This window comes from Alligator mississippiensis, chromosome 3 (genome assembly GCF_030867095.1).
Source record: "Alligator mississippiensis isolate rAllMis1 chromosome 3, rAllMis1, whole genome shotgun sequence".
Taxonomy (NCBI): domain Eukaryota; kingdom Metazoa; phylum Chordata; order Crocodylia; family Alligatoridae; genus Alligator; species Alligator mississippiensis.
This window is the reverse complement of record NC_081826.1, coordinates 128,065,725-128,209,903: the sequence shown is the minus strand read 5'-3', so window position 1 is coordinate 128,209,903 and position 144,179 is coordinate 128,065,725. Positions and strand designations below refer to the sequence as shown.

Genomic DNA, 144,179 nt, shown 5'->3' with positions numbered 1-144,179 from the left:
TGGTCAGGAGTCACTTCTCCATTTCAGACTAACACACAAAGCATGATAGATTTCACAGTGAGGAGTGAGCCATATCTATATTCAGTTAAATTTAGGGAGTAAAACACAGCACCTCCACAGACATATAAGATTATCCCTCTCATAATAATACCTCTTAGGTAGTACTAAATACTCCAAGACTACATAGATTCCAAAATAACGTAATATTTGGGCACCTCAGTACAGTCTGGCAATGATTTGTGACTTCAGTGACGCCTGCAATGGGGCTACTCTGTATACAAATAAAAGCTCTTGTTTAAGCTCTTGTTCAGATCTTTACAAAATGCAGGCTTATTCGTGATCAGATTTTCAAGGATGCTGCAGCTCTATCTGGCTTTGTAGCTTCTCCACAACCCAGGGTCAAAAACAATCAACCTAATTAGTGGAATTTGGTTTTGAGAGGTTTGACCTAAATCTTCCACACAAATTTGCACTTCACAGTATACAAAGATCCTGTGACGGATATCCCTGAATAAAGGCTGAAGACAAATAAAGTAAAATGAAATAAAAACATCTTTTAGATAAACACCAAAATACCAAGATATTCTGTCCTTTCAAGAGGAAGAAAAGTCAAAGGGGAGGGTCTTAGAGAGGGGCATACCTGTCAGACCCACACCATCTTGATACTTAGATGATGTGCATGTCAGGATCGAGGCCTAAGTCTTCCAGCTCTCACAAGCTGCTTTGTGAGCAACGTGGCTCACAGGTTATGGGGTTGGCTACTTCTGATTTAATTATTCCAGACGTTTATATATTTGCAGATATACTGAAACCAAAGATAGAAAAAAACCTATAAAATCATCTAGCCTACATCTCTGCCAGAGCAGGAGTGTTTCCTACATTGCTTTTTTTTTCAGTACTTTGTCAAGTCTAGTTTTAAATTACCTGTGAAATCACCATTGATGCAATTCTGCCTTGCAGTAATGCATAAAGATTCCCTAGCAGACATTGTCTGTTGGGGTGTTTTTTTTAAATAGTCTTAAAAGTAGAGAACATTCAAGTAGAGATAATAAAATACTAACTTCCTAGGTTGGATAAATTCTGTAACTGCACATGTACCAGTACCATCCAGAAAACTGCACTCATAAGACATCAGAGGCCTTGTCTGCAATAGAAAAACATTTATGTGCTACTGCAGGGGTTCTCAATCCCCAGGCCACATCCCAGTGGCAGGCCGCGGCAGGTCAGCTGCTGGACCAGAAGTGGCCGCGGACTGGTAAACCGTGGCCCCCCAGAGCCAGGCAGAGAGACCATGGCTCCTCCCGCAGGGCCTGCAGCAGCACAGGGTTTGGCCCACCCTCCTGCTCGGGGCATGGGGTATCCTTACTGCCTTCCAGCTGGAAATTCTGGCCACAGTTGGCTGTGACTGCTAGGCTGCGGTTTGCCAGGCTGCAGCATAAAAACTTTGGGATCTCCTGTGCTACAAATGTGTTATTTACCTGACATTACATATTAATTAGTACCTAGTATAGACAGGAACTGATTATGCTTTAAAATATGTTGGTTGTAATTAATCTTGGGATCCCACCATCCACAGGGTTGATCGTGACCAGTGAACACTTTTTTAAAAATTGACTAATGTTAATTAATTAATTTGCTGCTATCATGTGCTTCATGCAGGGGTACTGACCAGAGAAATTGTACATCTTCTTCAAAAGCAGAGGCCTTTACACCAGAGTGTAAAAAGGAAAATCAAATTCAGTGGGCTTGGGCTCCCATATCTGAGGTTTTACTACCTTTGCAGCCAAAGAAAGCAAAACCCAGTCTCTGCAATTTGTGGGGTGGGATTTTTAAAAATATTTTATTTTAATATTATTATTTACATATATTTATATTATTAATAATATTATTTATTTAAAACATTTATTTTAAATACGCTCCAGTGCTGGTGAGCCAGTGCTAGTGCTGATGGTCTTTCAGTGTTTCTTAACCCTTAGTTTGTACACCAAGCCCCGCATACCCTTCTCTTTTTCATAATAGGAGAGTAGACTTATGTGTAAAAATAGGCTTCAGGAAAAAAGGTAGCTGTAATGACTTGTGGAAGTGTGAGTCTTGGGAATATGCTTCACTATTCTGGGGTTGACCCATAGAATTTAGAGACAGGCTAGGAAACCCCAAGTAGGTCATGTCTGTCTCCCCTTTCAAGTATGTCTTTTAAAGTTAGCAGCATTGGATGCTGTTGTGGGGTTTATATATGCACTGCAAGCTAGCAGTAGACCTATAAGCCTATTTAAATAAATCAATATTTGAGGCTTGTCCTAGGTTACATGTTTGTTAATGTTTTATTGATTCCACTATTGGTTGTAAATTATGTAACTTAATAAAACTGTGGACTCCTTCCAATAAAAGACAAGGGAGTTATTCAATTAACTGGCAACTTAATGCAAACAAACTTAATAATATGGCACATTATAACAGCACAGTCCAGTGTCTAATAAGTCCAATTCATCATGGAAGTGACCATCATGATGTCACAAATGCTAGGTTTTATCATCATGGAATGAATTAGGTAGATGGGAAAAAGGAAGTCTTTATTTACACACAAATAATGTGGTAATAAAAGGGAGCAAGAGAAGTGAACCAGTCCAAAAGGACACTTGGAGCAATTCAGTAGTTAGCAAGATGCATTGCATATACCATGTGTACCTGATATGTATATGTTTACAATGCCTGCATATATTATTTTCCATGTTGCTGGGTTTGCGCCCAGAAGCTTGTAGAGAACTTTTTTTCCAACTACTCAGTTGGTCTAATAAAAGATATCACATCTACCCAAAGAAACTTGCTTGCATATATTATCTGCTTTCTATGTATATATTGTTTGCCAAGCCTTGTGGGATTCTGTGGGATGAAAAGCACTTATGTATACATTTCTGTTGGTAAAGAATCAAGAACATATGGAAAATATAATGACCATTTTTATGCTCTTTTCTTTTTCATTTAGGCAATAGTAGCAGTCAGTATCAGAGCTGGAGTCAGAACATATGAATTCCTGGCTCCCTGCCCCTGTCTGTACAGACAGCGAACACCTCTTTTGCTTATTACTTTTTCCGTCCAAACTATTTCAAACTCTCCTTGCTGAAGAAGTTGCAGATTAATTTTCTTATTTTAAAAAATCCTACCCCAAACACTACAAATATTTTAAAAGAGATGAAATGGCTAATTTCCAAACAAATAAGGGTTAATGCCCGGTAAAGCAATTCTTACAGTGATTTTGTTTTTCTTAGCCCATTTCCACTACTAAAGAATGATATCCCCATCCCTTTGGCCCATGCCACAATGAGTGAAGTCTGCAGGATTGGCCCCAATATTTAATGAGTTTGACCTCACCTGATAGGCAAGTCCTTTTTGTGATGAAAGTACAACTGACTGAAAGTCGGTGTCACAAGGAACCTTAAAGAAAATGCTGCTTAACTTCTATTTAATGCAAAACAGAAAGAAGGAAAAGTCCAAAAACTTTTTACGGAGCAATTCAGCAATCTACCCAGTTTTAAAGCCAGCGCACATTCCTGTCAGCACCCTTCCTGTTCCAGACTAACTAATTAAACACAGGTGCTGGCTAGACTATTAGTATCCTCTTTTGGCTGTTCCCAGGATCTTCTAGCCAATAGGAACACCACCGGCACCTGGTGTTCTAATTAACCCACGTGTAATGTGTTCAGAAATTCAAAAGTGTATATCAGTTCTGAAAAATGAGCCTGTATATCTAACTATCTTCTAACTCAGCACTTCACCCTGTGTATTCAGAGTGCAAGGGGTTCACTTTACTGGCCAAAGTGTTTACTGCTTTTCCTTCTTACTAGCTCTGCAGAACCAACACACGGGAGATGGAATATGTTTCGGCTCCGAGCTTATCAACAGAATTGCTAAGTAGCATTATGGTGACAAATTGTTTCCCTGTCATTTCTAGCAGAAAGCAGACCCCCCCGCAGGGGTTTTGACAGTCTGACAAGGTAAAGCAGCTCTGTTGCCTACTTCCCCTTCACCCTTTTTTTTCAGTTTTCGATGAGAAGCTTTCCACTCAGCTTGGGATCTGTCGCTATGTGGAAGATGGAGGAGAGGAAGGAAAGAGAGCCATATCAGGGTAAGGAGCAGCACTGGAACACCACTGGAAAGCTAATCGCAGACGGCAATTTTGCACATGCTCCGGGGAGCGGCTCTAATTAAAGTGCTGCAGTGTCTTGTGTATCAGCATCCCCACGCTTCAAAATGGCAGCAGTGGTACTTGAATGAAAGCTGGTTTGATGAGCTTTAATTCAAGCGCCCCCCCCAACATTTTGAAGCGGAGGAACACTGATACACAAGACGCAGGAGGCTGCTGAAGTGCGGGGATTACCACATTCAGTTAACTGAGTCTGCTCCAACGTGCTGTAATAACAGTGCATCAGAGCTCCCTCCCAGCACCTCAGCAGGAACCCAGAGATGCTCTGGATGTGGGGTCCTCCCCCAGCCCCCGTGCCATTTTCACCAACACATCTTTCACTGTACAGCTGCTCTTTAACTCCTATTTATTTTTAATAGTGTTTAGCAGTTTTGGATGCCTGTAGCTCTTAGTACCCTGAGTAACACCTTTTAAACTTTACTTGATCCTGGGTTCTTTCAAATAAGGAAAAGGCTTTTCACTGTATGGCTACAGTGGGTAGCTCATCAAGAGTGCTGGGTCCTGAGAGAGACATCTAAGCATACTGAAACTCAGACAGAGAATCAGACAAGGATCCAGGTGTTCAGAAAAGGCTGAATTTCACCCCCACGCACCTCCCTTCTGAAAATCAGGTGCTCTAAGAAAACTTAGAAAACAAATTGAGGCACCCAAAATGACTAAACATTTTGGGAAACAAAATTTAAAGAAACAAATTTTGAGAAAATTTAAGAAATTCAAATTTAAGAAAAAAATTTAAAGACTTTTTTAAAGAATTTTTTAAAAGAAATTTCAAATTTAAGAAAACCACAAATTTTGGAAAACCAAAACTAAGAAAACAAAGTGAGGCACCCAAAATGACTACAAATTTTGGAAAGGTCTAGGTCTAAATCATTAAGTTCATCAATCAATCAGTATATTCTGCAAATCAGGCCTACCTGTAAGACTCACTCTTGATTACATCCAGGTTCAGTCTGAATTGCTTATGTGATGAACAGAATCTTGCCTGGTGAGTTTAAAGCTGTGAATTAAAGCTGTAAAGAGAAGAAGTTAGTAAAGTTGTTAAGTCAGTACAAGTTTGGCCTCATTTATTTGGGTTTACTCACAGTATGGGTAGAACATAAATTTAGTAAAAATTAATTGCGTGTGCAAAGGTTCAAAATCAAAATCCTTCTGCCCCAAACTAACTTCCCAACTGTCCTTCTCACCCCACAACCTACCAGTACCTCCTTTCTACCCGCTCCCCAGACATATCCAGGAATACATAAACTGTGTAATTTAAAGCTCGCTTAATGAATTCAGGTTCTGACAGACTGACACCAAAAGCAAGTTCAAAGTAAAAAGAAATCTCCCCAAAATCATCCAGTCTCTAAATGGATGCATGGTATAGAAACATATTTGTTTCCTAATAATATGGGACTGATCCCATGATGTGTAGGGACCTACCTAACTCATGGCAAGAGAAAGCAATTTTTACAGCTTGGTCACGGCCCGAAGAGCTGACTTCATGGTCATTTCAGGGCAGCCCTGCCTCTCGGCACAGATTGGTAGAGAGACACCATGGGGAGGATGGTTGAGGGAGCGGTTGCAATCTTGGCTGCTGGCTGCCCTTAGTGTGGCCCTGCCTCTCCGTGTTGATTGGTAGAGAGGCACAAGGGCGGCAGCTGCCATCTTGGCAGCTGCCTTTCATGCCACCCCACCAGTCAATGCCTTCCTCTCTCAATCAGGCTGCGAAACCAGGTCACAGCAGCAAGGACTGCTGGCTCCCACTGTGGAGCTAGCATTTATTTTTATTAAGGGCTTTCTTTTTTTTGGTTGATTTCCTAGGAAATCACAGTCAATGTCATTTTTCACAATAATCACGGTTTTTCTTAGTTTCTGCAAAAATCGCAAAACCGTGATTTAAGTTAGTCCCTAATTATGCTTTGAATGAAGTATCTCTTTTTACTATTTGCTTGAATGTGGCAATGGCTGCTTAGTACTCCTTTTTTCTTTAAAAATATTGCACTTCCTGAAGTGTTAGACTGGCAATCCACGGGAGAGCACAAAACGAGATCCAGTTCATATGACCTACATACGATCTAATTATTTTGACCTGCCCATTAGCCATGGGATGTGAGCAAAGGAGATGATAAAAAGCATTGCAAGCTGAGGGCCTGAGCTTGTTATGCTTCAAATGAGTGGCAGGCAGCTTAGTCACTACCACGAGAGCAGGATTGTACCCTCCGTCTGTTCTCGTTTGGAGCCGAATTTGATATAGAACATTGATGATCTTATAGAAATGGAAAGGTCAGATTTAAAATGTGAATTACTTCTGTTAAAGGGGGCACTGCTGCTCAGGGCTGTTCTACCTCCATTGCCATTACTATTGATTGTTCCATGTGTAATGCTAATTGAGCTGTGACCCTGGCCTTCCCACTTCTATTTTTTGTCCCCTCTTCTTCTTTAAAATCAGAAGCCAAGCATGAGAGATGGAAGGAAATGAGATGTGAATCACAATAAGTACATATTAGCTCACCTAGGCAAGCTTCATGGAGTTATTTATTTATCCTGATCCTCCTTTCTCTTCCCCCATTTTGCATCTTATAACTTGCCACGCTTATTGTCTGTGGCTGCAAACACCTGACATCCTATGAACACTTGTGTATGTGAATAACCTTTCTGAAACAAAGTAGTTGACAGATCTGATCCTGCAAATGTTATATACTGTTGTTTTTTCGAGGCAGGGAGTATGTTTTATATTAGCTACATAAAGAGCCCAGAACATTCTAGGTATTGCATAAATAATAAATAAAATGTCATTTCAATAAACAGTGCTTAAGCATTCGTCAGTGATGAAGAGGGTATTGTGTCTGGTTCAATTGCTGTTTTTTCTTGATACTCTTTTTGTATTATTATTACAAGTATGTAAAATCAGATGCTGTACCTTAATCATGTACGAGTTTTACTAGAGACATCTGCATCAGGCTATTTTACAAAATGTTTCCCATTATTGCATATAATTGAAAACAAAAGACTCTGAAGAAACAAGAACTGAAATGAGGGGGGTTTTTTTTAGCAGTTTAGCATCTTTAAATTTCCATTAAAGAGAGAATGCTGTGACAGGTAGGCAGCGTTAATTCCATATGCAGTCTTTTAAAATCAAACCATTTAAAATCCTTTCAACAACTGAAGGTCCAATTTTCTTCTCCCAATACATTTCTTTTTTAATTAGTGCTTACAATCCCAGTATTGAGTCGCTTCCTTTCAGGGGGATTTGCATACCTATCATTACTGTTTGCTTGTTTTTAATTTTTGTTATGGTAGCACCCAAGAACGTCTACCAAACACTGGATGCTTTGTAGACACAAGGCAGCAGCCCATACCCCTTGCTTCCTAAGCAATCAAAAACAACAGTTGGACAAAATCAGTTAATGTGGTACAGGTGAAATGAGAAGAAAAGTTAACAGTAAAGGAATTTTTGTTTTGCATATAACAGAACTTGGAGCACATCATTTATTTAATCAATTGGATGGATCATTTGTCAATGAAAAATAGTACTACTAACACAGGATTGGCTGTTTGGGACGAAACTGACATTAAATGGTCCGATTAGGAAAACATTTCTGACCCCCTGCCGAAAAGAAGCCTGTTTGTTACTAACTGCATGAAGCACCAAGAGGTAAGTGCTGCTACATGGTTCTAAATGGAGCGCTTGGGAGCATATACTCGGTGACTGGTTCTCAAGGGGTTACGTGCTGCATGTTTGCTTTTACTAGATCCATGGGGAGGTTCCCAAGTCTATACATAACCCTGCTATAGCCCTGGGTCTTGGTTTCTTTTCTGCATTCTGTTCTTTTCGACTTATTTTGCTTTGAGAAGGCTGACACTGTATTTTCTGTTCCAGGAGTACAGCATTTTCTGGGGATAGGATTACAAGGGGATTGATTTCAGAGGTGGAGATACTACTGCAATGTGTGCTGTCTAAATGCTTATACCCTTGCTCCTCCCAGTGACCACTATGTTCCTGTGCTTGGGGTAGGATTTCTCCAAAAAGGGGGCATAAAAAGTGCTTTTTCTGTCCTGTCGCCATCATGTCTAGATCTCTACTGTATAGAGAAGCTTCTCTCTACAAACACCATAGCACCTGGGAATTGTTTGCAAGTGAAGCTGTTAGTGCAAGGGTTTGTTTCTGGCTAACTCTTAATGTCCAGTTTCATCGACATACTATTTCATCAACATGTAGCTATATTTTAATGCAAAAGCTAGGAAGCATTTCTCTCTAGCTAAGTCCATTACACTCTGTGTTAAAGAACTTTGATCTCTTAGACCAGTCTCTTTAAGTTAAGTAATAAGGCATCAGTTGGTTTGCATTTCATCCATTCTTTATCACATTTACATTCAGGTAATTGCTTCCATATGCTCTTTAGAAAAAGAAAAATCCAAGCACAGAGCAAGCATGTTTACATTCATGGATGGAGTGATTTATGTCAAGTGTTGATGCACTTTTGTTTTCAAAGTGACTGATACTGAAAGACTGCTTTACTAGGGTTTGTTATACATATAATGTATTTTACAAATTTTACAAAAATTGCTCCCAACTGAGATGGTTTTAAGGGCTCTAAGTTAATGCACATGAAGCTTTAACACTTGCTGTGCCATTAGACATTCAGAAAAGCATGCTGGGTAGACAAGGTTCTTTGGGTAGATGTGACTGACTAAATAGTTGGAAAAACTGTTCTTTGCAAGCTTTCAGGCACAAACACCCTCCTTCAAGCAAAGGGAAAGTAGGGTAGATACTTTGTATACTTAGATGTATGTCAGCATTTAATACTGATGAAGCTGTAATGCTTTCCAGATCAGCAGATCTAGGAATGAGAGTAATATTTCTGCAAAAAGAACAAGCTATATTCTGTGTTTCCTAAGATTCTAGGGGAAAATACTGCACCAAAGCAAACTGTATTTGTTCACTAAGCTGCTTACAAAAAAAGAAATGGTTTTGCTGAATGCCACACAAATTGTGAAGCAAGAGAGGATGATATAGAACATGCTAATATTGGAACACAGTTATTTTGCATTAAGCTGATTGCTGAGAACAGAGGAGATATGCAAATACGATAATACAATATGCACTGAAGCTATAGTACTGCCTTGTCTTCTTTACATTTTTTAAAAAATGGGGTCCTTTTATCCTGACAGGTATTGTTAGAGCAGTTGACATAATTTTTGCTAATGTTAATGGAAGTGTACAATTTACTGAAGCCATTTACAGGTATTAAGATGAAGTGAAATTGAAATAAACTTGTGAGAAGACAAACCTAGGAGGTTTGACACCTGTTTAGGTGACAGAAAATGTTTTTAAGCATTGACCTTCTTATTCTAGAGCTATTGTAGATTTTACCAATTGCTTTTGCTTAGAAGCTGTAACAAATGCTGTAAGAAGATTTTAGTGAAGCAGATTTTTAACTGTTCCTTTCTTCTAGTGAACAGCCGAAATTATAGAAAAATAAGACAGAAAGCAATCTCAAAAAGTCATTTAGTTTAAACCCCCTATGCAAGGCAGGATCATTCTTGACTAAACCATGTCAGACAAATGTTTGTCTTGCTTCCACTTAAAAACTTCCATGACAAAGATTCCACAGCCTCCGTTGGCAATCTCTTCCACTGCTTAATCATTCTCATAGTCAAAAACTTCTTCCTAATCAAAAGCTTCCTGGTTGCAAAATAAGCCCATTACTTCTTATCCTGTCCCCTGTGGAAAAAGAGAACAATTCATCACCGTCTTCTTTATAACAAGTCTTTTTTCTATTTAAAGATAGTTGTCACATCTTCCCTGAGTCTTCTGTTCTCTAGACTGAATTATTTCAGTTCTCCCAAAATTTCCTTGTAGTTGATATTTTTAAATCCTTAATCATGCCCATGTCTGAACTCACCAGTTTGTCCATGTTGTTCTTAAAGTGCAGTTTTAAAAACTGGACACAGCACTCCCAATTAATTTTGAACAATGCTGAACAGAGCAGAAGAATTACTTCTGACTACTGTTATATGAGTTCCAGTATGTGATTAGCATTTTTCATAACCATTTTACACTGTTTACTCATTCAGTTTGTGATCCACTATACTCACGACCCCCAAATCCTTTTCAGCGCTGCAGCCCAGCTGGTCACTTTACTTATGCATTTGACTATCCCTCCATAAATACAATACTTTGCATTTGTTCTTATTGAATTTCAGGCAGTTTATTTCAGACCATTTTTTCCAATTTATCAAAGTCAGTTGGAATCCTAATACACTTCTCTAAAGCATCTGCTACCAAACCCTGCCTGTTTTCATCTGCATATTTAATAAACGTGCCGCCAGTTCACCCTCCAAGTACATAATGAAAGTATTAAACAATACCCGGTCAGGATGGATCTCTGAGGAACCCCACTGGATACCTCCTCCTAGTTTGACGTGGAGATGTGCATAACTGCTCTCTGTTCACAACAATCCATACAGTTGTGTACCCACCTTCTGATATTATTTCCTTACCTTGTGACAGTGTTGTGGGACACAGTGTTAAGTGCTTACACAAAGTGAGGCCTAATTGTCTCCACTACTCCATTCCCTTAACCACAAGGCCTATCATGGTGTCATAGATGGAAATCATGTTGGTAAGGCATTAGTTGCTCTTGAAAAGCCCACGTTGGCTGTTACTTTTAACCTTGTTATCCTGTAGGTACAAAAGTGACTGTTTGATGATATGCTCCAGTATCTTTCTGGGTTTCAAAGTTAGATTTAGAATTCCTTAGGTCTGTAATTCCTTAAGTGCTCCTCTCTTTCTTTGAAGATGGGTACCTTACATGACCTTTTCCAGTCTTCTGGGAACTTGCATGACCTCTATAAATAAATAAAAAATAGCACAAGTGGCTCTACAGTTACTTCAGCAAGTTCCTTGAGGACTGTAGGATTTGAAAAGTTTTATTCTTTCTCTACTCTTCCCCCTGTCCTTGCTGCTAATTGTGTGTGTCATTTGACAGTTGACCTTTTTTTGTGAAGATGGAAGTAGAAAAGGCATTAAGTAATTCAACCTTTTCCAAATCATCCACTGTTAGATTCTCTTCTCCATTCATTAAGGAGCCTACACTTCCTTTACACTTTCTTTGGCCTTCCTAGTGCTTTCTGCTTATTTGTAGGGTGCTTTCTTATTACCTTCTGTATCCAAGCCCATTTCATGACTTGGCCTTTCTGATTGTTATCCCTGCATATTTGTTCTATTCTCTTATCTTCATCCTTAGTAATATGGTTCAAGTTTTCATGTTTTGCATGATACCTTCTTAAATTCCAAGTCAGTGAAGAACTTATGGTTTAGCCATGAGGTGGCAGTCTTGCTGTGCTTCCTTTTTCTCCTTCACATCAGGATAGCATGTTCATATGCCCTTTATATTGCCTCTTTAAGGAAGAGACAACTATCCTACATCATTTTTTTCCTTAGACTTCCCACACATTGGTCCTGCCCACCAATACTACAAATTAAATTTAGCTTTTTTTTAGGTCTGATGTGTTCATTCTGCACTTGTACTTTTTTTCCCCCTTTCCACAGGATCATGGTCTCTAGTGTTTTGTGATCACGGTCATCCAAGTTGCCTTCCAGCTTTAGACTTCCAACCAATTCTTCCCAAGTTGTATGATATAAATCAAGAAGAGCCTCACCCTTAGATGGTCTCTGTAGTAGCTGTGCCAACATCTGTTGCAATCCAGTAGTAAACTTCCCTGGACTTCATTGCATTCTATGTGTTTGCATAGCACATAGCACAGTGTAATCCAATGTAGGGCTGCTCCAAGTTTATTAATAATGTAGCATTCAAAAACTTCCAGTTCTAGCTTGGCACCATGCTGCTGCCTTGAGAGAGAGCCACAGAGATATGCAAGGTAGCGAATGGCTTCCATTCCCATTGCATCTGAGCACCTCATCTTTAACTTGCTTATCCTCACAGTGGACGCATCTACACAAGACGCTACGTCGCTGTTGTGATGAGCTATGGCAACATAGCTCATTGCTACAGTGATGTAGCATCAGCAGGCACAAATCATGACGCCAATGCTACATCGCCGTAGTGATGGGCTACGTTGTTGTAGTTCATTGCTATGGCGATGTAGCATCTAAAAAAAAATATGTGCCACCAGGACTATGCAAGGGCATGTGTAGATATGGCCAGTGTCACTGAGGTATCAAAGTACTTATCTTCCCAGTGCCATGCTCGTGGGGGATGGGGCTGCACCAGCTGAGTGCCACACCTGGCCCTGTCTGCTGCGAGTGGTGCTGCCAAGCGCTGAACCCAGCAACACTCACAGGGGATGAGGCTGTGCCAGCTGAGCACTCAGCGCTTAGCTGGTGCAGCCCCATCCCCTGTGAGCAGCGCTGCCTGGTTCGCACCAACACTGCTCACAGGTTGGGACCGCACCAGCTGAGCACCAACCTGGCGCTGCTTGCAGGGGACAGGGCTGGGCTTAGTGCTCAGCTGGTGCAGCCTCATTCAGTGTGACGAAGCCATCAGAAAAGCCAATGGCACTTTATTGTGCATCAGCAGATGCATGACGAATAGATCCAAGGAGGTGATACTTCCCCTCTATCGGGCGCTGGTCAGACCGCAGTTAGAGTACTGCGTGCAATTCTGGGCACCGCACTTCAAGAGGGATGCGGATAACTTGGAGAGAGTCCAGAGAAGGGCCACTCGTATGGTTAATGGCTTGCAAACCAAGCCCTACGAGGAGAGACTAGAGAACCTGGACCTTTTCAGCCTCCACAAGAGAAGGTTGAGAGGTGACCTTGTGGCTGCCTATAAGTTCATCACAGGGGCACAGAAGGGAATTGGTGAGGTTTTATTCACCAAGGCGCCCCCGGGGGTTACAAAAAATAATGGCCACAAGCTAGCAGAGAGCAGATTTAGATTGGACATTAGGAAGAACTTCTTCACAGTTAGAGTGGCCAAGGTCTGGAACGGGCTCCCAAGGGAGGTGGTGCTCTCCCCTACCCTGGGGGTCTTCAAGAGGAGGTTAGATAAGCATCTAGCTGGGGTCATCTAAACCCAGCACTCTTTTCTACCTATGCAGGGGGTCGGACTTGATGATCTATTGAGGTCCCTTCCGACCCTAACATCTATGAATCTATGAATTCCCTGTGAGCAACACCAGGCTCAACACTTGGCTGGTGTGGCCCCATCCCCTGTGAGTGGCACTGCCTGGACCACACCAGTCGAGCCCAATGCCACTCACAGGGGACAGTGGTATGTTGTATGTTGAGTTTCATTTTTAAGACTGAAAAATTGGGCTTCCAAACCCCACTTATACACCATGAAATACAGTACTGTATTTACTCAATTCTAAGAAAAGCCTTCTGTCTTAGAAATGAGTACAAGGGCAGTGGGGTAGCAGGGTGCAGGCAGCTGCTGTGTCTCAGGGTTCATCCTGAACCTGGGGTCAGGGCCATAGCTGCTGCCTGCCCCTGCACCACCTCAGCACCCCACCATTTCCCCCTGCAACCCCCCCCCCAAAACGCCCCTATAGCTCCTGCTAGCCCACCTGCCCCTCTCCCTCCTCCCCCTGTATTCTAGCTCCATGCTGGCAAGCTCTGTCCATGCTGCAGCCTGGGGCACTAAGCATGGCCCCAGCAGTGCTCAGTGCTCCAGGCCAGAACGCAGAAGGAGCCTTGCAGCATGGAGCGAGGGGAAGGGTGAGGGGGAAGGGGGAAGCGGGAGAGCAGAGGCTGGGGCGGGGGAGGACCTGAAGTGGCAGGGGAGCAGGCACAAGCAGGGGGCAAACTGCTTGACCTTTCCCACTGCCTGTCCCCCTGCAGCAGTTGGGTGTTGAATTAAAGACATTCCTCCAATAATTAGATTCTATACATGGAAAATAATAACAAATTTATACATTTTTTCACATGTAGGATCTAATTATCATAGGGCCATCTTAGATTCGAGTAAATACAGGTTGGTTTGTTTTTACCCAGAATACAACATGGCTATACATAACAACAGCAGTGTGCTGTCCTTGTGTGACCTTAGCAAGTTACTTCACCCCTAAATACATCAGTCTGAAATCCCACCATGTCTATGGCTAGAAGGTGCTACAATACATATGAAACACCAGCACTATTCAAATCAGGTGATAAAAGCATTTTAAAAACTTAGAGACTGGAATCCTGAAAGCTGTAGGCTCCTATAATTTTAAAGTCAGACTTGGCAAATAGTAAAAACATTTAATATGAAGAAAAGCTGGAATTCAGAGAGGTAGTGACAGTACCACTGTAGTGTGATTATACTGGAGCTTTAGGGAATAGTCAGGGTTGCAGTAAACTTGATGGCATTTAGTGAGCTGGTTAATAATCTTATCTTGGCAATGGCTGAGGATTAAGAGTACTTGCTAATTTTTATTAGTTCTGTCAGCTGCCTTTCATACTGCTGACTGCACTGTTTTGTTGAGACACCCTAAGTCATTATCAGCAGAGCCCAGATGGCTCTGAAGTGGCTCTATTCATTCCTTTGTGGGAGGTCTCAAAATGTGGTGTTAAGCAATATTTGGCCATATAGGATACTAAGGTATTCAATTTCACCATCCTTATATTTGATAGGTGTTGGAATTGGTGAGGAGAGTTAGAGAGTGGCAGTATAGGCAGCATGCTGGTCATACATGGAGCTTACGTACACAGTGCAGCAGATTCACCTAGTGCATGGGAGTGAATGTAAGCAACCCAATGTCATTATGAAGTTGGACGACGGATGAGAGTGAACTGCAACTGTCATCATCTGGATAAGACCAAAGTAGCAAAGATAAATAGGTAGAAGCAACCGCAAAAAGAAGGGAGGGTGAATTGGGCAAATGTCTGGTAACCAGAGTGCAGCCTTTGCCTCTAGCCAGTGTGGACTTTGCTGCTGTCCTCCATCCTTCTATCCCCTCAGAACTGGGCTGCTGTTTGTAGGGCTGAACAGTGAGAATGCCCTGAGCACTTGGAAACTCAAGATAGTGCACATTTGTCGAGTGGCCTGCTGTACAGGAAGCATATAGCATTCATACCCCAAGAGCTGTACCGCCTCCCAGTTGGTCTCTTGGAAGAGCTCCAAGTGCTGATTTAACCTACAAAGCTCTAAAAATGGCTTATGTGAAAGGCTGCTTTTCTCCCAGTGCCAGAAAGGAACTGCCACAATCAACAGAGGTACCTGGATTGCAGTTACAAACAGGGCATTCTCTATGAGGGGTCTTTGTCGAGTGCTTCCTTTCTTGGTCTTCTGTATTCTTTGTCTCCTAAGCCGTCTGGTCATTCTATACAGCTCATCTTTTCTTGCCAATATAGGCCCCTTCTACACATTACAGGAGTCATGCATTTAACTGGTTATTTGTACAATTACCAGCTACATATACCTATCACATGATAAAAAGCTCCAACCAGCTATAAAGTTAGACCTCAAAAATATGTACTATCTTTGTAGCAGGTTACCTTTGAGCTTAAATTTACACATGTAGTAGGGTCTCCCCTGTGTCTGAGAGCCCTGTCACTTGATACGGCTCCCAGGCACGAGGGTGCCCAGCCTGAGACCCCCAACCCCTGGGAATAACAGCTGCCAGGATCCCCAAGGTTTGGAGGTTAGTGAAACCCCCAGTCCTATTATGTACAGCATGCCCCAGCCTCCTTTACCCCACCCAGGGAACTATGTGCTGCTGCTATTTGTCCCTGGTGAAACGCACATGTGCACTCATCTGGACGCACCTGTCTGGAGCAAATTTGCTCCTGATGGGTGCACTTTTAGATGCCCTGCCCAGGAAAGCTTACTGCACAATATTTTCCTGTGCAGTAAGCTTACAACACATTAATAGCATAGGTAGACATGCCGTTACACATGTAAAGTCCTAAAAGTATTTGCCATTATTCGCGTGCAGCCACTACTTGCATCCATCCAAGCTGTCTCCCTCACCTAGTCCTGCTGGGGATTTTGCAGTATTTACATATAACCCTAGAGAATGAGCTGTCTTTCCAACCCTGCTTCACTGGCAAGTGGTTTCAACTATAGTCAACAAGACACAGAGAACTGTGAACATTGATCTTGCCTTGGTAGCTAAATTAAATTGGAACTAATTATCAAATACTTTGTTTTATTTTTTCTATTTATTTGTAATTATTTAAATCTGTATATATAGTCAGCGAATGACTAGGGGAATCATACAACTTGTGGGATTTACCTAAAAGGAAAAAAAATGTACTTCAATTTACCTTTAAATAGGTAGCTGCTAGTAGCATCTGTACCATAATGTAGAGTTCTTGCTTTCACATACAGAAATGAGGAAAATCAATTTCAATCCTCAAAGGACAGACTTATTGGTTGAGAAGGTCACTAAACACTAGTAGTTGCTCAGTGGACTTGGAACAAGATACTGTCTGCACTGCATCACTGCTCTGCTATAAGAGGGGAAATAAGAACTGGTACACAAGAATGATGGGAAGATGTTCAAAACACTGTACACAATACTGTTAGATAGTGAAAAGAGAAAAGAGGGAGGAGAATGGCCTATGTATATAGTGAAAGCCACATTTTTTTCCCCAGGGTCATGCACAGAATTATACCAGGAATGAATTTGGTCTATGAGGTTGAACAAAAGCTTGTGGCTATTACTCAGGAGAAATTGGTCAAGAACCATTCAGCCTTTACAGAAAATATTACTGTTGCAACTCTGCCAAGGTCACTGTCAGCCTGGGTTATCTGCTGTGTAAGTGCTAGTCACACAAATCAGGTTTAGCTAAGAACTATAATTCTTTACTATAATTCTTTACTTCTGGTTTCTTTACTATTCCATCCAGGAAGAGCACAGACCAACTGCAGTTGCTTGATGAAGGGTGTTTGTACACAAAAGCTTGCAAAGAAGAATTTTTTCATCCATTTGAGTTGGTCTAATAAAAGATATCAGATTTACCCAAAAAACCTTGTGTGCCTATGTCCTTAGACCAACATGGCTACAACCTATACCCCGGACTATAATTCATACACTCAGCATTTCAGGAATGTCTCTTTGCTTTCTCTAGTTGCTATTTTGGATATTCCTTTAGTTTTTAGTATATAGCTGTTGCAACTTCCTTGTGGAGTAATTTTTCTGTTGGTGTAGTGTTCCCTATGTAGTAGCTAATCAAAGATGAATGCACTTTATCTACACATTGAATTTGTATGTGAAGTGGAAAAATAAGTAAGCAGTTTTCTCTGAATGCACTCAGTTCCACCCCCACCTTCAGAAAACCTAGTGGAAAAATAAAGTCTATGGTCTACAAGAAAAAATATTAATAAAAATAATCAAAAGATGCATGTCAGAGAACAAGGAATTTGGGTTTCTTCCTGGACCTGACACAGACCTCTTAAATGGCCATGAAAAACTTCCTTAAAAAACTGAGATACAGGGAAACTAGCTGTGAAACCTAGATTATAACATTTTGCTATAGCACAGGGGTATCTAAAGATAAATGCATTCATGTTTTTGAATCACCTTGGAATTTTTTAGTGGAATGTACCATATTACAATGGTGCAGCAGTGTTTACTACAGACATTTCTATGGTGTAATTTCTCAAAACAAAAAAAAGCATCATTTACAGGAAGCCTGGTGAAAGAGGAAACAAAAGTATGCCCAATAGTGTCATTATTCCATTCAAACTTTTACATCCTCCATATTAAGCAATACATAAATATACCTCTCTCAACATTGCCAGTGTCATATGCCTCCTACATTCTTACACAAATTCACCTGCTAGAAATTTGGTTTAGTTATATGGTCAGCAGGTATGAAATGATTTGCCTGTGTAGATATCCAGTAGAGGTCTGTATTATAACAGAATGCTCTTGGTCCATTAGCTTTTTGAGATTTCATAGACATTCGGGCTGGAAGGGACCCCGAAGGATCATCAAGTCCAGCCCCCAAATTATTAATTATTAATTATTTGAATGCTATGCAGCTTACTGTGTGAAGGATTTTTAGATGCAACCTTAAAACTTCCTTTTCAGAGTGTTTCTGACAACCATTGGTCTTGCCATGTGATTGTTGATGTATCTAAACTTTGATCTTCAGCTAGTTGTAAGCTCTTACCCCTCGTTTTTTCGGCTTTGTTGATAGGGTGAGAATACTCTCTTCACAAGTATGCAAACCTCTCTGAGGTGCAGGGACATTCCTTCACTTTGAAATTTTCACTGATATGTTATCAGATCCATCTTACAATAAGAAAATTGAACGTCTTAGCATAAGCCATAAGACTTTCCCAATATCTACTTCTTCCAAGCTCTGCAGCCTACTAATGTGTATTGAAAAGTAAGTCAGAATTGGGTCTAAATCAAAATGCTAGAATTGTCCATTTCAGTATGGCAGCAGGGTAACCAAGGGGAGGCAAATGGGTATCTCCTTTGTGGGGAAGTACACAAGCAGCTGTTGATGGTAGGGTGGCTGACCACACCACTACAATCAGCTTGAAAGCAGCCAGCACTGCCCTATGCATTGTATCTGCCCCCAGCACAGAGCTGCCTTGCAACACCTCTGCAATGTGCCTCTGAAGGGAAATAGTTTTGTCTTAGGCCCAAACTTCTCTATTTAAAACAAGCTATCCCAGAAACCAGAAATAATGGACATAGTTGCTTCCACAGAGTCAGGCTGGCACAGGCCTCAGTCTGATCTCTGCATTATAAATCTGAGAACATAATTATAACAGCACTTCTGAGGCTTCCTTTTAAAAAAAATCTCCCTCGACATGCTAATTATCAATCTTCTTCCACGCTCCTTGTTAAGGAGGAGAAAGTCGTTGTGATAGTGACTATGAGCCATATCAGCTAATACCTTGAATACTTTTGACTATTCAAAAGGAGGAACAGTCGGCCAGGTCTGCCCGTTCATGCAGGTTCTTAACCTGGATACAGGACCTGCATCTAACACAGGAGGTATGCAGTGCCACTAGGGGAGATGCCTTACTTGACTTGGTACTGGCCTCAGAGGAGGACTTGGTAGGGGAGCTACAGGTATAAGGTAACCTAGGGGATAGTGACCACCAGTTGATAGGATTCAGTATCCGGCGTAAGGTGGGAAAGACGAATAGTAGAGCATTAGTGCTAGACTTCCAGAAGGCCGTCTTCAACAAGCTCAGGAGATTGGTTAGGGTGGGACTGACGGGTAATCGCATCTGTGAGATGGGGGTCCAAGAAGGGTGGGAGTTCCTCAAGGGACTGATCCTACAGGCACAGAGGGACACCATCCCAGTACACACAAAGGGAGGCAAAAGAGTCAAGCAACCTTCTTGGCTGAGCCTTCAGAGGATAAAAGAGGGCTACAGGCTGTGGAAGCAGGGGGCAGCCACCAAGGAGTATACCTACTTAGCTCGTGCTTGCAGGGAAGCAGTGAGAAAGGCCAAAGCAGATACAGAACTCAAATTGGCAACAAAGATCAAGGATCAAGAAGTCTTTTAAGTACATAGGGAGCAGGAAGAAGGTGCAGGGTAACATAGGGCTGCTACAGAATGGACTAGGGCAACTCGTAACTGATAGGATGGAAAAAGCAGTGCTCTTAAATAATTTCTTTGCTTGTGTTTTCCTTGACATGGATACAAATGTATCTCCCAATGAGTCTAGTCTGGAGTGAGAGTAGTACCAATCCATCAATAATTAGCACTGACCTAGTGAAGGGGCACTTGGAACGGTTGCACATATTTAAGTCGGTGGGCCCCAACAATCTTCACCCAAGGGTACTAAAGGAATTGGTCGATGATATAGCAGAACCACTGGCACAGCTCTTTGAGAACTTGTGGCACTTCGGACAGGTCCCAGAGGACTAGAAAAGGGCCAACATGGTCCCTACCTTCAAGAAGGGGAGGAAGGAGGACCTGGGTAATTATAGGCGTTAGCCTCACCTGTATTCTTGGCAAGACCTTAGAAAAAATCACAGAGGATCACATTTGCAGAGTGCCAGTGGGTAGCAAAATGTTAAGGGGCAACCAGCATGGGTTTATAGTAGGCAGATCCTGCCAGACTAACCTGGTCTCTTTTTATGACCAGGTCACAAAGTGCTTAGATGCAGGGGAGGAAGTAGATATTATTTACCTGGATTTTAAAAAGGCTTTTGACCCAGTGTTGCACCCAATTCTTACAAGCAAACTGAGTAGCTGCCATGTGGATTTTTTCACAGTAAGGTGGGTAAAAACTGGCTTATGGGACGCACCCAGAGAGTGGTGGTGGATGGGACGGTTTCTCCTTTGAGGGATGTGGGCAGTGGTGTCCCCCAAGGCTCTGTCCTTGGACCAGTACTGTTTAATGTCTTCATCAGCAATTTGGACAAAGGTGTTGAAAGCACCTTGTCCAAATTCGCAGATGACACTAAACTGTGGGACATACCACACTAGAGGGCAGAGAGCGCATTCAGGGAGATCTGGACAGACTGGGGAAGTGGGCAGATCAGAATAGGATGCAATTCAACAAGGATAAATGCAAGGTGTTGCATCTGGGGAGAAAGAATCTCCAATACACCTATAGACTGGGGGGTACCTGTCTGAGTACCACAACAGTGGAAAGAGATCTCGGAGTCCTGGTTGATGTAAAAATGAACATGAGTCACCAGTGTGATGAGGTAATAAGCAAGGCTAACCGCACTCTTTCTTGCAGCAGCAGGAGCATCACAAGCAGGTCTAGGGAAGTGATAATTCCCCTCTATGTGGCATTGGTGAAGCCACAGATGGAGTACTGCATCCAGTTTTGGGCGCCGCACTTCAAGAGGGAAGTGGATAACCTTGAGAGTGTTCAGTGGAGGGCTGCTTGTATGGTTGAGGGCCTGCAGGTAAGACCCTATGAAGACAGACTGAGGGATCTGAATCTCTTCAGCCTCCACAAGAGAAGGCTGAGAGGTGATCTTGTGGCTGCCTACAGACTCATCAGAGGGTGGCCAGCAGGGAATAGGGGACACTATTTACCAGGGCACCCCTCGGGTTTACCTGAAATAATGGCCACAAAGTGAAGGAGAACAAATTTAGATTGGACATGAGGGAGAAATTCTTTACAGTAAGGGTTGCCAAAATATAGAATGGGCTTCCAAGGTGGGGTGGTGTTTCCCCTACCCTGGAGATGTTCAAGTGGAGATTAGACAAGCATCTGGCTGGGGTTACCTAACCCCAGCGCTCTCTCCTGCCTGGAGCAAGGGGTCGGACCCAATGATCTACCAGGTCTCTTCCGACTCTAGAAATCTATGAATTTATTCTTGACTACATCCAGACTTGTTCTGAGCCCAGGGAGGGTATTGGGGCAGTATACATTCATGTCCAGTTCTTGCTACTACCTGACAAATGTTCATGTTACTATTATTGGTGTCCTCAGTTTTGGTGGTCTAAATGAGGCAGTACACAGTTATCTGTCAGCAACTGGAAATGTGTATTTTAACTGAAGTAGTACTTTGAGACACAATTAAATTATTATTGTTGTTAATAACAATAACAACTTGGAAATGCAAAATATAAATTATGACAATCTGTTTTATACATACCTGCTTTAACTCACACAGAACAGACTGGATGAAGCATCTAAATCAATTAAGTAATGCTGTTCATTCTAAAATAATATGTATTTAATATGGTATTTTTCTAGTTTTATTTTCCATAGATAGCACACAGGAATACACATGGTAATTAACTCTGATTTTTTTATTTGACATACGGTACAAGCTTTTGTGGGTAAAAAACAATTATAAAAAACCAAATGTACCAAATAAATACTATATTCAACCTGACCGTCCTTCCAACCACCAACTGAAAAGGAATCTCTTCCAATTAACTCAGCTCAAATCTTTAATCAGCTGAAAGGGGGCACTGATGAGTGCCTACTATGTTTTCCTCCCAGTAACCCTTCATATACAGATAAAACATCTCTGTCTTTAAACAGTCTAGAATTACAAGATAAAACAAAACCAACCCCCTGGGAAAAAATCCCAAACAAAAAAAAGCATGCTGCATCAATTTATCTCTTCAATGAGTCCATTTGGCTTCTTACAAAATGTTTTTAATTATTTCAGTTGTGATTGCACATCTTCCGTGATGTGTCACTCATTCCACAGACCTTTTCCTTATGCACAAACAGCTCCAGTACTTCTAAAACCTTCCTCCTTTAACTTGTATGTAGGCATCTAATGAGGAAGGGTCTGCCATCTCAGATTGTTTCAGCTGAGGCTTGCAATGTCTCTTGTTGTCTGTAGTTAAACATGACAAGTGTTCCTTCTCTTGGAACAGGTACCTACAGTTAGCTTTTCTAGTATCCTTATTTCTCATACACAGCATGTATCATGAATATCATGAAGCCCAATTGTTCCAGCTCATATAAGATCTCATTGCCAACTCAGTATATTCCAAGGAACCAGACGGCTGCTTTTGCATGCCATAGGCTCTATGCACAATTGGCATCATTCCATTGATTTAAACCAAGGATCAATTTTGATTTCATTCATTTTATGAAACCATCCATTTTTAAGTTTCTTTGACTTTCACATGATGCTTCACTGACTGGGTTTTTTGGGGGGAGAAAAAAGAACAACTACTATATATCAGTGTTTTATATGAACAGTTTCTGAATTAAAGGTACTTTTTAGTTCCATTTTTAGCATAGTCTCATTTTTAGCATAGGAGAGTCTGCACACTAAGCAAATATTTTCAGGTTGTTTTCTGACATTTTTTCAGGGGTCCCTTGGAGATTTAAGAAACACCTGGTCTGATCTGGTGAAAGGGTAGGACGATGTTATGCAGAGTTATTTCCATCAAGAATCGTAACTGGGTGTCCAGAGTAGAAAAAGTCCCACCTGTTTCATTCTCTGAAAATAGAGCAGCAACTGTTGTGTGTTATTTTGAAAGAGCAGAGGTATTAGTTCAGTAAATAACTCTATCCCTCAAATATAAGCTGCCACATTCTTGCTATAGTATAGTCTTCATGTGGTAAGAATAGCCACCTCACTCCAACCAAGACAGCTTTTGATGGATTGAAGAAAGAGTATGTGCTAACATACTTGCCTTTCAAGATAGTTGTATAGCTGCAGTGGTATTTGTTAGTCATGTTAAATTCAAGAATTATTGTAGTGTATGAAAATGCTCTTCGAAGACTTGTCCAGCGCAAGCAGATAGCTGACAGATCACCCAGACAAGGCTTTCCTGAAGAGGCAATGTGTTAGCTTTTGTTCTCTCTCCACATTGCCCAACCATCCATCTTCATGTCATGTTTATTGATGAACCCACGGTGTCTTAACAACATCAACTTAGACAGAACTCCAATTAAGTCCATTTTTGCCAGTGTTGCTGCTGTCTAAATGCTGGAAAGTCATCATTTCTTGTGCACTGACAAGGGTAAGTGTATGTTTCTTTACTCTTCTTCCTTTCTGATAATCTGAAAACATGCTTTCTTTTCTTAGGCATTTCTAAAACCAAAAAAAGAAAAGCATAATTAGAATTTTTTTTCCTTTCTGAATTCATTTGAAAGCAGGAATTATACATTACGGTAGGTGTTAAGAAACTTGAAATTCACAGCACTAACCAGTTAATGAGAATGTGTTTTTCATTCATTTCCCATGAAACAGTGGCTCAAATCAAAGGAAAGTGGTTTTTTTTTTTATTATTATTATTCACCTTCTCTTGCTTGCCCACTAATCCAAAGATTTCATATGGTAAGAACACCTGGATACCAGGGGGGAAACTTATTTTTAATTAAAGGTTGATTAAATGGGTATCACCTTGGTGATCTTTCTGAAGAGTGACAGTGTGAACCCGACCAGCTCTCTAAGTGCTTCATATCAGATCAGGTTCCAACAAACTTGCTTCCATCTGGTTTGTATACCAGGTCCTGTCTGAGATATTTTCATCAAATTATCAACCTTAAATCTTAATAAAGCCCCTATCCTGCTTTCAGTCCACACTCATAATTGCCAGTGTGTTTAGTGGGACTTGCACACACAAAGGAACGATGAGACTTTTATAAAAACTTGTCAGATATATTAAACAGTAAAGTTATTTTCATAGATTAAGGCAATATTAAACATTGATGTTCTCATTGTCTCTGAGATTGGGCTCCCATACTTGTGGAGTGTCTCATGCAGTTTTTCATAAGGATGGTCACCTCCAAGATAAGGCTTGGATTTTTTTAGCCACACAACTTCCAATGTAGCAAATGGGATGCACAGCTTTTATATATGGAAAAGAAGGGTCCTTATTAGTAGAATGGACCACTTCCAGGACACTGAGCAGAACGACGACAACTTTTTCATGAGTGATATACTTGCTTTCATAATTTCATTTTAACAAATTCCTACAAGATTTATCTTGTCAAACTTTATTCTGAACAGCACAAATTACTGGAAGAGACTGTCAATCTAAAGAAGAGACAGACAGAAGTTTAATTGCTCCCTGAAGATATATCAAAATCTACATTTAGCTACAGCTAATTGGATACTCTCCAATCAGATAGCATTTACGATTTATCTGTCAATGAGGAAGACAATAAAGCCAAAGAAATGTAGTCAGGAAAACTTAAACACAATCTGTGGAGGTTTGAGGGGTTCTTTGTAAAAAAACCCAAATCTCTTATAGGAGGGAATAGAACCATTGTTTAAAAATATAACTCACGCTGTCCTGTACTAAAACCTGAGGCACTTTCTGTCTCAAGGTTATAGACTACAGACCTCTTATTTTTATGCCAGAGGAGGTGACAGCACTAACAAGGCAAACAGAATTCCTGTCTATTTAGCTTCTTAAAAATGTCTCTTCTTTCCACCTTTCACGCAATTACCTTTCAAAATGAAGTGCCTGGACACACAATACACTCAGACTGGTGTATTTGGCATCACTTCTGTATGCTAATGTAAATTATTCCAAGATCTAGGGGAGAGAGATGAACAGTGCTCCCTGAGGTACAGTTAGTGCTATTACAATCCCTTGCCACTAGCTGGCTGGGAACACGTAGTTGGCTGCTTTCTGTAAATAGCCACCTTAAGATAAGCTGTGTCTACTGATGTGTACACTGGTCACGTACGCTGATGTAACTTACCCTGGTATAGTTTTACTCCTGATTTTTCCTAAAATAATTCTCCAGCTTCGAATAAATTACACCACTACAGGATTACATGTAGTATCTTTGCTCCTTTTTTACAGCAGTGTAAACATATTGTGGGTTTAGGGTTTAAATATGCAGATAAAGCTATAGTTCTCTTACTCTTCCTGCCTGACTTTTGAGCTGGAATTTACATTACATAGTATTTTTGTGTTCTGCATGGGTTTTTTCCCTTTGTTCTATAAGAAGACTCATACATGGAAAAACTGTGCAAATCTCAGTAGGCCAAATAAGTGGATTTTATATTGTTCTTTGAAGGGGCTGCAACACATGTTCCAGTCCAAAACTACTATTTTCAGTACCTTTGTTTATAACACTCCTTTCCACTTCACTGTTTACCATGCCAATATTTCAAAATGCTTTATAGATGTGTAATGACAAATATTAAACTGTTTGGCCTCCCTCTGAAGGGAGATCACCCATCTTTTACCGATATGGAACAAAGGAAATATCTTGTGGATTTTAGTGAGAAAGTATCAAGTCCTGGGTGTGTACATTGAGTAACATACAATGCATCAGGCAGAAGGTACGTAGTAAATGGAAAAAGGGGTCTCAGAGGTGTCTTGCTCAGCCTTGGACAAATTCTGTTTCTAAAGACGTGACTGTTTCCTGACATAACCCACTGATGTTAATGGCCTTCCCCTGAATTTATATTTGATGTAACTCGGAGCAGAAATGAGTGTCTGGGTGCAGAACATGGCCAGCATGCTGTGAGCCAGATGGCCGAATGAAGTGAATAAGTGCTTTATCTCTTATCACGCTTGCATTCTTTTGTGCCCCATGACCTCCCACTAGCCAGAAATTGGGTATGGGAACCCATTTCTAACTGAGTTATTTTGTTAGGATGATGCCAATAAATAAAGCAAATGTTCACAAAAATGACTTACGCAGGTAAAAAATATGAGCAGTAAGTAAAAAATCCCAAGGCAGGTCAGCAATAAAAGTTCTGTTTTGTATTTCTTAAATTTTTCATCTTCTGGGCAATCTGAAAAGCAAAATAAAATGAAGTGTGTGAAAGATGAATCAGTATTTCTGTTCACCTATAACCACTGAGAGGTCATAGGAAATAGTCAGTAGCCAAATGACCCAACCATACCTGTTATTTTTAATGAGACTGTGCCACTTTCATTGTGCTTTCCAGTCGATTCCCACAAAGTACACTTATATATTCCACTATTGTGACTGGTAGTGTTTTTGATCCTCAAGGAATAATTGGAGATCTCCAAGGATTCATTAAGATGCACGAGATCATAATATTTCACTTCATGCATGCAATCGTCCTGCACCATTTCTGTCAGCTCCTCACAATTTTCAGCAACCTGGAAAACACCAGCATAAGTCTACTGTGAGCAGTCTGGTTCTCTTCACCTTTAGGTCAAAAACATTTGATACAAATGCAGACTTTGTTTTAAAAAATGCACAATATGGTGGAAGAAAAAGATTGCACCAAAGCATTCTAATATTTTTATGCCCCCAAATAATGAAGTTAACCTCATGCAATGTATTAGCATTTCCAATGATTAAGAATATGTTTGTGCATGCAACTACTCTACATGGTTTCTTAACCTACCTAATCTGGATGTGCAGCCATTGGAGCTACAGTGCAGTAAAAGGTTGTGGGCTGAATTCTTCCTCAAGGAAGCCAATAGAAGAGATGCAAGTGAACCTTTCTTGTATTGTGCAGCTGTAGCGGAGCAGAACTCTATAATAAGGTTGTGGTATTGACCAGGAGAGAGGTGTTGCCATTGCACTGACACATCACCTCCTTCAGCTGCCTCCTGATGGCAGAACATCAGTGAAGCTCTGATGGGAATTAAATCTGCTCCCTCCTACAGAACCTGTGAAGAACCTGAGTGGGGGCAGCAATGGAGATTAACCTCCTTTGCAGTAAAATCACCTCCCATCCCAGACACCCCACATGGTACAGGAATACTTCCCTATGCCAATATTAATGAAAATGACCTTTTAAAGGTCACAACTTGTCTCTGGGGGAAAGGGTATTTATTTTTGTCCTTGACTCATTATTGTAACAGATGTACAGATGTTTCTTCTTTGGACTTTATTTTCCAGATTGCCAAGGGAGAATGTGGAATCTCCATCACTGGAAGTTTTTAAGAGCAGGTGAAACTAAAATTTGGATGTGATGGTTTAGACTGGAATGATCCTGCCTTGAGTTGAGGGGGAGTTCAACTAGATGACTTCCTGAGGTACCTACCAGCCATATTTTTCCATTATACTATTATTCTATGTTGCATAAAGGTTGCGAGCAAGTTTTGCTGCACTTTGGGAGCATATTCACTTCTGCATTTCTTTATGTCTACTTACATTTAATTTACATGTTTACTACTTATTTCCTATGTATTTAGTAACTGTAACCAGAACACTCAGGGTGCAGACAGAAGTGACCATTTTTGCCTGATCTGGCCACATAAAACAGTTTATAGCTGTGACTAAACACAAGTGTAGGGCTGCAAACTTCTTCAAAAATGACCAGTTGGGTGAAAATCTGACTCCTCATTGCATAAGGAGATATCAGATAAAGGCATTTCAAAATGTAGCATCTTCTGGAACTTGTGTCTGCAGAGCTCTCAACCTGTAGCTGTTTTCAGAAAGGGAGGGGAGGAAGGGAGTGGAGGGAGTTCAGTCTGGGGTTTTTTTAAGCCTCCACAGAGGGTGGGATGGGTGTATTAGAGTCCCCCCTCCACCCCCCACCAAGGTGAGGAGGAGGTCCAATTCAACCACCCCACCCTTCAGCACTGGCTGGAGGGGGCCCAAGAAGAAGCTCACTTCGCTGTCTTTCCCCGCTCCCATTCTGAAAACCAGGAGCGCTGGCAGAGAGCCTGTTCATTGCTATGGGAACCTGGCTGCAGGCTCCCAGCCCCAGCTAGATTCCCCTTCCCCCTGGAACCAACAGTGAACTTCTGTCTGGTGTGGGGTAACATAACTCAGAACAATTTACAGACATCATTTTGAGTTACAGCTGAGAGACGCATTGTTCTTGGCTCTACTAAGAGACTGCCAGAGGTCTGAGTGAATATATTTCCAGAAACAGTTTCAAACATGGCTCTACAGGATACCCTGGAAATGACAATTAGTTTGGAGTTGCTAAAAAGATAGATAGATAGATAGATAGATAGATAGATAGATAGATAGATAGATAGATAGATAGATAGATAGATAGATAGATAGATAGATAGATAGATAGATAGATCCCTTGAAGTTCACTCCTGGGGACTGGAGGCAGGTCACTCTTGGTGCATGGTCTCTGACTGACGAATTCAGTTCCTCTGGGAACCATCAGTGCCAAAGTCTGTTACCTTTCAGCACCAGACTTGGCTTTTCAGTCAAGCTTATAACTAATCTAATCTATATCTTTGCTTGCTGACACTTTTTTGGGCTATACCTTGAGGTTTATTTTGATATTTACGATTCCTGCATCAGAGAACAGGTAATTATAATTAAATGAATACACTGATATTTAGGCTGACGGGGTCTGGGCTCCTTTAGAAGGATGTGCACATGGAACATGCACAGATGTTCAGAAAAGAATATGGGCCTGATACTCCCTGTTGCTCTGGCCCCTTCATACCAGTTATAACAATGGGTGGGACACTAACATGGGCAGTTTCACTAGACAGGAAATGAATATGAAGCTCCAGGGTATTTTTCTTTGGATACCCTGGGTTTCTTTAATTTATTTGCAAAACAAAAAGCAGAGCAGGGGGAAACAGCCCCTAGAGCTTTTTCTGCTTTCATCAGCAAGAGGAGAGGAGAAGACACATCCTTCCCCTGATTAACTCAGCTTCCCTTTACTGTTCTTTTCTACCATATAGCTGGCAGGATCTGCTCCCCTTCTCAGGGTTTAAGGCCTTTACCTTCTCACACAGTGGTATATAGGGTAATCAGGGGCTGTCCGCTTTCAGGAAAGGGACCCAAATCAGGTCCACTCTGATCAAAGGAATGAAGAGTTGATTTCTACCACATAAATGCTTTGGGCATGCCTCTCTATTGAAATGCAAAATTGTCCATAATACAATTAATTGGACCATCCTGGACATCATACCCGTAGGTTACAAATTCTAAGGCAGTGGTTCTCAACTTTGTTAGACTTGAGGCACCCCTCAGGAAGTACCACCTCTTAGCTTTCACTTGTTTATTGAATACAGAAAAATAATAGAGCAATTCTTGTGTTGCAGTGAACTCAGACTACAATAGGTCAGATACTGTTGACACTCTGGATCCCTATTGGAAATCTCTGGGTTTATGCTGTGAATCATGTGTAGGCATTTACACACCTAACAGTGCTAATGGCACGCTTGTTGAGAATCACTGCTCTAGGGTCTGAGTTTTTGGGTCATAACAATGCTTTTAAAAACTATGCTTAATGCCCAGATAATTTGAGTTCTTGTCTATCATGTTGTGCAATTTTGGGATTCACTGACAGCAGATAATGATTAAGACACAGTACTGTAATTGAGATCCAAGATGCCTTAACACTCTCTCACACTGTAGTATGTTAGGAGCACTTCCACTGAGGTGGGTGAAATTATGTTAACAACACTGATACAACTGAGAAATAAACAATATCCATAGACCCCATTCTGGATCTGACCCCGGCTTCCTATGTAGACTTGGGTAAATGATTTAATCCTCCTGTGTCTCTTTTAAGGACAGAGGCATTAACTAGCAGTTTTGGTGTCCTGGGCAGACAGGCCAGAGAGTTGAGGGAGGAGGGGTACACCATATGGGATCCCTTGGGGATGACATTCTGGAGCACCCTCTAAATCAGTGCCCAGGGCCCCATGCCCCATGCATACACCCCCAGCTATCTGACTGCTGAAAGAGGGCCAACAACCTCTTGGGAAGTTTGTGTGGTGGGAATAATTATTGGGCTCAAAGTTCTTTGAGATACTCGGTTGTCAGACGACTCTGGAATTCCAAAGTAGTAACATTAGCAGCCATTTGAGATAAACTGAACTCCTGTTACATGTCTATTTTTACCAAAGAAATACATCAGGTTCATATATAACACACATTTAAAAAAATCACTCCCTAAATTTTCTTCCTCAACCAAGGTCCTGTTGTATACAAGCCTTTACAGTTGGGGAGAAAAACATTGCATATGAATGGTTCTTGTGTGGGCCCATCACACCTGTTTCATACTGTCTGATTTTCTCTGAGATCTCTTTACCAGTAGAGCAATCCCATTGAATTTTTTAGGTTAGAGAGACCTCTGGTGGTAGTCTTATAAATTTTACATAAAATATATACACCAATTCAGCTACAATATAAAATATATCACATTTGGACACAGATTTCACAAGCAGTTCTTTTATCAGGTGCTGAAATTCATTTTCACTGCACTCTTTAAATATGTATATGCATGTGTATAAATTATTATAACCATATTTATGATCATTATAATGTGTATTATTATAGTAATAACATTAGTTGTGATTATTATATAATATTGGTACAATATAATTATACACATACCACGTCATTGAATCTTCCTTCCTAAATTGTATCCTTACCAGGAAACATCTGAAGGCATTTAAAGGTTTGCATAGTGGTCTCACTACATAGTCCACAGTCATTAAAGATAGAGAAATATTTGGAATCACGGCAGTAGTCATGCTGGCTCTTCAACACATGTCTATGTTACCAACTTCTTATTCTCCCAAATCTAATTAAAATCACCAAAATGCCACTTAGTTTGCTGTCTCCCGTGAATACTTGGCAGGCTCTTGCTAGACAGATCATTTAGCAGCTCAAGTTCCCTTGACAATCCAGTGCTAATTCATGCCAAGGCTTCTCCAGGTGATGCCACACTGCAGAGCACAAAGTGGATGCAATGAGTTTAACCTAATTAATTCTACCCAAGCTCAGTGGGTGTCCATTCAGAACACTATTTGTGTCTACAGTCCACACATTTCTGGACCATCCTGTTCTTCTTTAATCAGCCTCCAAATGTTTTCTGCCTTGATTTGTTTAATTTCTATCCCAGGTTAGAGAGGGCATGTTGACAAAGATGCCGTGCATCCTCCTGATAATAAATTGGATGCATGAAAGGGACATGTGCTTTATAACCATTTTTCTTTTAAACCCTCTACCAAATTCAAAAGACAGATCATGAATCATGTTGGAACCTGTAGAAATACATCATATGATGCCTATTTACATAAAAATGGGCTTATTATCATTCTGGCTGCTGAAAATTACTGAAGCAAATTTTTTTTCTGGGAAACAGGCACCTGCAGGCAGCATTCCCCTGTCTGCATAAAATAATCCATTAAAAAAATTAAACAACAAAAGAAATTTGAGTTTATTTTTATTGTCACATTTACATTGGCCTGTGGCGACATTTTTGACAGGCTTCCAACTTTTCAGAAACCAGCCAGAGGGCTTACTCTGTTGTTTTCCATCACCTTGACGGCAATGAGGGGAGAAAATGCTACTAAAACAGAGAAGCAAGAGGCAATCAGCATATGGGCCTTCACCAATGAAGCAAACGAGCCTTTTTTTTCCAAATTCAGACCTTAAGAAAATATAATTGAATGGCCAGCTTCTATTTTTTTCCAGTTTGGGGAAAATAGATAGAAGGTAAAAACTGTTGAATAAGCCCACGTCATTATTAATGGATTAAAAAAATTAGTAGGCTGTTCCTCTCCAAAACACACATACAAAACTTGATTAACTATAATTTCTCTTTTGAAAACAATTGTAGACCAGGGCCTTTTAGTCTCTGTCTACATTGGTCAATAGCTATTTTCCTAAAATCACCTTATCATGTTCTAGACCAGTGGTTTTCATCCTGTGGTCCACGGATCCCACAGACTGTCAGGGGTATATGAAAGATGACTATGAACAATCAAAAGTATGTGAATACGCACGTTGACAATTCAAAGGGGTCCACATCTCCATTTAAAATTTCCAAAGGGGTCCAACACCTCCATTCAAAATGTTTTAGAGGTCTGCAAATGAAAAAAAGGTTGAAAACCACTATTCTAGACTAAATGGGGGAGGGGAGGTTTTTTTGTTTGTTTCTTTATTAACAGAATTGGCTGTATCCTACCATGTGAAGCACTGTTTAGCCAGAGCTGTATTTTAAACTCTTTTGAAACAAGGCTATGAAGTCCTAAGTTCTGAAAAGCATATTACCTTTTTAAAATAATACACAAAAGCAAATTTTTATTTCCTTCCCCTGATGCACGTCCCAAGTGGCTCCATTATTTTGCTGAAATTATCAGTTCATACTAGTTTAACAGAAAGCAAAAGCCAGGGCCTTTTACCACTTCTGGAGATAAGGGAGAAAGGAAACTATACTAGAAAATCTCTGCTCCAACATAATGAGTTTCTTAGGGTAATTTGTGGCTAATAGGTTGGGTTAGTAATTTGTAATACTATTTACTAGATAAATGTTGCCTCTCTCTTTTTTTGCTTTTAAATTTGATATTCCCAAATCATCCACAATTCAAAGTTATATGCAGAATAATATCTACAAATAGCTCTAGTTTTGTTTGCATGATGTTTTGTAAACAGTTTACAGTGAAAAGATATGTGGTTTTCACTGACTTTCTGGGTCACATGTGTTGGTGCTCTTTGACCGGACAAATATCCCTTTCAAGTAAGGGAAAAGTAACTGTGGTTCCACATTTTTAAATTCATTTTCTACAAGTATGCCTCTTTTAGCCAACCAAAATAAGAATTGCTTTCTAGATCACAGGTGGAAAATCGAGGTGGGGGTTAGAAAATAAGTGTTGTTTTACATAAACGATCAGACACCAGCCATAAATTAAATTCACCCCAATGCAGAGGCCATGCATACAACTCACTGTGCTTTGGCAAAAATAATCAATTAAAACTTAATTTTATTAAATGTGTATGAAAAAAAATGGCTATTCAATTAACATGCTCTCTCCAGTCTCATCAAATGGCTTTTTTTCATTGCACTTCCCTTCAGCTAAGACTGTACTGTGGCTCCTAGCTACATTAAACTGCCAATATAATTCCCATCCATCATAAAAACAACCTTTTATTACATGCAAAATGGTACAGCTCCAAGGCTGATGTCAGAATGAAGGTGGAATGTATTAACATTAACATTGTTTTTTCTGAGGATAGGATAATTATAAAAATGATTTAATTTAAAAAATTGCCAGCAATAAGGCAAGTTTATTGAATGTATGACTTTCAGATTGTTGATCTTGATGTAAAACATATATATTACCATAAGGCATTGATTTTCAAATACCAAGTTGGTAGAATTTTAAGTGTCTGGTGGCCAGTGTAGAATGAGCTGAAGCTGGACCGAGACCACCTGAGAGACGAGATTTTGGCCCTTCCTAGCCCCTTGGCACTAACTAGTTTTCTTAAGGACTGCTGTGAAGAGGCCAAGGACTGAGTGCAAAGGGAAAGGGTCTTTCTGATTCAGGCCTGAGATACATTAGCAGGAGAGTAGTAGTAGTGCTGCTAGGGTTTATCTCATTTGAACCAGGATCTATCTCTTTCCCCTACAACTTACTCTTGGTTAGTGTCCCTTACCCCGTAAGTAGCCCCATTACTTTCAAATTGCTACCTGGTGTCAGAAAGACTCGTAGAATTTGGCTCAGTGATTCTCAACCAGCAAAGCACATAAGAACATGCTAGTGTTCTTAAAAGCTCTGCCTATTGTAGGATCAAATCTTTAATGAAGAAAAAGCTTAGACGGATCTGAATTTACACCTGTTACTAAACCCACAGTAAATTTATTTTGTGAAGTCTAAGTATTACAAGGTTTTCCGCTCCCTATTATACTTGTGCAGAATCTATGTGACTGGGGCTCAGAATGGCATCATGTGTATAGGGAGGGAGGGTGAGGAAGATAAACTAGGATTATCCCACACAACATTGCAGGTCAGGAGTATCTCTGGGCATTTTTACATATGTTCCAGGGGTGACAGGAAGGTTGCTTTAATTAGAGCATCTTGTGTATCAGCATCCCTGTGCTTTAAGTAGAGCATCTCATGTATCAGTGTCCCCACATTTCAAAATGGCAGCATGGGCACTTTAACTATAGCTTGTTGAACTAGCTTTAGTTAAAGCACTCCTGCTGCCATTTTGAAGCATGGTGACACTGATACATGAGATGCAGAGGCTGCTGGAGCACACTAATTAGTACGCTCCAGGAGACTCAATTAATCGAGTCTACTCTGACGCGCTGTAATTGTAGCCTCCCTGCACATCTACAGGCACCCTCTATTCCTGCTCCCTGTGATCAGGCAGGGGGCAGATAGGAGGTGAGGCCACTGCTCTTCCCACAATCAAACACTAACCAACATGGAGGAAGTGGGATGTTGAGAACATAGCCTCTCTGTACTCCAGTGCCTTTTCAAAGACGCATAATGTATCCTGGTGATCCCAGAGGGTGAGAAAGCTGTGTCTGCAATCCCAGGGCCATGCCCAAATTGGCATGATCAGCTGCTGAGTATGAAGTGAGAAGGTGGTGAGTAAAAGAAAGTACATTTTGAAAAAGAATCGTTGTTGATGATGATGATGGTAACAAGGTGTGTTTCCCTTCATTTTTTCCCATTAAATCTTTCATGTTTAGAGACTGAAACATTTTTATTGGTGGTTGGGGAGGAGGGATGGACCCTGGTTGTTCATTTCTTTCCCTCCCTCTTACAGAAGAAAAAGAAAGGATAATGTGAGAATGTATTTTTCTACCAAAAATGTGATTTTAAGCACACACAAAAATTGGTCAAATAGGTATTTCCCGTTTTCTGTTTGTTTTTTTTAAACCTGACAAAGATTTTTAGGACAGATCTAGCTGGATATAAATGGAGATAGAATTTGCCCTGTGTGTTTTAGGCACACAGATCAGAGAATACCAAATCAGATTTGTTATCAGATGCCTGTTTTGCTCATTTTTATCCAAGCATTTTGTTTCTGAAAGAATCTAAGCATACTGAAGTGCACAGATTTTGCTTTTCTTTTGCTCCATTTCTGTGGGAGTGCTGCAGATTTGGATTCTTTTTCCACTGAAAAATGAGCTTTTCTTCTCCTCACCAAAAGCGGTTGTTAGATCAGGCTTTTCATAGGTGAAGCACTAATAAATGAGATATCCAAACACCCACTAGATTCAAATTTGCATATATTCACGTCCTGTTTAAAATTAACTGAATAGATAACAGGTCTTAATTGTTACAGCATATTTTATATTTTCAACTTACTGTATAACTAGCAGCTATCAAGTCCTCAACAGCCCAACAAGGCAAGTTAGTTAAGTTTTATTATTCACAGTTCTGTTTCAGAGATGGAACACAGAAACAAGGAACTTCATTTCTGCACTCAGTTCAGGTAAGGCACTCAGGTAATGTGACATAATGTTCAGATAGTGAACATGATAATTTCCCAGCGACTTTACAGGACTTAGGGGTGCTTAGCATCCCAGAAAGACTAGATAACACTTCTGTAATTACTCAACTTTGGGCACTTCTGTTATGAAAAGTTTGCTCTCAGTAACTTGCTGAAGACTTCACAGTGCTTGGTAACAGAGCCAGGAACAGAGCATAACCACTCTTGCCATTCAAATTTGTGTTCAACCCAGTAGGCTCCACTTTCTCAAATATCTGAATAAAAACAGTTCTACTTGAGCTAATTGACTTAAGGCCTGATGCACCTTTTGCTCGTGCACCTATATAACTTTGTGGCTTCTATGTGATCACCTGTGTGCTGAATTATCCACAAGTATAGTTGTTTGCAGCCTAGGAAAGTTGTAGTGCTTAGTCAAAGTCAAGGTTTGCCCAAGCCTAACAGCCCATCAGGCTAGCATGATTACACCATGCTGGCATCTACCACTGAGGACACACAGGCTAGGGACAGACATTACACGTAAGTGATCAAAAACTGGTTTAAACCTGTAACAGAACAGATGGTCAGTGCACAGGAACCAGTTTGAAAATGGTTGAAACTGGTTTGAGATAAACCTGATTGAATCATAGTGTCCTACCAGGGCCTGGCCATGCCCCCCTCAGCTCAGCTCTGTGAAAGGGAAGGGAGGGCTGCTCTAGAACCCCCCCTCCCCCCGGCTTCTAGCCCGAGCCACTGCATGCATGTGCCTGCATTTCTAGGATATCTGTTTGGTTACAAAACTGATTTAGCCTAGCCAGGTTAGACTAACCTGCAAAGATGGAATCAATTCAGGTTAAGGCTTTTTGAATGTCTGTCCCTGGTCACAAAGGTGAGTTGTGACTTGCATCACATTTGACTGCTTTTGAGTCCCCAACCTGAGTGAGCAGACCACTTTTTAACCAGGGGGGCAGCCTGCAGCACAAGTCCAAAGCAGGGTTCAAATTCACACCTCTGGCCACATCAGTGTATGGACCCAGCCCTGAAGCTGTACTTTGACCCCTTAAGTGCTGCCATATTATCCTCGCTTGATTTTTACACTAAAATAGTAATGCTAGATTGACACACGATGCTTTTAAAGATGGGGGAGGGAGGGTTGTTTGTTTTTTTTTCAGATAAGACCCTAATATTTTAAGCTGGCATCTTTTAAAACAGGCCCTAGAAAATATTTTAAAGTGCCCTGACATTGTCAGGAAATGGCAATCATATCCTAGGGATGTATTATCCAAGCATTATTTCTCCACAAACAGTTGAATGCACTGCACTGTCACATCATCATCATTAAAAAAAAAAAAGCAGCAGAAGCCACAGGTTAATTGCTCACATTTACTGCACACTTCAAGGTGACCTCATACAAAAGATTAAGCGTAGCAGCTGTTTGAACTTTACAGGCTGAAATTTCATGCCATTTGTTGGAATTACTTTTTAATTAGCCCTTTGGGAGCTGTATGTGGTGTTTATTGATTAATCCTTTGGAAGCTTTTTTTTTTTTTTTTTTAAATAGCAGATTAATTCTATATTTGGTTGCCTCTTTCTTGTTTGTTTGTTTGTTTGATTCCCCCCTTGTTGTGAATGGTGACAGTAACACTCAGTTAACCGAGTGGAAGAAAGGACAGAGATATCCTAAGAGCTGTAAGTATTTTGCCGCATTTTTACCTGAACCTAAGTGACTAAAGAACCCATTCTCTCTTCTCCATGTGTAACTCATACACAGTAGCAGAGATGTCATAAATTGAAACTTTAGATGCTTCCGTTGCCATTTTGGCCAAGTTCTCTTTGACAGAAGCAGGTAGGGACAAAGGTGGCTTTAAGCCCATACCCCTATGATTAGTCTCTGAAGTAAAAATAGATACGTAAGTTTGCTGTAACACTCACTTGGCTGTTTTGTTTCCAGAAAACCATGGCATAAGTTGAAAATAGCTGAGCTTTTATTATTATTAATCATGTTTATTATGATAATGCCTATCCAAGAATGGTGCAGGCACTGTACAAACAGAGTACCAGACAGTCACAGCCATTATAAAAGATGTAGTCTGAATAGACCAGGTAGATAAAGAGGGGTGGAACAGAGCAGGACATACGAGCAGTGTGAAGAGAAAATGGGTATGTTATTACCACAGTTGGGGAGGGAGAGGGGAATGGCTTTGGGGTTTTTTTTAAGGTGGGTTCAGTGAGGAGGGGATAAACTAAAAAGAAAAGTAAAGGGAGAGGGAACAGTAAAGGGAAAGGATGAGAAGGACAGGGCAGGGGAGAAGCTCTGGCCCCAAGGCTGTGCCTCCAATACACCTCCCTATCAGGACATTGCAAAGGAAGGTTGCAATGTTGCCATCCAGGAACCCCTATACACAAACAGTTCATCAAGTACCTGTGCTTCTGGGTTTACAGCCTCACTGCACCCCCATAAAGGTGTAAAGAGCCATAGGACAAAAGCAAATCAGACCTAAAATGATTCCCAAGAATTCTTCTGCCACCGTGATAGTTCTTGACTCGGATGTCTGGCCCCACCAGCTCCCACTGGAGAATATGCTTCCTGCAGGACCCTGCTTCCAGGTACTTCACTGACCATGACTGATCCCCTAAACCTGTCCTAGACCCAAGGGTTTCTGCCTAAAGGCAGGGAAGTGGTACAGCATCTTCATAGGCACATCTAGTATTTAGAAATGGAGGGGTATGGCAGATACAACCAGTAATGCAGCTCAGACCATTGTGGGGGGGAGGGCTGGAACCCCCGAGCAGATGGGACAAACTGTGGAAGGGGCCAGGCAGACAGCAGGTACAGGTAGGCAGACCCACACATCCCTGGCTGACCTGGGGCTAGCAGGAGCCCCAGGACCACTCCTGCCCTGCTCCAGAAAGGGGCTGCAGGGAGTGACTGCATGGGAAACCAGGCTCATCCACGGACAGCAGTGTGGCAGTGGGTGCCACCCCACTTCCTGTACTTGTTCCCTGTCCACCCCCCCACACCCCCGTTTCCTTTGCTGGCTGGTGCAGGTAGGAAAGCTCACTGTGCTACACAGTGGAAGAGGGACACGATTGCACCAACTCCCCCTTGTATCCACCCCTGAATGTCTTATCTGGAGTTTTTTTTAACTTCTACTGCTTTCCTATGCCAGCTGGGTGAAGCATTTGCAGAAGCCTGGCCGACGCCTCTACCTAGTCTCACCCACTGACAGCCTGTCCCTGTTCACTTTCTTCAGGTCCATGTGACCTGGTCCAAATGGATTGCCTATAAAAAGACTCCTGAAAAATTGTACTTCTGCCCTTTAGAGTCTCCATGACATGCATAGGCACAGAAGGAAGCATGGGGTGTTAATTAATAGTCAATATTTATATGTAAAATGCAAGTTTATCCAGTCTTTGAAATCAGATGGCAAAAAAGAAACAGGCTTATCTTGTGTTCACAGGAAAACTGTCCAAACCCACAAAATTCATAGTTTCATAGTTGGTTTCATAGTTGGTAGGGTCAGAAGGGACCTAAGCAGATCATCAAGTCCGACCCCGTGCCAAGGTCCTTTTTTTCCAGCAATCATTCCTATTCAACCCAACCTCTAAGGGAAACAATATTAGGATAGTGATGGGATAGCAAAGAAGATGTGAGTAATTCTGGCCAAGTTAGGTATTTATATAGATGTTTATTATGGTAACCACCTTAAAATAGAGCTGTTCCAACCACAGAACCTCAGCGTAAATGAAGGACTTGCACGTGAACCAAAAGCATTTACAAAGCAAAAAAGTTTACCATAGTGAATTATTAGTACTCTCTCCCAATTAACCAATAAGGAAACTGAGGCCAAATAATGTCATGCAGAAAGTAAGTTGCCCCTCTAACCATTGGACAATGCTGCCTTTGTTTCTGTAACAATTTCATCTTCAAAGTATCTTATTAATCAATTTCTACTTGTTCTTAGTAGCCCTCCAAATAAGTTGGTAAGAATCATATGAAAAATAGGGCTGGAAGGAGGATATCTAGTTCAAGCCCCTGTTTGCAGAAGGATTATAGGAATTCCTATCTAAACCATCCTGGAATAATATTGTTTTAACCCACACTTATAAGCAGAATCCTCCTAGTTTACAAATAGCAATACTGAAGCAGGGAGTCTAAGGGACAAATTTTTTAACAAAAGAGTGATAACTCAGACCTTTACCCAATCTCTCCCAAAACATACCCTTCTAAAGAACAGCAAATACTAATTTAGGTGTTATTAAGTAAAAGTCAATCCCTGCTTTACAGCAATGTCACTGGGTTCTAAAGTTAAAACATCAGTACAAGAGTATAGCAAAGGGAGCAATCTTAAAGACTGTTGAGCAGGAAGTGAAGCAGTAGGCTGTAGGACAGTGATTCTCAAACTTTTTAGATTCTCAAACTTTTTACACTCAAGGCACCCCTGGATAGACTCATGGCACATCTTGGATAATGCTAGCTCTAAGTTTTCACTCTTTCTGCAAGTAAAAAAAAAAAAAATAATAATAATAAAGCATTTTTTTCTGTTGCAAAGAGCTCAGAAAGACCACAACTATGGACTTCCATTTGAAATCTCTGGGTTTACCTTGTGAATCAAGTTTGTAAACCTAACAGGGTTAACATTATGTGGCACACTGTGGCACCCTTGGAAAGTTCTCAAGACCCACACCCACCCCCCGCCCAGGGTTGAGAATCATTGCTATAAGATAATAAGGTAGGCACCCTCTGAATGTTGATGCAGTGGGAACTGAGAACATCTGAAAGCAGGTAAGCAGAGAGCTTCAGAAATGCCATGAATGAGGATCCAACTGTATCTGAGTCAAGCTATTGTAGGTAATACCGGCTAACTCCATTTCTCCACTGTTCTGGCATAAAAACCCCCACATATGACAGGAGAAAAAGCAGAGCTACTTCTCCAGTCTACACAAGTCCCAGTAACATTGACTTACTTTCTGCCAGGACACAGCCTTGTAGGTGACTTGGGGATCCTGAGGAGCTTGACAGGGCAGCAGTGCTTCTTCACCACATGTCATCACAATCTCTGAAAATGCCAGGGGAGCCGCATGAATCAAACACCAAACTGTAAGACACAAGTACACACATTGTAAAAGATTAATCTAAACGTTCTTGGTTTCCTAAAGAGCACCTTATAAAAATCACTGAAAAAAGTAAGAATTAAAAATGAAAAGCTTTCCATTTACCATTGCTTAGGATGACAAGCTGGGTGTAGTATACTGAAGGCATGGCTGGCTGCTGGCTTGACTTGAAGAGGAGCGAAAGTTTGCTCTTTGTAGGAGGAGCTGTGTGAGCAGGAGGCAGCTGCTACTTTTACCACTGAGCAAACACCTCTGGAGAGGGGCAGCTGGGGAATCCCCTTGAAATCCACTCCTCACAGAGAAAACCCCTGGGTACATTATGCAGGCTCCACCTCTTAAGCCTGTTAGGGCTCTCCCACTTTTCCTTTAGCAGATAGGGCTTCCCCCCCTGCTCCTCTCTGCCGCTGAGCTGAACCGACAACAAAACTGCCCATTGCTGACAATGTGTGTCAGCCACAGTTGCTGCTGAGCAGGCAGCAGATGGAATTGAATGCAGGTGCAGCCAAGAATAAACCATGTTCAATGGCATTTCAGAACCCATTAGTAAGCCCCCAGGTTTTGACACCAGATAAACAACTCCATGAATCACACACCGTAACTGGAGAGCTAACAATCCCTTTTTTATCATCCTATCCTCTCCATAAACTTATCCTGGCTGCTTTAATCTTCTTCTATAACTTTTATGACTCTATGCTCTGGCTTTAAGGGCTTGTCTACACAAAAAATGTTACCAGCTTAACTGGTGTCAAATACACTGCTGTTATTATGCTAGTACAATTTTGCCTGTGCACATTCATATGCCACAAAAAGGGTACCTTTGTATGGTTTTGTTCATATTGTATTCAAAGCTCAAGAGAAGTTATACAACTGTCATGGTATAAATATAAAAATTGGTAAATTAATTGGTATAATAGATTTATAATTAGATTGGTAAAATTTCCCTCCATAGACAAGTTAAAGTTTCTGGCATCAGATTCGTTTTGACATGCTCTCTAACTTTCAGACAAAAAATGTCATTGCTTACAAGCTGTGCAAGCCTTCCCCGTGGAAGTTTTTTGAGGAAGTTTGAGGTTATTCAAATAAACATTTTATGAATCATGGAACTTTGTAAGATGCTGACTTCTTACTTTTTGTAAACGGTTTGGGCTATTTCTGTCTACTTACTAAATCAAATAACTTGTTCTAACTTAGCCTATGTTGCTGCGGACAAGATTGTCAGGAATGATTAGGGATTTATGGACTGTGCCTGGTCAACTCATATCAAGGTGAACATGTAGTACAATGGGGTTTCTAGTCCAGAAAGGGAGACTGGATAATGTAGATTTGTGAGTCTGCTCTACATGGTGGATTGTAGAATCAGTCATAGAAAAGTAGTATCAGAAGGGATTTCAAGAGGTCATCTAGTTCAACCCCCTGCTTATGTCAGGATCATTCTTCCCTAAGGCATCCTAGAAAAGTGTATGTCTAATATATTCTTAAAACTTCAGGAGCAACCATCACACACAACTACCAGGCATAAGGTCTGAAACATTAAAATAATAATTTGTCACAGGTAAAGCAGGAGAATGAGGGTATTGTCAGTATCCTGCCACTGCCAGGACAACAAGTAGTTTGTTAAATACAGTAAAAAAAAATCCAGGGAAGAAGATCATATCCCTTGCTACAAAGAAGTCAAAAGCACTCACAGGCCTTGCCAATCTGACTGTGGGGTAAAATTCCTTCCTGATGCCAGGTGATCAGTCTTACCCTGACCAGAGGAGCTAGGCTGTTTAGCTAGAAACCTCTGGGACTTTTAGGTCCCAGCAGGAACAGAAGTACATCCCTATCAAAACCCCCAGCTTGGGCTATGGCCAGCACATAATGCTTCTGAGGAAGGCAAAACCCGCCCCCGAAAAACCAGCAACCCAAAACTCCCCTGAAAAGCTTTAGCAACAGTAAGGGGGAGACTATGCTTTCCTGGCCCTGTGTGACAACTAGCAACACCCCAAAACATGAGAAAAACCACACACCCCTCACTCTGCACTGTACTCTGGGTACTGGAAAACAACTCCATGCATCACACACCATTACTGGAGAGCTCAAAATCCCTTTTCTATCATCCTGTCCTCTCCATAAACTTATCCTGGCTCCTTTAATCTTCTTTTATAACCAGACTGGCTGTGGAGTTCTGCTTCATCCTCTTGCTGCCAAGCCTGGTCCTCTCCAATTTTCACCTGCTCTGGGCTGCAGAGCTCTTCTCATGGTCTCTGAGGCATGAATTATGGTAAATCTCCTGGCTTCCAGCTGTTGCTCTTCACATCATACTACAGGCATTGATGTTCCTAAATCCTTCCTGACCAATACTTACCCAAACTCTTCTTAAAAATCTCCAATGAAGGAGATGCTACAACTTCCCTGGGAATTTGTTTCACTGCCTCACTGTTCTAACAGTGAAAAAGTTTTTCCTGACATCCAGCCTAAACCTACTTTGGGTATGTGCATATATTACACTTAGAAATTTAGAAGGTTAGGTCATGCAAAAAATGGCCACCTGACCTAATTCACTTCACCAACATGTGGACCTTACAGTTAGATCCCTAGTAGGTCAATCTAAGTGCCAAACTGTACCGAAGTTCCTGTCAAATGCCCCTTGGACCTCCCCCCCAGACCCACAAGCCTCTTTGATCCAGCCAGCCCCCACCCTGTGGACCCGCTAGCTCCCCCAATCCTGCCAACCCTTCCCCCTACCCCTAATTATTTAGATCAGACTCCTAGCACAGGCAAAGGTTTGTAAAACTGGTACTTGATCTGCAATCACACTGCATGATTGTAGATCGGATTCCAGGAACATCTGTACTGTTCTGCAATTAATTTTCAAGGAGAAGAAATCAAGTAAGGAATCATTGAGTACAATCAGGCAGCCATTTTTTAGCCGGACCATTTTGCTACATGTCCTGCCTGCTGCAGTGAGGGAGAAGTCAGTCTCTGTCTTTGTTACGGCAGCCCTTCTGATATTTGAAGACTGCTAACTATTATGTCCCACCTTAATTACCTTCCTAGGTGAAGAACATGTAGGAGAAGGTGACCTACAGGGTTACCTAGAGGATCATAATGCCTAATGATTTTTGTGTCTATTCTCACAAGGCTTTTTGTTGTCAATCATAGTATGTAGTTATTAAAAGAAGAGCTGGAATCTAGTCTGAGATCCTTTCCTGTTGCTTATTCCTGGGGGAGAAGAATCTTCCCACTCAGCCCATGGCTACACAAGGGAAAAAAAAACTGTTAAAAAACCATGTTAACTAACACATTTTGACCAACAAGATAGTCAAGGCAGCTAATATGTTACGAAAAATATTAGCCAGCATGACTTAAAATGGGAGTGTCAAACATAAGGCCCGTGGACCAGATCTAGCCTGTGGATCCCAGTTACTGCCCCTGGTTCTGAACTTACCTGGAACAACCTCATGGGCAGGGCCCAGGACACACATCCAAAGGCACCCCATCCAAACTGGTTGAAGTAGGTTCCACATGACCAGCATGTAGTGTGGCACCCATTCCAGTCTCTCCAGGATCCATGCCATACATGGTGCCCACCCTGGCCATTCCAGGATCCAGAATGCACATGATGTCTGCCCCAGCCTTTCTGGGATGTGCACCACACACAGTATGAACCCCAGAATCACCCCAGAATGGGCACTGGATCTGGCATTGATGGGAGCAAGCAGACCAGTCTGGCCCGTGGACTTATGTAAGCTTGCTTTCTCAAAACAAAACAAACAAAAAGCAACAAAGCAAAATATGGAAAAGGAAACTGAAACTTCATTTGCTTCTGGTGGGTGAGATCATTTGGCTTCTAAACTTTCCCTGGCTGGGATTTTTCTTTGGGGAAACTTTGACTGTACTTTCCAGCCCTGGCTTTCAGTGTCCCCTTGTATATACCTATTTACTGCCTTTGTAACACAAACCTGTCCTTATCTCTAGAATTATGGCAGCTTTTGGGTTTCATTTTTGGGTTTCATTCACCTATGTGCATAGGAAGCTTTCAAAAATGGGAGTGAGAAGTAAGAAGGAAAAGAATATAACTTTTATTGTTTTCAGAAGGGATGCATCCACATTTTTGCATAGCTGTAAGTAATTTCAGGAGCTTCATGGTTTCAGCCAAGGATGCCATTAAAAATTAAAAGCATGTGAGAATGCTAGGTATCTTAGAAAAAGCTGGAAACTTCATAATTGTGCTGTTTTCAATGTTTATACAGACCTCAGCACGCTGTTAGTTTTCAATAAATAGTAACATCAGTCTTCTTTCTCCTAACTAGATATTAGTTGCCAGCATATAAATATACTTAGTGTGTCTTTTCACATAGTACATAAATTTGACTATGTCCCAACATTTGTCTAAAACGATAGCACAACACATGCTTTCACAAAGTTACAGATTCTTGACTTTCATGGATTTAAAAAGCAGAGTTCACTACAAAGAAACATCAGAGAGATGGTGTAAAATAGCCAGTTAAAGAAAGTGTGTGTGTGTGTGTGTGTGTGTGTGTGTGTGTGTGTGTAGGATAGTATTGATGAATAATTTAGAATTAATAGGTTCCTATGTTGATACCCATTGCCATAACAGCTCAGTGTTTTACAGTCATGCATTAGGGCTAATAAAGAAACTCCAGTTTTTACCTGTAGTCAGTGAGAAGGTTAGGGTTTGCACATCAAGCTGTTGAAAGAGAAGTCATGCTTACTCTTTGATCTATTGGGGAGAAGACTAGATAAAAAGTAGGTTTGTCCATTGTGTCTGTATCAGCTGTATCTGATTCTGGATAATTTTAAAACCCTTAAGCAGGAATAAAAAGCTTTCAGCTGATATAAGGACAGGCAGAATTGTTGTTATTAATAAAAGCAGGAAGGCTTTTGTCTTACATTGTAAAATATCAGTGCTTCTTAGAATTATTTTTTCAAGCCACTAGGGAAATCTGTATCAGCTAAATTTTTTGTCTGTATTTTCTGGGGCTTACCAGGGCAGGAAAGATCAGTCTTGAAGCTCACCACACCAACAATCCGTGAGTCAGTGAAGGGCTGTGACTACTCTCATGTATGTAGATTACTTGGAACCTGAGGTTGGTACAAGTTTTTACGTACAACTTCCCCTCTTCCATCATGCATTGCAGACATTGGTTTGTGTTCTGCTTTTCTCATCTGGATAGATCTCCTGTCAAATCAGTGGGAATTTGTACATGTTAAACATAAGAACTGCTATACTGGGACAGACAAAATAGACATCTAGCCCAGTATCCTGTCTTTCACAGGAAAGGAAGGAAATCTTAGGAAGATTCTAAGAAATGGGGCATGCGTAGAGTGATCCAGTCCAGCCCCTGCCGTATCCTCCCAGTTGCCAGCCACCATAAGGTTAGGAATACTCTCAGCTTGTGGGAACAAATGATTGGAATTCAGATTTAATGTGTGGATAAGAGGATTTTGCTGTGAGGTTTGGCTTCTACTCCCATTTCAGTCAATAACCCCACATTTTAAAAAATGACCTACTGGTTTGAGCTGCCCAGGGTGCCTGTTTTGAGACATATCAGGCTGATTTTTATTATGCTGCTCAATTGTGGTTGGATTTATTTGTATTCAGACCCTCTAAAATACCTGACCTAAGGTGCTACCCCAAAATCACAGGCCATTTTTTTTTAAATATTAGCCCAAGAATCTACTCAGCTTGAATGAGAACATGTTTTGAGCAGGGGGCTGAACTATATGACCTCTTGAGTTCCCTTCCAACCCTCACTTTCTATGATTGTATGATTCTAGGTGCAAGTGCAGGGTTCATTTCTGATGTTTCCCATTGAAACCTTCTGCTGTGAGCCTATTCTTTTGTTTATCTTTTTTATTCCCTATTAAGGTGCCTATTCACTTTCTGAAGGGGGGAAAAAAGACAGCAGAAGTAATGCTGAAAGAAATGATCATTTGTAGCCCATATTCTGCCCTGCAAGAGTGAGGAAGCTCTTTTTTCCTCCTTGTGTTTGTTTTGGATTATTCTTTTCAGTGCAGAAGAATATTTTATGAAAGGTTGTCATTCTGGTACACTAAGCACACAACTTCTATAGAAGTTAAAACTCAGAAATCTCTTCTCTCATAGAGCTGTTGAGGTTTAGATTAGTTTTCACTTTTCAGATATAATGATGACCTTTCCACAACTCTTTAATGCTACATAAAAATGGGATGTAAACTCCTCACTCCAAACAGGGCATGTCACAAGGCAATACCTACCCCAAGGAGGTAAAGGCATCCCAAGAAGCAGCAAGGACCCACAAGGGTTATGAGGAACAAGGCCCCCCTAACTGGCCTTCCCAGCCTCTATGAGGCTGAAGCCCCCACCTCAATTTGAGTATCCTCTGATGAGGCCCAATTTCTCTAGAAAGGGAGGAGAGGGCAGGGAGAGCAAGCACCCACCTGGGCCCCAAGATCCCTTTAGGTCCCCAGCCCCAAATCTATGACCTTCACCAGACTTCATCTCCCCAGTTTCCCCTCACACCCTTGGATCACAGAATGAGATGCTTTAGTCCTTTGGAAGTGTCCAGACAAAAAAAACCGCTCATCTGTGCTGATGCAAATGAAAGCTGAAAAGAGGAAGCACTGCTTTTGAGTGGGAGGTTGAGGAAATAGCCGATGCATGGTAGGCAGATCAGAGATGAGAAATGGAGAAATGAGAAATGGATAACTTTTGCTAGGGTTACTGAGAAATATAGTAATCTAAGTATGATGGGGCTGCATTATATCATATGCAGAGACAATATCACATTATTTTAAAAATAAAAAAGAAAGTAAAAAGAATAAGTTATGATACTAAACCTGTGCCTTGGTATCTTTTTAGCCAGTTTGTTTATACAGTGGACCATTTTTTTCTTTATCTTGCAGCTGTTTTTTGCCTCTTCAGATTACAAGCACTTTAGGGAGGGGACTGTATTGCCCCATGTATTTATTTTCTTTTGGTTGTGTAGTCTTTAGCCCCGTGGAGGAAACAGCCATAGAATGTTTAAATCATGAATCCAGTACTATAGATGAAACATAATGTACCCGTGCCATATTTTGGTGAAGGATAGTTAATTTTGTTGCATACCAAAGACCAACATTGGTACTTTTTATTGCCTACTTGGTTTTACTGATGGATCATGGAAAAAATCTCCAGCCAACAAGCAGATGGTATGCCTGGGCTGAAGCCACTGTTATCTCATTTCATTATCATGACCTTAGTTGCATCCTCAGATAACCATCAACAGGCATTCAACCAATGCAAGGCAGATATTGGTGCTAATGTCAGACTGCACGTACCAGTCTCATATCAACTGTGTGCTACCCATATAACAGCTATTCAAGCAGATACTGGAACAGTGGAGTTTCTAACTAAAAAAGGAAACACTGACATTTATAATGATACAAATGTCACAAACCACACGTGAGCTAACAATGTCAACCTGTTGCAGAAAAAACAAACTTTGTGCTGGGATGTATAAACAAGAGTATCATTGTAAGACTTCTATTCCACTCAGTGCTGGGAAGGTCTCAGTTGAAGTACTGAGTCCAGGTTTGGGCATCATACCTTGAGAAAGACTAGAGGACAGCAACACAAATGACCAAAGGTCTAGAAAACATGGTATATGAGGAAAGATTAAAAGAACTGTATTGGTTTAGAGAAGATAGGATGAAGGGGGTTTGTGATAACAGTGTCCAAATATGTAAAATATTGCTGTGAAGAGGAAGGTAATACATTGATTTCCATGTTCACTAAATTGCAGCAAGGGAGATGTATAGGACTTTAGGAAAACAACTTTCCAGTCATGAGGATTGTTGACCACAGGAATAGATAATTTTGGAAGTTAATAAGAACAAATGGAATGCACCTCTGTCAGAAATGGTTTCAGGTCATCCTATCTTGGGACAAAACGTATGCTTAGATGACCCCTAAGGCAGTGGTTCTCAACCTTTTTTGTACCAGGACCTATTTGTAAACATTGATGGTCAATCCCAGCCCATTAAATAGTTTAAGTAGAAAACAGCTCCCTGGCCCTGCCAGTGCCCCTCACTCCCAACCCATAGTTCCCCCCCCCCTCCAGCTCTGCTGGTGCCCCTCACTCCTCACCCATTGCCCCCAGCCTCCCAGTGTGTGGGGCCAGGAGTGGGTATGTAGGGGGTGTGTGTGGCGGGGGGGCATGAGCTCCCTCATATTTGTTCACCCACAGCAACCATGAGGCTACAGCCTGGTCAGACCAGCATGGGCAGGAGCTATTTCCGCTGCCCAGCTGGCAGAACCCAGAATAGGAGGCCAGAGCAGGGCAACAAGACTCGTTGCCACCACCTGTTAGGACTCCTGCACCAGCTGCACCACCAGCAGCACAAGGAGTAAAGGACAGTGGGGGCCGCACTGCTCTCACCTCCTCCCACCACCGGCCACTCACCCTCTACCCCACTGCCATGGCCCAGCCACGACCGCTGCTCCCCTCAAGCCACCTGCACATCTCCTTTGGGCTAGAGCTGCAGCCTGAGGGGAGCAATGGCAGCAGCTGAGCAATGGCAGCAGGGTAGAGAGTGAGCAGCTGGTGGCGGGAGGAGGTGAGGGCAGTGTGGCCCCCACCCTATCCATTATTTCTTTTGTTGCTGGTGGCACAGCTAGTGCAGGGGTCCCAGCTGTGGCAGCAGCAATGAGTCTCGCAATGAATCTTTCTGCCCTGCTCCATCCTCACATGCTGGGTCCTACCTGCCAGGCTGCGGAGACAGCTCCTGCTCACACCAGTCCAGCCAGGCTGCAGCCCCATGCCCACTGTGGGCGCACAAATCTGGGGGGGCATGTGCCCCCCATGTCCCCCTGTCATATCACCTGTGCCCTCCCACACGTTGTCTGTGCCCCCCATCCCATAGACTTACCTGCAGGGAGTTGTGGGAGCTGCTGTCCATGCTACCTGGCTGCCACATGCATGTGTGTGCATGCCCATGCACATAGCGTCCCTTGCCTGATCGCCCTCCTCCTGCTCCCCACAATGCCAAGCAGCCCCTTGCAGGCTGGAACTCTGCCAGCCTGCAAGGGGAAACCCATGGATTCCCATTTTTTTTTCCTTTAAAGGAGAATCCATTTTTAAAATTTGTTTGAGACCCTTTCATGTATTCTTGAGACCCACTTTTGGGTCATGACCCATGGGTTGAGAAACATTGCTTTAAGGGACTGTGAACAATATGGCAGTGGCAGATCCGGTAGAGGATGGGGCCCCATCTATACCCTGTGTACCCATGTCTGCAGCACTCTGGACTTGTTCCTCTGTTCCCACTCTCAAATCCCTAGTCTCCAGCAGGCCTGAAAGAGGTTGCTGTGGATGAGCTTTGAGCTCACTGATGTACTTCCAGGCTTGGAGCACATCAGCAAGTACAAACTGTATGTAAGGGCCTGTTGTTCAGCCTGTCCTCACTGATACCCACTATTGCCCCAGTGTAAGCAAACCCCAAAAGTTCCTTTCAGCCCTGTCTCCTTTGATTCTTGGATTTTAGGTTGCAAAGCTCACCTTTGTTAATGCCCTTTCAGTAAAGCCAGCTGTGATGGTACAGCAACAGACAGTCAAAGTAACAGCTGTGTGGCTGGAGGTGTAAAAAGAAGATTTTATTACTCACCTCCAGCACAGATTTGTCCTGGGCAACTCTGACCATTCTAATGGCTCCAAAACTAAAGAAGCCAGGATAGTAATGGAACAGTTTTACACATAACTCCTTAATACTCTTCTCAGTAACTCCTTAATACTCTTCTCAGGAGGGGGAAGCTCCAGGTAGTGGAAGCAGCTGGAGAAATCTTATACAACATGGACCAGTGCTATATAAATACCTTATACAGTTGAAGACCTTTCTTTGCTGGGCTTGTTTTATCTCTCTCCAAACCATAGCTACTGCCCCATTCTATAAAGTACCAGTAAAACCTGCTGACACTGTCCCTTTCCAACCTCAGCTTTCACCTCTACCCTGCTCCTCATGCTTCTTGCATTGCTAGTCTGATTGGAAGGGGCCAGAGTTCCTGTGAGTTGGTGCTTTGTTACTAAATCTGGCCATTTGACTGGCTGCATTTTGCTCTACTTTATTACTTTCTGAAGATATTTGACCCACAGTAAATATTGGACTTTGGATAGAAACTTTTGTGACTTATAATGGATTCCACATGAGTCTCTCTTTGGTCGTATTTAAAATACAACAAGATCTGCATTTGATATTGATTTTGGGCTTGGTTTTATTTGTTCGTGTATATTTGAAAAAGAACAGATGCTGCTTGCACATTCCGTATGAGATGGAATAAGTATACTCTGGAGAGCAAACTTGATCCAGAGGTCACTCTCTCCGGGCAAACCAGCTAGCTATAAATTGCTTTGTGGCTTTTCTAACTCTCCTAACTTTGTAATGAAGGTCTATGAGCTAGATTATTGAGAAATAGTTTCTGATTTTTTTTATTTAAACTTTTACAAAATATTTAAATGGTCATTTTGAAATGATTTGCTCCAATAGCATGCAAAGGATAACATCTGGATTCCTATATACAGTAGCATTTAAAATTAATTTGGAAAATTCTCTAGTCTTTCCAATAAACCCTTTGGGTAGCCTTTACCATAGAATTACTATCTGAGTGGTCTCCATCACCAGTAGCAGTTCTGCCTTTCTGAAAATTATATTTCATGTGTGATTTAGACTTTCATCTTCCAAATTAAATTCTGCAATAGCTGCATATACATATCTGGGCCACTATAGGATGCACTGTACTGTGCCCACTTTCATAAGTGGCAGTGTTGTGGATGGCATACAACACAATTATTCCAGTCTTCATTAGGAGGCTGTGTGACCTGAAGTGCACATTTTTGAGTCAATTGAGTTTCAGCTGTATTATTTCCCTATCCTGCCTCAAATCGGCCAGGATGACTCCAGGAAGAATGATCATGGAGGGCCAAAAAAAGGCTGTGACCTTTCCTTCTGATATGTGGTTAGTGAGTAGGAGCCACAGTGGTTTTGTTGAATTAGAAATCCCCTGTAGAAATCTTTATGCATGCTGCCATGTAGTTTAGCCCACGTGAACCCAAAGCAGAAGAGAAACCAGTATCACATGAGTTGTAGAGTGATGATGTTAAAATGTCAAAATACCCAGAGGTTGTCATTTGTTTAGAATGCTTTAAGGCAGTACTGTATATATACAGATTATTCTATTCATCTCCCAAGGAGCCAGCTCTAGCTCAGACTTGGAAACTCTGTTTCTGGTCACCATGAGAAAAAGTCTAAGATATATTGTTGAAGGTTGAAAAAAGAAAAGTAAGCTTTTTTCCCTGAATGCCACGTTCACTGTGGTGGTGTTTCCCCCTACAAAGAATAACCCAAGGCTGTCAATCTGAAGGGAAACAAATCAAAAAAGAACCAAAATCAAGTCCCCATCAGGGGACCTCTGTAGCATGCTTTATCAACTCTGCTTCACAAAATGGCATTTATCGCTACAAATGGCAGAGAACAAAAGCATAATATTTTTAGCACATAGTTACATATGCCATACATATTGTAATGTGAATGTACTGTGTGTAACAGCAAGTAGAACTAGGGGACAGTCTGCAGAGCTGTGATGTCTGTTAATTTGGACTGCAAGCCCCAGAAACCCCCAGGAGCTGGGGGGGCAAGGGAAAAGGGAGAGGAAGCTGGGGTTGGAATAGAGCGAAAAGAGAGAGAAGCGTGCATGTGGGACCTGCTCAGCCCTACTCAGAGGAGTGCAAAGTGGAACTGGAGATCTCACTGGCTTGATCAGACAGGACTGCGAACTGAAGGAGGTGGACTCAGACTTGGGGGTAGCTGCAGGCTGGTGTTTGAGTACTCTAGGGCACCTATACATGAGCGGCAAGGCTGCTCTGATGCATAAGTACAACGCATAGGAGCAGACTCGATTAATCAAGTCTATTGGAATGTGGTAATATCACACTCTAGCTGACTCCAGCGTCTTGTGTATCAATGCCCCTGCACTTAAAAATGGTGGCAGGGCACTTTAACTAAAGCTCATTCAATTTTCAAGTGTGGAGATGAAGATTAAAGGGGCTCTTGGTGCTGCTATAATTAAAGCGCTTCCCTCCCCACCCCCCACAAACGCACACAGACACACTCCTGGAGCATGTGTAGAAATGTCCCTAGGGACCAAAGGCAATTTGAGTTGATCTAATAAAATATCGGATTTACCCAAAGAACCTTGTCAGCCTATGTCCTTAGACCAACACGACTACAACCTACACCCCTGAAACTAGGCCTGCGCAAAGCGGCTAGTATTCGCTTCGGATTCGGATTTGGTCGATTCACAGGACAGTGATTCGATTTGGTGGTTCGAATGCTGTCCCGAATCGATTCAGCTGCTGCCAAATCTCCAAATCACACAAGCCCGTCTCCCCCCAGGGCTGCCCTACCCACAACAGCTCCGGCCCTTTAAGAAAAAAAAATGAGAAAAACCCCAGACTCACTGTTCCTGTTGGTGGGGGGAAATCCCCACTGCCCCACACCACATGGGGGCTCTGCACAAGCCCCCGAAGCCCCATGGCCACTGCAGGAGCTGGTGAGTCTTGGGGCTTTTCTCCATTTTTTTTTTTTCTTAAAGGACCAGAGCTGCAGTGGGTAGGGCAGCCATGGGGGAACTGGGGGAGTGGGGGGGTCAGGGGGCTCGTGCAGAGCCCTGTGGGACAGTGGGGGACAGCAGGGATGGACCCCCCCCCACCCACCCACCCAGCAGCACCCTGTGAACACTGGGGCTTTTTTTAAAGCACCGGGAGCTGGGGCAGGCGGGGCAGCCATGGGGGGGCTGGGGGAGTGAGGGGGGTTGGGAGGGCTGGGGGAGCAGGCAGGGAATAGGGGCTGGCAAGGGTCCCCCCATGGTCCCCTCTCCTGCCCTCTGCTTACCAGCTCCGAGTCCAGCTGCAGCTCCCTGCGGCGGTGAACGGGGACTGCCTGAATCATTGAAGCTCTTGGAATCTTTTCCAAAGATTTGGAGAGCTTCGAATCGATTCAGACCTTTTAATTGGTTCCCTGATTCAATTCGGATTTGGAGATTTGGCCAGCGAATTGGGCCAAACCTCCTCCGAATCGAATCACCACCTAAAGCTTCACACAGTCCTATCTGAAACCTAGGGACTAAAAGCTTGTTTGGTTTAAAGGCTCCAGAGGTGGGGGGACGGGGGGAGTTAAGGTGCTGAGTGTATGTTACCACAGTGCTGATGTTTCTTTACCTTTTACCTGTTCCCTGTCTTTGGCCCGTTGGCTTGTGACCCTAACGCCTATGATTTTCTATAATAAGTGGGAACTCCCCCTTGCTTCTTGTGCCAGTTTTTGGGGCTGCAGGCTTAGTAGGGCCTTAGTGGCTGACCCAACTTTCTATTCATATTCTGCCCACTTTGGTTATACAGCCACACAAATACTTTATATTTTAACTGAAGTTTCAAGTGAAAGATGCCACCTGTATAGAAAGTCCATCTGTAAAAATGCTTGACTCAAGCTCTCAGTCCAGTAGGGCAAAGAGGGGAGAACAAGACAGTTATTAAAAGGAACCTTTCACTTATGGAGATTTATACCTAAGTATTTCTGGGTATGTCTACATGATAAAATTACCGTGCCAGACAAACGCCCCCTCAAACACATCAGGCTGCGTTACCAACCAAGGTGGTAGATGTGTAACTGCATTCACGTGGCACTGCAGTTGTGGTAATTAGCAACAATAATTAGCCCACCTGCCGCACTGCTCAAAGACAGCTCCACCATTTCGGATTCAGTAGGCAGCACACACAGAGCAGTGCAGCATGTGCGAAGGCACCACCCCCCTGCCATAGTAAGTTCCTTGTAGACATGACCTGTCATCTCTCCTGCTTTGTGTCTTGGGAATGACTAAACTTCAAAATCTGTGGGGATGAATTTCCTCAGGATTTTAGCAGAAGTATCTATCCCAGAATCCTATGGGAGACTGTTGTTCTAAATGTCCGTACCACTCAATTACAGCAGCAGTCAGTGCCAGGCTGAGACCTAATGAGTCCCTATACATGTGCCCAATGCCTGCTCCAACGCGTTCTAATTAGGATGCATCAGAGCAGATCTGATTAATCTAGAATGCCCCAGCAGCCTCGGCATCCCGTGCACTCAGCATCCCCGCATTTCAAAATGTCAGCAGGGGCATTTTAATTAAAGCTCATTGAATGAGCTTTAGTTAAAGTGGCCTTGTCACCATTTTGAAGTGCAGGACGCTGAATACATGGTGCTTCAGAGAGCTGCTCTAATTAAACTGCCCTCCTACCCCCAACTCCGGAGCACATATAAAGATGTCCATTGTGTCTGCACCAGGCATACTACTAGAAACAGTGTAGCTGCCTTAGATATTGGACAAGATATAGTTAGCTGTGTTCATCTGACGTCAAGTACAAGGCAGGGTAGATTTGCACTTTATAAACTAACGCAGTGTGTACGTGCAAGGCTGGGGAGCAGACTGTTTGCTGCCTCAGACATGTGACAGCCCAGGGCCGCGGCTGGCCTGCCACTCAGTCAGAGGAGATGAGCATGGATGGAGGCTAGCCCGCTTACCCTGTGAGGGGGGATTAGCGAGGACCCGCAAAGAATCCTAGGATGCCAGTGTTCAGCAACTTAAGTCAGGAGGAGATCTGGAACAGAAGTTTGATAGACTGGTTTAACATAAACTGATTAAATCTGATACTACATCCATCCAAGTCGTCTATCTTATACTGGGTTCTGCCATTTTTAGACCAGTCTATGTGCACTGAACTTCTGTTCTGTTACAGGTTTAGACTGGTTTCCGATCACTTATACTGATTTATGTCTTATTTCTGTACCTAGCCTTATATAATGCCAAGAAGCGGGGTTTGTTGGCACATACGCAGCACTCTGCTGGCTCAGCTATACTAATTCCAGTTCAGGAGGCAATACACATGGAACAAATGCAGCAATGCCAGGTGCCATTGTTGAACACTATAGGTATACCCTTATATTTTTCACAAGCTGTGAGAGAGCTGTGAGAATACCTTAGCTTCAGTCTAAAGAGCGTTTAATGCATTGGTTTTCTGTTAGGCTGGAATCCTCACCAGGGGAAAAAAGTTTTTTCTAATGCCTATTAACTAACACAAGTGTGGCATCCTGGCTTGATGACTTGAGCTGGATGACTCAGGCCAATTCATGGGGCCATTTCCCTTCCCCACCAATCAGAAGAAGGCAGGCGGAAGGCTTGCCCCACCCTAAATGTGGGGCAAGGTAAAGAAGTGATCCCAGCAAGGTAACTGTCCAGTCTCCGCTTGAAGATTACTCTGGAAATCTTCAAGCAGAGACTGGACAGTCACCTCACTGGGGTCACCTGACCCCAGTTGTCTTTCCTGCCTAGTGCAGGGGGGCTGGACACGATGCTCTTGCAAGGTTTCTTCCAGCCCCTTAAAATCTATGAATCTAAGAGGGCCTGAGAGGTAACTAACCCCTCAGGCTTTCTCACTGGTCTGTTTCCAATCTGGGGGCAGAGACCCCAGAGGGGATAAAAGCCCGCAGGCCCAGCACACGGGTGGCTTCAGCGAGGGATGACGAAGAGGGCTGCAGAAGAGTTGGTGGAGCTGACCAGCAAGGTGGAGCATTTGCCCTAGAAGCACCCAGAAGATGCCTCCGCCAAGCGGGAAGCAGCAAGTGGCTGCATCCCAGCCCCATTGTGGAGGGAGCTGCGGTGTCGCTGTACCGATCAGTGCGCAGAGGGTCCAGTGCACAGTGGATTGGAGCTTGATGTCTGCATGAGGCAGTGCGGGTCCCCAACACTGCACAAGGCAGGAGCCCTTGGTGCATGGACCAGTGCACAGGGCTGGAGAGGACATGGGAGCAGACAGGTCCCCATCCCTGCATGAGGCAGGCAGCCCTTTGGTGCACAGGGCAGTGCACGGGGGGCTGAGCAAGGGCTGCAAGGCCTCAGCGGCTGCACGAGGCAACTTGGGCCTTCCTGCACCAAGTGATGACTGGGCGGGTCAACTACCCCAGCAGAGGAGGACACCCTGCATCCAAACCACAGATAGAGACAAGCCTAATTCTTCAAAGCTGCTGGGAGTTGTGAGTTACCCGGGAAGGGGTTACAGGGCTCCTCCTAGCCGTAGCCTCCAGGAGGGTGATGGTGTTGTTCCGTTAAGGTAGCGAGTTCTTTCCCCCTACTCCCATTTCTTCTTTGGGCATAGCTGCTGTGTGATTGTTGTGTTCTGGTTCCTCAAGTTGGGATTTTCATTTTCATTGTAAACTTGCATCTTTAATGTTGGATTATTTAGCTTCCTAGCAGCAACCCTGACTCTATACCTGAATTCATTGTATTGGTTATCATTATGTATTGGTATCCCATTTGATATAATACTGTGCATGTTCTGTTATTGTTCCATCACTGACAGATTTTCCTGTGTTGATTTGCTGTCTAACCTGTGCTTTATCACTGAGTGTTCCCACGCTTGCTACCTGGAGGGCCCTATTGAGAGCAAGGGCTGCATACTAACCAGAAGGCCACAGAGGATCGAGACCTGTGCCTGAGTTCAGGGTTGACAAAAGTTATTGGCTTTGTAAACCTATATTTGTAAATAGTATAGTAATATGTGTGTGTGTATATGTGTGTGTGTGTGTGTATATGTTTATAAGTTTTATATAATGTTGTATAATTAAACCTGTAACTAGTTGAGTATCAGTGTCCTGGTCTCTGCTCTGCTCTGCAGGGAAAGAAGGTGAGCTGGCCTGCAGCTGGGCCATCGCACAACCACAGCATACATGCATGCACTGACATCTCTTCAATTGAAGATGGGGTACCAACCACATACCACCCAGGTTACACAAGGTAAAAGGGTAGTGAAGATGAGACGGTTTTTAGTTTTCATAGGAGTTGGCAGGTCCCGTCACAGACTATGGGGGAGCCTAATGTCTTCATATAGAAGGCAGGGTAGATTTGTACCTTATAGACAAACCAAAGGAGGAAGGTAGGTAGGTAGAAGGAGAGAGAAATTAGAATAGAAAAGACAAGTTGCGGGGAGAGGGAGCAGAACTGGGAGAGACAAACAAGCAAACATTATACCCATAGAAGTAAAGGCATCACCAAAGCTAACCCAGGTAATGGGACAAGAATCCATAGTCTCTATTTAAGCCATACTTAACACAGACCAGTCTGGATGATTTCTTGTTCTGCTGTTTCCCGCTCAAATCTGTTTAAAAATTTTTGATGTCTGAGAACAGCCACACTCAGGTCAGCAATGGAGGAATGTTCAGGGAAGGTAAAATGTTCTGCCACAAGCTTGCATGTTTTTTGCAGCCAATGTCAGAGTGATGTTCATTCATTGCATAATATAGGAATCGTCCAATGTAGACAGTAAAGGGGTACCACACCACTCCACCTCCCTGCCGGACTGCACCCCGCATTCCTGCCTGCCTGCCTTTGCCTGCAGCAGCTCCATTGGCTTGTGAGGGTGGGTGCCAGAGTGGGTGCAGGGGTATGGGGTAGGGGACCCACAATACAAGCTCATCCGAGACGCCACATTCCCTAAGGTTGGCAATGATTGGTGGAGTTGCAAATGAACGAGCTTTGGATGTTATAATCCGTGTTATTCAGTCCATGATAAATGATGTTATAATCCATGCTATATGTCTTCACAGCCAGAAAAGATGTGTGTGTTTTTATAGCAACATAGCTAATGTGTGTTTCTGCATAGTGGAGACAAGGCTCTATAGTTTTTTTACCTTTTTTCATTTGCGGGCCCCTAAAAAATATCAAATGAAGGTGCAAACCACTTTGAATTGTAAATGTGGGTATTCACATACTTTTGATCATAGTCATCTTTTGTGGACCCCTTAAATATAGTCTGCAGACTCCCAGTGTCAGCTGTAAGTTTAGGGCAATTTAGCTCTAATGTGGTATTTCATTGTAAAAACATCTCTTTGATAGTGTAGCCACAACCTATTCCTTATCTCTTGCAAAACATACAAATTTTCTTGTGTTCACTAGGATTTTCACCTCAAACTAGTTAATTAATCTTAAAACATGTCTTTTTCTTTCCTAACAAAGAGTGGGCCATAGTGAGAATTGCACCTCGTGCAAAGTAATATATGCCTCCCAGTTTTCCTAAACTAATCTAAATTCCATTTTCACCTAATCCTTATAATTCGCACTCAGGCAAAATAGAAGCCAAAAGGCAACTTTCTGATTAAGATCTGCAGAACAGGACTTGAGTTTTAGCAAGGTTGTATTTGGGAGAGGAAATGTTGAAGAGTTAGAGTGGTTGTTTTCATTTAACAGCAAAGTAAGTAGGCTTTGCAGGATCTGTGGTTTGAAGAGCCAACTCTAGATGGCAACAGTATACTGTATAGCCTTGCCATAGTCTGAGTAGAGCACAGGCAAATGTGGTTTAAAGCTGTATAAACACAGACAAAATGCAGTAACATTTCAAGTAATGCTCCTAGACAGATTCCCAGATGAATGCCCATTGAAAATTGCCAGAAATGTTCAGGAGTCCAATTCACTCCCAGATTCTGTCAGCTTCCACTGTGATAAAGGACTCAATATTCTGACATTTTAACCACTCTGGGTGCTGTCAGATGTGAAAAAAACAAAACAAAAGAGCGCTTTACTGGAAAAGGAAGCGTGTTTAATTTGATCTGGCTCCCCAGTGCCTGTATAGGTTGGGTGCTTCAGCAGGGCTTTTTGGTGCTTTTATCTAAAGCTGATTCAATCAGCTATTAGATAAAAACGCCAAAAAGCCCTGCTGAAGCGCACGACCTATACAGACGTTGTATGAGCCCTGTCAAACTAATGCAAAGCCTCTCCTGGCCACGCACTGCACTTGGCACGGGGGCACACCAAGCTGAAAGTAAAGCTCTGGTTTGGGGGTTTTTCATGTCTGTAAGCAGCTTCTATTGCTTAGATCATTTGCATACACAGTGTTGCAACCATGCATACAAACACCAGTTGGTGATTTGCATGTTTGTTGTGTGTGTCTGCATGGTAACTGTGCAGGAACTCATGGTAACTGTGTCTTCAAAGAAGGCCTGCAATTGTGCACAAGTATGCCTGTGAAGTTGCAACCCTTCAGTGTTCACAAATCATGCTGCTGATATTTAAGGCTGATATTATTTGCTGCTGATATTTATTTTATCATCTACCCACCTAAAAAAATATTGAGCACAACTTTTATTGTAATATACTATCTAAATTGCAAAAAAAAAGTAAGGCATTATTATGATTTTTTTCTGCTCTATATTCTTTTCTACCAGCACGTTGGTTTTGGAAGCAGATACTCGAACACACACAAGGCATACAAAGTCATTTTAAATAGGATGAATTATATTGTTGTTGGTCTTTTTCTCCTAAGTCAGCCTGACAGTGAACAAACTCTACTGACCTTCAGTAAATTATTTAAATCCTTGTTGATGTGTTCAAAACCAAAACATAGGGAGACTTAAGGGTCGGCGGGGGGGTTGAGGAGGACTGTTCATTTTGGTATTTTCATTGCAGCAAAGAAGGCTACATAGGGCAGTTAGAGGACATAAAATGCCCCTCTCTAATGACTGTGTAAAGCTACTGTACATGTATGATGCACAAAGTATACAGTGATGTCTCTGATATTTTTCCCCCTACTCGATGAGTGTGATAAAACTGTGACGCTGTCATTAAGCAATATATTTTGTCCAACTGACCTTTCCACCTGAATTCCATCCATTAAACTCTACAGGGACTAAGTCCAGGATATTGAAACTTTGAGCTGCATTCAAACAGCTGCTTTGTAAAATAAATAAATTTACATACTCTCCAAAGTGAAGAGTTAGACTGGTAGAACAGTTGAGGGATTTTGCCACAGCTCTTTCTACCAGATGCCCCCAGCAGAGGTGTAAAGATATGGCTGGGTGCCTCGGCAGCTGCCACATGCAAGGGGAGCAGAAACTTCTGGTTACTGCCCCATCACCAGTGTAATCGTGCAACTGCAGCAGCATTTTTTTTCCGCCCAGACGCTGGCACCTGGAATGTCTGCCCCAGTCACCCCACCCTAGTTATACCACTGGCCCCCAGTCAATGCAGCCATAAATGAGGGTGCCTGTTTAGTCAGGCAGGAGAGTCAGAAGTGACCAAGCATGAATGTTAGGGCCCTGCTACACTTTCAAATTAAAGCTGGGTAGAAACCAGCTATAGAGTTGTTGCACATTTTCAAGCACTAACTTCATAGCTGGTTGGCCCTTTTTATAACTGATTAGTCTTTTTTATCATGTGATAATTACTTTGCAAGTGTGACTGGTCTAACTTTAATGTGCAATTAATCAGTTAATTGTGTGACAATTACTTGGCACTTGTGGCCCTTCTTACTTTGTGCATGTGGCCAATTTAAATTTATTGCATGATTAACCAGTTAATTGCATAATATATGTAATATGTAGCAGGAGACTTAGGCACATCTCTTCCTTCTGTGCTGTTGGCTGCAGAAGCAGGCATTATTTAACTGTGCTAACCTGATGGACCTACTAGGCTGTGATGTGGCTGAGTTATGACTGACTACTCTAAATGGATTTCCACAGAAGCTGGAATTTTCCCTTTATATGATCTTGATTCAGTGTTCAGTAATGACAATATTGAATCTTAAACCAACATCCCCTTGAAATCCCACATATCACAAACAGAAATGATTACATTCATATATTTTTACAAAAATGTCCTAATTCATTTGTCCTCTTTCTTGTGGATTGAAAACATTCAAAAGTCATTCCTACTGCACAAAAAAAAAAAAAGGGTTCGCTTCAGTGAAGCCAGGATCAGGCCCCAAATTGAGTTTGCTATGCTCATCTTTTGATGCAGGTTTCTCTCAATAGGTTCTCATGTGACCTGCATGTGTAATCTTTTAAAATTATAAACTAATCAAGCTATTTCTCTTATAGTGCATCTATGTGACATCCCAGTGCTCCCACGTGTACTGCCCTCAAACTGCCCCACTCACTGATTCTCATTCAGTATAGATGAGGGGTGCTCAGCCTTTGGTCTGTGGGACAAATGTGGCCCAAGAGCTATGGTATCCAGCCTACAGGGCTTCTGACAGGTTGGGAGACTTGGCAGCAGGTGAGCGGAGGTTATTCATACGTTTCCAGGTTTAGCCCAGGTGGGCAGGACAATTGTGAGAGCAGCCTTCCCAGAAGTGCAGTGCAGATGTGTGCCTGCAGTCTAAGAGAGACAGTTGGATATTTTTATTTTTAAATATTTGGGAGGAAATACATACCTTCAATTATTTGTGAGCATTTGGACCACAACCAAGAGTACATGAAAATGAGATTTGTGGACCTTGAAGTTTCACATATTTTAACACCAGTGGCTTGTTGGGCAGATCCTGTAAGGTTCAGTTTTCCAGTTATATTATTCAGCCCTTCAAGGCTGAGCTTTCTAATTAAGAATAAGAGCCCATCAAACTAAAAGAAGCTAATATCTCCACATAGGTGTTCTGGAAACATCAAACTACCTGTTTCCAAGACAAGAAAATCAATTCTCCATATGGTAACTGTTCTTGCCATTGCTTTGACATGCTGAAACCTAAATCTTCCACGCTGAGACCAAAATGATCTTTCTGTATATGGATTGGCCATCTCTGTTCCTTCTCCAATTAATATTAGCAAAGCAATGGTTGTAGTAGTACATAAGGTGACTTTTCAAATGTTGTCATGTCATAAGATTATGTATTATGACATAATATAATACTCAAAATATTCTGTTAATTTTATTTCTACACTTTTTACATTTCTTTAAAGACCTGGATGGCTATTATGCTCTAGATCCATAGGTCTTCTATTTGTGATGTGAACCAGTTTCACAATTTGGCTTGTAGAGATAGAAGCTGTAATTTGGAGTCAATCCTCTACTTAGAAGACAACAGAGGTTGGAGTTGGGAGATGGTCCCTCAGGTCAGAGCGACTAAAGGACTAAAGGACTGCAGAGCCTTGCCAACTGCTTCACGATTCAAATTTGCTTTTTATTTCTTTTCATTCGAGTATACTGGGTGTTAATTTATTTTTATACTTACTGTTAAGAGGAAAGACGTAGCGATAGAAGTTTTAATTTGGAGGCACTCCCTTATTTGCCAGATATGCCGCTTGGGAACTGGGAGATGGTCCAGTCAGTCAAAGCGTTTAAAGGACTGCAGAGGCTTGCCTACTGCTCCACAAATAAAATTTTCTTGTTAGTCCTTCTCATCCACATATGCTTCTCTTTACTGGACCTGGTGTTAAATGTTATACCAGGCACTAGTACTAATGTCATAATGTAAAAAAAAGCGTAAAGTAAAATAACAACTTAGAAAAGGCAACTTTCCTGTGAAATGAAAATTCCAAGTTTCAGCCATCTCCCTATGTGTTATTTGTATTAATTATTCAATAGCCAAAGACTTATCTTATTAAAATTACCTTTTTTTGCAAAATTCCTGTGATACATTTATGATTTTCTATAGGCAAATAATTTCAGTCCACATATTCTGAGTTCAATAGCTAAGAACCCATAGGAAATCTGGGACTAAACAGAAATTCTCTATCTTCTCATGCTTGCAACTTAAAGCAAAAATTGAGAAGGTGTGTGTGTGCTGGCCACCAATTTGATTAACAAATTGGCTAGATTAATTAACAAATTAATCCTAGATAGAATCCTAACGAGTTGAAGAAAAAAAACATCCCATAGCCTGGTCATCAGTCCAGTCTCATAAACTACCAATTAGTTTCGACTAGGGTGGTGGAAAGACCCAAATGAAATTTAGTGCCGCCAGAGTGGTGATATGAAAAGATGTGATTTTATGCTCTGAACTTACCTAGTAAATTACCATATCCTTCATATGAAACAAAGAGGAATAAATCAAGGGTCAACATTACATTTAAAAGCTACTGGCTATTTTTTGCATATAAAAATCATAGGCCCAAATGGCCCTGTCTTTTTTATGCACCATGTTTCAGAAGCTCTCTTCCCCTTTTCAACTTCTCTTCAAACCACTGAATCATTCTTTAAATTTTTTTTCCCTCTCTCCTCTCCCTTTATCTCTCTGACTGACTCTTACTGTAAGGCAGTCTATGTATTTTTATATGATGTTTATCTTATAAAAGTATACATGTATTATATAGCAACATTAGTCTTAAAACTAAAATAATTAACTCTAGAGGGGCTTTGAATTTATATGTAGAAATTACTATCCAGGGTGCACAGATCAATTTAAAGCAGAGACATTTATTCTGAATAATTCTGTTGACAAAGGCCGTCTCCCTGTTTGCATGAGTTATGCTCTGGTGTGTACCTAAAGAGTGAACAAAAAAAGAATAAACAAATGAGAGGGAGCTGAATAAGAAAAGAGGTAAACCCTATTTAAATTCAGGAAAACAAAATTACTATATTCTGTTTTTTTAAACAAAGCACAAGGAGGTGTGATCCGAAAGGCTGTGGGCATTAGAATTTCTTGCTATTCTTTAACAAGCAGTAATTAATATTACTCTAGCAACCTCTGTGCATCACATGGACCATGCATGCCCCCTGTGAATTTTGTACCTAAAGAAACACAACTTGTTGCAGTGTAGTATAAACTGCCAATTTTTACATCACTGAACGATATCAAGTGTGATCCTGAGAGATGTTGTGCTCCTATTAGACTCATATCATTTCCTTATTTTTATTCCTCTTGTTTGAATGATTCATGCACATTTTTATAGAAATTAACTTAGGTTTATTTTTGAAGAAAAAAAGAATTGACCCAAACCACATATGCAGATGTTGGACAGTGTTAACAACAAAGAACTCCTTCGTTGCTGTTCTGCTGCTTAGGTATGATGTTTCACATCTTTTTATGTGGAAGGGGAATTCAAAGAGAAACAGTGACTGCTGGTACAGAATAACTGCACAGAGCCCAGCTGTGAGTTAGTAATTGGTTTTTATATGAGTAAAGAAGAGATGGTCACGTTTTGAAATTCTCAAAGGGCAGCACAGATTGGTCTGCCTCCTTTAAAATCTCACTTTAAAAAAATGTACAGCTAACATGGAAATAATGTGTTTCTTGTGCACTGGACAGAGCAAACCACAGTACCACAATTAGTGTGGATGATGTAACTTGAAACATATTGTGAGTGTCGGTTATACAATTCTACAAGGTAAAGGTATAGTTAATTCAACATTAAATTTAAAGCATGACGCAAGTTTATACATAAGTAATGACTCCGTGAAGTGTAAGTGATTTTTCTGCTGTCTGAATAACTTGAAATATATGTGGTCTAGTTGTATGATTGTCTTTCCCCAAGCTACATTAAGTTCCCGCTTTCTTTTGCAAGGCACAACTGAAGCTATTGTTATACTGAATCCCATTATATGGAAAATGTATAAAGAAAATGGGACAAATTATAGCAAAGCTCCTACTGGCTTTTCTGTTTTATCAGAGGAAAAACTATAAGGATTTGGAGTGAAATTTTAAGAAGTACCTCAGTGATTTGTTATATGGCCTTGGTGTGCCGTGCCCAGCACTGCTGCTGAAGAACATACCTTGCATATTGACTCCCACTCAGTGTATGCCAAATCCCAGAAATTAGGCAGGGTAGCCAATTTAGAGGAATGTTGTGAGTGTGCCAAGAAGCATGCCCAAGAGAGAGAGCACTAGGGATTGCATTCAAGGTTGTATTTAATCAGCTATTCTACCTCGTTCCTGGGGTTTGGTGCACACAAAGCAGCCTGGCACATACTTCATAAGAGCAATCCTGGGCACAGCACAGAGGAGCACAGAAAAGCCTTAGAGTCCTAAAACGCATTTTCAAGAATGCATCAGGTTCTTGAGTTCTTAAGTCCCATTGCTTTTAAAAGAAAATTGCACTCCTAAATGCCTAAAGGTAAAATTTTCAAAGGCTTTTGGGCATCTAGCTCCCACTGAATTCTGTGGACATTGGGTGCATCTACACGTGTAATTAATGTGAAGCAATAAATTCTGGCACATACCTCACCAGCGTTTATTGCTCCCAGGACCCACGTTTACATGTACGCCTGAGACTACAGCACATTGAGCTGGGTCGGAGCAGCCCTGGCTGGCAGGGGGCTGGGGGATCAGCCTGCCAGTCCTGGGCTGCTCCAACCCGGCTCAACGTGCGGTGGAGGGGCTAGCTGGGACATGAAGGTACTTCAGTGCAGTGCTAGCCAGCAGGCAGCCTCTGCACTGAAGCACCCTCATGCCCCAGCCAGCCCCATCAGCATCTATATATGTGGTGCTGCACAGTAAATAATGCCTCCACAGGATAGTATTTGTATTTAAAAATACTACCCTACAGCAGTGTTTATTAGTTTACTGTTGCCTAGTAGGGCCACATGTGTAGATGCAGACTCTTTACTGCAGAGTTAATTAGGCAGCTCCACAGTAAATGTCTTGTGTAGATGCACCCATTAAACAGCAAAGTACTTCCAAAATTTGGTCCTAAGTCAATTCTGTAAATGGGATTGAGGCTGCTATCTTGCCTTGACATGAATTGTAATAGTTGATGTGCATGGCTAAAAAGAACTTTCCTTTATTCCACATTGCATTTATGTTTTACCAGTAGTTTAATAACATTCAGTCCATATCTGCGGTTTTTAAAGTGTCCTTTGGAACAACAGTAATTCCTGGCAGGATATGCTTATTTCAAGATACTCAAATGCCTTTGGTGTGTTGTTTGACAAGAGGCCCAGACAGGCTACCCAGGAAAAGTGGACCTGTCAGCCCTGGAATATTCTCAGATGACCACTTCATTTATCCTGCCTTTTATAGCCAGGTTGTAACTTCCCTTGGATATTTCCTTGAGAGTACCATAAAGACCAAGAAAACACCAAGGAACGGCACTTGTTATGTTTGCCTTCATCAATGTCATCAGAGGAAAAACTGTTGGGATTCCATAGCGGCAACTGGGATGCAGCCTCTCAATCCTACAGTTCTTGATGGCTAATGATAAAGAATCAGACAGTCCCATACAGCCGACTCCTCACGTCTGGTCCCCTGATCAGGCACTCCATCCCAGGCAGCACAAGTTTATCCTGCTTCAAACACCATTCTCCTAAGCACAAATATCCAAGTGGGCATTTAATACCCTTGGAGAAGGCAGGAATTTCTGTATTAGTTTAAACAGAGAAGCGATCTAGTCCTATATCTTTCTCCCAAAAAGTGACCAGTACCAGATGCTGCAGAGGCAAGGTGCCAGAAATGCCATAATAAAATAACCTGCCTACAGGGAAGTTTCTTCTTACCCCCATCTTCTCATCAGCTAGTGATTGGTTTATGCTGTAAAATATGAGGGTTCCTAGCCCTTAAAAATGTTATGTACTATCTAATCTTTACTTTAAATCCTCTCTAAATGTAACAGCGAATGCCTTCATATTAAGTATATACTGTTTCCTTTTATCAGTTTTAAATTTATTCTGTTTTAATTTCTTTGCCTGACTCCTTGTTCTTATATCATGAAAAAGGGTGCCTAGGAGCACAGGATTTACCTCCTATATGCCATTCATTATTTTTATAAACCTCTATCATGCCCTCACTTATTCACCTCCTTCCTACACAGGCTTAATCTTTTCATTTTCTCTACATTCAGAAGTCTGTCTCTCTAAGCCGCTAATCATTTTCAGCACCTTTGTAGCCTCTTCCTGTATCAGCTATATCTGTTATGAGATGTGGTTATCAGAACCAAACAAAGTAGTCAAGATGAGGGTAGATAATTGGTTTATGAAATTGTGCAGCGTTTTCAGTATGATTGTATAACTCTTACATGCCTGAACATTTTTTTTCTTTTTCCCAGTGGTTTTACTCAATTTAGAACCCAGTAAGTTCTACAAGCAATGCAAATAATTATTTTCACTGTATTTTCCAACAGTTGATTTCACTAGCTTTTGGGCTGCCCATGTGGTTAGACAGATCTGTTATATCTCTGAGTCTTTTTCTGGTGTTTTTGTAACTAAATAATGTTGCATCATCTACACATTTCATTACACAATTTCACTTCCTTTTATAGATCATCAGGGAATATATTAACAGTTCCAGTCGTAATAGTGACCCCTGAGAGGACCCTTTGTTACTCTACATATATGTAGGGTATGTCTGTGTTTCACTATGCGGTGACATCCATTCATATCCATCCTAGCTCAGGTGCTGGAAGCAAATCAGTAAGGAATTCCTCTTGAGCTAACATACCTGCTTTTCTGCAGAAATGATTGTCCTGTTGCACCTATCCCCACAGAATTGGTAAAAATGTAATCCAGTCCCACAGAATAAAGGGACCATACAATCATTGTTGTTGCTGTTTCTTTAACACTTGTATTGGTGTAAGACCCAGTAGCCACTATTTGGAGTGAGGCCAAAGCCCAAAAGAATGGAGATGCCATCAAAGTTGTTCTTTTGCTCAACATGAATATTAACAACATGTATTCATTCAATGTACCATAATGTACTCCTTCAGAACAGTGAACAGTGTGCATTTCTAGAAAAAGTCTTCTGTACTGAGACATACGCATGTCACTGATGAATCATAAGTTGGCAATAGTGACACAAACACACATTTTTAAAATGCCCTTTTCCTCCCCCCACACCTCTTCCCAATATTTTGTATTTTGAAACTTTAAAAATATTGCCATAAATATAGTCCATATCTTAATTTTAAAATAAGAAATAGTCTTGTCATCCCTAGTTGGACATCTGTAAAATTAGAAAAAGGAGGGAGAAAATGGCAGAACAGGAGTAGAGGATATCTGGGGGTCTTAAAATGTTACCAAAGTTATTAATTAAAAAAAAGACTTGTTGCTAAAATGCCAGAATTTTATTTTTTTGTCAAGATGCAGTTTGTGGTCTCCCAACTGTAGAACTAAGGCATTTCAGCCAACAGATTCATCAGTTTGTGTTTTGGATTAGAGTGACATTCTTCCTAAAGGCAGATGTTGGGATCCCAATGACTCTTGATGAGTGTTACTTATCTATTTAAATTTAAAATAAAAGTTAAAAAAAGGGGGGGGGGGAGAAAAAGGAAGTAAAATACTTTGTTGACTATGTGACTAAACTGCAAAGCTTTTGGAAGAGAAATAGATTGCATTCAGTTTTTAAAACGGAAATGTGTATTATTTGTGTCATTAAAATTAAATTGTAAATGAGAAAGTAATAAACAAAATACTTCTTATGCTGTGAGATTCAACATGTTGAGGACCTCTCTCTTTGCCCATCCTACACTTAGAACTTCAGATCAGAGTGTTTCCTCAAAGTAAAATAAGAAATTCCACTCCAGCCTTTCTACCCCCTCATCAGGTGTATTTGTTGCACTCTAGGTTTGGTATTCAGCATGCACCCTAGGTAGATAAATATGTGGTGACCCTAATCCTTCACAACCACTCTTTCCAACCCTGCCTTTCCCCTCTTCCCTGCTTCTGCTGTTATTTGATTGTTTTATAATCTGTTAGCAGTTCTGTTTTAAGCCATGTTGTTTTGTGAAGCAGTCCTGTGGGGGGTCTTTCTTGTCTTTGCCAAACTCTTCTTGAGGAGTATAATCTGCAGTGTTCAGGCAGCTCTTGGCAGAGATTCATCAGCTCACAGTGACTTGCAATGCTGATACTTAATAGTCATCAGCAGTAGCTTAGCAGTGGCAGCAACTAAGATTGATAATGCAGCTTCGGAGTTGTATCTTGTATGTTGGGTTTCTTCTACCCGGCAAATTTAGGACACCAGCTAATCAATACAAAATAAGAAAAGAGAAAAAGAGGAAGAGAGCCATCCTTCATTCAGGAAAGATTTTCAACTTTTATTTGCTTGAAAGAAGAGGGAAGGAGATGAAAGATCCTTAAAAGTGGGGAATAAATCAGAGGAGCAGACTTCATCAGTAGAGTCAGAGCATTCTCTGGAGAAGGGTGAAGAGGAGGTGGAACAGGAAGATAGCGCTGGGGGAAAAACTGTACACAGGAACCACACTGAGAGTCCAGCCAGAAGGAGCAGCTGTAGAAGCAAACTGGAGTCTGGATTTGCAGACATCTCTTCATTTATCAGAGACCTTCCTACAGTTTTGACAAGACTTTCTCCACCTGGTTCTAACTGGCCATTTATTCCAACCCTCCCCTTCCTATCCCTCTCTGCATTGACCTGAGCCTATTGCCTCCTTTCCCTTCATTTTTCTTTGAACTTCATTTATCCTCTCTTAATTAAATCCATTCAGATGAAAATTTTGGCGTGAATCTGTCATTGACTTCCATCACAACTTTTGTTTTGTTTGTATATGCTAGCCTTTCCCCTTCCCCCTCTCCCCACCTTGACCATATCTGTACATTTACATTAAACTGTAACCTCTTGGGGGCCAAGACTGTTTGCTACTCTCTGGTTGTGTCTATATGTGCGCTTCAATGTGCAGTAGCCTATTTTACTGTGCATTAAAGCGCCATGGCAAAAACCATGCTAATAAGCTAATGCAAGGTAAAATTAGGCTATTGTGCATTAAGTGTCACTAAAAAAGCATGCATTTTTGCTACTGCTCATTAGGGCAGCCTAATGTGCATTTAGTTAGTATCTCACATTAGAGGTACTAAATTAAAAGCACAGTAGCAAAAGCGCATTAATGAACATGTAAACACACCTTCTGTGTTTGTACAGTTCCTCCTCGCACAGCAAAGTTCCCTTCTTGGTTGACTCTTGGGCACCACCACAATAAATCTGACTAATAATTATAATATGAGCAGTGAGAAGTAGTTAGTCATGTTTGTCTGAAGTCAATCGGAAGACAGGGCAGTTATCTTTATAGACTAGCTAAATATTTGTCTGAAGCCAAGAAACAATTTCCCAACACAAAATTTTACCAACTCCTGACAGAGGACCCCACAGCAAGATTTAGTTCATCTATAAAGATGCATATCTACCCTGCCTCTAAGAATACTAATGATAATATGCCAGGCATGATACCCTGGACTGGGTTCTTGTTAAAAGGGGAGTTGCTTCCTATGTTTTAATTTAAGGGTACCACAAAATTCCTCCTTTTCTGTGAAAAACCTCATGAACTAAGTGTGTCTGTCTCCGTGTGCACCCAGATTGAATCCACAGGGCCTCAGGAGCTGTTAAGTGATTTATTAGTTCAGTGACAACACTATTTCTGAAGAGACGAAGGAATTAACATCCCTTTTACTAAATGGTATTGCTGAAAATGTTTATACTTTTTTTTGGAGGGGCAAAAATACATCCCGAATAACTGAATAACAGCAAAGAGTTGTTTGAAGAGGAGACAATGGGTGAAAAGCTAGTCAGCCAGATTCAGCAAGTTTTTCCCCCCTGGGAAATGTTTGTAAATACCTGTCATTTTGGTGTCATCGGATCCATTACACTGCTAAAACATTTTCTCCTCAGAAGTGTTTCTCTGAGCCACAGGGCTAGGCCATCTCAGGCTACATGCAGAGAGGAGTGATTTCATCTGCAGCAGGGAGGGAGAACGTCCCAACCTCCCCTTCAATTTAGGGGCACAAATGTTAGCCAGGGACTCCCAAGAGACTCTCACTCAAGCATGCCCTCCAGCACATTAGTCCTAGAGAAAGACATGGGAGGGGGGAGTGTGTGTGTGTGTGTGTGTGTGTGTGTGTGTGTGTGTGCTGAGATGGAAGACTGCCTGTTGGCTGCCTCCTAGAGAAGGATGGAGAGCAACATCCCTGATCTTGGGTACCCGAGAGGAAGAGAGCAACTGGGTGGGGTGAAGCCCCTTCTCCCCCTGGGCTGGGCATCTCCCAGTGTCAGCTGCAGCATGAGTAAGTGGAGAAGGCTAGGATATTCCTGAATGAACAGTCCAGGCTCCCTTGCCACTTGTCAGTGTCGCTTCAGGCTGCAGCCAGTTTCTATAGCAACGGCACTGATCCGGGCCTCCTTGGAGTAGTAACAAAGCCTGTTCCCTGCTCTCAGACGCTCACTGCTGTTGCTGAGGCTGAGGGAGGAGGAGAAGGAGGAGGTCACCGTCTCCTGAAGAAAGCCTGCCTGCAACACCCAGAACAGGTACAGAGGCAGCCAGATTTGGCTGCACTCCTCCTCCCCCCTCTTTAGCTTCCCCATCCCCTGTACAGGGGGCTGCATACTGCTCTGGGCATCATTGTGGGGCTGGGGCTCTCCTGAGCATCACTGTGTTTTAATGACTTGCTGACAGTTTATTACTGCACCAGTGTCTCCCCCCGAAGGAGTGAGCAGCAGCAGCAGCAGCGCTGCCGGAGGCGGCTCGTTCACCAGAGCCTGACACGGAGCCCCTGAGCACATACCTTCTTGGGATTATTTTGGGGGTGTGCTGGCGTGGGTATATGTGGGACAGGGGGGTGCAAACTGCCTTACCCACTCTAGGGGAAAACCAGTAAAGACTGGAAGGACGAGGGGAAAGGAAGATCAGCACACAAAAATATTGACACAGAGAGTGAAAAGGAAGAGGTATTTGGTAAAAGGCAAAAGGAAGTTGGAATTTGTTAAAGGTCTTATTTTGTTTAACTGGTTGTGCTAAATGTGTTGGAAACCCAGTGTCAGTGCAGAAGAAATGTCTGAAATGAAGAGGAGCCAAAGGCTTAGTGTGAAGGAGACCGGTTTATGACTTTTGCTTCAAGAGTGTGGGAGGGATAACAACCATTCAACTTAAATGCACAGCTCCAGGGATAATCCTGCTTCTTTGCGGGGGTTAAGGGGGTGATCCTGCTTCTTTGGGGGAGGGGGGGGGTCACTTTTTTCTGTTAGCCTGACAGGTTGACTTACTGTCCTGGCAACAACTTTAAAGATAAGTTTACAGAAAAATTATACATAAGGGCTCATTCCATTTTAGTTCCCTGATCTGCAACTGGTGGGCTCGGCTTTCATTTCCAGCAGGGACACTATTTGTATCTTTAAAGAAACATGCATTGTTGCTGTTGATAAACTACATGTTTTGCTGCAAAAGCAGAGTAAATATGTTTTTTTCCCCCCCTTGGGAATTCAGTGCTGCAACCGGTTGTGTTCTAATTCAGTTTTATGGAAGAAGATAGGGCACTCTACTTTTAATATGTATTGCTTAAAAAGACAAGAAATACCGAGGCACCAGGTGGCTTAGGATTCACACTGTTCATGCCTGGGAGTAAGTGTATAAAAAAGGTCTGTTTTATGGGTTTATGTGAAATGAGTTGGTGGCTCTCAAAGTCAGTCTTCATTGGAAAATTGGTGAGGTTAAAAAATATATATCACATTTGATTAATTCAGGCAGCCAAGGATAAGTCAAGAAGGAGAAAAGGAAAGCTAAGTCTTGGCATCAACAAGGCACTATTGACAGAGCAGTTTATGGAAGCTTCGAATACAGTTAAATATAAAGTATTTATACTGCATTTGTTTTCAGTATGGTAGTTATTTGCTTTGCAAGCAAAATGTTTTGAAAGAAATAAAAAATTTCAAGAGCTCTCTGAGAATAACTGTGTTGAGAAACTGACTGACTTTAAAGCACCAAGTCCTAAGTAACTAGCTAACAGTGCCCCACTGTGGATTGTGTAGTGACATTATACTACCTAGGGACAAAACTGAGAGATGGATCAGGATAAAATTATAGTAGTACATGTTAAATACTCTAAACATGTGGAATCATATGTGTGAACAGGGGTCATGTAAGGGAAAGACCTGTATACTGAAGAGGATGTAGTAGTAAGGATTTGAACTTCAAGTAGAATTTAATCACAGCATTCAAGATTTAAGACATGCGAAATAATGTATTTTTCATCACTCTCTCAGGATTTCAGTACTCAAGCTAAGTGTTGAGTAGGAGCTGATGAGCCTATCAAGTAGATATAGAAATTGCTACTTTTAAATTAAGCAACTAACCTAGCAATTTCACTGAAAGACTTTCAGTTAATAAAAATAATATGGCGGGACATTTGGGGAAGAAACATGACAAAGAAGTATAACTTTCTTCAACAATTGCAAGCAAAAGTGGCAGATGCTTTGTGTGAAGCTGAAAGTCTTTGGCAAGAAACATTACTTGGTATTATATTTAAAATTAATGTATTAATCTATTGTAAAAGTTTCTAATGTCTTTGTCGCTATGGTTTTGTTCATTTAAACTCTACATGAAAAGAAATTAGAAACATTTGAGTTAAAACATCCAAAATCTCAGTGGAATGGTTTACATATCCAGTGTACAGTGGCTTGCAAAGCATTCAGAAATGTTTCTTGCATCTTGACAAAGTGTCACAACAGTTGTTTTATTGAGGAAAAAGTGATACCCTTTCAAAAACCCTTTGTTTTTATGTAACACTGAAGAGAAAGCTTTGGGGTTTATTAAATGCATGGGAATAGTGACCTCAGTTTAGTTTAGCACAATGGGAAATTACCTTTCTAGACTATACTCTAGGCTATATGAAATTGAAAAGTACCTATCAGGAAATAAAAGGTCAGTTATGTACCTTAAAAACCTGGGGACTTCTGTTCCCATTGCTTCCATGACAAATAGTGAGAAAAGGATTGAAACTTAATACAAATCCTGTCTTAAAAGCCAAAATGAATGCCAAAACCTTTCGGGAGATATGCTACCATATGAAATTGCAGAATTGAACTGATTCCATATAGACTATCTGCAAAAGAACTACTAACTCCAAAAACTGGAATGGTATTAGATGAAATGTGAGAGGAGTCAGAAAAAACAAAGTTCTACGCACATCGTAAGGGAGCAAGGTAACTCACTACAGAAAATCTGGCCATTTCATAAACTAACATGTAAATAGGTAGTAAGATTTTAAGAAATGCTAGAATTTGGCCTACACTGGGACCACACAGATGCCATTTTATGCCTTCCCTCGGTCTACATAAAGTCTGAGGAAGGATAGGGCATTGTCTCAAAAAGAAATGAAAGAACCCATTATGTGGGACGGTTTGCAGTGGTATTAGGTCACTAAAGTCAATGCATGCCAGCAGCAATTACAGGTACACAGAAAGATACCTACCAGTGGCACCCTAGAGGCTGTTGCTATGGAGTGCTGTGGGACCAAGCAGAACAAAGCTCAGGAAATTCTCTTGTGGCCTTTACCCATTATGAAGTGTAACTCTTCCCATCCAATGTAAATTAATGTTCTGGAAGTAACATGCTGTTGGCAGACATTTGCATCTTAGCGTGGCATAATATTCAGTAAATGTGCATTTCCAAGCATAAAGCAGCAAGTAAGCATAGGTGAGGTTCATATTAACTGCAAAGAACTCAGACATGGTCTCTAAATACATATATGTTGGACCTCAGCTCTACTGCAAGCATACATGAAGATATGTATTGCTCTGCACCTTTCCCAACATAACAGCAAAAACTTTTAAACCCCCTACAATACGTTTTCAAAACCTGATCCTCTGTGGTTTCATGCACCTGAGGCCAAATTCAGTTCCATCTATTAAGTGTCTAAGTAGACTTAGGTGCTTAAGTGCAATTCAATTCCACCCTGTTCAAGTCCTGAAAATCTATTAATGCACTTTATGTAATTTATAATTTATCTTACCCTTAAGACTGAATCACAAAAATGCAGCAAGGATGTATCCACCTTCTGCATTAACTGTTTTTAGGGACTCAAACAGGGTGGCATAGGAGCACACACAGACACCTAAGCACATTTGTACACCTGATAAGTGAAATAGTGTCTGGCCCCTTATTTTTCCTACAAATTGAGTGACATGCTATACAGTAATTTAGGCACAACAAGTGGGCTAGATATATGTACCCCTTCCACTATCTTTTTCAACAAAAACCAAAAAACCCAAGAGGTAGGTCCGGTTTAAACCCTCTGTTAGGGCCTGTCTGCATTTCAAAACAGCTTATTCTGGAATAAGAATTTGACTAAGTAATAAACCTCTGAAAGTCTCAGTCCACACAAGGTCAGTAGAGACTTGTTAAAGTTTCACAGCTCAATCCTCTAAAGATTCTACCAGTACTGAGTGTGCTCCAGTCCAGGGCTGCAAGGAGCCAACTGTGACCCACCCTGCAACTGCTCCTCATGTCAGCCAGAGGCAGATGCAGTGTCACACTCACACAGAGATGAAAATGAGGAAATTCTCCTTTTCTCTCAGTCTTCCCACCCTTCTTTGTTGCCCAAGCAGCATGGAGGATAAGGAGATGAAGGTTTAGGAGGCGGTCTGACTGGAAGTCAGAAGGGTGAGAAGCTGGGCACAAGGATTAGATTGAGTAAAAGGGAGTCAGAAGGGGTGGATGGGGAACAGGACAGGGAAAGGGTGAAAGGGATGGGACTGGGGAGATGGAGGAGACAAGCAAGGATCCAAGTGATCTGATGAATGGGTCAAAAAAGGAAGTACCTGATGTGGATTTGTTGCCCTGTGGGGTCAGGCCAATGCTCAGGATCTCAATATTGCGCTGTTAGTCAGGAGGGTGTGGTGTACAATTGCACATGCACACATACCACCAATTCAAGCACATACACACCCTAATGATAATGACATGAAATCATACACAATATACAAATACATACACATATACACACAGGTTAAACACTGACTTAGTTGACAGTGTGTGTCCGTGTTGGTGTCTGTGGTACCTATGCTTGAGGTGCTTGGTAACTAAAGAGCAAGTGGCAGAGATCAGGGGAAAAGGCAGTGGGGATGAGGCAACAGAAGTGGCAGAGATCAGGGGAAAAGGCAGTGGAGATGAGGCAATAACAAAGAAACGGGTTTGCAGGCAGAGAAGAGCTCAGGACGGCTGGAGCCACAGGAGCATGGGACAGGTGTTGGAGGTGGCAGTGAGCCAGAAGCAGAAGAGGAAGAAATGAGACAGAAGTTAGAGGGGCAAGGAACAGAGATTGGAGCAGGAATGGAACCATAGTAAAGCAAAACCCAACTCAGGGGTCCAAATAAGAGTTTTATTAAATGAACACTGTACTGTACAGCTTGGTTCCCACACACACTCACACAAGAACTCCCATACACACTCACACAATGGTGGCAGGAGAAAGAGACTCAGTGGAAGGGTTGGAGTCCAGGTAGGGAAGATAAACAAAGTCCAAGTCCTTGGTTGAAGAGAGGATGTGGGTGACAGCTACCTATCCAGGCTTGGAAGGGCGTCCTCGATGGCCAGTCAGGGTCATTCTCCAGCAAGTATTGTCCAGAGGGGATCACTGGCAGGGCCTCTGGGTTGATAGGCAGTGTGATGTGGAGCAGGTCTGGTCCAGGTGAAGATGGCATCCCAAGGAGTCAGTCTTCACTACCCCTTTTTATGGGGCGGACTACCTATGATCTCCTATGGGGAGGGTATGTCCAGGCAATGTTAGCCTTATTCCAGAGGGCTCCAGATGTTCATACCGAGCATGTACAGCCTTGGCACAATGGTGGGTTGCCTCATCTTTTGTTTCTTGAATGCTGAGGGTGGTTCCAATGGCTGGGTCATTGGTCCAGGTATTGGTTTTGATGGTGGGGTGATTTAGTAGGGGGTCCTGCTATGATTGTGTTTCACTCGTCCATTCCCTCTTTTGTTTCAGGCATTCAAGGAAAACCAGTTTACAAGGGAGAGGTTACAGAATTGCAATATACTTACACAACAGGGCATGGGGACAAGATGGAAACAAGATGGGAATGGATACTTGACATCACTTTACAGACACAGGCCTAAACCATAAAATATTAATATGAAACAATAAAAATCAATGTACAGATGATAGGAATACAATATAATACAATATAAAACAGTAAAAATCAATACAAACATAACAGAACACTATTTGCAATATATAAAAAGGGAGCTTATTACAATAATAGTATACAAGAACTTAGCTTACCTAGTACTACTTGTAATCACTTATAATGCAGGGATCCTGGTTTTCCATGATAAAAAAATCCCAAATTCTCTGATCAAAATCCCAAAATCTGTGGTTAAAATTAAATGCCCCCCACAGCCCTGCTGGTGTCCCTCACTCCCCCCTCACAGCCCCCCAGCCCTGCTTGTTCCCTTTGCCCCCCACCCACAGCCCCTCCCCCCAGCCCTGCTGGAGGGGGCCCCCAGCTGTCAGGGCTATGGGGCCAGGGACCCAGGTCTGCAGCCTCCTGCCCCCAATGGAAGGCAGCAGCTGCTACAATAGGAGCGTGAGCCGGCTCCCGCACTGCTGCTGCCTGCTGCAGGCTCAGGCAGGGCCGGCTCCCAGTGGCAGCGTGCACTCCTGAGGGGCAGGAGGGACCCACACACCCCAGATCTGTGTAGGGGATGAGGGCAGAGCAGATGTGCACTGCCCCCATGAATGCAGAGGAATTGCGGCCAAGGTGGCCTGCCTGCTCCTGGCCAGAGTGGTCGGCTGGCTGCAAACCCCCCTTCCCAGCCAGAGTGCCCAGCCAGGGAGGGCCCAAGCTGGCTAGGGCCTGAGGGAGCAGGGAGATTTGCAGCTGGCAGGGAGTGGCGGGGATTTCCAGCCAGCCAAGCCCTCGGGCTGAGAGCAGGGAGGCTGCAAACCCCCTCCCAGCCGGAATGCCTAGCTGGCTGCAAACCTCCCTGCTCCCTCAGCCCCTAGCCAGCATCCCCTCCAGCCCTGCCCCACAACCCCCAAGACCCACTTACCTCCAGCAAAAAGAGTGAGCCTGAAGCAACCTCTGGTAAGTATGAGTGTTGGGACCTGCCCTTCCCTCGTCCCTTCCCCTTCTAGCAGGGTTGAGGGTTTCCCAGCCGCTTTTGCAAACAGCTCTTGTAGGTTGGAACTCTGCCAGCCTGCAGAGCTCTTTGCAAAAGGGGGAAATCTATGGGTTTCTCTGATAAAAGGGAAAATCCATGTTTTCTCTGATAAAAATGTGAAGTCCATGGTTTCTCTGTTTTTCCATGGGAAACAGAAAATCAGGATGCCTGCTTATAAGGGATAGAGAGGGCAGAGAGAATGTCAGAAATGGTTGGGGAAGGGGAGGGAATGCATTTTACAAATAAAAAAACCCCAGAAACAAAAACTGGGGGTTTTGCTACAGATTCAGCAATGGGGACTGCAAAAGGGGCTCAGGGAAAGATTGGGACTTGAAGGGAAGCCAAGATGGGGCTGGGGGGGACATGGGTCCTGGGACAAGGTCAGGCAGAAGCGGTCAGGTTCAGAGGGATCTGTAAGATTGGTGCAGTGGTTTTCAATCTGTGGTCTACAGACTTTGTTTAAGGGGTCCACGAAAGGTGATTATGATCAATCAAAAATATGTGAATACCCACACTCACAACTCAAAGGGATCTGTACCTCAGTTCAAAAGTTTTTAGGGGTCCACAAATGAAAAAGGTTTGCAGACCACTGCACTAGAGTACACTCTTCTTTGGACCTGGAATAGAACTCAGGATTCCTGACTCAGTGTCCCTTTGGGCCAGGGGTGACTCGTGCTTCCTGCGCCTGGGGGGACACAATTTGTGGGCAGGCTCAGGGGTGGGCCAAAAGCCCCAGATTGACTCTTATACTTATGTGCTGTGGCTTAGTGCCCCCCACCCAACACACCGCCAGCCCTCAGGGCAAAAAACTGTCCCATCCTGAGCAGTGCCAAGTCGAGGGCCAATCTCAGGGGGCTGGGGGGCATGTGCCCCCCCCCCCCCATGCCTCCCCTACCAGTCGCCTGTGCTTTGGGCTTAGCAAATGGCCATAAACACCACTCACAAAATTGTGTGCCTGATCTCCAGCTTGTGGCTGGAAATTGACAATTTACTACTGTGATCATTTTCTGTGTTAGTTTAACAGGAAGAGGACTTTGCTGCAGATACCAAGGACATTGGACACCATGTGGTTCCACAAGATAGAAAAGTTACAGAACTAGTACAGTAATGAGAGTTCTTCAAGATGTGCTATTCCATCCTTGGTTTGAATGGGCTTGAGGTTGCAATCTTTTTGGCCAGCAGTGACTAGACTGGGTGTCCTCATTGCAGTGACTAGACTGGGTGTCCTCATTCCACCCCCTGAAACTAAAAAGAGAAGGGAAATCAGTTCTTGCAGCTCTGCAGAATCTACATGTTGTAGTGGGGAAGGAGAGTAGGTCATGGAATATAGCAATGGGCAAGATAGCTCAAAAAACTCTAATTACTGTACCAGTAAGTAAGCTTTCTTTTTGGAGTGCTTAATACAGGTGTATATGTAAATGGAACACAAGCTATGACCCAATGAGAGGCTAGATAAAAGAAACTATAACGCAGTTCTGCCAGAATAAGCATCCACCCTTGATGTTTCTCCAGTGGAACAGTATTCTGGTGATGTAAGAACTAATTGCCCTGTGGTTGTCTTGCAGATGTCTGAAGTCAAATGTTTCACAAGGAAGTTATGGAAACTGCCTGGACCCTAGTCTTGAATGGGGCGGATCTAAACTAGCTGTGTCATAACAATCTCTAATAAAGTCTGACAGCCATTTAGTCTTTGAGCTGTTATTGGCTGGTTTTTATCTGGAGACATGGACAAGCAAATTGCCATGAAGCAATCTGGAATGTGAACATATAGTGGATCAGCTACTCTTTAGTAACTGCCTCAGTTCTCTTGCCCCACAATAAATGCAAGGTAATTTACCCCTCTGTAAAAGTCTGTTATCTCCTATTCACCATAGGGTAAGTGTATGCATGTGGCCAATTACTGTAGAGTAGCTGTAAGTTCATTCCCTCTTACCTCACAGTAGCTTGTTTGTGTACTCATGTTCTCAGCAATTGCTCCAAACAGACTTGGGGAAGCTCTGAAAGATTTTGTTCATTGTAGAGTGTTGTACTGTATAGTGTAGGTCAGCTATATTTGTATCTCCTCAGCCCTTGTAGTAACTGCATCTGAGAAGGAGGTCTCTACAGATAAATTTAATAGGGAACAGGTTGCCATGGGGTTGAGAGACAGCCTTATTAAACCTGTAAGAACCACATAGAATTTCCATGTGGAGAGATGTTCTTTGCTGATGAAAGACCTATATGAGACCCTTCAAAAATCTAGCTGTGATCAGGTATGAAAATACTGTATGGTTTTTATTAGGTATGAAATAACCACAGAAGTAGCTGGTCTTGCAGGTATCCCCACTAAAGTAATAGACGAGCAAAAAAACATCAGGGAGGGCAAGTAGCCTAACATGATAGGGGGCTGCCTTTGTTCATACCAGGTTGTAAATCTTCTCCATTTAGCAGTATAAGTTTGTCTAATGCAGTCCATTCTGCCCTGGATTCATATAGTTTGAAATTTGCAAATCATGATCTAAATCTGACATCCTGCCAGCAGCAAGCTAATGAAGGGCATCTGCATTTGGATACAGTAGATTTACTTCATCTTGAATTATCAAGTCCATCAGGAGAAGTAAACTCTTTGCAGGACAAATTGACAATGGCAATAACTCTGCTGCCAGAACTGTCTTAGCCAGGAGGTAACAATCATGATGATCTTCATCACCTCTTGTCTGATCTTTCTGAGCACTCTGGGAATCAGAAGTATTGGAGGAATAGAATTTATTTTTCTTGCCTATTGCTAACAACCCTACTGATGTCCTATACCCTGAAGATACTATATATGACCAACAACTTGATTTCCCATTCATGGTCTAGCAAAACATTCTGCAGGCCTGGGAGATGAACTACTCTGAGAGATACCTAATGATGGATACATCAGTTCCATAATCAAATTATTACCTCCTGGCAGAACAGGGATGATCTTGGCCCTCCTTGTCTGCTTATATAAATCATAACTGATAAACTGTCAGCCATAATCTGCATTTTGTGATTTTGAATGAATGATAGATATGCAAACCAGGATCTGCAGACTGCTGTGACCTTTAGGACATTTATATGAAGCTTTGTCTTTTTTCAAGTTCATCAGCTCTGTGTCTAGCAATGGTTCAGGTTTCCTGTCCATCCTAAAATGGATGTATCCATCAAAATGGTCCTGGTTGGGTAGAGTGTTTTTGAAAGGTATATTCTTGAGCTCTTGTTTGGAATCTTTATGCCAACCTTCTGTGGATCAAGAAGCAGTATACCTAAGAGATGTCTACTTGGTTGGTATGCTCATTTGAATCAGTTCAGCATGTGGCATAGATGTAGTTTGTCTTACTTCATGAAAACATGCAGGATGCCTTTTCCTAAGGAGACTTAAGTGGTTCCTTACTGTAGTGAAAATATTTGTCTGCATCTGAGTTATTAGGTTGGACATAACCTTTAATCTATCCTAGACTAGATATGCTCTGGCTGTAGTTGACCCTAATATTGTTCCTAGTCTTTTCACAGCATTAATCTGGAATTTTCTGTATTGATTTTTAGACCAAGAGTGAAGAAGGGGTGAAGAATCTAATGAATGTCATCTTCACCTGTTGAAATAATCTCCATCAAATTAGTCAGATGTCCAATATTGGGTAGACTGTTACACTCAGTCTAATTATGTAAGCTGTAACTACGGCTAAGACTGTTAAATGCTCTCAAAAATGTACAGGTGCCAAACAGAGAATTATTTATGGATAGTGCCAGTTCTTGATCTGTGGCAGGCCTGAGAATGGGCACTAGGAATGACCCCAGAATAACATCACTAGCAAACTTCTGAGTTTGGAGTGCAGCTATGGACTTGGGTGCTCTGGGTCTCCAATGCCGGGACAGGGCACTGCTATAGTATAGACAAAACTTGGCTCTCTTCAAAACAAGAAGGGGTGCCAGCCTTCCTTCTTCTTTAGTGTTATGAAGTAGTTGGAGTAAACACCATGCCTGAGAATTGAGATATTACTTCTACTGTTGCTTTGAAATACAGTAATGTTTGTACATTTTTATAAGACTGGGTCCCTGAAGAGGAACAACAGGTGCACTATGGAGTTGGACGGAGCAGCTGAGATTATTTTCATTACTCTGTAGTCTGTACTTATTTAGGTCTATAGATCCTGGAAGAAAAGTCAATTTCAAATGGGAGGAATGGAAGTGTCTGGATACTGAAAAGTGATTTTGCAACCCCCAATTAACCATCAAAATGGTTGTTTCAGTGCATATAGTTCGAAGTAAAAGTGGGGCTGGGAAAAAGAGTCTCCTTTTTCTGAGAACTGTTTCTTTTTTGAAGGCTCTGACATTCTTTGAAGGAAGATAGTGCCTGATAAAGGGCTCTGCCTTGAAAAATGTGGGGGATCTTCCTGTTTTATGTTAGGTGCAGGACTATAAATGTCAAAGCTTGGTTCAGAAGTCCTTCAGTGAGTGAAAGGCATTGTCAGTCTTTACTAAAATGGATCTTGGGTTTCAAAAGGCAGATCTTCCACCATCCACTGGACCTCACATGGAAATCAGGACTTTGGAGCCAAAATGCCTTCAGCCTCACTGCTGGAGTAGCTGTAGACCTAGGAACAGTGTCAGCTGTATCCATAACTGTGCAGAGAGAAAATCTTGTTCTTAATTGTCCTGGTCTCTTGGGAAAATTTCTCAGCAAAATCAGAGAGCTTACTATAATTCATGAAATCGTTATGGGCCAGTAGTGTTTGAAGGCTCACTAATGAACAGTTTTTATGTCCAAATAAATCAAGACATATTCATTCTTTTTCCCTCTGATGGAAATTTTGCTGTTGCTTGATTTATCTCATTAGTCTCAACCGCCACTAATGAGCCTGCTACTGAGTGGGCATAGAAATATTATGCTCCCACAGAAAGTTCATGACATACCTCGTCCATTTTTCTCAATGTAGGAATAACCATAGTAGGTATCTGCTCTTTCTGTATTTTTATCAGAGGCCATGAGAGCCTTATTAATAAGGAGTGCTACCCAGTTACAGTTAAATGGAGATCAGTCAATTTGTATGAAAATTTCTAAAGCATCTAAGAGGAAAGAGGCTGGGTGAGCTAGACTGTAGTCTCCCATTCTGGTGGGGAGCACTTTGGGGGGGGCTCTGTGTGGGCAGGCTTTACTGTAAATCATTCTTGTAAATAATTCCCTAAGTAGGCATCTATATGCCCTTTTCACCCCACAGGCGGATGGCAGTCTAGGCCTGACAGCAGGCCACAGAGACTGCTCTCTGATTGGTTCCCCGTGACAATGTTTCATTGTATTGGGTGAGTGTTGTCCCCAAAATAATACTAAATTTTTGTAACCGTGTTGATGCAAGTGTATCTGCCTGGGTGTGAGGAGACAGAGTGAGGCTTGGAGAGAGCTGGAGGAGAGAGTAGTCCACAAGAGGACATGGTAAAAGTCCCAGAGATGAGAGAGAAAGTCTCAAGGCAGACAAGAGAAAGGCAGTCCCAGAGCAGACAGGGAGAGAAGGTCCCAGGGCAGACAGGGAAAAGGTTCCAGGGGAGACAGAAAAAGTCCCAGGGAGGACAGAGAGAAAAAGAATAGTCCCAGGGAGGACCGAATCAAGTCTGAGTGAGGACAGGGGAAATTGAAATGGCCCTATAAAGACTGTTTGTTTTGAAGCAGAGTCTGCTGTGCTGTTGGAGACAATTGGTACTCTGATACCCCTCTTCTTTAAAAGAAGCTTCCTTCCTGGGAGCTAACTGAAAACAAAGAGCTCCCAGGGCTGGGCATGCTATGGATCACTTGGGAAGTCAAGGACTGAGAAGAGCCAAGGTCTCAAAGACTTGCCTCTCTTGTGAAGCCTGCTAAAGCTGGCTACAGGGGGTCACCTCAGGAGTGAGAGGATGAATGAGGCTGCTTCTTGAGGAAGACCTTTCCCCAGTGTTGATTCTGTAACAGCATCTCTAGAGGAACATGTATGGAACCTGTCATCTTCTTTAGTGGGTTCGAATAACTTTTAAATGAATCCGAATGAAACAGAGTGGGGATGAGGACGGTATGGCCATGGGGCCAGCTCAGTCTCCAACCTAAGAAGATCTTCCACAGGTACTTCCTCTGAAAGTTCAAGTTATTTCATTGCTAATTGAGGAGGAGGAGGTTATGGGATAGTGAAAGAGGAGGACCTTACACTTAGGCACAAGGTAAAGGAGGATGGCACCTGAGAAACTAACTGGTTCAGAGAGGTATGAGCTTTCATAGACAACAACATACTTTGTCAGATACAATGACAGGACTGGCAGAAATAGGAGCTTTTATGCAGATGGGAAAGGGACAGAAAAAAGGGAGGCAAGAAGTGGGTTGATAAGATCATTTGAGACAAACAAGGTAGTTAATGCCTGAAGGGATACAAAAGTTAATAGCTAGCTAAGGTGATGGGATAAGAAACTATGAAAAATGATGGTGGGAGTCTACTACAGACCTCCCACCCAAAGTCAAGAGCTTGACCAGGAGTTTGCCAGGGAATTGGCTGAGGCCGCATGTTCCAGGTCCATGGCTGTCATAGGAGACTTCAACTACCCAGACATCTCGTGGGAGGATCATTCAGCTAAATCTGAGCAGTCGCAAAGCTTCCTCTCATGCGTGGATGACCTGTATCTGAAACAAGAGGTCTGTGGACCAATGAGAGGTAAAGCGCTGCTCAACCTGGTACTGGCAACCAGGGACGACCTAATTGGCGACCTAACAATCGATGGGAAACTGGGGACAGCAACCACGAGCTGATCACTTTCACCATCTGCCATAAAGCTGGCAAATCAGTCAGCAATACAGAAGTCCTTGACTTCAGGAAAGCTGATGTTGACAAGCTCAGGAGGCTTATCAGTGAGGCCCTAAGGGAATATGACCCAAAGGGGAGGGGAGTTCAGGAAGAGTGGTTGCTTCTCAAGGGAGCGATCCTCGATGCACAAGCTCAGGCTATTCCATCTTGGAGGAAAGGCAGCAAAAGGGCACAACACCCCCTTTGGCTCTCCAGGGAACCAGCGGACCTCCTGTGGCTAAAAAGAAAGACTTACAAAGAATGGAGGACAGGATCCACCTCCAAGGAGGAATATTCCTCAATGGTCCAGACCTGCAGGGAGCGAGCAAGGAAAGCCAAGGCTGCGACTGAACTCCAACTAACTACAAGTATCAAGGATAATAAAAAGTCCTTTTTTAGATACGTAGGGAGCCGAAGGAAAAGCAAAGGCAATGTTGGACCCCTACTAAATCAGAAGGGACAACTGACAACCAATGCCCAGGAAAAAGCCAACCTACTAGATGGGTACTTTGCGTCAGTTTTTCATCAGTCCCATGGGTTGCCCCTGCCCACTATGGGACAGTGAGGTCTGGCTGAGGGAGATCCCTTGCCCTCCATCAATGCTGACCTTGTGAAAGAACACCTTGAGAGGCTAGACATGTTCAAGTCAGCCGGCCCTGATGGTTTACACCCCAGGGTACTCAAGGAGCTGGCTAGCATCATAACTCATCCCCTGGCATGGATCTTCGAGAGTTCCTGGTGCTCCGGTGAAGTGCCCGAAGATTGGAAGAAGGCCAGTGTGGTGCCTATCTTCAAGAAAGACCTGGCAAACTACAGGCCCGTCAGCCTGACCTCTATCCCGGGGAAGGTCTTAGAAAAAATCATCAAAGAGGCCATCCTCAATGGACTGGCTGATGGCAACATCCTGAGGGAAAGCCTGCATGGGTTTGTTGCGGGTAGGTCTTGTTTGACCAATTTCATTTCCTTTTATGACCAGGTGACCTATCACCTGGATAAGGGAGAGGAGATTGATGTTGTATATCTTGACTTCAAAAAAGCCTTTGATCTGGTATCCCATGATCACCTCTTGGCGAAACTGGCCAACTGCAGCCTTGGGTCCACCACGATCTGCTGGCTGGGGAATTGGCTCCGTGGTCAGACCCAGAGCATGGTGGTTGATGGAAGTCAATGGTTGTGGTGCCCTGTGACCAATGGGGTCCCCCAAGGCTCTGTCCTTGGGCCTGTATTGTTCAAAATCTTCATTAAGGATGTGGACATTGGAGTCAGAAACGGACTGGCCAAGTTCGCTGATGATACCAAACTTTGGGGTAAAGCATCCACACCTGAGGACAGGAGGGCGATCCAGGCTGACCTGGACAGGCTCAGGAAATGGGCAGATGAGAACCTGATGGTGTTTAACACCAAAAATTGCAAGGTTCTCCACCTTGGGAAGAAAAACCTGCAGCATCCTTATGAGCTCGGCAGTGCTACACTGGCTAGCACTACGGATGAAAGGGACTTGGGGGTCATGATTGACCACAAGATGAACATAAGCCTTCAATGTGATGCTGCAGCTAGTAAAGCAAGCAAAACGCTGGCTTGCATCCATAGATGCTTCTCAAGCAAATCCCAGGACATCATTCTTCTGTTGTACTCGGCCTTGGTGAGGCCACAGCTGGAGTAATGTGTCCAGTTTTGGGCTCCACAATTCAAAAAAGATGTGGAGAAGCTTGAGAGAGTCCAGAGAAGAGCCACACGCATGATCAGAGGTCAGGAAAACAGACTTTACTACAATAGGCTGATAGCTATGGGACTCTTCAGCCTGGAAAAGCACAGGCTCAGGGGCGACCTGATGGCCACCTATAAGTTTATCAGGGGTGTTCACCAGGATCTGAGGGAACGTCTGTTCACCAGAGCGCCCCAAGGGATGACAAGATTGAAGGGTCACAAACTCCTCTGTGACTGTTTCAGGCTGGACATAAGGAAAAACTCCTTTACTGTCCAAGCCCCAAGGTCTGGAATAGCCTGCCATTGGAGGTGGTTCAAGCACCTACTCTGAATGCCTTCAAGAAAAAATTGGATGTTTATCTTGCTGGGATCCTGTGACCCCAGCTGACTTCCTGCCCCTGGGGCAGGGGGCTGGACTCGATCTTCTGAGGTCCCTTCCAGCCCTAATGTCTGTGAAATCTGTGAAAATCAAGTCTGTGGGTGATTGCTTTGTCAGCAATTTTGTAGTCAAGTTGTTTTTTTAAAGAATTTTTCCTTAAGAAATATGCAAAGAGGTTCCGCCACAGGCTTTTCTGTATTTCTGGTGCTGAGGTTAAATTAGTGTCCATTCATTTTTTAACATAGGTCCAGCCAATCTAGGCAGCAGAGGGACACTGTAGGCAGGTGATGGCATGTATGATAGTAGTGGAGGAGCAGGTGACCAAAGGACCCTAATCTTGAATTCATGGGACACAACAAATGCCAAGAATGACATACATAAATAATGCACTTAATATATATAGATGGACAAGCACTTCAGGAAGAATTTCTGGGTTTCAATTTCTTGTTTAAAAACTTTGTTTTTATATGTCATTTCCCATGTTCAAAGAGCGCTTATCTGTCAGAAGTTAGGAAATACCAGAATAGAGGTTGTCCAGGTAAACTTAATTCAGCGTCTTTTTCCTATACATTATGACTGTCTTTAGTTTCATGACCACATTTTTTCCTTTCTCAGGACACTTGCTTCATTCACTGCAAATTATGGATGGTGCTTAGGGTTGTGTGGTAAATATGGCTGTTGTCTGTTGGACACCTACCTCATTTACCAAAAGAGTGGAATGGAATGAGGTAAAGAAATGCAGGAAAAGAAAAAGGTTAATGTAAGTAGCTGAACTCCACCATTGAGAACAAGATCCAATTACTGCCTCTGCAACAGGATTTCTATGCAAGGCTGGACAAGTTACTTATAGCTTATCACAGATGGCTATTAATTGTTTTTCCTCATTTTTATGTCGCTATCTTGAGATACTTATCATCTGATTTGCAGAAGTCCTGAGCCCTTGCAACTGAAATCAGTAAGAGCTTTGCCCTATATAAAGAAAGTATTATGAAATTCTGATTTCTCTGCAAATTTAAGCCATAGGCTTCTCAAAGTAGGCACCCAGAATTTGTGTACATAAATACAACATTAGTGGAGGACATAAATATCTGTGCCACAGTTCCCCATCTGGGGTAAGATGGGAATAATGTTATCATCTCACTTGAAAGAATTGTTGTGAAGCTAGGTTAATTAATGTTTGTGAAGCCCATAAAATCAGTAATGGTGAAGGCATAGAAAAGTCCAAGAATAAACAAATAATTCTGTATTCAGTGCGAGGTTTGAACAGCATAAGACCTAGAGGCACACATTAAAAATGAGAATAAAAGAATGTTCAATGAATGATAAATTGGTAAGGACAATTGTTGTACACTGAATGAAGGCTCCTATGGGAAAAATAGTGTGTGATCATGTAATTAAAACTGTCTCCATAGGCAAACTTAATTCTAATATTTCCTGAGTGCTTGACTTTCTCATTTACATAATATTTTAATATAGTTCTTGTACATAAACATACCTTAAAAGTTGTTTCAGCTATTTGAATCTAAACATTATTCACACAGGAAGTTTGGAGTTAAGGTTAAACTTAATAGTAACGTTGATAACATATGAAAATCCAAAGATTTATGGAGCATAAGACCAGAGGGAACCTTTGGATCACATAAACTGACCTCTTTGATATAGTTTCATAGTTGGTAGGGTCGGAAGGGACCTGAGCAGATCATCAAGTCTGACCCCCTGCCATGGTGGGAAAGAACGCTGGGGTCAAACGACCCCGGCTAGGTGATTATCCAGCCTCCTTTTGAAGACCCCCAGGGTAGGAGCAAGCACCACTTCCCTTGGAAATTAGTTCCAGATCCTAGCCGCCCTGACTATGAAGTAGTGCCTCCTGATATCTAGCCTAAATCTACCCTCAGTCAACTTATGGCGTTATTCCTCATTACTCCTGGTAGCGCTCAAGGGAACAGGGACTCTCCCATGGCCTCCTGGCCCCCCCTTGGCCAGTTTATAGACGGCCACCAGGCCCCCTCTCAGCCTTCTCTTGTGGAGGCTGAACAGGTTCAGGTCCCGTAGCCTCCACTCATAGGGCCTGCCTTGCTGCCCCCTGATCATGCGAGTGGCCCTCCTCTGGACCCTCTCGATGCTGTCCACATCCCTCCTGAAGTGCGGCGCCCAGAACTGGACACAGTACTCCAACTGCGGCCTGACCAGTGTCACATAGAGGGGGAGGATCACCTCCTTGTACCTGCTCGTGATGCATCTGTGGATGCATGACATGGTGCGGTTAGCTTTCCTGACTATGTCCCCACATTGGCAGCCCATGTTCATTTTGGAATCAGTAATGACTCCAAGATCCTTTTCTGCCTCTGCACTGACGAGAAGGGAGTTTCCCAGCCTGCAGGTATGCTGCTGGTTCTTCCTCCCTAGGTGCAGTAGCTTGCACTTGTCAGTATTGGAACCCATCCTGTTCTCATCTGCCAAACCCTGTAACATGTCTAGATCTAGTTGCAGCCTGTCCCTTTCCTTCAATGTGCCCACTTCTCCCCACATCTTAGTGTCATCCATGAATTTGAACAAGGTGCTTTTCACCCCCTCGTCCAAGTCGCCGATGAAGATGTTGAACAGTGCAGGCCCAAGGACCGAGCCCTGGGGAACCCCACTGCCCGCATCCCTCCAGGTCGAAAAAGACCTGTACACTAACACTCTCTGGGTGTGGCCCTGGATATCATAGGCCATTAAATTTCATGCATTGGTACCTGCATTGAGCCCAAGAAAATGTGTTGGCTAAAAATATATCTTCCAGAACTGTCTTGATTTGAAGATATCAAGAGATATCTACCACTTCCCCTGGTTGGTTGTTTTAATGGTTAACTACACACACTATTAAAAAGGTGTGCCTTATTTGCAATTTGAAATGTTTTTGGATTTGGCTTGTGTTCATTGGTACTTGTTACAGCTTTCTCAGCTAAATTCAAATTAGGGAGTCCTTTAGTACACAGCTTTTTCTCATCATGAAGGTACTAATGTGCTGTAATCAAGTCACATCTTGATCTTTTTGATAAACTAAACAGATTGGCTCTTTATGGTTCTCCCCTTAACTAGAAGAGAAAAAGAGGCAGAGCTGAGGATCATCAGCAAACAGGAGCCTATTATAGTTTCTCCCATTAACTTCACAAACTGTGTACCTTGAAAAAGAGAGCTGTTAAAATGGGATTTTGCAGGTCTCCAAATGTGAGAAGTCCCAAATGAGAAGAACCCTTCTACAACCCTCTGAAGAACCCTTCTACAACCCTCTGATATTTCCTTTAGGAATGAGGGAAGGCTGCCTTGTCAGCTTCCTGTATAATTGTATAAAGAAATTAAAATCGCATCTAGATATAGGAAGCTTGTTGGCAATGGTTTAGAGGCCCACTGAGCACAGTAGTGTTACATGCATGTAACTGCCAGCAATAGTTGCCCCACTGTTGCTGGAGTTAAAAGTTCTGACCACATTTTCATGATAAAACTTCTATTTTGGGGTGTTTATAGTAACAAAACCAAAAAATATTTGCTTCAAGTTGAAGTGTGCCTTTTAGGACTGAGATTAATATTCAATGTGTTCAGATGATTGAATCTGTGGTTTCTATTAATATGCACTGATATTGTATTCCTTTAAAATTCCATTCAGCTTTTGTGCATGTTACTATAATGCACATAAAAAGACCTGCTGTGTCTGATGTTTGCATTCCTGCTATTAATTAGCTTTGTGTGCATGTAGAGAGGAGAGATCTTTGGATCTTCATTGTCTATTCTAAATTAGATTATCAGTGCTTTTTTTTCTTTTCAATTGCAATAAAGTTAAAATATTCAAATTATCTGACAAGGTCCCCATCAACAGCTTTTATGAAGTTAGGTAGCCATGGCAAGGTCCACTCATAGGGAAGGTCTACCCATAGATTAGAAATTGGTTTAAAGATAGAAAACAAAGAGTGAGTATTAATGGTCAGTTTTGGGGATGGAAAGAAGTAAACAGTGGACCCCAGGGATCTATGTTGGGACTGATGCTGTTTAACATAGTCATAAATGATCGGGAAAAGGGGCTAAATAGTGAGATGGCCAAATTTGCAAATGACAAAAAATTATTCAAAGTGGTGAAAACTAAGGCAAGCTTTAAGGAACTGCAGAAGGATCTTGCTCTATTAAGGGAATGGGCAACTAAATGGCAGATATCAATAGCTACACTATAATAGCTATACCTATACTATGATGGACTCTACATTAGCTGTTACCACACAGGAAAGAGATCTGGGAGTCATTTGGGCCAGTTTGCTAAAAACATTAGTTCAGTTCTCAGCACTCATCAAAAAGGCAAGCAAAATGTTAGGGAGTATTAAGAAGGGAAGTGTAAACAAAACAGAAAGTATTATTATGTCCCTTTATAAATCTATAGTGTATCCAAACCTTGAATACTGGGCCCAGCTTTGATCTCCACATCCTAAACAATTATATAGAAGAACTAGAAAAGGTACAGAGAAGGGCAGCCAGGATGATTAGTGGTATGGAGGGGCTTCCATATGAGGGGAGACTAAAGAGGCTAAGCCTATTTGGTTTTAAAAAAAAGATGCTTGGGAGGAGCATGATAAGGGTTTACAAAACATAAAATAGCAAAAAGAAATAAATATGGTTTAATTTTTCAGCTCCCTCACAATACAAGAACTAGGGGATCACAAAATAAAACCAGTAAGTGGTAAGTTTTAAACTAACAAATGAGGTTGTTTTTCACACAGAGTGTAATTAAAGTGTGGAACTCATTGCCACAAGATGTTGTGGAGGTCGACGGTTTAACCAGATTCAAAAAGGGATTGGACAGATTTGGAGGAAAGGGGCATCAGTAGCTATTGAACATGGGAGTTAGGGGTATAGCCTCTGAATCAGAATTTCCTAGAATTAAGGTTAAGTACAGACATTCAAAAACTCCAAGGCGAAATCACTCAAACCTACATGGGTTTCTGTAAGCAGCATAAGTTAGACTGGGATTGAATATACAGAATCAAAGAATCATAGAAAATTAGGATTGGAAGGAAGCTCAGGAGGTCATCTTGTCCAACCCCCTGCTCAAAGCAGGACTATCCCCAACTAGATTATCCCCGCCAAGGCTTTGTCTATCCAGGTCTTAAAAACTTTTAAGTATGAAGATTCCACAACCTCTCTGTGTAACCCATTCCAGTGCTTTACTACCCCCTCATGAGAAAGTTGTTCCTAATATCTAACCTCAACTTCTCTTCCTGCAACTTGAGACGATTGCTTTTTGTTCTGTCATCTGCCACCACTAAGAACAGTCTAGCTCAGGGGTGGACAATTAGTTGGTCCTGCAGGCCACATAAGGAATTTTGGAGAGCTGCTATAGGCCAGGTCAGCAGTCCATGCCCCCCAACAGCTCATCAAACATCCCTGTGTGAGATGGGGCTGCGAATGGAAGGGAGCTGGTGTGGGTATGGGAGGGCGTTTTGGCTGCCCTTCTACCCCAAGGAGGGGTTGGGCAGATGCCCCAATCCCCAAAGGGAAGCTGCCACCTGCATTCACAGCTGATGCTGGCGCCTGCCTGGTGCCCACAGACCAGAAGCTAGTGTGAGCTACGGGGCCATGCTGTTGGAGCAGAATGGTTGGTGGGGGGAAAGGGAGGGAAGGGGGAGCCCTGCCCACAATGAGTGGCAGTGGCCAGTGCTGGACACCAGGCAAAAGCAGGACCTGGCAGTGGGCTTGCTCACCAGTTCTGGGGCCCTTCTGGCTGCAGCTGCCCAGAGCCCATGCCAGGGCTGCCCAGCAGCTACTCCTAATTGCCGCCACCACCACCCAGTGAGCCCAGAGCAGCCTGGAGGTGGTGCAGGGCTATGGCAGTGGGGATACTGGTCTTACTCAGTAAATGGCAGTTCTTATGTTCTATTCATAATAAGAATTGCCGATAGGCATTTCTTATAAATTTTTCAATAGGAATAATCACTTTAATGTGATGATGCTGTGAATCATTGCAATATTAAAAATGTATGTATAGGCTATAACTACAGAAAAGCTGTAATGTTCTCTCAAGATAGTTAAATCATAATACATATTTATCAGATAGACCAGAGATGTGGCTTGCCATCTGAAATGTGCACACATATCTGCCAATGCATTTTACCCCTTTTGCCCCTTGTGTGCCTATGATTACTCAAGTCTGACAAGTAATTTCACACAATATGATCAGTAACATAGTGGGTATAGTTATATGCAGGTATCTAAAGGAAAATAATCTACCATCAAACCATGAAATAGTAAATTGCAAGAAACCTTAAACCAATTCTACTGTGTTTCTGTGACCCACTCCTGTGTGTTCTTTTCTATACTGATCTCCAATAGCTCTGTGCTGATCCTCTCTTGCTCTCTCTCCCTGTCTTTATGATGTCTCTTTCCATTTATAATCTCTTCTGTGTGAATGTAGTACAGCAAAACTTACTAGAATTTTAAAAGGTGTATTCTAGCAGGTTTTGCTTTGCTGCTCCCAGGTTAAAAACATTAACTAGAGCAACAACAAACAGCAAACAGAGAATGTGACATAATGCTCTAAAAATTCACCCCTCAAAAATAAAAAATGTGCAATGTACAGTCTGTGTCTGCCTATGTGGAGGAGTCAAACTAAAAGTGTCCCATTCTGTTCTGTACTGTAGATTGTCTAGATCAGGGGTCAGCAACCCCTGGCATGTGTGCCGAGCATGACGCGCAAGGCCATTTTGCTCAGCACAACACCGCCAGCCCAGGCTCTAACAGCTGCTGCCAGCCACAGAGCCCAGGCTGCTCCCAGCAGGCAGCTGGGAGGCTGCAAGCCCTGCTGCAAGCAGACTGGGCTCTGTGGGCCGGCTACAGCCGGGAAGCTGCAAATAGCTGCTCCAGGCTCTAGCACATCGGCACTCTGGCACCTTCCAAGTTAGACGTATTTTTTTTCAGCACTCTGGCCAAAAAACGTTGCCTACCCCTGGTCTAGATAATATTTGTAATAGATGTGTGCCTTTGAATTTGTGAGCCTGCTCAGCAGATAGATTCAGTGACTTCCCATAACATACACTATTATTGCAATTTGTAAAAATTCAAATTCCATTCAACTTTTTTGCATTATAATAGCCCACATACAAATTTGATAAATTAGCCTGATTGGTCACATATACATAACAATGTCCTTGGTGTTATGCAAGACACAAAATATAATCACCAGTGTGATGAATTATTCGTCTAACAAGACAAAAACAAAGAAAGCTAGCTGCAACATAAGTTCTCTAGAGAAGAGAATCTTTTTCTTTTCTTCCCTTTTTTTCTTTGGTTCCCGTGGTTTCAATTGTTTGTAATAATATATTGAATCTTTTCATGTAGGCAATTTAGAAGTGGCCCCTATACAAAAGTTCTCTACAAGAGGGATTTGATGGATGAGAACTTGCAGGTTTTTTGGGTTGGAATTCAGAATAAATTGTGTGGGTGGAGCAGTGGTTCTCAACCTTTATAGACTCAAGGCACCCCTCATTAGACTGAAGGCATAATTCATTAGATTTGAGGCACCCTTTGGAAATGGTAGCCTTCACTTGTGTTTTAATATGTGTCAATTCAAAGAATAACATGTGACCCCCTACCCCACACACACACTGAAGATGTAGCACACTAAAATATGGGAGCTCCTGGTGATGGAGAAATTACTTCAATCATTACAGAAGAGACAAAAGAGGTACAGATACTTAGAAATACGGATTCCATTACTGACCCATGCAGAGAACAAAAGTTCACCAGCCATTAAGCCAGAATCACTGGCCAGATTCTTTGAATATTAATATATATTACTGAATGATATTTTGGCACATATAATTTATGATATCAATAGTAGAGTTAACAATTTGTAAGAATGATTGCATTTTTTGTAAAGAGGTAATAGCTCGAATCTCATACAGTTCCTTTATATTTCTTATATTTCTCCTGTATTAAAGTCTTCTTTCTATACTGAATAAAAAGTTTAAAAAAAAAGAATTGGTATAGAAATTAGCACAGATCTTCAGTGAATCTATCAACTCAAGGACGGTACCCTATGACTAGAGAATAGCAAACATAGCGCCCATTTTTTATAAAAGGGAGCAAAAATGATCCAGGCAACTCTAGGCCTGTTAGTTTGAGTTAAGTAATATGAAAAGTCACAGACACTTGAAGGAAAGAATTATCCAAGATATAGAAGTAAACAGAAAACAGGACAAAAGATAACTAACTTTGTGGGCAAGGGAAATGCAACAAATTTAATTTTTCTAGATTTAAAAAAAAGTTACTTATTATTGACCAAGCTGGAGAGGACAGGGAAGCGTCATAATCATGAGGTAGATAAGGAGCTGTTTTTAAAGAGACTACAGCACCTATGTTGAAAAGTGGATTATCAGAAGATGAGCAGATATCATTGACCTTCTTCAGGGATCACTCTTGGACCCAGTTCTTAACATAGTTTAACATTTTTCATTGTAATTTTGGTGCTGGAGATAGATGAGTCCTCATGAAATCTGCAGACGACATCAAACTGAGAGTAGGGAGTATTATCAAGAGAGAAGAGAACTAGTTTATTATACAGTACAACCTAGATAATCTTGTGGAATGGATCATCAGAGACTCTATAAAGTTTAACAGTGTTGCACTTAGAAACCAAATTTTTAACCCAGTGCTTTATGAATTGACACAACATTCAGTTGATGAATAGCAGAAAGGTTTGTCTTAATAACTACTAACAAGCTACAAAACTAAATAACAGAAAAATACTCTTTCCCAATATAAAATAAGCTATTAGTCCTAGTGTTGTCTTAACTGCAAAGAGATCTTTACTAGGGCTGTGCAAAGCTTCGGTCATTGATTCAATTCGGCGGACATTTGGCTCAATTTGGTGGCTGAATCTCTGAATCTGAATGAAATCAGGAGACCCTTTCATCTCTCTGAATTGAATCAGAACCCTCCAAATCAATTTGGAGAGATTCAGAAAGGTTCAACAATTCAGACATAGACACAGCTTTAAATGTTTTTTCTACATACCTCAAGGTAGCAGGCGGCTCATGAATGCTGAGATGCTGGAGCGCATGGAGTGTCCCACAGAAGCATGGGGGGCTCCCCAGTGTGCTCAGCAGCAGACCCAAAAGTGGACCAGAAGCACTTCCAGTCCATTTCTGGGTCTGCTGGGCAGCTTGCTGGGGGGCCTCTCCATACCTCCCTGGCTCAGCAACTGGTGCCTCCTGGGTCGGGGGGGGGGGCACCCCAGTGCGCTCAGCAGTGGACTCCTGTGGGACACTCCATCTGCCCCACCATCGCAGCATTCACAAGCTGTGCCTGGTACCTCAAGGTATGTAGAAAAAACATTTAAAGCTGTGCCTATGGCTGAATTGCTGAGTCTCTGAATCAGCATCGAATCTTCAGATTTGGATACAACCAAATCAAATCGGGGACAGTGATCCAAATCAACAAATTGAATCACTGTCCCCTACTCAGGCCAAATCTGAATCCGAATCGAATGCACCCTGTTTCGCACACCCTTCATCTTTACTCAATACAGGAGGAAGCAGTTCTTGCACAGCCTCAAAGGGTGGATCCTTTACTTGTTGGCTGGGTGGCAGGATGGCTTCTTGACCTTTCTTGGACTGCACACACCTTGCTGGCAAATCTGTTTAGTTCTTATACTGTTTAATTGTATAGCTTCAAAGCATATTTTCTTGATGGGTTGAAGATCAGGGTCCAGACAAAGCTGACAGGGTGGAGGGTCATTGTCCTTTGGTTGTGTTGTAAATGTTAGCCTTTTGGATCCATCGCTGGTTGTTCTGAGTGAAACTGACATGCACAAAAACCCTTGATCACTCTGGGGGTTTATCATTTGCTTAACAATAGTATGACTTGAATGCTCAAGCCCAACACCCTAAACCAGAAGTATACTACTTGGCTAACTGCAGTAGAGTTTGATTACTTGAATTGAGCACCTAGACCATGAATTGTAAATCACTATGTAGATCATTGTTATATGGCAGATCCCAAAATATTTTCCAACTGGCACAGACACCTAGATTGGTGAGGAATGTGATAAGAAGGGAGAGGCAATCACTTTGAAAGAGGAATTTATTCATAATCAATTTAGAGTAGATGGGCATGGAATGTACTTGATACCAAACAGAGTGTACTTGATGCCAAAGCCAGAGATGGGATTAACTGTGTTGTTATGTTTCAGGTGGTCCCAGTCACAAGTTTACATTCTTGTGCAAAAGGCACTGATATTATAATTTAGTAATTTAAATTTTGCACATAGGTCTGGGCAAACTATGTGTCCAGCAACAGTGTGATTACACTTTTGGACCAATAACAAGGAATCTGACTATAAAATGGAGACGACTGAAGAAGAGACAGACCTGGGATTATTGGTTGATTGTAAAATGATCATGAGCCACTGTGATGGGATTGTAAAAAAGGCTAGGGTGTGTTATGCAAGGTAAAGTCAGAAAAGAAATATTTTCAAATGTACAACCCAGGATTGCCTTTCAAAAAAAACACTTTAATTCAGATGCAGTCTGCACATGAGGGTTATTCTCATGTGCAGCTAGTGCAAGGAAAAGTATCAAACATTTTTCTGGTTTTGCTATAGAGCCAGATACAGAGTCAGAGTAACTGAGAATTCACTTCCCTGGGGAAAAACATGAAGTAGAAAAGGGGGAGGAAGATCAGCTGTATTTCATATTCTTGACTTAATGAAAGCAAAATGTAAGTGGTTCCAAAAAATTCCACATGCTTAGGTTTTCCAGCTGAATTTATCCTGAAAATTCTGAACCATGCCTTACAACATGGAAATCATGCTTCAGGGCAAGAATTCAGGATAGACAAAAGCTATGCTCGTGATTGTTGGAAATGAAAAATCAGTTGCATAAGCTACCATGCAGGAAGTGTGCTTGCTGGAAAGGTACTGTTAAATGGACTCAGAATGAGATTAAACTGACAAGGAAGGTGCTGTCGCAAAGTCAAGCTAGTATCAACAGTAATGACACACAATATCAATAGTAAAAATTCAGATGAAGGCACAAGAAATAACTAAAGAAAACATAATCAACATCTTTAAAGGTGGCCCAAGCTAGTACAAAAAACAGATATTGAGGAGGGATATGATCACCCTTTACAAATACTTTCAGAGTCAATGTTAGGGAGGGAGAAGAGCTTTTTAGTTTCAAAAGCAACACTGGCACAAGATCAAATGGCTACAAACTGGCTATCAATTAATTTACACTGGAAGTTAAGAGCAGATTTATATCAGAGATGCAAAGTTCTGGAATACACTTCCGAGCAAAGTGGTGGGGGCAAGGACCCTGAATCACTGAACTGGACAAATTTATAGAAAAGATGTACAATTAGTAGGTGTGATATGGAGTCATATGTTTGTGGTCTCCAGATGAGGATAATACAGTCTTGCAATGTGGAAGGTGGCTGATAATTCCATGCCTCAGGCATTTGATGGTGGGGCCAGGAAGGACTCTTTTTTCTTTGTTAATGTTACTGGCTTCTGGAGACTTTTTCCTGTCTCTGAGGCACTAGACTGATGATGATAGCTAAGGCTGGAGGTTCTGACTAGGTTGCATTGATGCTCCTGCCGTTACTTAGAAAAACACAGATGTTCTTGGCTAAAAGGTCTTGCTTGCTCTTCTGCTCAAGGTCAAACCAGCTGCCATGTCTGGGGTCAGGAAGGACTCTTCCCCTAAGCTATATTGGAAAGGATCATGGAAGTTTTTGCCTTCCTCTGTTGCAAAGGACATAGTTCTCTTCCTATGACCTATATTATATTAACCCATTATTATTAATCCATTAATATATTATATTAACCCTTCCTGTGATCTCCTATATTATATTAACCCATTAGCCTCCTGTCATTGTAGCAGCAGAACATAGGCAGTGCTCTCAGTCTTCATTGCTTTTATCTATGGCATGTTATAGTATGTTCCTGGTGTTTCAGGTCTTTCCCACTCCTTGTCAAGTGGGAAAGTTTGAAGTGGCAATTATGGCAATTCATTGCACTAATGATTTCCTGTGAACAGAGGGGACTGGATTTAACGGCCCAAGATGTTCTTCCCAGTCTTTTGTTCCTAAGTTGTTTTCCAGGCATACTCATAAAACCTCAAACCAGCAGTTACACAGTCACCTGTTAGAAAAGGTGGGGAACTTCCATTTGTTTGTCACCCAGTTGACTGAACACCCTAATGAACACCCTAATCAACATAAAATTTGCATAAACTGATTTGCACAGTATGGGCAAAGTTCTCTTTGCTTTGGTGCCCCAATGACAAAACCATTGATGAAATGGATAAAAAAAGCATTCCTATTGCTACTATAAGATATGAGAAAACTTACTTCATAGTTGTGTTGCATTGTTCCATTTGTGGGAAAAAAAAGTTCAAACCCATGCTCGTTCTCAAACGCAAAACGATGGCTTGTAAAACCCTGCTGAAAAATGTTTGTGTGTCAGTTAATAAAAAAAGATGGATGAATGATGTCCAACTGGAGTGAAAGGTGTTGGAGTAAGCATCTTAAGGAAGTTCAATCCACCAAGTTGCCTTATGTTGAATTTTAGGACTGTCATATCCAAGATGATGTCAAGGAAAAATTATGCAGAGTTGAACCTAAAGTGGTTGCTTTTCCAGGAGGCCTGTCAAAAGTGCTCAAACTACCTCACATAGCCATTCATTGAAGTTTTAAAAACATAATCTACCAAAAAGGGGAGGAATGGATGCAGGAAGTGCTGCCAGAATACACAGAAAGCAGCAGTGAAACATGCAACTTTTGGAGAAGGGCTCATTTGGGTTAACAGTCCCTGGAAGTCTCTCATAGAAAACTATATCAAAACAGATTTTGATTGCATGCTGAGAGCAAGATTGAAGACCCCACCAAGTACTCAGAAAATAAACTGATGAAAACCTAAATCTATCTCCAAATGCTAGCTCCAAATCAGAGATGGATGAAAGCAATGCAACGGTCTATGCAACATGCTGTGTATGTTTTGCAAGAACACAGTGACGACTCCAAGTTCAACATTTAAGTGAAATGTTGAGTAATTCTATTGTTTTTGAAAATTGCATTCAGTTGTACCTATTTGGTAAGTAATTATTATAAATATGACTCAGATTATTCTTATTTTTTGTTATGATTTTTATGGGTTATCTGAGTGTTTATTTTCAAGGACCCATATCTTTAAAGTTGTGAGGTTTATCTGAGAGGCAGATTATACCTGTGGAAACACCACAAGGCATTGTCAAGACCACATTTAGATTACTGTGTGCAATTTTGGTCAGCAGTGTTTAAAACGTTTAAACTAGAACACATATAAAAAAGGACCAATAAGATGTTTAAGTAAATGAAGACTTTCTTATGAAAGAAGATAAACAATGTTTGGCTTGTTCAGCTTTAAAAACAAGAAACTGAAGAGGAATAGGATTCCTTTTTAACAAACTGTTTTGTGGGAAGAATTTTAAGGAAAGAGAACAGATTTTTAAGCTAAAAAACACCACCAGCATAAGATCAGATAACTGCAAACGAGCTATAAACAAACTTAGACTGGAAATTAGAAAGAGATTTATAACTATGATAGGAGTAAAGTTTTAGAATGGTCTTGCAAGCAAAGTAGAGGGGACAAAGAACCTGAATTGCTTTAAGCTTGAATTCAGTGGGTTTATGGAAGGGACAGTATGGTAAGATGGGTCTTTATTTAGCACTGAGTGTGATATATGGAGCCAAGTATTTGTATGCTGGGGCATAAAAGTAACTCAGTGGTAGGTGTCTGGTAGTTCTATGCTTCACGGTTTTTGCTGCTTGCCTGCAGGAGCCAGAAAAGAAATGCCTCCCCCACCATGAAGGCAGTACTAGTACTACATACAAGGCATTGGTAAGACCCATTTTAGATTACTGGATGTGGGGAGAGGATAGAGAAGGAGGAGCAGGACAACGGAGTTTATTATCTGAAGCACTGGGGTGTTGACTATAGCTAAGGCTGGTGGTTTTGACAGGGGTGTACTGGTGCTCTTGCCCATTCTTAGAAAACCCAAAGGTTCCTAACTAAAGAAGCTTGTTCTCCTACTCAGAGTGATACCAATCACCACACTAGGGCTCTGGAAGAAATGTTTACGCTTGATCAGATTGGAAAGGGCTATGGGCCTTTTTGCCTTCTTCTGTAACCTGGGTAGGGTTTCCTTCCTTAGCCTAGATTAGCTAATTAGTTGTCTATCATTGCAGTGACAGGGCATTTAACTTCCCAGTCTCCATCTATGGCATGTTGCAGCGTGTTATGGTTTCTGGATGTTTTGTGCCTCATAGTTGTACATGAGAGTTCGAATCTGAGGAAATCCTGGGAACACAGGGGGCTGTACTTGACAGCCCAGGAAGCTCCTTTCAGTCCTCTTTCTACATCTTAAAAAGACAATTTCAGCATCAGCCATAGCACTAGGTGATACAGCCTCCCAGCTGTATCAGACTAACCTGAGGGGGTTGGAGTCACAAATAATGCCTGTCATTCAAAGGTGTAGTAATGCTGTTGTATATAGAATCAAATCATGTCTCTCAGAATCACGTATGCCTTGCAATTTCACTGCAGACCAGAGCAGGCATTTAGCTTTTTTTTTGGTTTTTGAGAAAATAAAATTTCCCTCCTTAAAGGAGCTGCCATAAATCATGTCTGTCACTCCATAGCTAGCCATTTTCATCTATATTATTTGCCATGAGAAGAGCCAAGCCATTTATCAGCTTGATGGTCTGAAACCTCAGGGAGTGAAGGTTGCTAGTGTCTTTCTTTCCCCTCACCTGCATGGCTGTTTCCTGCATTTTTGTATGTGTTGCTAACTGTGGTTGGAACTTGAACCTTCTGACTAGTGAGAGAGTCACAAAGAAAGAGAAACATTTCCTTTTATCTACATCTCACTTTGGTTGGTCCAGTTACATTTCATCTTTGATGGCTCACCCACACAGCATTGCCAAAACAAGGTTGGAAATCTCCTTCCTGAATCCTGCTCTAATCATTCCTTCTCAATTACTGTCCCAATCACTCCTATGCAATCCTGTGACTCAGGTTTGCAACACTGGAGAAAATTTCTGCTCTTCACAGATTCATAGAAGTTTATGGCTGGAAGGGACCTTAGGAGATCATCCGGTCCAGCCCCCCTGCTCTGGGCAGGAAAGACTGTTAGGGTCCTTTCCCCTTTTCTCTTCATATCAAGATTAGTACAAAATCCTGCCATTTATTCACCTACCACAAATCTAAAACTCCTCCACTTTCCTTTCTGGCAAATGGCTCCATCTCCTATCTAGGCTTTAATACTCCTCTCCCTTGACTCCTGCCAACCTCACCAGTTGATTTGACAATCATAATGTTTCTTTCCTTCAGAAGCAGTATCTAAAATCCTACCACCTTCCTTGATTATCTCCATAGATTATACTGGACAAGGATTTGAGCTCCCAGACCTGGTACTTTTTGGTACTTTGTGCATGAAAGCTTGTCTTACATCTCCCAACTATAGAGTTGGGAGAATAAAAGATACTACAGAAACACTTTTGCCTCTTGTGCATTTGCAGAACCACCGTGGCTACAGCAATGCTCCTACCCTACTTCATAGACCATGTCACTCCCCATCTTTGAATGCTCTACAGCAGGGGTGTCAAACTCAAATCAGTTAGTGGGCCATATTTCCTGCCAGCACCCAAGAGGGGGCAGTTAACACAGCTGCTGACACTGTTTATCCCTGTCAATGATTGCCACAGATTTTAATCAGAAGTAGCGATCAAAACTAGTACATTTGGCAGTGGTAAAAGTGGGGCTAAGAAGGTATGTACTTCTCTGCATTAACCTACTGGGTACTGGACATAATGAAATAACAGCTGTGGTGAGAAGCCCCGTGGGCTGGGTGACCCACCTCAAGCCAGTTTGCCACCCTTGCTCTACAGAGATGCCTATCAGCTCCAGATTTGTTTTTATCACTGTTTAATTACTGTCTCTGTCTGCCAGAATCCCTTCTGTCCTGTCCACTACACAACTGATCCCCTTAATATCCTTTTCCCACGTTGTGCCTTCTTCCATTCTATCTTCCAGGACTTAAAACCACCTCCCATCCATCACACTCTTACCCTTTGTGCCTCTTTGAAATCTTGCTCTTATACTAGCATCTTTCAGAAGTAAGTTAATGTTTTACAAATAAACAGAACTTTCTGTGAGATCCAGTTATTCACAGCATAAGCCCAGGTTGTAGCATATGTCCAAATTAAACCACCACATGCTATGCTAACCCTGTTGTTCTCCCCCCCACACCCGCATCTCCCTCTGCTGTTGGTGATCTCATCATTTGTTTACTGGCAAATTATAAGGTCTTTGGTGCAGGGGACTTCTATATTTACATATTTCTGTAAATCACTAAACATGTGTTGAGACGCTATAAAACACACCTTGGTAATATAATACTAATTATAATTGTATACAAATATATAGTTTTGTTCAGTCGCCATGCTGGTATTGTTTACAAAGCCTGTTCAAATACTCTTATCCAAATTGAGGACCAAGTGTACAGTATTTTTCATGCTGATCCCACAACAATCCAATAAATATAAACAGTTATTAAGGTAACAACCATGTGCTAACTTAAAACTGACAAACAGCAAGCAATTCCTATTTAAGGTTTACACTTCAGTATTAGCTAACACTGTTAGCTTTAGTATCTATGGGTGCTTGTCCATTTTACGCGATACCTAGATACACCTCACAAAAATTGCCATTTCGCTAGCTTAATCGCACTGAAAATACACGTTTTGACCTGGTTTTATCGTATTAGTTATTTTTTAGCATGGTATATGTCTCACAAAGAAATCTTGCAAAATAGGTCTTGTTCTGTCTTTGATTACACCTGAGTCACTCAAGTGTCTCAGTAGGGTTGAGTTCAGTGGCTTTGTATGGACACAACTCAGGGTAGGATTTACCCCAGGGCCTTAAGAATGGACTGAAAATCTTTACTGTGAATTTCTTTGTTCCAGTTAAAGTACCATTCTTATTGATGTTATTTTAAATAATGTATAGTATTCAATTTCGTCTCCTGAATATTTGAGTTAAAAGATTGCAAAATAAAATGTTTAAGACCTGCTATTGATGGTGAGTTGGATATGAGGCTATTTCAGACCCAGAAGAGCAATGAAGCAGTGGGTTTCACACAGAACATTCACAGAATATATGAGACACTTCTATTGATACCATAATGGCTCTTTGGACACAATAAAATGTCAGTGCCAGCATTTCAAATCCTTCATTCAAATAATATTGGATTAGTAAATCCTTCAGACTTGATACCCTGCCAATAAAGCTGTCACAATTCATGCATTCATAAACACTGCCACTGAGATCCTGTCTGCCCCTTTGTACATCCTGTTTGTATTAAAACAAATGTATCACTTGAGGGTATGCAAGTACATCCAGCATTGCATAATGTTCATGGAATTACTAAAATGCTATCATAGCATCTTACTGATGTTGTTCATAGAGCAGATATAGAAATTACAAAGCATCACTATTGCCAAGATGTAATAACTTGACAATTTAAGAATGTTTTTCAACGCAGAGCATCAGTCTATGTTAAGGATTAAAGCTCTACAAAAATTCCAGTTTAAAAATGGTTTCTTAGTTTTTCCTATGGCCTCCCACACAATTCAATGTGACTTTTGCCTGAGCAAGACCTATATAATTAGCAATTTAGAATGAAAAAGTTTTAAAGGCACCAAAAATATGTTTCCTTCCAAATCCAATTAAAGTTTTAAATATTTTTTAGAGCTGGATCCTGCAGGAGGTAATCAGAGATTAACCCCCTTCTTCCCATCATAGAAATAGGAAGATCTCAGAAATGGGTCTTAGAAGAAATGCACAGCCAAGGTGAGATTAGGATTGGAAGGTCCAAATGACATAGCACAGGGGTTCCCAAACTGTGGCAAGACATTTCTGGGGGGTATGCAGGATAAATTGTGTAATAGTTGATTTAATTTTCATTATTATAATAATTGACATTCAAGGGGTTAAAATATAAAGCATAAGGTAGGGGTACACAGGTAAATCTGGAAGGGGATACACAAGAAGAAAAAGTTTGGGAACTTCTAACTTAGCATTGTGCTCAGGTTCACTTTGTTAAGGTTTCATAACCTTTCATAAGGTTTTTAACCATTTCAGGTTTTACCCTGTATCATAAGCATATTTTACAAGTGTATTCTATCATATATTGCATCACCAGAAATGGTGCGCAGAGCTGTCTTTATTTTATGCAGTTCAGCTCAGATAATTGGAAGCTAGAGGTTTGGTCACAGGTGGCATTCTATCCTCTGGCTGGAACATAATCACTTCTTGCTATATGGAAGGAGCACCTCATTAACAAGGTAAACCTTCTATTTGGACAGGCTGAAATCATCAGAACGTTTAAACTGTACCATTCTGGCAGAGACATTTCATCAAAGAGGGATGATCTTGCTATCCTTTCTCTGATATACCTGCCATTCAATCCAAAGTGATCTGTTCATGTGTGAGAACCATACTATTCTTTATGATTAACCATTGCAGTCTCTCCATGAGTAAGCCAAGGTTACTTGATGTATGAAGGAAGTTCTGTCTTCAAAAAGGCAGAAATATTTCTAAAGGATTTTTTTTTTTTTTTGCATCAAGGTAGTACTGTGAGTATTCTCTAGAAAAATAAATTTGATTTCCCTCTTAAATGGAAAAACTAATCAAAGAAAACAGATATTTCTTAACTAAGGATTCATTTTAGAGAGTTTGGTTTGCTCAGTTATTTTGATGGCCACTGTTTTGGGTGTACCCATCTGTCTTTCTACAGGGGCACGTGGGCACTGGCTGGAGGATCTGCCATGGCAAAATATATGCCACTGGCCTCAAACCTGCTCTATCAATTCATCCTTTATCCTTTCCCCCTTCATCCATGCAGCAGGGTGCCAAAAGGGCTATTCAGAGCGAATATAAATTAAAATGCCTGATTACTGAATCGGGGCTATACAGAGCAGAAGTTCATTGTAGTTAACAGGACTCAAAGGTTCTGCTGCATGCTTTCTTAACCCTGTCAAAGGGGCCATTGGAGGCCACACGCGCAAGGGTACATAATGATGGCATGGCTGGAGTTATGGGACTAAGGGAATTGCAAGTGCATGTGGGCAGATATTTGTAGGGTCATATGCTGTGAGCTGTGCCCACTTTGAACTGTACCCAGTCTTGTAAATGAAAAATATGGTTGAGTGGCAGAAATGACAGATCCCAATAGATTTTTGAATAAGTTGTGCCCTCCCTTCTATATATTAGGAGAAGATATGGGCCACAGAGATGGCAATCTCCATTTTCTATCCTTACTGATACTCTGAGCAATCCAGTTCAGCTTGAGACAAATCTGGATTTGAAAATGTGAAGAGTGGAAGATAAAACTTTTATTCTCTTTTAAGGCCCCTGGCAGATGTTACATTTAAGATATGATTAACCAGTTAATCACATGTTTAGTATAATAATTCGGCCACACATTAATGCAATTAATGGCATGATAAAACAAGGAATAAACCACAAACTTCTTATATAAAATATGTATAATAGCATTAGCATTTTACATGTGATCCAAATGTGGCACCCAGTGCTTTTAATTAGCGAGCCGCGCTAAATAAAAACACCTGTGAGTTGTGTATCAGCACAGCATGTCCCTGCACTGAGAAAATGAACTAAAGCATATCAAACATGTTTTATTTCAAAGCACACCGCTGCCATTTTCTCAGCCTAAAGATGCATTGTGCCACTGATACACATGACATGCGAGGTTGCCAGAGCACAACAATTTACATGCTCCAGCAGACTCAATTAATTGAGTCTGCTCTGATGCACTAGATTTCCAGTGCATCAGAGCAGGCCCCCCGCATGTGTGTAAGTGCCCTTCGTGACTGGTTTGCCTTCTGCCATAATTTACATCGGCTGATCACAGCTTCCAGTCTGTCAGGAGGCCTTGACACACCTGTGCTTCAAAGACCAGGTGTGGCAGCTGATCTGTACTCCCAGCCTCCAGGGCACAGTGAAGCCCTTGACTTTTCTGCACCAGGGAAGCTGAGAGAAGCAGCCAAGGGACTCCCAGCCTCAGGGGTGTATCAAAGTCAAGTGCACTCTCTAAGGCTGGGAGCAGCAATCAGAGCCCTTAACTCCGTCATGCTCCTGAAGCTGGGATTGGGGATCAACTGACTGGCTTCCTACATGTTGGTGTAGAGGGAGCTCAGGATTATGATTCCAGGCTCACCCTGCACCAGCAGTATGGTGCAATGGGGCTCTGATCCCCGAACCCACAGTTCCGCCCCCTGCCATGAACATGTAGTATGGCTAAAAGTGCAATTGGGATCATGCATCACATCCCATGGTGCCTTTAACTGAACATCTGCCAGGGTCCTAAGATCTCTCCCATCACTAGGGACCTACTTAAATTGTGATGAGACGAAGGGTTTTCATAGCCCACTCATGGCATGTAGAGCCAATTTCATGGGCATTTCATGGCAGCCCCACCCCAGTAAGAAGGAGGAGGGACGAAAGGGCAGCTGCCATCTTGATTGCTGCCCTTTGTGCTACCCCACCAACTGGCGCCTTCCCTTCTCTTCAGCGAAGACCACTGGCTCCCACTGAGGAGCCAGCATTTTATTTTTATTAAGTTTTTTTGCTGTTGATTTTGTGGACAATCCTGGATTTTGTGGTTTCCATGAAATTTGCAAAATGTGAATTAGGTAGGTTCCTACCTATCACCTTTCAAAATGAATGCTGCTGGTGATGCCCCTGGTTCATGCAACACCATTCCTCAACTGTTTACAGATCTAGTGATAAATAGACAGGCAAAATACATGAAGAAAATTGCAGAAAAACCTCAGCTTGTGAGAAAGCAGCACTCTTGTGAAAACTGTTAGGCTAGTGTTACCAAATCAACCTAGAAGCAGGGTAAATTATCCTGGACAGAATTCTATGCTGCAACCGAGGTAGCTCCTTTAAACCTAGCTCTCGCATCTCTACATTATATTGCTGTTCAAAGAGGAGACACACTTTCTGTTGCAAGTAGCTTATATAACCTCATGCAAATAAAAGGGAAGTGGGAGAGGCAGAGAAGGGAAGTTTATTAAGCAGTCTGTCGATAGGAAACCTGTAAGTAGTCAAGCCTAGAGATAAAAACTGAGCTGGATTTTAGGCTGTGTCATCATAAGAATCTTTTGTCAACAAAACCAAACCCCAGGAAAAGGATACGTTTTGATTCAATGCCACTGGTGTGCGCTGTGTTTGAAGAAGTGTAGGGATGCCAGGAAAAGTATCCTCATGCATTTTCCCCTGCACCCTGCAGAAGGCAGAATTTCAACCTATAAATACATGCAAATTGCAAGCAGCACTGTGAGGGCATTGTGAAATATGTAAATCATCCTTGAATTTTTGTCCAGGCAGGCCATTTAACTGCCTGATTACTCTAGCATCATTTTTTGGAAAAGAGATATGTACCATTTATAATGGCGAGTACAGCAGACCTTTACACTTAACTGTGTAAGTAGGCTGAAAGTAGAGATTTCATTAAAATCATTTTAATGAATATTTTTTAAAGAAATATGCAAACTAGGCATACTAGTTATGTTTCTTTTTCTATCAAAGTCCTTTTTTTCCTCATTCATAATTTGGGCAAAGCAAGAATTATCCTTCATTATCTTGCTTCATTCTTTCCATCTCTGCCAAATTGCTCATTTGTGACACTAATAGGAAAAGTGACATTGTTTTGAGTGTCCATTAAGAAAATAATATGTTTATACAGGATATTTATATCCATAGTAGAGTAAATATAGAATGTGTTATAATTGTGCTTCTAGCTCACTGCATTAAAACCTCTAATCATGAATTTGGTTAACCAGCCACTTTAGTAAAAATTCCTGCTCACTTTGGTCAGTGAAGAAAAAACTAATAATAAAGCATATGAGGTATGTACAGAAGTTGCTTTTTTTCCATTTAAAGTGCTTTATTGCTGTGACTTAACAGAAATGCGTGGTTTTACAGCATTTTAAAAATGGGTACATTACCTTAAATTAACCCTTGTTAAATGAGGTATTGAATTGGAAGTGCTGTATTTTACAGCACTTTACCAACCTACAGTGCTTTAAGCAACTTCTGTATGCTGGTCAAATTTCTGACTAGTAGAAAAGCCCCAGGATTCTGCAGAGCGCCCCCTGCCGCCTAGCCTGGAAAGTGCAGAGAGGCTCAGAGCCCTTCCCCCCACCAGCCAAACTTAGAATTGCACACTTCTGTCACGTTTAAAAGCACTGTAACTCTATAGTGCTATAAAAAACTGTTCTAAATGACAGCTCTAAAATGTGCACAGAGCACTTCTGTATACACCTCTAGTCTTAAACAATACTCAGGAAACCAGGCAGACAAGTAAGTGTAAGGATTCTGTGTTGCTGCTTTGTAATATTTAAAAGTTTCATTTTATCCCAAACTCTTTCCAGATAGGTTTACTGAGCAGGCTTTCAGGAGAAATTTATGAGGCTTTGCTGATTTTTGTGCTTTAAATATGCTTAGGTGGCCCACTTAGGAGTAATATAATCAGGCCACTAGGTACCAAGTGTGCTTGAGAAAGCTTTGCCTTCCAATCTGAGATTTGTGTTCCTTGTGGCTTCCTCTCAAACAGATACTGAGTCTACCATTCATTAAGATTTCCTGTCTGTAAGAAATCACTGATAAGTTTCCGAGTCCATGCTCAAGAAGCCATTACTTGGTGTCATAATAACTACTAGTCAATTTCTAACCTTCCTCAAGTGTGTAATTCTAAGATTGCAGTAAGACACTGTGATATATTTGTTAATTTTAACTAGAATCTGGCATGAAACCTGTACTAAATTAACCAATCATTTGTTCCTATTGGCTACAGGCAGTGTTGTTTAGACGTCTCAAAAATCTTTAGATCATAGACCAGCGAGTTTTGCTGATCTTGACAAAGGTATGCTTTGTGATGGTTTGAGTGGATCCATTCTTTCCACTGAAAGGGATCCTGCCTGTTGAGCAATTGTTTTTCTGCCTTCCTAGATCACTGATGGAGCTTCTGCCTGTGGGGTTCTTTTCTGTGGCTTCTCCCATTCAGAAAACACCAGAGGCTGCTGAGAAAGGCAATAAGAGGTTCTGGCCATGAGTATGTGAAGACAGACACCTCTATACCACTTTTTCATATTTCTAGTACAGTCTTGATACTAGTGCCTACTGAGATAGGGATGTGAGCAGGACCAATGCTGTTAGACTCCTGTCAAACAAGATGAAAGCAGAGATTGGGAATACTTTGAAACATCCAGAATGTGTGGTGAGGGATTCTCTGTGCTCATAATCTAAGGGTATTCCTATTCCAGTTTTGATTTGCTCCCCATGCTGTGGCAGCAATCAGAACTACCCTTTACATCTGCATTGACTAGGCAATTTCAGTCATCTCCTTGCATTGCTGGACTCACTACTGATATGGCCTCTCTGACCTCCAAATTGATCTTTGGCAATGTGCATTTCCTTTTTGAAAATCACTGGAATGCTACAACCAGTTGTGGCTTCCTGCTTTCTTCGTGATATGAAACCAGTTTAATATGAACTAAAGCCTGTTTTCTGAACTCTACATAGGCTATCAATTCACTTCCATAATGTTTCTATAATGCTTTACATGGTTTGTGCATAGGTTACCAAACAGACTTCTCCTGTATGCTCTGGCACTGGGGCCTTTTTTTCTAAAGTGTCTGCAGTAATAGATTTGCAGATCTAGAGACTGGTCTCAGGGCTTTTCCAGTGTTGGGCTTTTGCCTCTGTGTTTCACCTGCTGTTTAAATCGGACTGAGATTCCAGTTCACCTTTAGTATACCATGGAAGCCTTTTTTTCTCCTTTGGAATTTGTCTGAAAGAGTAAGAATGAATAGTATGCTGAGCAATTGTCTAGATGAACTCTGTGGAACTAATGTGTGTCAGGCATATTTTGATTTTCTTTGTTAATTATGTACATGCTCCAAGGTTGTTGAATGGACACATCTGAGAAGTCGAAGAGAGAGAACTGTGATCCTACCTCTTAGCAAGGGTACAGCTCTACAGCTGAATTGTGCTCAGTGCCTCCCTGCATTGGCATCCAGGTAGAACAGACATATGGAAGCAACCCAAGGCACAATACATGAACCATCCCTCAAGCCCCACAGATGTAGTTTGCAATCCCTCCTCACTATCATACTACCAGTGACATCACTGGAAAATGAAGTCAGAAGGAGATGTATTCTGTCTTTCAATGTCCTTCAGTGGAGATCAGTTCTGCTAGCTGACAACAAAGGAGACAATAAGTGGTCCCCTTTCTTTCCACCAGAGTCAGCTAAAGCTCTGAAATGACTGCACTCCCATTTATGCAAGCTATTATTGAAAGAGAGCAGCAAAATCCTTCCCACCACAAAAGTCCATCCCTTGAAATGGGGCTCTCTCTGCATTTTCCACAGTAAACTGGGCAACCTACACAGTTTAGTGAGTCTGCTCATGTCTTCAGGAACTATCATTGTAAGAAAGAGCTTGCAGGATTAAGACCGTAGCTTGGCCATCCTTCATCCAGCTCCTGAAAAACCCTAAAATTAAGTACTCCAACAGGAATATCACATAATCAATCCCAGTCAATACACTATCATCAGCTGAAAATAAGTGTTCATTGCAGTAGTAATAAAGAAACTGCAGTGGGACTGCATATCTTTAAGCGTTGACATGGCTTGAAAGTTTAACGGCCAGGCATCATTTTCCTTGCAGCACATCTGCAGCCCATGTATTTTTATCATACAGATAATTCAGCCTGCAAGGACTCTGCCCTTCCTTTGAACTAGTACTTGTACCCAAAGCAAGAACTGATTAAGTTAAAAGCTTGTCTCTGACTGCTTTCCTTGGAATATCCTCCTTTACTAAGAGCTCACCATGGGACAAAACCATCAGGTTTCATTGCTAACTAACACACTGGCTAGGCACAGAAGTTACACATAAAACAGTTTAAGTGATCAGAAACCAGTTTAAACCTGTAACAAAACAGTTCAGGGAACATAAACCAGTTTTAAAATGGCCAAAACTAGTTTAAGATAAACCTGGTTGAATGTAGTATCAGACTTAACTGATTTAGGTCAAATGGGTTTATGGAACTTCTGTCCCAAACCCCTTCCTGTTCAAGTTAACTCACAGTCCCCCAGTATCCCAAGATGCTTTGCAGCCCTGAGCTGGGCTGGGCTGGGCTGGGCTAGGCTGTGCTGTCTGCTTCAACAGAGCAGGGTTGGACCCACCTCTCTGCTCGCTAGCCAGAGCACTATCACTCCTCTAGCTGGCTGAGAAGGGGCTGAGGGTGGAAAACCTGGCTCCAGACCCCAGCCAGATTCTGCCTGGCAGGGGAGGATCAGCCCCTCACAGGCTTTCCCCCACTCACCACTGGAGTGGAGAGGGAAGGTAGGCAGAACCTGGGTCAGGCCAGCAGAATGAGGCAGGGGAGAGAGGTCTTTAAGTGCTCTCTCCCACCCACACGTGACCCCAGCTGGGATCTGTTTGGCAGAGACGCAGTAGCCCCTGCCTGGCTTCTCCCCACTCGCCGCTCAAGCAGTGGGGGCAGGGGGCATGGCCAGACACCAGCCCCGGGTGGCACACTGAAGTGGAGGAGAGAGAAGGGGGTTTAAACCCCCTCTCCCACCTGCACTGGACACTATCCCTGCCCTGAACTGCTCCTGTTGGGAGAAAATTTGCTCCCAATGAGCACACATACAGATGTGCTCTCAGGGAAAGCTTACTGCACAGTATTTTACTATGCAGTAAGCTTTCTACACATTAATTGCACATGTAGGTTTGCCCCTTGAAACTTATTTACACCAGTTACAAGGAAGTTCCAAAGCTGCCTTTCTAACATTTACATCTGTATTGTTGAAGAGGAATCCATGCTTCTTTACAACATAAAAGTCCATTGCGAAAGATTTCATTGTATTTCTGGGGTAATGCCAGAGTGCTGTGGAACAAAGGATTTGTAAAATATAATTAACTTAAGTTCACCTTTTATCTTATTTACATAGTTTAAACACTTTAAAATATCCTTTAAATATTATTTAAATAGCTGCAATTGTTCTAACATATTTGTCATTCATAATTATTTGTGCTGTAGAAATGTTAACAGCATTGAGCTATATTAAATAACTGTTCTTGTGCAATTTGTTTGCAAGGAATTTTCTTGATATGTAAAATCCAGGGGTCTTAGTTATTTGAAAACATAAGACCCATTCTATGTTTCTTATCTCTTAGAATCAAGTTTCTATTGTGAATATTAATATGTCCTTTCTGTGAATATTTCATCAGTGTTCACTTGAAGTCTACCATTTCTATGTAGGTTTTTGGCAATAAACTTGTACACTTGGATATTCATAGAAAGTGGGCAAAACTTGATTGCTGCAAATTAATTTAAATTTTCAATTTAATTATCACACAGCAATGGAAATCAGACAGGTCCCAACAGAAAAGATCCCTAAAAACTATAAATGGACTTCAGAAGCTTCAAAGGACATCAGTGAAAAGTCTGCTCATAGACTGAAAAAATATTATAAAACTAGAAGGAAGGCAGGGACCTATGGGCCCCTGCAGCCTGTTTTGATCAGGGATTAGTTCTGATACAGTGTTATTTTCAATTTTTTTTTATTTAATAAACTGTACCCTGAAGGTCTGGACTAGAAGACACTTTGATGTGTCATTGAATCATTTCTGGTTGGAGAAACAGGCCAGTTGGCCTACAGAATCTTCTGCAGAAATTATCCCCCATTGTCCCATTGTGGAGAATATGCTTTCTTCTCCCCTTCTCCCATGCCTTTAGTGACATGAATGTCCTGCACACTCCTAGTACTTCTGGACCTTGACAAGCCCAGTGCTATTTGGATCTGCACTGACAGGGTTCCATTCTGTCCACAGCTACCTCTTGGAGATCTGCAGAAATGTTAACATAGTATTGAGCTATATTACATTTTCTATGTCAGTTTTATGGCTAATCCAACCCCTATATCTCCCCAGCTCACCCTAAATCATCTCTCCCTTTTCATGGACTCCAGACTATACTTAAAGGACTCTGCAAAGTTGGGAGTAGGGAGTGATAGACAGTACAATCAGAGTGGAGACACAAATGAAAGGAGATCCTCATACACTCTACCATGTGCAAATGTCAGCAGAAACAAACTGGGCCTCTTTAAAATTAAAACCTGGCAGGCAGAGAAGAAATTACTATGATATTCCTTATAAACCCATTTCAATGCTCAAATAAATACAATTTCAAATGGAAGTTCACTGATAATTTTCTGTAGTACTGGCCTATCCCTAGGGAAGGCATCAGCTCTAATTAGCTTATCCTTCATATAAAAACACTTATATGGCTCCTCCTACATTAAAAAAACTAAAAAACAGCAACAACAACAACAGGTCAAATAGTTCTTTCCCACATGAATACCAAAAAAACCCCAACCATTCTGCAAGAGGGTTATATGTCCTAATTACAATCCAAGTTAGTGTCCCTTCACTGTTTTTACATTTGGGTTTTGGAATCATTCAAAAGCTGGGAGGCATGCAACTTAGCTTTATTCCCTCCTCATTAACACAAAGTACTAATATTTGCTCCTAAATTACACCATTCCAATTCCATTTCTAGAAAGTTAACTGAGAGGAGAGCATGTCCCACTTTTTCACAAGCCAAATGTTGGCATATTGCAAAAAGAATTACTTTGTCCTGGAAATGTTTTTTTTTAAATGCTTTGTACATAAACCAAAGTTCTGTTCTTACATATTAATATGCCCAGATGGCTTGATTATTTCCTAAGGTATCCCTTCTTCCTCAACTGAAGCTGTTAAGATTGCATGAGAAATTAGTCAGGACAATCTGTCCAGGACATTTCAAAATGGGCTTGTTGGTACAAAGCCAAGACTGAGACAGTTGCTTCATGAGTGGAGGTTTATGTTCAAATCAGTTTATTTCGTAATATATTAATGTTTAGCCTTTTGTAATTGAAGTAGCGACAGCTCAAAGAATCAAAGAAAGAGAGCAGAAAAGGACCTCAGGAAGTCATCTAGTCCACCTGCAGTTCAAGGCAGGATCATCTTGAACTAAACCATCCCAGAGAAGTTTCTCTAACCTGCCCTTAAAAAGCTTCAGTGATAAAAAATGTTACATCTCAATGCTTCTTCCCATTTTCTCTTCCATTGGACAAAGGGCAACAATGCAAATTCTAAAAAGCAAAGCCTTCATAGAAAAATATTGGTAAACTCTTGTACCAACATGCCATTCTGAATAATTACTTTCTATTTTCCTTTATACGTTCATTGCTTTTATATTATGGTGTTACTTAATCATCTAAAACAAAAATATGAGAATATTTTGCTCATGAATCTGTGTTCCAAAACTGAATCAAAATGAAAATGAATTTTACTGAGATAAAAAACCCCTATTGTTCTCAATGGGTCTGGCTTTCATAGTTTGCAAGCAGGATACATGCTGTTCTTGTGGGCTTGCCAGCCTGACTACATAGGAAGACTGGAGGTTTCACAAGAAGGTCTAGAAATCTCATGAGTTAATCTTTGCTCCACTGAACTGAATGACCAAACTCCCACTGACTTCCATATTTTCAGTATTTCACCTTATGTCCAAGCTGAGTCATGGATCAAATATCTCCAAACTTTCAAACTGTCATCATTCATCACTAATTTCCATATTAGAGAGGGGCATAAACTACAGAGTTCAGATCTAGAACAGAATTTGAACTTCCTGAAATGTCAGGATTTTCCAGATCTTGTGGGTTGTTGTAAGACCCTCTCTTTGCAAAATGAGAAACTCAGAGGATAAATAGCTCCAGTGGTATAGCTGTAGATCAGGGATGGGCAAAATGTGGCCCGCAGGCCAGATGTGGCCCACCAGGCCATTCTGTCCGGCCCGCAGGGCCCCTAAAAATTTGAGAAAATTAATATTTATCTGCCCCTGGTTGCCTGTCATACAGCCCTCAATGGCTTGCCAAAACTCAGTAAGTGGCCCTCCGCCTGAAATAATTGCCCGCCCCTGCTGTAGATGCACAAAGTAGAAGGTATGTGGTCTTAGCTGTCTGTTAAAACAGTAGGAAAAGGAGGAATTACAACATCACTTTTCACTCCATTCTGGGATTCTTTAGAGCTCCAGGCCAGAAGATGTACCCATCACTTAATTTCTATTCAAACCTTATTTCTGAAGTCTTAAGCAAAATCCACAGTTATGCTAAGACCTTGTGTGGTTCCTTCCATGCTCAGGGAAACTTCTACAATATTATCTTTTTTACCAGGTCACCATTCTGAAACCAAATATATATAATATCCTACTAGCTTTGTAATAATTCCAGGTTTAAAGACAAATGACTGACAAATCTGCAGTTGACATAATTAAACATTAATGTACCTAAAAGAAATGTTGGAAAGCTTTTTATTTATTTATCATTATGTATCTTTTCAATTCATCTTCTAGAATCAGTGTCCTGCAGACAGCACAGTTATTCTGAGAAGAACTTCTGAAGGACAAAGAGTCTGGAAAAGAGTAACAAAGCACCAGATTGCTACTTAAATGAGCATGCCAGCTAAAAAAAATATTTTTCTAGAGAAGAGAATGGTAAATCATTGAGCCTGTTCCTGTGAGTAATTGTCTCATTTCTTTGTATAACGTAATGATATCCCTTTTAAAGATACAATTTCTATTGTGAAGCATATATTCATATTATAATAGAACATTCCTCTTGATTTCAGAGCCACAAAAGGAAAGTATCCACAGTGAGGAAGTGGCACAGAAAAGGGCTACCAAATAACAGTTGCCAAATGCAGAAAAAGGCAAAAGCCCAAGTAAATAGGGCAATTAAATTAAAGTTGTTCAACAAAAGGAAATAATTATTGCTGAATAATTTGTTTGTTATCATTTTACATTCAATTTTTGGTCCAGATCTTTACATGATGTCAGTTGGTATTAAGCCATTGAACTAAAAGATAGAGAAAGCAAATCCTTTGTCTAAAGATAAAATTAAAAGCCATATTTAAATTTGGCTTCCTCTAAAGATAAAATTATCTTTCCTCTAAAGATAAAATTAAAAGCCATACTTAAATTTGAAACAGTCATCAGCACGTTCCTGTATGAGTTATTTTATAAATGATATATGAGAGAGAAAATCTTTCACTGGAAATTTTGTTTAAAAGATTCTGATTGTGTCTGTGTCTCTCAATTATGGAACAGTCTAGTCTACATCATTCTAGACAGTTGCAAGATTTGTATGTGCATTGTGTTAGCCTCTGTCTGGAGCTAGGCGAAGTCAGAATATTATAAAGGGGGGGCATTGTTGTTTCAATAAAGTATGCTCCAATATTTATCCAGGGAATAAATACATTATTTCCTCTTCTATTTGGTACTCAGCATATAATTTTAAATATTGGAATAATTTAGAAGTAGTGCATATTAAACTGTTCTATTTAGAGGTAACAGGCGATATTTACACATTTATGCCTATAAAGGCTGTGGGAACTATGCTCAAGCCAATAGTATAACTAGGGGTAGGTGAGAGGGGCACCTGCCCTGAACTCCAAGTTAGGAGGGGTACCAGAATTGCCCCCATTGCCACAAGAGTCCACACTCTGGCAGCATACCCATGCTGGGAACTCCTAAATTGTCCTCTGCTGCTGCTGCTGCTGCTGCAGCAGCAGCAAGAGCAATAGCTGGGGCAGGCAAAGCATGTAGCTGTCTTCTGCAGGGCTTGCCCTAGGCACCAACTCTGCTTGTTATGCCACTGCTCAGAGCTCATTTAAAATGATAGTTAAAGTTCTCAGTGCATAGATACAAAGCGAGATAAGTAATGCCTTCCCTGTCTCTACCAGGAACCTTTATAATGTCAGAAAAAGAAGTATTACTCATAGGGTGCATCTATTCATTGCCCTACAGCAGCGTAACAAGGTGCTACATCACTGTACAGCACGCTATGGCGACATAGTGATCACATGTATCTAAAGTGCCAGAAAACCATTAGTAAAAGGGCAGTTCCTACCCAATAAATTATTATATGTGCTCTTTGCTGTGTATGCATTAGTAAATATATATATATATATATAAACCTGTAAACTGCATACATGGCAGATTTTGTTTTCCATGCATTTTTTTCTTCAGCTTTCTTTGAAGGTTTAACACGCCCCCTCCCCCCTGCCCAACAGATTTCTGTGCCTGTCCTAGTAACAGTAATTTTTATCATGCAAAGAATACACTCGGGCTTTTTCAGTGTCACTTACACATTTGACTGTAAACCAAGAACAGATCGATATGCCACTTTCTGTTACTCTAGTGCAGAGTCACAAATTGATTAGAACCGACAGGAAAATGCTCATTGTTAAAAGCTGTCCAGAGCCAGCAGAAATGTGGCATGAAACAGGATGCAGCTGCCAAAGCTTTTGGGTGTACTGTATACAAATGTTGGGGATAGTAAAGCAGTTTTTTTATTTTAGCAAACCGTGCAGCACAAGCTGGAAAAATCTAGTGAAATGGTCACTTCCTGCTGAGTCACAATGCCAGGGAGGTGGCTGAATATAAATGTGCTGGTCAACAGATATATTATAGTTTTAAATTGAAAGTGCAGAAGTCACTGCACATAGGCACTGACTTTTATTTTTGCTGGGGAAATGGGGGAATGGCCTAAGATGATGCTCCCCAGTGGCACAGCCAGAGCAGAACTGAGTGAAGCCCATGCAGGGCGGGGGTGAATTCAGGCTGCCCAATGCAGGCTCAGGGCCCCAACTCCACACCGTTGCCCCTGCTGCTGCTGGGCAGGCAAGGTGTGTCATGCCATGGTGGTGCAGCCAGTGCAGGGCTCCCGTAGGGAGGGCACTAGGGTGGGCATTCACCCCTGCCCCATACACAAATCTGGGGGGCACATGCCCCTCCCCCCCACACATCCCTCCCGGGAGTCCCCCCACCATTTTGGGACTGTCCTGCCCAATTAGGGACAGTGGTCCCCCTCCCCTCTTCCCAAGAGGGGCCAGGGCCCTTGGGCCCTCACATACTCAGCATCCATGTCATTGCAATTTATTTGGAAACTAGATGTTTGGAAAACTAGAAGTGATTAAAGATCTTCAGTGGGATGTCTGAAGGAAAGTATGTTGATCCATTTTTTTCCTTAAGGCCAGTACACCTCTAATTCTTTCATTTCTGTAGTTATTAACTAGATTTCTGTCATCTATGAAAGAACTGTTGTTGAAAGAGGTATTGATAAGCAATGTACTTGTAATTGGCATATAATATTTGAAGAGTTCTAAAGCTGACTACAAATCTTCAAATAAGCATGGTTTTTGTACTTAAATATAAATTGTTTTAGTAAATAGGATTCCCCTAATGTTAATGTGTACTAGTATGGACTGAAACAATAACTTATGTGTACTTCTATTCAAATCACTGAGGGATATTAGTTCCTCTATTTAAAACAAAACAAAGCTGAAGGTTTCCCCAGCTGCCATATTTACTTTACCAACTGTGCCCTCTCTGGTCTCTGACCTCTTTGGTCCATGAACCTGCGCAAGGATTTTTTTCCCCAGGTGACATAAGTTTCTCCATGTTTATGTTCCCTGTAGTTGGCCTCTTCCTTCCTCTAGTTTGCCCTTTATTTAGAAGAGAGAATATCCTCAAAGAAGCACTCTGGTAGACCATTGTAGTACATTTCTAACTTTATCAGTGCTTGCTGAGGTCAGTGGCAGAAAGAAAAATAAAAGATTGCATCATCATTTATTCGTGAGGTGAAACCATTTAAGCAATTTTTCATTTAATCAAGAACCAAAGTATAACAAAAATGCCATGAGGACACATTTCTATCCACAATGAAGGATGAAAGGAAAACTAATGTTTTGTTGATGGAACTCAGTAGTTTAAGAGAACTCAATTTAGTCCTTTATGTAGCAGACACAGGGCCTGCTCCCAGTCCCAAGTCAATGGGAATTTCAAAATCAATTTATTTAGGAGCAGATCCATATGATGATATGCAGTCACGACTCTACAATTTAGGTAAGAGTTATTATATAATTTTGGAAAACAAGGAGGTATTGGGTGAAGGCAGCAGTCTGGATCCATGATGAAAAGAATAACATAATTAGAATTCACTGTATAGACCTGAAGTAGATGTGTGAGAGATAGGAATTAAAGTTCAAAGTCAAGATTAAATGTAGTTCCATTAGAAATTCTCCAATTCCTCTGGTCTATATTAAGTTGATTAAGGTGGAGAGTTTCACCATATTTACAAGATGGAAAAATTATGGTTTGAAGGACACCAAGTATCTGTATGAAGAGATGAGGAATAAAGGAGAAATGGGGAAGAAGATACAGAAACTCCTAAGAAAACAATAAAGCAGCCAATGGAATGGAAAGGAAAAACAGATAAAATAAGCAGCAAAGTTGATGTTATCAAGAAAATGTTATCAAGTAGAGAAAGCATTAATGAAAAGTCTTGATTAAAGAAAGTGTGAATTTTAATTCTAATCGGAAAAGAAGAAGTAAGTGTAAGAATAGCAAGAGCTAAAGGCAGTTGAAGGAGCATATGCATATAGAAGTTCAGTATCTTAGGCTTAACCAAATCCTACTAAGGAAAGTAGAAATCCATGGAGGCTTAATACTGATGAATATGTTTTAAGGCGATTGAAAGCAACAATTAATATAATTATGTCTTTCTTCTGAATGTACATTAAAGTAAGTTTGAAAGCAGTTGATAAAATGGACCTTGACAAACTGCTATGAGATAATTAATCATTGGCAGAGCTACTATAGAATTGCAATGCGTGTTGATAATAAAATTAACGAGCCACATTTACTACTTTTATCAGTGACTTCAGTGAAGTTATGACCATTAGAACTGAACTTGACCAAACAAAAGGGAAAAAAATTGAGCAAAACTCTATATTTTTCCACCACAAAAATTGCCAGATATTGGCAAAATGTTCATAAGGGAAAGCAATAACATTAGAAAAGTGGGTTTTCTTCCTGTGGAAATGTTCAACCTTCCACTAAAATTCAAAACATTTAGACCTCAAACTGAAAATTCTCAGCTTCTGTTTTCAATTAAATGTCAAAATTTTCCATGGAAACAGACATTTTCAGGAAAAATCTGGGCTGTCAACCCAAATTTATATATAAAACCAGTTTTGACATACCATTTTTAGTCAGCACATTTTACAAGCAGTTCACACATCTTTGCTGGTCAGTTTGTTGCCTCCTTCTTTGAAGGGAAGCCTGTAAGGTAAATTTTTCTCTGTCTCCTTTTTTTATATATATAATTAAGACCTACATAGTTTTATTTTATTTTAAGCAGCTAAAACTCAGCAGCTAAACCAATACTTAAGCCCCTTGTTTAACTAGAGTCCATAGTGAGGAGGAGTTTGCTTGGAAACTTTCTTTCATATTCCTTCACTGTAAGCTTGCTGAGAGGAAAGAGGTTTTCAGGGAAAAGGGAAACCTTCAGGTTCAAGGAACAGCAAACAGGCCAGCTACAGAGGAGTTTGCTAGGTAAGGTCTGCTTGGAAAGAGAGGCAGAAAGTAAGAGGCAGCAGATTAGAAGACCCAGGCAGATGGCTGGAAGACATCATAATCCCAGATCCACTGCCACTTTCAGCTCCTCCTCTGCTTGCACCTGTGAGGTGTATGTCCTTGAAGGACTGCACACTGTCAAGGTTTCCACCCAGGTCCTGGTTTGGTGCTGTGCAGACTGCAGCTTGCAGGTTCCTTCCAGTATCAGCCAGGTGGGGGAGTGCCTGCGATGTGAGCAGTGCCTTCTGGTGGTGTCCCCCAGGAAGTAGGCAAGAGAGCTACAAAAGGAGGTAGCAAGGCTCTGAAGCATCCTCCGCCATGAGGACTTCATTGATTTTACCCTGGAGGAAACCTCTAGGACTGTGGAAGAAGGACTGCCAGAGGCAGTGCAAGAAAAGGAAGAGAGCATGGGTTTCCAGGAAGGTGAAAGCTGGAAGCTTGTGACCTTTAGCAGCAAGAAGTTGTCATCCTCACCTGCAGCAGTTTGTCTGGAAAACATATGCAACACATTCCATTGGTGGAAGAGGCCAAGCCAGGAATCCCCAAGGTGGGGTGGATCCAGACCACTGCCATGAAGAGGAAACAGTAGGTATCAGTGGTTGGAGACTCCTTTCTGTGGGGGACAGAAGGATCCATCTGCTGGCCTAACCTGTTGTCCCAGGAAGTCTGCTACTTGCCTGGAGCCCAGATCCGAGATGTCACAGAAGGGTTATAGAGGCTCATCCAACCCTCTGACTGCTACCCTATGCTGTTCATCCATGTGGGCACCAATGATACTGCCAGAGGTGATCCTGAACCTATCAAGAGTGGCTACAGGGCTCTGGGTGCAAGGGTGAAGGGGACAGGAGCACAGGTGGTGTTCTACTTGATCCTTCCCATCAAGAGGAAGGGTCTGGGCAGGAGTAATCTGCATCATCCTGCAGATCAATGCATGGCTGGGTAGATGGTGTTGCCATCAAGGATTCAGCTTCTTCAGCCATGGGGAGAAGGGTTGCTAGGAAGAGACCAGACACACCTGACGAAGAGAGGAAAGAGCATCTGCATAGACAGGCTCACTAGCCTAGTGAGGAGGGCTTTAAACTAGATTTGCTGGGGGATGGAGACCAAAGCCCTGAGGTAAGTGGGGAGCAGGAGACCCAGAGAGAGCACAAGGAGGAGAAGGCAACAGGGGAGGCCTCCTCATTCTTACTGAGAAAGTAGGGCAGTCAGCTAGTTACCTCAGGCATCCATACACAAATGCTCAGAGCCTGGGAAACAAGCAGGAAGAATTGGAAGCCCTTGCACAGTCAAGGAACTATGATGTGATTGGAATAACAGAGACTTGCATGACTTGTATGGCTGAAGCACTGTCACCGATGGGTACAAACTGTTCAGGAAGGACAGACAGGGAAAAGGAGGAGGATTTGCACTGTCTGTAAAGAGCTGTATGATTGCTCAGAGCTCCAGTATGAAACTGGAGACGGACCTGTTGAAAGTATCTAGGTTAAGGTCAGGGGGAAGAGCAACAAGGGTGATGTCATGGTGGATGTCTGCTGTAGACTACCAGACAAGGAGGATGAAGCAGATGAGGCTTTCTTCAGGCAACTAGCAGAAGTTTCCAGATCACAAGCCCTGGTTCTCATGGAGAGCTTCAATCATCCTGACATCTGCTGGGAGGGCAAAACTGCAGTGCACAGGAAATCTAGGAAGTTTTTGGAGAGAATTGGGAACAACTTCCTGTTGCAAGTGTTGGAGAGACCAACTAGGGTCCATGCTCTTTTTGATCTGCTGCTCATAAATAGGGAAGAATTAGTGGGAAATGTAGAAGTGGATGGCAATTTGGGCAGGAGTGACCACAAGATGATTGAGTTCAGGATCCTGACAAAAGGAAGAAAGGAGAACAGAAGAGTATGGACCCAGGATTTCAGAAAAGTAGACTTTGATTCCCTCAGAGAACTGATGGGCAGGATTCCCTGGGAGGCGAGTCTGAGGTGGAAAGTTGCCCAGGAGCGGTGGTTGTACTTTAAAGAAACCTTGCTGAGGGCACAGGAGTGAACCATCCCAATGCACAGGAAGACTAGCAAGTATGGCACAAGATCAGCTTGGCTTAGCAGGGAACTCTTCAGTGAGCTAAAACACAAAAGGGAAGCTTATAAACAGTGTAAACTTGGGCAAACAACTAAGAAGGGGCATAAGAGTATTGCTCAGGCATACGGGGATGAAATCAGGAAGGCCAAAGCACAATTGGAGTTGCAGCTAGCAAGGGACATGAAGGGTAAGTCAGCAACAATAGGAAGGTCAAGGAAAGTGTGGGTCCTTCATTTACTGAATGGGCGAGGCAATCTAGTAACAGATTTTGTGGAAAAGGCTGAAGTACTCAATGCCTTTTTTACCACAGCCTTCAGCTACCAGGCTACTGCACCTGGCAGCACAGTTTGGGGAGGAGGTGAGCTGCCGACAGTGGTGAAAGAACAGGTTGGGGACTATTTAGAAAAGCTGGACATGTACAAGTCCATGGTCTGGATACAATGCACCTGAGGGTGCTAAGGGAATTGGCCAATATGATTACAGAGCTGCTAGCCATTATCTTTGAAAACTTGTGGCAAATGGGAGAGGCCCCAGATGATTGGAAAAGGGCAAATATAGTCACCATCTTTAAGAAAGAGAAGGAGGATCTGGGGAACTACAGACCAGTCAGCCTCACCGCACTCCCTGGATAAATCTTGGAGCAAATCCTCAAGGAATCCATTTCTAAGCACTTGGAGGAGAAGAATGTTCAGCATGAATTCACCAAAGGCAAGTAATACCTGACCAACCTGATTGCCTTCTATGATGAGATGACTGGCTCTGTGGATGTGGGGAAAGCAGTGGACATGATATACCTTGATTCTAGCAAGCCTTTTGATACAGTCTCCCACAGCATTCTTGCAAGCAAGCTAAGGAAGCATAGGTTGGATGAATGGGCTGTAAAGTGGATAGAAACCTGCCTGGATCGTCAGGCTCAGCAGGTAGTGACCAATGGCTCAATGTCTAGTTGGCAGCCAGTATCACGTGGAGTGCCCAGGGGTTGATCTGGGAGCCAGTTTTGTTCAATATTTTCATTAATGATCTGGAAAATGGGATGGATTGCACCCTCAGCAAGTTTATGGATGACACCAAACTGGGGATATGCAGGAGGGTAGGACTAGGATTCAGAGTGACCTAGACAAATCGGAGGATTGGGCCAAAAGAAATCTCATGAGGCTCAACAAGAAGTGCAGAGTCCTGCACTAAGGACAAAACAATCCCATACGCCGTTGGGACCAGCAGCGGCTCTGCGGTAAAGGACCTGGGGGGTACAGTGAACAATAAGCTGAATATGAATCAACAGTGTGTCCTTGTTGCCAAGAAGAATAATGCCATACTAGACTGCATTTGTGGGAGCACTGCCAGCAGATCAAAGAAAGTAATTATTCCTCTCTATTCTGCACTGGCGAAGCCAAACCTGGGGTACCATGTCCAGTTTTGGGGCCCCCACTACAGAAAGGATGTGAACAAGTTGGAGAGAGTCTAACAGAGGGCAACAAAAATGGTGAGGGGGCTGGGCCACATGACTTCTGAGGAGAGGCTAAGAGAACTGGGCTTATTTAGTCTGCAGATGAGAAGACTGAGCGGGGATTTGAAATAGCCTTTAACTACCTGAAGGGTGGTTACAAAGAGGATGGAGCTAGGCTGTTTTCAGTGGTGGCATATGACAGAAAAAGGACCAATGGTCTGAAGTTGCAGTAAGGAAAGTTTAGGTGGGATAATAGGAAAAAAACTTTCTTACTAGGAGGGTGGTGAAGCATTGGAATGGGTTAGCTAGGGAGGTGCTGGAATCTCCATCCTTTGAGGTTTTTAAGACCCAGACTGACAGAGTCCTGGCTGGAATGATCTAGTTGGGAATGATCTAGTTGGCTTTGAGCAGGGGGTTGGATTAGATGACTTCCTGAGGTCCCTTCTAACCCTAATTGTCTATGATTCTATGATTTGTAAATGGGGGTTGGACTAGATGACCTCTAGAGGTCCCTTCCAGCCCTACTTCTCAGTGATTTAGAAGCTGACTACCCTAACTCACCCCCAGTCCAAAAAATCTATATGAGATTGAGGCCACAGCCTAGTGTTGTGTTGTTTCTTTTAAATTTTTCAGTTGAACTTCACATCCCTGCAGGTTGGCCCATCATATTAGTGTGCCCATTTTTTTGGTTCGCAGTGTTTGGGTAGGTTGGGGCATCTCTACACATGATGGAACTCTGCTCCAATGCGTGGTAATTAGCTTGCATTGGAGCAGACTATATTAATTGAGTCTGCCGCAAGTCTGCTGGAATGTGCTAACTATGTACTCCAGCAACCTCTGCATTGTGTGTATTCTGTGTCCCCACATTTCAAAATGGTGGCAAGGGTGCTTTAGCTAAAGGTCATCAAATGAGCTTTAGTTAAAGCACCCCCACCACCATTTTGAAGACTGGGACACTGAATACACATGACATTGTGGGTACTTTAATTAGAGCGACTCTGAAAGCCGCTCTAATTAAAGTGCCCCCCCACCTCCACCCTGGAGCACATTTATTCCCTTGGTGTCTTACAACTTTATATTTAATTAAAGGTCACCAGAGATGATACAAAGAGTAAAAGGGAAAGGCTACAGTGCATGAATAAGAAAATAAAAAAAGTAACAGAGGCTAAAGAACTGTTTCTGTGAGCTCCAAGATATCTATGTTGTTATATTACCTTGTATGTTTCTTGTTTATAGTCACTGTATTTCTTTGCTGCATTGTTTGAAGTATTCCATCAGGTTTTTAATATGTTTAAAGTATATTTTAAAAAGCTAGAAGTGATGACTAGAATGCACATTGCATGTTAGGGTTAAGTGTAGATAAATAGTACAGAATACTGTATTTTCTCTGATACAACATGTCCCTTTTCCCAAAATTCAGCTGCTGGAAATCTGGTGTGTTGCTAGCTGTGGATTTTGTTTCCTCCCTGGTACAGGCTCCCAAAAAAAGATGTGGGGTTTTTTTTCTTTTTTTACCTTCATCATGACTTTTACCATAATGTCAGTACATTTTTCTGGGGCCCTGGTGGCTACTAGATAAACACACAGTCTGTTTTCCTTCTGTGCTTGGCTGGGAGGTATGATGGAAACAGGTGCTCCTACTTACTACATACAAAGCGAGAGATAAAATGGGTTCCAATCAGAAAACAAATCTATCAGAACCAAGATGCAGTGAAGACTTCAAGATCCAATGTGTTATTCAGGAGACTAAACATACCTACATGTGAAATGTGGTATCAGGTTTTTTTCAATGTGACTGCTGTGTATATTTCAGGTGACAGAGAAAAAACTATTTTAGTAATGGCTTTAGAGAGTTTTAAGAAATGTTATTGGAAAGATAAAGCCATGAAAGATTTGTCTTCAGTGCCATGCTAACAATTCTAGACTCTCTTTTTCCTCTACAGAAACTCCATGCTGTCTTTTTTATATGGCACACAATGAAGGAACAGTACAAAATCATTAACAGAAGCCAAAAATGAATGAAGATCACTGGTACTTTTGATACTTTTGTTTTTCTGACTGATATGGGTGATTGTTTTTCTGACTGATATGGGTGATGTGATAACCAGAAAGAAGCCCTAAAATTATCTTGAGTAAAATACTTCCTCTCAACTCCCATCATCTCAACTCTACAAACCACTAAAAGAAATGACCAGTCAACCACCCGAAGATACTGTGGAGTCCCAGAGCTCAGATGAGCTTGAGTGCAAGATCTGTTACAACCGCTATAACGTGAAACAGAGAAAACCGAAAGTGCTAGAATGTTGTCACAGGGTATGTGCCAAATGCCTTTGCAAGATCATAGACTTTGGGGACTCTCCTCAAGGAGTCATCGTGTGCCCATTCTGTAGGTTTGAGACTTGTCTGCCAGATGATGAGGTTAGTAGTCTTCCCGATGACAACAACATCCTCGTGAATTTGGCTTGTGGGGGAAAGGGGAAGAAGTGCCTCCCAGACAATCCAACAGAACTGTTGCTGACTCCCAAAAGGCTGGCATCTCTTGTTAGCCCTTCTCACACTTCCTCCAATTGCCTGGTTATAACCATCATGGAAGTGCAGAGAGAAAGCCCCCAGACTCTGAACTCGACCCCTGTGGTGGAATTCTACAGGCCCACAAGCTTTGACTCTGTTGCAACTGTGTCGCATGATTGGACAGTGTGGAACTGTACATCCTTGCTCTTCCAAACCTCCATTCGAGTGCTAGTTTGGTTGCTAGGTTTGTTGTACTTTAGTTCCTTGCCTTTAGGGATCTACTTACTGGTATCTAAGAAAGTCACCCTTGGAGTCGTTTTTGTCAGCCTTGTTCCTTCGAGCCTTGTTATTCTCATGGTTTATGGTTTTTGCCAATGTGTATGCCATGAGTTTTTGGACTGCATGTCATCTTAATAACAAATAAGAAATAAGACATATTGCCATGTTGGTAGCACAGTTAATTCATGCTCTCTTTGTATTCTTATTTATTACTGTAGTCCATCATGTTAAATGGAAGCAGTGGCCATAGTCCATTTAAAAAAAATGCTTCAATATTTGTTTTTTTAATTTGTTCTACTTGTTCATTCTACTAAGCAATGGAAATAAATTTTACACGTTAATTTTTTAAAGGTTAGGCTAACAGAAAAAAGCAAGATTGCCTGAATCAGCAGCTGACACTGCTGTCCTTATTCATCTATATAGTCACTTGTCTTCAGCTAGATTAGTCATATCTGTCAAGGCTGCAGGATGAGGCCCAGCAGGCCTTTGGCCTATAAAGCAACATCCCAGACAATGTGTATGTTATGTTCTGTTTTGTAATATCTGTTATGCCAGTAAGTGAATTCAATCTCTTTGTGAGTTAATATTGTAAGAAGAGCATGATAAGTTCACAGGTCTCACCAGCCTTTTCTGTAGCATAGTCTTTGTGGGAGGTAACTGGTTACTGATTTCCCTATTCATTGCTTTAGAGATAGCATAATCCTGGAGGGTATTGAGAAATGGAGAGAGAATCTACATGTTTTTTCCTCTGGTAGAAACATAGCCTCTGTCCCTCCCCACCTCAGAGTGTCCCCTCCAACCATCCATGTACTCCTCTCTGTGGTTGCAGCCCACCTTAAGAGACAGCCGCTTAGGCTTATGTGCACATTTAAGTGAGTAACCATGTGTGGCTGTCTTTTGCAAACAAGTTATTCCATGTGCACTCATTAAGATCCCCAGTCTCTTGGACTCCCTTTCACAGTCATAGGATTTCTGACCGCTTCCTATTTAAGCCATCGCACTTGCTATGTATTCCCCCCTGCAGTCACTATCCCCAGCCCATTAGTTCCCTCAGCAAAACACCTGATCAGTCCCATGCCCTCTATTATCCTCTAGTAATTAGAGAGTTTCCCTTAGTTCCTTTAGCTGGAGGATAGAGTTCTTTCCATCCCACCAAAAGAATCATGCTGTAATGCAAATTTATGAAGTAAGTTGACATGGGTAATTGCTGTCTATTTCTCGAATTCAAAGAACGGATACTGTAAGGACATACTGTGATCAGGATTTCATTTAGAACACAATCCTGCAAGATGTTGACCATCCTCAGCTGCCTCTGACTCCAGTGGGAATTGATGGAGCTTTGTAATTAAGTATTTACACTGATGTAACTCCACTGACTTCAGAGGAGTTACAGGTGATTTACCAGCATAACTGCAAGCAGAATCAGACCCTATAAGGTATGTTTGTTTTCTATCAGCTTACACTTGGAAGTAATGGAAGATTGCTATATATACATATATCATTTTTAAAAGGAATGGTTTTATATATTTCAAAAAGGAAAGGGTAATGTCAACGCATATAAATAACTAGTTAAGAGCATACCTAAATAACTAAGGCTCTGTTTTCCTATTTGCACAACAGAGCCAAAAATTAACAAGAGCAGTATCTTAGTCCAAGCCTAGTTTTTGATTACATGCAAAGTTAAGGTAACATACAGATGAAAGGATGAAGCAGTGCAAAGACCAAATGTACTGCCTGACAGGCCTTATTGCAAATCTATGCAATAAAATAATGCAAAGCTGGGTTAAGAAAAGGAAAACACACATGAATGTGTTGCTAGCCCAGGTGATGTGAAATTAAGTCAGTTCATTTTGAGAAGATCCAAGTTCCTTTTACTGCCCCATTCCTATTAAAGACACAGAAAAAAAATGAGTCAATTAAAATGTATCACTTTTCTTGATAGCGAGGAAGTTTATAATAATACATGTGTTCAAGAAGTAAGGATTTAGCAATTTATAGTTTGCAGCTATGTGATGTTACAGAGCTAACTACTGAATGGTTAAAATAGTCATTCCAATAATTACTTGATAATTAACTTTAACATATTTTAAATTTTTTTAGAATGTGGTATTACTGAGTTGCTTATTTTAATGCTTGTAGTAAAACACATGTAGTCAGATGAGCTGGCAACTCCAGCACAGGTAAACCCCAAGGTGTCACTAATCTGCAAATCCATTGGTTTCAGTATCTAAACAGAGGCAGATGGAAGAAATGTACAAAAAAACTACATGGTTTTAAAGTACCCGTGCTTGGAAAAGATGTGTGCGTGGTGTCAGAGCTCCATCTATTTGTAGGGTGTTTTTCTGTTCAATTTGTCTTAATATCTCTAATAAATGGGTGGCTGACACAGGAAGACATTTCTATAAGTGCATGCCATCTATGTATTACCTCTGTACAATATGTCTGCAGTGCTGTGTCTGGTGTCTTTCCCTGTCTGTTCTTCTTTTTTTTTTAATTAGCTTCCAGTTATCTCAGCTCCAGCATTGTATTTAATACTTTGGTTTAAAACATAACCAAATGTCAACTCAATGACAACATTATTTGCATACCTCTTTACAAATAAAACACCTTGAACATAGTGCTTTAGCATTTAAAGCACTGCCAAAAGGGTTTAGCGTGGCTTTTAAATTATATTTCTGCAGAATGTAGAAATCTGAGTGCTTTCACATCCAGTTTAACTTACACTATTATTCGAGGCCACATTATAATATTAGGTGACTCAAAAAGCGTGGCTATGCAGGAACATTCATTAAGTAGCTATTCTGCTTCTCAAGTGGAGCACGTTATTGCACCTGAGGCCTTGTAATATTTGCAATATGTCAAGTCAGAGCATCAGCACACTCTACATCTCAGTTCCTGGAGAAGGTTGGTGGAAGTATTAGCTTTCAAATCAAGGTGAAAAGAATACTAATTTTTCAGTTTTCCTTTATGCTCTACTTTGTAATACCTCAGAGACACTGACAATGGAAAACACTGAAAAATATTGGACTAGATGACTTCATGTGGTCCCTTCCAGCCCTACTTTCCTATGATCCTACTGGGGACCTAGTTCACTGTAACCACAATGTCATTTATAGTGGAGTAAATCAAGAGCAACTCTGCAGAAGCCAATGATGTTACACTGCTGTCCCATCAGTTTCACGAGAAAACAGCATCAAAGCCCACTTACCTACCTACCAATTTTATCTTCCATATCACCAATATTAAGCTTTCTACAAATGCTAATTTCTGCTGGAGCTGCAGTTAACATGGTTTTTTGTTTATTTTCTGCTGTGTACAGTATATTTGTCAACACCCTGCTGATATTAAACTTTGTTAGCTCCTGAAGCACATCCAGCAAGAATATTTGAGTTTCTCTGCTTAGATCTGCCAAAGATAGTGGGTGTTATTCTCCACTGCCTTTCAATTTGTGTAGTTTTTTTTAACATCTATGCATAAAGATATTGTAAAATGCTACCAGTGGGTAGAGATTTCAGACTTGATAGGGCTGTTTAACCACTTTGCACAAGTGTAAATGACTATACAAGGCAGTAGAGCATCACTGCTATGGTACTACTGTCACTACTATTTTGTTTTTTATTTTCCAAGTGACCAAAGCAGTTAACTTTAGAATTAAAAAAAATATTTAGACTTGGAAAGATTTCCTACCGTGTTGGAATAATTGAAAGGCATTTTACGTGACATAGAGGCCTAAACTGTATTATAATGCCCTTTACGTAGGAATGGTAAAAATGGAATTGAAATCTTTGATTTAGCCACAAGGGAAACTTGTCTTTTTTCTGTGATATACACAATAAAATGTGTATATGCTAATGGAAAATCAATATCATGTTTACCTAAATCTAAGACAACTCTGAATTTAAGATGACTCGCCCCAGTAATTACATTCTATGCAAGGAAAATTATTACATTTGTTTTAATTTTCCATTAATAGAATATAGTAACTGGAGGATCATCTTAAATTCCCCCCATTGCTGTAGTGGGGAAAGCAGTGGTAGGAGGGCAAGCAGTGGGGGTCAGGTGGTAGGGGGGGCATTATGGAGGACAGGCAGTAGGGGGTAGGTGATGGAGTCAAGCAGCTTGACCCGTGCTGCCTGGCCCCTCACCACTTGCTCCTCCTGCTGCCTGCTCCCCTATGCCTGCACCTCCTGGCACCTGTCTTCCCACTGCTGCCCCCATGGGCCTCCCTGCCTCTCTTCCCCACACCCCCCCCAAAGTCTCTTCACCCCAGTTTCAGAGTTGGAGCCACAACTACTGCCTGCCCCACCACTTATCCTTGCTCTGGCTCTGAGAAGAATCCAGCCCTGCTCCAGTCTGAGGCATGGAGTGCATGTTTTGCTGTGGCCCCAGCCGAGGTCCATAGCAGCAGCAGTGGTGGCAGCAAATCTGGCCTGGGTTCCAGTTCTGGGCCTCAGCCAGAGGTGCCATTACAGCAACAGCTCTTGTTGAGCTGGGCTGTGGTCAGAGCAAATGCATGCTCCATGTCCCAGGTTGGAACAGAGCTGGAGCCCTGCCAGAGCTGGAGCAAGCAAAAACGACAGGGTTGGGGAGAGGCAGGACAGCAAGTGGGGTAGGCAGAGACAAGCAAGAGGGCAGAAGCAGTGGGGTGCAGGCAGGCAACAATTGTGGCTCTGATCCTGGGTCAGGGCCAGAGCCAGAGCTGGATCCAGAGCCTGAGCTGCAGCAGCCACCTGACCCTGCTGCCTGTGCTTAAATCCAAGGGGCTTTTTTCCCTGTGTTCAATGGGGGGAACTTTGTCTTAGATCTGAGTAAATTCAGTATATAAGTGAAATTCCGTCCCAAATGAAGTCAGTGGCAAACTTCAGTAAATGGAGCTACTCCAAGAGCTAATAATCTAAAGGCTGAAATGAGTCCCAAGGCTACAAAATAGTAAGGACAAGTCCCATATAGTCAAACCCATAGTGCTAGTCAACCTCTGAGTTGTGGGGAGGGGGTGTAAATCAAAGAAGAGGGATTTCAGAAAGGGTAAGAAAGAAAAGACAGTTGTCTATCCAAGGTGGGATGATCCCTGTCTTGCCTGCTTTCAGGCATGGGTAGATCCAGGATGTACTAAAGCAGGGTGAGGGCACACCATCCCTCAGACCATGGGGCAAGGTGTGGCTGGAGGCCTTTGGGCCCACAAAGAACACTGGGGGCTGGGCAGGAAGAAGTTTCATGCAGAGAAGAAACCTGCCTACCATGCTGCTGTCCCCAGATGAGTCAGGGTGGGGGAAGCCCCAGAGTTGAGCAGCTGAATAGGGTGCTGGACTTGGCTGAGGGCAGTGGCAGCAGCACACAGGTTCCTTCTTCCACTGCCTGCTGCATGCTGCACACCCCATACATCCCCCACAAGCCACGGGTAGGCATCTGAAGGAGGAATCTGCATGCTGCTGATCCCAGCCAAGCCCAGCATCTCGCATAGCAACTCTCCACGGCCCCTGGCTGGAGCAGGACAGGAGCAACTCTGGGGATACCCCTGTGCCTGCATCACCCAGGGTCTGTGATGGGTGGGCTCCTCCCAGCTAATGGGGGACTTGGGGAGGGCAGGGAGCAGGTGCAGGAAGAGATACCAGCCGGCTGTTGCCACTGTCTCCTATTGAACTGGTACCCCACAGAGCCGCAGCCTGTGGCTGGAGCAGGGCACGAGCAACTCTAAGACATCCCTGTGCCTAGGCCAGCCAGGGGCAGTAACAGAAGGGGAGCATATTCTCACCACTACACCCTCCTGGACCTGCCCCTGTTTTCAAGGCACTGAACCATTGCTTATAGTTGTTCCCATAGGCTTCTAATAGTCACAGTCCTCAGGCAAACAAGAGTCTAACATATAGGGTGGCCATCATAGAGGACAGTTTGGTTGTAGTCTGTCCTCTATTGATATGAAACCCAATGCCTTTATGTCCTCTATTTATCTCTTGAAGAGAGGACAACAGAGGACGGAGTAGCAGACAACTGGAATGTCCTCTATGATGGCCACTACTAGAGCACTTAAAACTGATAGGGTAGTAGAGAGAGGTAGTCAGACTTGGTCACAGGCATTCTTCTATCACTACAAATATATATATGTTTCCTCAACATTTATTTAAAATGGAGACAATGGGGGAAAGCAACTTTCACTGGGGAAGTAGTAGAAAATTCAGAAATTTTAATTTTTTTTAAAAAATTCAAAAGGATATAGCAATTTGATCTTTTTTTTTTTTTTTTTTTAATCCCCTAGGTATTTCTTACTTTCAGATAAACAGATCAGGCATTAACTTTTGGGCAGTACTGGAAATTTCATACTTGGTTAATAATTCCGTCAAACCCCTAGCAAAAGTCATATATTATGCCTTTTTTCCACCTTATATGATATAAGGTGGAGACTTTATACCATATCCCCTGACTTTTTGCATCAATTGCCCCCTAAAATTTTGAAGGCTCACAGTTCAAGGAATACCCATACAGCTATGTTAACATCTTTAACCAGGTGAGTATTAACCAATACATGAAAACACAGCTGTGTCAATCTAGGACATTTTTATGAATATACTGTTCATTTTTTTTCTAATGTTGAATTTTTATATTTTTCAACAGCAGTTGCACAACAGTGGTTTTAGTCACTAATCAATCTTAGCAGTCATTTTGGTATTGATGTACACTGCCTTAGAAAGCATTAGCTGTTATTCCTTAAACAAAGGAAAATCATCTTACAATGTGAGTTGCTAGCACAAATTTCATTTGGTATCATTTTATATTAGGTTTTATTGTGTTTTGCAACAGTACAGCTGAAATCCACTTAGTGTATTTGTTCCTCTTCCATAAATTGCACAAATAGGGCTTGTATGAACAAATTCGCCAAACTGTAGAAATTAGAGATGGGAAAGAAAACTATTAGGTGATCTTGTTCATTTCCTCTGCCAATTCAGCATTTTTTTTTCTACTGAAGAGATAAGTACTTTATCTAGTCTAGTTTTAAATAACTCAAGTGATGAGGACCCTACCTTCTCCCTCAAGAGATGGTTCTGCTATCTAATGGACCATCGGGCACCAATTCCATGGGTGCTCCAAAGCTCAAGCACCCACTGAAATAAATTAGCAGGTGCTCAGTACCCATGAGCCACAGCCATTTTGGTTGCAGACTTTAAAAAAAAAATCACGCTTTACCAGAAGAAGCAGCACATTACTTCAACCCAGCTCTGCAGTGTCTGTAAAGAATTGAGCACTTCATCAGGGCTTTTGGCACTTTTACTTAAAGCTGATTCAATTAGTTACTACATAAAAGCAACAAAAAGCCCCACTAAAGTGCCTGATCTTTACAGATGCTACAGAGCCAGGCTGAAGTAATGTGCTGCCTTTTCCGGGTATGCGCTAGGCTTGGCACAGGAACGTCCCAGGTTTAAAGTGCCAGTTTTGGGGAGGTTTTTTACATCTGCAAGCACCCACTGGCAAAAACCAACGTTGGCATCTATGTAATGGACATTAGAAAATATTTACCCATGATACCAGTCTTCTTTTTCCCTTTGCTCTCAGTTTCACTCTACTGGCACACAGTTTTAACTGATATGAATTCTGTATGCGTGTCCTATTTCTCTCTTTCATGTGGTGGTTGAATAATTCATAATCATTGAATAATTTTTGTTGTGATTTGAGGAGTATCAGAAATAAACAGCCAGTTAGTACATGACAACTAATTCATGGAGAAGTTATGCTATATATCAGTTTATAGGCTTCTATTTTTCCTGGCAAGTCATGGCTGACACCTCTCTTCACATTAAGGAGTGGAAAATGTCAAGTGTGTCTAAAGGGGGATATGCCTTCTTAATACACAGCAATCATCCTGAACATTCAGGAGACTCTGAGGCAAACTGCTTCGTTCTAGTAGTCCTCCTTTTAAATGGATGATTTTAGTGGAGATCCATATTTAAAAATCAGATCCTTTTGATAAGTAAATTAAACACACTTGGCAAAACTCTTGCTTTTGTGAAAGATGGACTGCTTATTAACTGCCACTCACTATAGAATGGTTTAAATTGACATTATAACCCAGATGGGAAATGTTCAATATTAAAAAGGGCAGTTTTAAAGATGTCTTGGCAGCTATACCTCTGAAATCAGATCTGTGTATAAAATATTGATTCACATCCTGACAACAGAAACAGTACCTTGTCAATTTAATTACAATTAATTATGCATTAGACAATCCTAGGTACATTGTGAAAGACAAGAAGCAAAAACATATGTGAGGAAAGTTCAGGTATTTGCACTAATTAGCCAGGTATTACAAAAATGTAACAGTACACATTCTAAAAGCAATAACTAAGGAATGAAGTCATACTAGACACACACACACATGCTTCTGAGATTGCTGAGAACACCTATTTTTGTTATCAGTACCTAAATTGCATCTGCCATGTGTGACTGCACAGCATAACCAATCATTATATATGTTACTGTTTACTTAATACAATAGCCACTGTAAGCAAATTCAGGACAGACTATAACACTCCATATCATTGTTAATATACATTATATATATATTGTGTGTAGCTATCTAATAAGGCCAGTTCTAATAGGTGTACACATCAAAGAAGATGGGAAATATTTAATTCAGTGGTGACAGAAGATGTAAAAGTCAGCTCCATGAAATCTATGGACTGGGGTCACTTAATGTAGTAAAAACAAAATGCTGCTGGACTTGGAAAACCAAAGCAATATCTCAGCTGTACATTGCAAGACTGACCACCAAAGGAAGGCTCAAGAAATCAGCTTGTCACCTCCCACACCAATACTTTGTGGGGTCTTCCAGCTTTCCAACTAATGCTGTTCAGTTAGAGTGAGTTAAGGCAATGACTCCCTTGTATGGCTAAAGCGCAGGACAATCCTCTGAGATTTTAATAACCTGGCCAGCACTGAAGCTGGACTGTGACAAGAATTAAGTGATGGAGGATGTCTCCTCCTTCTGCCATTATGGTGCCTCCACCACTAATGCTTACCTTTTATCATCCCATCCCAAACCATAGAATAAAGGAGAGGATTCCCCTAAATACAAGCATATTTTTAACTGTTTGTTTTATCTGTTTTGGTGTTTCTTTTCTTCAAGCCTCATAGCTTTTTTTTTTTTTTTGTCTCCTTGGCAGACTTCAGGAATGGAGCTGTCAGGCAAGGAAAAGCACAATGTAGGCAGTTATTCATTTAAATTTGTTTCCCTTGTTGACTGGCATCTAATCCAGCACAAGGAAAAAAACAACCCCTATTTTACCAGTTAGAAGCTTGAATCTTTTTGTGGTGGGTGATTACCTGCAGCTCCCACTGAAGTGATCAGGTGCTCAATAGCTCAGAAAAACAGATCCTAGGTCAATCCTGTTTGCCAGACTCAATAGAGTCTCTTTACATCCTTTGGAGAGTTAACTAAATGATGAGGAATGGTTGAGCATGCGAGGCCTATTTAGCTTGGAGAAAAGGCAATTAAGAGGGGGACATGACAGCAGTCTTCAAATATCTGAAGAGCTGCCATGAAAAAGAGGGACAACAACTATTCTCCTTTGCTTTGAAGGCAGGCAGGGAGCAATGGCTCCAAACTGGAGAAAAGGAGATTTAGATAAGCTACTGGGAAAAACTTTTGGGGCATGTCCAGATGAGCACACGCGTGCATTTCCTGGGGGACAAATAGCAGTGGCACATAGTTGTGCCACTGCTATTTGTCCCCGGGCAATATTTGTGCATGCGTGCTCTGGAGTACAGCAAGTTGCCCCAAATGGGGTAGAGGAGGCTGGGGCCAGCACATGGGCTAGCCCCAGCAGCCTTAACTGGGGTCCTGAGGGCTTCCTGAGGCTTCAGCAGCAGCGATCCAGCTCACAGAGCCTGGCTGGCACCTGGAGCATGGCTCCAGCTAACCAGGCTCTGGCTTCGGGTGGCACGCACTGCCACCACATGTGCCACCCCACTTTTTTTCAGGCACAGGGTTTTTTGACACCAGGATCTGCTGGTGTCAAAAAAACCCACCACACTGCAAATTAGCAGTGCAGCAAACACCTGCATGTGTGGCACAGGCAGTTTGCAGTACCACAGATGGATCTGCAGCATTGTATACCACACATGCGCACTTATCTGGACATGCCTTTTGAGTGTTACAACACTGAGGCAGTGGAATAGACTCTCTAAGGATGTTATGGAATTTCCTTCGCTGGAGATTTTCAGGAAGAGGCTGGATAAGCTTTGGCAGAGATGCTACAGGAATAGTTTTCCTAAATTCCTTCAAGGGGTTGTACCAGATTCTTCTTCAGGGTACATGTTCACCACTTCCAATCAATGATCACACAGCTTATTTTAAAATTGAATTAACTGGGGTTACTTTAAGATGCATGGTCATAGATTGGGAGTGTCTTGTGCATGCGTTCACTGGTGCCAGGAGCCTGATCTAAGTAACTGAGGGTGGGGGAGAGGCAGGTGGGATCAGGGTAGGGGATAGCGGGTCTGCAAGAGGTGGGGTTGGTGGGGCCATGGGGGATTGCCCATCTGGAGATAAGGAGGTTGTCCATTTGGGGATGCAGTGGTTGGGGAACTAAAAATAGCCCACTTAGCATCTGGGGGGAAGGGGGGAAGCTGGAAAAGTGCAGCCCTGGGGCTGCACTCTGAACATGTACAGACATTTATTAGATCAGGCTAACCTGTTCCTGATCTAACTTTGTTCGCCTTCTCAGGTGAACTAATTTAGATCAGGCCAGCCATTTTTTGCCTAATTTAACCTCCCCAAATATCTGCACAGATTAGCACCTAAATCAACAGGTGTGTAACATCTACAGGTACCCCAAGGTCCCTTCCAACTAACCCAACAGTTCTGTGTGGCAACAGGGGAGGTGAAGACAGAAGCTTTTTTGCTGAAGATAGCCCCATTCTTGAAACTGGGGATGCCTGTAGAAAGCCTAACTCAGCATTCCCCAGCAATTAGATAAAGACTTTTCTTCTCCTCTCTGACTCTAACCCAGGTGACCTGTGGAATCTGTGAACCACCAACCAAGTTCTGATAATTAGGTTCATATGTAAAATAATCACTAAATACAACAGGGTCACCGGCGCTTTATACAGCACAAAGGCTGGCAGTTAAACTTTGCATAGCAGGCTTTACAAGTTAGAGGGAAGTTAAGCAAAAGGGAGTCTGAGCAAACACAAGCAGGCTTAGGTGACGAGAACAGCACGTAATGAAGTCAAGCAGATGGGATGTAACTTGACAGTAGAAGAGGTATTAGAAAGCAGCCTGCAAGGACAATAGGAGTGTTAAAAATAAATGAGCAAGCTGTGATCAGGGAAATAAAGACAAGCTCACTTTGCTCTGTTTTACTGTTGGAGAAAGTAAACAAATTAGAAAAACAAACCACAGATCACTTTAGTTTATATGCTGAGTCATGAAACCCTGCCTCCTTCACCTTCTCCTTGTCAACTGATAACTGTGACTCTTTCATAAGGGTATGAACAATCAATAGGAAAGAGCACTTTGAGGCTTATCAAATTAAATGCAAAATGGGTGCCTGTAATTCCCAGAAGCTTGCCTTCTGTGGTTTTCTCCTAGTTAGTCTTAGAAAGAAAAAAGTGTCTTCTATAGTTTTGTGGTTATTTTTGTTTTTCAGATGTGAGACAATGAAATATTAATTAGTCTTTCAGGATCATAAATTGTAATACAGTAGTAAATGGCAAATTTATTAAATGTTCCTCTTTCAAATTATCTAGTTCTATTGTAAAAGTAATTGTTGCACCCAATAAAGATTTAATTTTCCAGTAAAGATCCATAAAAGAGATGTGTGTTTCTGATGAGTTGGATAACATGGTCTTTCATATTAGCCTGTAGATTGTGTCAATCTAAGAAACAGAATAAAGGCCAGTGGACTTTAGTATTGTTGTAACATTTTAGCCAAGCCAAGCAAAAAATACCTACTCTTGTTATGTCAGAATGTGCAGTATGCAGTCTATAAACAAAACCAAAGCATAGACTACTTAGATGGTTACTCAGCCACATATTTTAAATGTACTGAACAATAAAGCACTTGTCAGAGCATAGCTTCATAGGGTTGGAAGGGACCTGAAGGATCATCTGGACAGACACAGAATTTGTTGTTCCCAGATCATCCCAGACAGATGCCTATCCAGACTCTTCTTCAGGAGAAGACTCCAATGAAGGAGGTTGCAGTACTGCCAGAGCCAGCTTCTTCCATTAGCCTACCGTTTTTAAAGTTAGGAAGAAATGCATTCAAGATGACAGACATGCTGGTAAGAGTGAAATACTAGACTAGACCTATTAACATGCATTTCACATTGTAGAACTATATTTCTGGATGTTATCTTTATGGCCATGTGAAAAACATAAGACAAAGACCTGATCAGCACTGAAAATATGTACTTGCCAGGAAACCTTCAGTGTGGACAGTAGCTGAAGCACATGGTGAAAGATTATACCAATTTTTATCTCCTTTGGAAAGCCATGGAGAATGTGCAGAGACCAATGCTGGATCCCCGCAGAAATGTGAGTGTAATCTACACATGTGTGCCCACAAGCAAATACAGTAGTCTATCCAAAACTGTGTGCCTTGTGTACAGTATCTCTGTATAAATTATTCCTTCTCTTAGCAAAAACAGATTGTGAGCAAGTGCAGCCCATTCAACCAGCTTTAGGCAGAATATGGGTAGGTCTGAATGCTGCTCTTCCAGTTGATACGTGTCCCCTTGGTAACAGGTGAAGATATAATACTATACTATACTAGCATTAGCTGGTATATGGCCACCGATTCAATTATTTTCCTGTAACAGTAGATGCTATCTTTCGTGCATATAAAATTTGTAGAGTAGGACCCTTATTTTTAAAGCAAAAATTCCTAATACCCCGTTCCCTTCACCCCCCCACTTCTCCTTCTTTATTAAATGTAGGGATAGATGCAAAATTCTGATGTACATCAGGATCCCAGATATCCATTCATCTTGCAGATGTTTAAATTGAGAGTTTTGATTTGACCTGCACCTGAGGAAGGCTGAAGTGGATTTCTGCTCTCTGTACTTCATTGATGCATAAATAAAGCCTGAAAACTTGAGGAATTTTTTTCCCTCCAAAAAAAATTTGGTGGCTTTTTTTGTTGTCATTTACATCAGAAATTGAGATATTGTCTATCCTTTATCCCTAGAAAGATTGTGAAGGAATGGGAAAATGGTATGGTAATGACGTCAGATAGAAATAAATCTGATTATTAGTTGAAAGCTATTTTTATTCAGACTTTTAAAAGCTCTTTTTAAAAATAATTTGTCAGCATCTCTCTAACACAAAAACTGAAGAAAACATTGGGAGACAAGAGAGTTGTTAAACATTCAAATCCTTCACCTTCAATTTACAGTTCACAGTCCAAACATTTGAAACCTTCAGTGATTGCCCTTGAAAAACCTGAGAAGACCAGACTTGCTACTCCTGATAGGTTGTTGTGTCAGAGTTGGGTTTTTTTTCTTTCTTTCTTTTTCTTTTGGTTTGTTGTTGTTTTTTTTTTGCATCAGAAATATCATAAAAAGAAAACAGAGGCAGGGGGAAGGAAGGAAAAAGGAAACCTCAAGGTTTGTTTTTTTTATACACACACACACACACACAAATTCACTCTTAATAATTTAAATGCAACTTGCTCTGTGGTTACTTTTACTGAAGATGATACTGGGCTTTTGAACTGAGAAGCCTATTTTGTGGTAAGGAAGACATAAGTGATTGGTGTCTCCACTTCATATGTTTGTAAATCTCTATAGCAACAAGGTAGGGAGACCTGGGGAATCTGTCTCTCCTAGGTGTTTGAATAATGATGACATTTAGAAATACCTTATGAGAGATGCTGCCTACCAGCTGTAGGTGTTTGTATGAAATATAAAATACTGCTGTTTCCCCCTTGACAAATGAGATAGATACGAATCATTTAGTGCTAGAAACTAGCATGCAATCTTCCTAGATAGTAAAGTACTTTGTTTTATACGCTGTGTCTAGAGGTGTGAAACAGCTTCTAAAAGTAAAATGAGTAGAGCAGCAGTGCAGATATTATGGAGTATGTTTTCAGCCTAGTGCCAAGGGAATTAGTCCTTTGTTCCCATTAAAGTTAATGGGAGCTCGGCATTTAATTCCCGGCATACTGCATCAAACATTTACCCTAAATTTAGCAATTTTATGTTGCATTAAGCATTTGCCACTGCGCAACACTTACTGACATATTGGGCCAAGTGCCCAGCAGGTATAACACTGAAGCTAGCAGAATTGTGCCAGCAAAACAACCGTCCCATCAGGTACCAAACAATTTAAACTTTTCTCTGCTATAATATATTAGGCAACTTTCTTGAAACCAGCAGTGCTGGATGGATTTTGGCAGGGGTGCATTTTATCCCAGTTGCCACTAAGTAAAGTGGGCTGGAATCCTGCAAATTACCATAGAGAAGACTGTCCCATCCTCCACCCCACTGGTGGGTCCATAAAGAGCCAGAAAGGTTTGTCATTCATTGAGCTGCATTAACATTTGCATAGAATTTGCCATCCTTTGCCTGTGGAGGATTTTCTATTTCCCCATGCAGTGCCTGTTTCACCATAGTAAATTCAGGATTAAAGCTGTTGCCAGCACTTAGGGGCCAGCTGTTACTTGGACTGGGAGAGAGGAAATCCATTACCTCAAAATGGCACTACAGAACCAAATTTGGGCAGTCTTTCTTTCCAGCATCTACTCAGCTTCCCTTTCTCAGTCCAGTATCATTCTTCCCGTCTACTTCCTGCTGCTAAATCATGTCAGGTGCCCTAGGCTCCACTTCCTGTTTTTATCCATCCCCTATTATCTTTCAGATCAAAAAGCGTATGAATCCATGTCTAAAACTTTACCCCTCGCCTGTAACTTCCTAGGCCAGGGGCTGGGAACGTTACAGAATCAGTGGGCCAGAATAATGCAGCTTCATCTGAGACAGGTTGGTTTGAGCTTCATCTGAGCTTCTTGGTTTGTTTGGGTTTTTTGTATTGGCACAGAATGTTGGAGCAAAATTTTAATGATGAATTTTGGAGTTCATCAGTTTATTTCCATGCAGAATGTTAGTGTCATTGCTCCACTCAAGTCAAGTCAATAAAAGTCATTCTGTTTCAACTACCATTCATGATGCCCCCCCCAAAATTCCAAAAACATTTTGCCAAAATTGAATTATTGATAATCCTGTAGATCTGATAAGACAGCAAGCTTTTGTACATATGTGTCACAAATCTGTTAGAGTTCTCTCTACCTATCTACCCACCTATCATATTAAAACTTGCAAGCTTCTGCAAATCAACTGAGCTTTATTTTGAATCTGATCATATTTTGACATTTAAGAAATCAAAATGTCAGAGAGATTTTTCTCATGGAAGATTATTCAATTACTGCCAAGACTGCATCAAAGGAGTGCTTAATGTTCATTGTCTTTTGTCTGTCAGGGAAGGATTATTTTTAGATTGTATAGTACAATAAGAAAGGGAAAGTCAAAATAAATTTGCACTTTCAAAATTACTCATCAGAAAGGTAATTCACTTGGCCGTGCATAGTGTTGAGTTTTAAAAGGACATAGTGGGTGCATCTACACATGCCAATTTAAGGTGCTTTAGCCCAATTTAAGGTGCATTAAGGGTGCAGGTCTACAAGTGTGTGCCCTTAATGTGCCTAAAAAATGGTGATTTTAGGCTATCCGTGCCTGAATTTGATGCCTGCAAAAGAAGGTATCAGATTTAGTTGTGATTAGCTAAAGCACATTAACGCATGTGTAGATGCATTAAGGTGCATTAATGTTCTGTAAGGACTGACTTGGGACTACCTTTAGTCCCACGTCAGTCTGTGCGCATGGCATTAATGCGCTTTAATCCATGTACATGTAGATGCGAGCCTAAATTGCCTTAATGTTCATTAAGCTAACGCTCATTAAAGTTAGGCATGCCAAAATGCATGTGTAGACATGCCCAGTGAGATCATATTTGATTCAAATATTAAATTTTGTATAAAAT

The 144,179-nt window shown here is 41.8% G+C and overlaps 2 protein-coding genes and 1 long non-coding RNA gene across 5 annotated transcripts; 2 read left to right on the top strand and 1 right to left on the bottom strand.

Moving 5' to 3' along the window:
- Window positions 1-21,813: 21,813 nt before the first annotated feature.
- CD83 (CD83 molecule) lies at window positions 21,814-40,906 on the bottom strand. The gene is made up of 5 exons (XM_006274840.3): window positions 40,823-40,906; window positions 40,571-40,701; window positions 26,367-26,589; window positions 26,158-26,255; window positions 21,814-23,585 (listed from the first exon to the last, which is right to left on the bottom strand). The coding sequence occupies exons 1-5, from the start codon at window positions 40,863-40,865 to the stop codon at window positions 23,427-23,429; spliced, it is 654 nt and encodes a 217-aa protein (XP_006274902.1). The 5' UTR covers window positions 40,866-40,906; the 3' UTR covers window positions 21,814-23,426.
- On the top strand, window positions 26,583-40,667 carry LOC132249381 (uncharacterized). 2 transcript variants are annotated; one of them, XR_009460861.1, is made up of 6 exons: window positions 26,583-27,477; window positions 34,501-34,754; window positions 35,552-35,608; window positions 37,242-37,291; window positions 38,045-38,209; window positions 40,581-40,667. It is a non-coding gene; the product is annotated as an uncharacterized LOC132249381 (long non-coding RNA). The 2 variants fall into 2 exon arrangements; XR_009460860.1 differs by having other exon boundaries at window positions 37,242-38,209.
- Window positions 40,907-71,510: 30,604 nt separating the features above from the next.
- On the top strand, window positions 71,511-140,676 carry RNF182 (ring finger protein 182). 2 transcript variants are annotated; one of them, XR_009460859.1, is made up of 4 exons: window positions 71,511-71,709; window positions 116,785-116,947; window positions 127,306-129,588; window positions 140,283-140,676. XR_009460859.1 is itself a non-coding variant. In XM_019498494.2 (3 exons), the coding sequence occupies exon 3, from the start codon at window positions 127,550-127,552 to the stop codon at window positions 128,285-128,287; it is 738 nt and encodes a 245-aa protein (XP_019354039.1). In that variant the 5' UTR covers window positions 71,511-71,709; window positions 116,785-116,947; window positions 127,306-127,549; the 3' UTR covers window positions 128,288-131,523. The 2 variants fall into 2 exon arrangements, 1 of the variants encoding a protein (XP_019354039.1); XM_019498494.2 differs by lacking the exon at window positions 140,283-140,676 and having other exon boundaries at window positions 127,306-131,523.
- The last annotated feature ends 3,503 nt before the right edge of the window (window positions 140,677-144,179 follow it).

Coding starts and splice junctions, on each gene's coding strand:
- CD83 (XM_006274840.3), bottom strand. CDS start 40,865: ATGCCTTCAGTATACTACACCCAGCTTGTCATCCTAAGCAATG. Junction 26,256..26,366: donor AGTCTCATTAAAAATAACAG/GTATGGTTGGGT, acceptor TTTGCTTTTCAG/ATTGCCCAGAAGATGAAAAA. Junction 23,586..26,157: donor TGCTCATATTTTTTACCTGC/GTAAGTCATTTT, acceptor TTTTGGTTTTAG/AAATGCCTAAGAAAAGAAAG.
- RNF182 (XM_019498494.2), top strand. CDS start 127,550: ATGACCAGTCAACCACCCGAAGATACTGTGGAGTCCCAGAGCTCAGAT.